Below are 141,117 nucleotides of genomic sequence, written 5' to 3' on the forward strand. Positions count from 1 at the left end.
TTTTTTGAGAACTGTTCTGTTTTTGATGTTTTTGTTGTTGGGGATGTTTGGAGAGATTTCCTTTTTGTTCTGTTCTTACATTCTTCTATCCCTCTCTCCTTTTTTCTCTCCTTTTTTCTTTGGCTCTTTTTTTTCCTTCCTTCTTTCCTTACTTCCTTCATTTTTCTCCCTTAGTTGTATTCTCAACAATTTGCACAATACCTAGAACATAGTAGGTATTAAATAAATGCTTCTTGATTTGATTCAAATTATAATAGATGATCCTTGGTGTCCCTTCCTATTCAATCATTTTGTGATTTAGAAGTTTTCCAGAAACTGTGTAAATTGGAGATACATTATCTAAGCTTGAATGAGAGAAGAGAAAAGCACCTGCTATAATATTTGATACTTACCATGTCTAAAAGTCATAATTAAAGTTCTTCATAAATGATAGGACTATTTTCATGAAAATGAAGCCAGAGAGATGCTAAGCATCTTAATCAGTCATATTGAATATTGATATTTTGTCTATATTAGAACCATAGTAGCCAAATTGTAGCCCATTGATTATCATATTGTACCTTTCATTCAGTTCAAGTCCCACTAGACAAGTATTTATTAAGAATCCACTATGTGATATCATCATTAAAAAGTAATCAAGAAATGGAACAAACATAATCTCTGCTCTTAAGGACTTTATAGTCAAATCAGACAAAATGTACACATTTCCCAGAAATATTTCAATACATTCTTAATATAGAGCCCTCTGGTCTTACTCAGAACATTTGTAGCAAAATGTGGTAGACTTCCTTTTATTGTCAAGATCACTATTTTATTTGTGAAGGGAGAGTTCTTAGCAAAAAAGGGAAGTCATATTCTTTGAGGCCAAAGCACTCCCCCGTGGAACATTAAAGAAACTAATGATGTCCCAGTAGATTTGTGGCATTAATTTTACAGCTTCCTTCTCCAGAATCAAATGAAACAATTGCAAAACAAGTTGAATATAGCATTATTACTAAAATGAGTGAAAAAAGAAAATAATAAGGGGGGGATCCTCAAATTAAGAATATGCTTTTTTACTTAGTCTAGAGAAAAGATGAATCAAGTTGCCAGTCCCTAAAATACAAACAAACAAAATCACCATAGTTTAGAGGGGGGAATCATTTTAAAATCACCTTACCATCTCATGTGGTAAGAACATGAAGCTGTTTTCAATGAGAAAAAACTTTCTCTCCATCCATTTTCTGTGGCAAGGCCAGATAATATGACCCTAGTATCAATCAAGGGCAAGGTCCTACTGAAGCTTCATGATGTTCCAGTGTAGGAGTGTTCCTGCCAACTCCTTCCAACCTTGGCCACATTTCTGACCTATGCATTTTGGTTTGCCTGAATGTCTAGTTGGGACAGGACTTTCTAGTTAATTTCATATTCATGAATTAGATCACCCTTACAACTACACCATGGTCTCTTCCATTTAACAAATCTTTCTTAAGTGCCTATTATGTAGAAGGCACTGTGATTACCACTTAGAAGTAGATAACTGCAGTCAACCACTTGGAGTATAAATTATAATGCATTTTGTACCATACTATCATGATAAAGGCTAAAAATGGGCTTGAAGTGATTTGTTAAAAATTGAAGGAAGATAGAAAAGCATATAGACAATTTCTTGTATTTGAGTATGAATATTTGTAACAGTGGTTTTGCTTTGGTTTTGTTTTTATGGAAAAAGGTAAAAGAAAAATGTTAATTGAAAAATTTATAAATAAAAGAAAATATACAAATTAATGAATAATGAAAATGTAATGATCTGATGGATGTGGCTCTTTTCAACAATGAGATGATTCAGGCCAGTACCAATGATCTTGTGATGAAGAGAGCCAGCTACACCCAGAGACAAGACTGTGGAGACTGAGTGTGGATCACAACATAACATTTTCATTCTTTTTGTTGTTATTTGTTTGCAATTTATTTTCTTTCTCATTTTTGCAAGGTTTTGCGAGGGTTAATATTGAAAACTTATCATGACTATGTTTTGAAAATAAAAAGCTTTAATTAAAAAAAGAAAAATTTAATGAGAAGTGAATATATACATATTTGCAAGCAAAAGGAAAGTTAAAATTATTGATATGGCAAATACAAAAAGAATCATGGGATTTAATAAATAACAATAATATCTGATACTTATATAGCTCTTAAAAATTTTCAAAATGCCTTACATACATTTCCATTACATTCTTATAGTAAATCTATGAGGGAAGTACTAAAAGAAATTATTATGATGAATTGAGGAGCAGAGAATCAGAGGTTCAGAGAAATTAAATGGCATGTATATGAGCACCCAGCTAGAAGGTGTTAGAAGAGGGATTTAAATCTAGGTCTCCAAATTCTAGCATTGTATGCTCTATGCCATATTGTCTACTCATTTCAAATGGTCTTTCTCTTCAAATTAGCCAATGAAGAATTCCCGGAAAGTGGCAACTTGGAAGCTTGATAAATGTCAGGAGGAAAAGGTCATTCCAAATATTTCAAAAGGAGAAATTATATAAGAAGTTAAAATAATAAATAAAAAAGACATTTCTGGCATGAAAGAGAGAAAGGGATCCCAAATAGTATGAGATTTTAATTGGCCAAAAATATAGTAACCAGTACCTACTTGAAGCCTATGGCTTAATCCAGGGGATAGGGATTATCTCAGAGATATTCTGTAGGAAAAACCAAAAAACTCACAAAACTCAGCAAGCTTTGGCAATAGGTGAGATGTGTGAACACTTGTTTAAAACTTTAGAGGATTATAGCTCATAAGAGGTCTTTGATGTATTCAGATCTCTTTTCTTGTCAGCACAAGAGAAACACTTTTCATTTACATTACACTCTGAAGTAAACATACTTATTTTGAGTTGATAATGCTGTCAAAGCCTCTTCTGAAAATAAGTAGAACAAGTTAGGATTTGGAGGCCTAAAAGAGAAAAATAACTTTTGGTGTTTTAAAGAAATTTTTTAAGCTAACAGCTTTTCTGATATTTCATTTTCTTAGACATTCATTTTCTTTATCTTCAAAAAAGAAAAAAAAAAGGGCAAAAACAATACCTGCTCTCAAGGAGCTCATGTCTAATGCAGAGCCTGTGAAAAGAGATAAAAGAAAATAAGTGACTTCAGATAAAGAAAATTCAGCTTTCTTGAAATACAGAAGGATGTTGCAAAAGGATGTTTGATCATTTATTATCTATGCACTAACAACTTTCATATTTAAATAGAGTTTTTTTAATGCTTTCAATTATAACTCAAACATATACTAGACCCAGATTATTATCCATTTGCAGTATTTTTCCAAAATGTATATACCAATTTGGTGAACTCTATGAGTTGTCCATCCAATTGAATGTCTGGACAAATGGCATTCTTGCTATTGTTATAATTAGTTAGATTTGCTTTGTTAAAGTTGCTGTGCTCTGTTGCTTAACAGTTTAGGATTACTTGCTTTATACTTTACTTATATTGGTTCTTTTGATATGTCACTGAAATACTCTATCTAGTGATGCTTTTGAAAGATATGCCATCTCTTTAAGATCCTTTTCATAAGGATCAGATAATGATGAAAAGAATAGTCTTACTGCATAAAGGAGAAATTTAAGTTTGTGAATGATACTCGTATAGACGAACATTTTGATATGCAATTTGAGTAGAAAAAGAACTTTGTTTTAATATATATATATATATATGTATATATATATATATATATATATATATATATATACTCCTAAAAAGAACTATTTTGAACTGATTTGGACAATTTTGGGGAGAAAATGATCTGATATGGGGTATAAATTTGAGGACTTGGATATCTTTGTTAATAATGAAAAATTTGTGAAATTTTAAATTTACAAAAACTAGAAAATATATTTTTTGTATTTAAAAAATTGGGAAATGTGAGTGTAAAGAAACATAGCTTCAAGGGCACTAGAGATTGACCATGATGTTCACGTATTCAAACTACAAAGTAGGTTGTGTACCTATGCTAATTTGCATGTATATATTGCAACCAAATAAGACTAAAAGAAATTATATAAAATCTTTGGAGACTGATGTATAATTTTATAAGATGATCCATTTGTTTGGGGAGATTTGAGGAGCTCTGATATTTTAAACAAAAGGCCCTTCACAGAGATTCTGTAGGCTCTTTGAGCAGCCACAGCCTCTTTAGCAAGGGAGCAGAAGTGGCTGACAAAAGGGTTCCATCTGCTCTCACAGGTAGGAAGCTGATAGGAGACTTCAGGTAAGTGATTCCTAATTGGTCAGAGAGATAATTAATTGACTGAGAGCCCCAGGAAAAGCTATTGCCTTTCCTTGACATCTCTCTTAGATTGATTTATTTATTCAATAAAATAAGTAAGGTAATTGTAAATGATCAGACAGCTTTATTGATTCAAATAACCAAAGATATAAACATGGTAAGAATTGAATGAAAGCCAGTGTCATATAGGAATTGTCTTACAGCTGGCTGCAAAGAACCAATCATATCCTCTGAGATTTGGCTAAAACAAGGGGAACCCTGATTTGGAATACAGCAATACATTAGCAGGACAGACTCTCATAGGGCAGAGTTTGCTAACCTTTTGAGAGAGAATCACTTGGCCTTTTTTTACCTATTTTGCATGTGCTTTGTATATATTTATATATGATTAATTTATTGAATCAATAGGACCTATTCACAACTACTTTAAACATTTGACTCTGTTAACTCAGAATAAGAATGGTTCTAACCTAAAAACATATCTGTTTGCAACAAATCATTTTAGTTGCATTATTTGGAAGTGAGGGATTTGGGATACTTCTCTTACATTTTTGCATGGCCCAGGCAGGTATGAACAATTGATATCTTTTTTGTAATTTTTGTAAAGGATGTTTTGTAAGTTGAATTAATGCTATATCATTCAGGGTGTGCTTCAATAAGTAGATTTCTACGTATCTTATCTGAAGGGAATATCTTATTCTCTCTTCTTTTGGGTTTTGTTGAGAATATGCAGAAAAGCTGAAGATTTCTTGGAGTTATTCTACTTTGATACTTTGAAGAAATTATTAATAGTTTCAATTAATTGTAGTTGAATCATTAGAATTATCTTAGAAACTCATCATATCGTCAAAAAGCAATCATTTTTTTTAATAATAAGCTCTTGATTTTATCCAGACACTATCATAATGAGAAAAGAATCATTTACTTCAATATGTCTAAATGTTTTAATGTAAACGGATATTGTATTTTATTTAAAAATTTTCAGCATCATGTGAAATAATTATGTGGGTTGAAACAGTGGATTCAACAACACTGACACTCAAAAACACTGAAATTATGTTTTGGTATAAAGAGTCAGACATGACAAAGAGCTGAATAATAAAATCTTTAAGTATAACATTAATATTAAATATAATGCTTATTTATCTTAAATACATCTACTTTTACTGTTATCTTTTCTAAGATCATGATTACATCCATTTTTTAATTCACATAAGAAAAATATATTTTGTTTCAATCCATCATTTTAATTGTGTAAAATTGTATACCTCAGATGTGTGAATAACATTGTTGGATTTTGCTTTCTAATCCATTCTGTTACTTTTCTTCATCATATGAGTAAGTTCACTACATTCACATTCATTCATCTTTATACCATGCTGCCCAGGGCTGCTTCTCTTGCCACTGAACCCTTACAACTAGAACTCTAGTTCCTACTTCATGGCCATACTAATTGCTTCACTACTTGTAATTGGCTCTACATACCTGACTATGTCATTCTTGCCATGCTACTAATGTACCTCCTTACTGTCTCTACTTTCTACCTCCTACTCTGGAAGCATAATAAATAATGCATTGTTTCAGAAAAAGCCATGCCATTATATTATCCTATGACTTCACTTTCTAATCTCCATTATTTGCCTATTCTTACTATAACAACTGACATTCATAAAGCTTTTTAAGTTTTCAAAAATCCTTTACATACATTATCCCTTTTGATTCTCATATTAATCCTATGAAGTTGTTTATTTGGTGTTATTATTATTCCTATCTTAAAAAATAAGGACATAGAGATTTCTGTGACTTGTTTATGATTCGTATTTAGTATTAGTAGTTAGTATCAGAAGCAGAAATTAAAATTCCATCTCTAGATCCAGCACTTAGTCTTATCAAAACTTATAAAGTCCTCTGCATGGGTGCAATCTCTGGGAATAAGGGAAGTGACTTTTGGGATTTAGCTAATATGCATATTTCTCCATTCAAGCGTTCACATTCTCCTGGTATCTGGTCTCAATTGATTCTGTGTTGTCAGTCCACGTATGGTACTTGCACTTGGTTCCTTTATAGATCCAGAAGGAATTCTTTATTCTTGTAGTTCTAAACCACAAATTCATGGGTCAATCAAATCATATGTAGAAAGTTAAAATCAATCATATCCTCCAAGGGGTATGAATGGTTCCAGGAATACCCAGCCTTTGAGATGTCTTCACTCCTCTTAGTGAAGTAAAACCATCAAGTTCATATAATTTAGAGAGATGAAGTCAAAGACCCTAAGATATGCTTCCTTGAAAGTAACACCATCATGGAAATTTATCTTTAAAAAGTATTCATTTTGATTGATATCAGTTCCAATGATCTTGTGATGAAAAGAGTCTAGATACCTAGAGAGAAGATGCTGGGAACTGAGTATGGATCACAACATAGCATTTTTAGTCTTTTTGTTGTTTCTTGTATTTTGTTTTCTTTCTCATTTTTTCCTTTTTGATCTGATTTTTCTTGTGCAGCAAGATAATTGTATAAATATATATATCTACTGGATTTAACATATTTTAACATGTTTAACATATATTGGATTACTTGCCATCTAGGGGATGGAGTGGGAGGAAGGGGAGAAAATTTGGAACACAAGATTTTGGAAGGGTCAATGTTGAAAAATAATCTATGAGTATGTTTTGAAAACAAAAAAAAAGCTTTAACTAAAAAATAATAATTTAATTACCCCCTCTCTTATACAGACAATGAGGGTCTCAAATTAGCTGGTAAAGCTATGAGCATGAGAAAAAAAGACAATTTCAAAAGATTCTGTGGAGATAGACTCAACAAAATTTGACAAACAAATTCAGAATGAGAAAAATAAAAAAAGATATAAGGATAATATGAACTTTGTTAACTGGAAAAGAATGGTATATGCAATTAGAAATAGGTTTGGATGGAGAGGAAGTTTGAGAAAGTAAAATAATCAGTTTCCTTTTTGGACATGATATATTTGGGGAGCTGATATCCAGATGGATATGTCTATCATGCAATAGTCCATATGTGGGATAGAATTTAAGAGAGAGATTGAAGAAGAATATATGATTTGAGAATCTTCTGCTTGGGGATAATTGAATCCAAATGTTCAATGATAAGTAAGTATAGAGTGAAAAGGGAAGTAGGTCCAGGATGATGCCTGTAGAACACTATCTTAGGTAAAAAATTATTAATAACACATGAAAGGAGATAGAAGAGAAACAATCAAACATAAAGAGGAAGAAATAGAATTTGATGAATGTCACAGAAGTTAAGAGAAGATAAGAATATCAAAATATATTGAGAGGTCAAATAGAATGAAGCTTGAAGGAAGTCATTGGATTTAGCAGTGAGATCCCATGGTAACACTGAAAAAGATGTTTCAGGAGAGTGATGGAATCAAAAGCCAAATTACAAGAGACAGAATGGAAAGTGGGGGAAATAAAGGCAATATGTCTGTCTAGGAAATCTTCCAAAGTATCTAATTTAGCTGTTAAAAGGCTAACCAATTGAAGGGATTCCAGGGATAAACCCAATTTTTTCCAGGACAGCTAGGTTATTATCTCCTAGGTTTGGTGTAAGGTTTTTGGGATGCCCCTAGCACTTGTTCTAAGTCCTATATCCATTAAAACAAATATTAATAATCCTCCAATGAGGCTCTTTTTCAAAATCTTTTGGTAAATACAGATTGCCTCCTCTGCTCCTTAACTCCATCCGTACCTTATCTAAAGTTTATTTACTGTCTAAAAGAACTCTAATAAATTAATCAGGTTTGGTCTTACCTTAGGGAAACTAAATTCCCTTCCCCAGTAGATAATGTTTGCTTAAGTGTTAACAATTATTACATATTCACAGAATTGTCCTTCATTCTTATGAACAGACCCCCTCTAGTGGTTAAAATGGGAAGGAAAGCAGTTGTTTCATTTATTTAACATTTATTCAAAAGTTTGGGAATTAAATCAGAAGTCAATTTCTAAACACAAAGCCTCTGCTGCTCTTTATGCCTGGATTCCCTGTTCTTTCTGAGGCACTATCAATTACTATCAATTAACCATCTCTTTTGCTAATCAATTTGTGGATCATTTTACTTTATTAACAGCATCTTGATCAGAAGGATTGGTTAATGGAGGTCTAACATGTTTTTGTTTGTTTTGTTGAAGTCTTTTGCTTTTACATTAGTCACTTCTAATATCTCTCTTCTCCCTCACCTACCCTGTGCATAATCCCAAAATGCAGAGGGGAAAGGGTTAAACAAAAATAACCAACACATTAACATTGTCTGAAAGTATATGCAACATTCCAGGCCCGAACTGTTCCTAGCTTTTCCTTGAAAGGAGACAGTTGCATTTGCTTATCTTTTCTCAAGGGCATTATTGTCAACTGGAATGTTTAAAAAAGGAGAAATCCCCATTTCCCTCTAGAATGGATGAAAATAAACTGGGCTTAAAATGATCCAAAGTCTATTTATGTTATCATAGCCTTTGAATTCATAAAGAAGTAAATCTTATTGAGTCAAATTTTTAAAATAAGTTATTCCCCAAATGATAAATAGTTAAAGGATATGAATAAGGTATTTTTCAAAGTAATCAAAGCTATCTATAGTCACATAAAAATGCTCTTAATCACTATTGATTAGAGAAGTGCAGATTAAAACAACTTTGAGGTACCACCCCACACCTGTAAGACTAGCTATTTATTAAACAGAAAAAGAAAACGACAAATGTTAGAGGGTATGTGAGGCGGTTGAGACACTAATATTTGCATTGTTAATGGAGTTGAAAACTGATTTAATCTTTCTGAAGAGAAATTTTGAAGTGTGCCCAAAGGGCTATAAAACAATGCACATCCTTTGATCCAACAATACTAGGCTAGTAGGGCTATACCCCAAAGAGAAAAAAAAAAAGGAAAGGAAAAGAAAAGTCTGTTTGTACAAGAAATAGTTACAGCAGCTCTTTTAGTGGTGGCAAAGAATTGGAAACGAGGGGATATGCATTAATTGGGGAATGATTAAACAAATTGTGTTATATGAAATTGATAAAATACTATTGTGCCATAAGAAATGAAGAGCAGGATGATTTCAGAAAAACCTGGAAAGACTTACATGAACTGATGCAAAGTGAAATGAGAAGAACCAAGAGAATAGTGTATAGAGCAACAGGAATACTCCTTCAAATGACTTACTTATTCCCAGAAATACAATGATCCAAGGCAATTTCAAAAGACTAATGATAAAATAAATAAATAAATAAATAAATAAATGTTATCCATCTTCAGAGAAAGAACTGATGGAATCTGAATGCATCAAAATAGAAGCATACCTTTTTTTAACTTTCTTTTAATTATTGTTATTGTTTGATCTGTATTTGCTTTAGCAGTTTGACTAATATGGACATATGTTTTGCAGGAGTTCACATGTATAACCTATACCAAATTGCTTTTCTTCTAAATGAGAAAGGAGGAGGAGAGAATTTAGGCCTCAATGTTTTAAGAAACAACTACTAAAGGGGCAGCTAGGTGGTGCAGTGGATAGAGCACCAGCTTTGAATTCAGGAGGACCCGAGTTCGAATCTGGCCTCAGACACTTAATACTTCCTAGCTGTGTGACCCTGGGCAAGTCACTTAACCCCAGCCTAAAATTTAAAAAAAAAAAAAAAAAAAAAAAAAAAACAACTACTAAAAATTGTTTTTATATGTAATAGGAGGAAAATAAGATTTTTAGAGGAAAAAATATTTTATATGAAATGCTTATTATTTCCCCAAAACTCTTTCCTAACTTTTGTATTCATTCAGAGCAAAATACACACACACACACACACACACACACACACACACACACAGAGACACACTTAGAGAACAAAGAGAGAAGTTATTTAAAAAAAAAAAAAAAGTTAAATCTCTTCTGAAATTGGTAAGCCTCACTTTTATACTTTTATGACCAGAGTGGGCCTTTTCTGCCTTCAGATTTATTGCTCAGGCTCACCTTCTGCAGTATTTAAGAAGCTGAAAAGGATTGATTGCTACTCCATGGAACTCAGTTACCACAGCCTCGTTTTCTTAATCTGTTCTACTGAAATTATTACTTTATGTATTACTATCATCTCTCGTTATCTGAAGGTAACCAAAGGAGGCTAAGAGCCCAGTATCTTTTCAACAAATCTATTAACCTTTCTCTGTTGATGTGTTTGAATGTCATTACCAGTACCTGTGCATTAACAAGCTAATAAGTTGTCAATCATAGACCAGTAAATATTGAAACAGTCATCCTGTAGCTTGGAGTACTTCTGACTGTAAATACATTTGTCTATTTAGGTTGCAGATTTGTACAGATAATTGCAAAGGTAATGAGGCAGTATTAAAACATGTTCCTCTCTCAATCACCTTTCAGTGCTTGGGTTGGGCAAACAGGAAAACTAAATGTCTTTACCCACAGTTGCTGGGGTAAATCTCCTGGCCCTATGGATGTGTTTGGAATTTTTCTTTTGGAGGAAGAACTATCAATCTCTATTCTTTCAGGTTATCCCCACATAAAGTGCAAGAATCTTTGAGGTTTGACTAATACAAATCAAAACCTGTATAATAACTGTAAGTTCTCCTCTCCATGGCTACAATTTCTCTGTCGGATCATGCCACAGAAAGTATACCGATTGGCTTCCTATTCTTTTTTTTTTTTTTTTAATTTTTTATTTTATTTTATAATTATAACATTTTTTGACAGTACATATGCATGGGTAATTTTTTACAACATTATCCCTTGCACTTACTTCTATTCAGATTTTTTCCCTTCCTCCCCCAACCCCCTCCCCCAGATGGCAAGCAGTCTTATATATGTTAAATATATTACAGTATAATTTAGATACAATATATGTGTGTAGAACCGAATTTTTTGTTGCACAGGAAGAATTGGATTCAGAAGGTAAAAATAACAGTTTACATTCATTTCCCAGTGTTCCTTTTCTGGATGTAGCTGATTCTGTCCATCATTAATCAATTGGAATTGGATTAGTTCTTCTCTATGTTGAAGAAATCCACTTCCATCAGCATACATCCTCGTACAGTATCATTGTTGAAGTGTATAATGATCTTCTGGTTCTGCTCGTTTCACTCAGCATCAGTTGATGTAAGTCTCTCCAAGCCTCTCTGTATTTCTCCTGTTGGTCATTTCTTATAGAACAATAATATTCCATAACATTCATATACCATAGTTTACCCAACCATTCTCCAATTGATAAACATCCATTCATCTTCCAGCTTCTAGCCACTATGAAAAGGGCTGCCACAAACATTTTGGCACATACAGGACCCTTTCCCTTCTCTAGTAGTTCCTTGGGATATAAGCCCAGTAGTAGTATGGCTGGGTCAAAGGGTATGCACATTTTGATAACTTTTTGGGCATAATTCCAGATTGCTCTCCAGAATGGTTGGATTCTTTCACAACTCCACCAACAATGCATCAGTGTCCCAGTTTTCCCACAGCCCCTCCAACATTCATCATTATTTGTTCCTGTCATCTTAGCCAATCTGACAGGTGTGTAATGATACCTCAGAATTGTCTTAATTTGCATTTCTCTGATCAATAGTGATTTGGAACACTCTTTCATATGAGTGGAAATAGTTTTAATTTCATCATCTGAAAATTGTCTGTTCATATCCTCTGACCATTTACCAATTGGAGAATGGCTTGATTTCTTATAAATTAAAGTCAATTCTCTGTATATTTTGGAGATGAGGCCTTTATCAGAACCTTTAACTGTAAAAATTTTTTCCCAATTTGTTACTTCCCTTCTAATCTTGTTTGCATTAGTTTTGTTTGTGCAGAAACTTTTAATTTGGTGTAATCAAAATGTTCTATTTTGTGATCAATAATGGTCTCTAGTTCTCCCTTGGACACAAACTCCTTCCTCCTCCACAAGTCTGAGAGGTAAACCATCCCATGTTCCTCCAATTTATTTATGATTTCGTTCTTTATGCCTAAATCTTGGACCCATTTTGATCTAATCTTAGTATGTGGTGTTAAATGTGGGTCCATGCCTAGTTTCTGCCATACTAATTTCCAGTTTTCCCAGCAGTTTTTGTCAAATAATGAATTCTTATCCCAAAATTTGGGATCTTTGCGTTTGTCAAAGATTAGATTGCTATTTTTATTCACTATCTTGTCCTGTGAACCTAACCTATGCCACTGATCAACTAGTCTATTTCTTAGCCAATACCAAATAGTTTTGGTGACTGTTGCTTTATAATATAGCTTTAAATCAGGTACACTTAGACCACCTTCCTCTGACTTTTTTTTCATTAGTTCCCTTGCAATTCTCGACCTTTTATTCTTCCATATGAATTTTGTTGTTATTTTTTCTAGGTCATTAAAATAGTTTCTTGGGAGTCTGATTGGTATAGCACTAAATAAATAGATTAGTTTGGGGAGTATTGTCATCTTTATTATATTTGCTCGGCCTATCCAAGAACATTGAATGTCTTTCCAATTATTTAAATCTGACTTTATTTTTGTGGCAAGTGTTTTGTAATTTTGCTCATATAATTCCTGACTCTCCTTTGGTAGATATATTCCCAAATATTTGATACTATCGACTGTTATTTTGAATGGAATTTCTCTTTGTATCTCTTGCTGTTGGATTGTGTTGGTAATGTATAAAAATCCTGAGGATTTATGTGGATTTATTTTGTATCCTGCGACTTTGCTAAAATTCTGAATTATTTCTAATAGCTTTTTAGCAGAGTCTTTGGGGTTCTCTAAGTATACCATCATGTCATCTGTGAAAAGTGACAATTTGATTTCTTCATTTCCTACTCTAATTCCTTGGATCTCTTTCTCGGCTCTTATTGCCAAGGCTAGAGTTTCTAGTACTATATTGAATAGTAATGGTGATAGTGGGCAACCTTGTTTCACTCCTGATCTTACAGGGAAAGGTTCTAGTTTATCACCATTACATATGATGTTTACTGAAGGTTTTAAATATATGCTCCTTATTATTTTAAGGAATAGTCCATTTATTCCTATACTCTCAAGCGTTTTTAGTAGGAATGGATGTTGGATTTTATCAAATGCCTTTTCTGCATCTATTGAGATGATCATATGGTTTTTATTAATTTGATTATTAATATGGTCAATTATACTAATAGTTTTCCTAATATTAAACCAGCCCTGCATTCCTGGTATAAATCCCACTTGGTCATAGTGTATTATCCTGGGGATGATTTTCTGAAGTCTATTTGCTAATATCTTATTTAAGATTTTAGCATCAATATTCATTAAGGAAATTGGTCTATAGTTTTCTTTCTCAGTTTTCGATCTACCTGGTTTAGGTATCAGTACCATGTCTGTGTCATAGAAGGAATTTGGTAGGACTCCTTTAATCCCTATTTTTTCAAATAGTTTACATAGCATTGGAGTTAGTTGTTCTTTAAATGTTTGGTAGAATTCACCTGTAAATCCATCTGGTCCTGGGGACTTTTTCTTAGGAAGTTGGTTAATAGCTTGGTCTATTTCTTTTTCTGAGATGGGACTATTTAGACTACTTACTTCTTCCTCTGTTAATCTGGGCAAGCTATATTTTTGAAGGTATTCTTCCATTTCATTTAAGTTATCGAATTTATCGGCATAAAGTTGAGCAAAGTAGCTCCTAACTATTGTTCTAATTTCCTCTTCATTAGTGGTGAGTTCACCCTTTTCATTTTCAAGACTATCAATTTGCTTTTTCTCTTTCCTTTTTTTAATCAGGTTTACTAAGGGTTTGTCTATTTTGTTGGTTTTTTCATAAAACCAACTCTTAGTTTTATTAATTAATTCAATAGTTTTTTTACTTTCAATTTTATTAATCTCACCTTTTATTTTTTGAATTTCAAGTTTTGTGTTTGTCTGGGGGTTTTTAATTTGTTCCTTTTCTAGCAATTTTAGTTGTAAACCCAATTCGTTGGCCCTCTCTTTCTCTATTTTATGCAGGTAGGCCTGTAGAGATATAAAACTTCCCCTAATTACTGCTTTGGCTGTATCCCACACATTTTGGTATGATGTCTCATTATTGTCATTTTCTTGGGTGAAGTTATTAATTATGTCTATGATTTGCTGTTTTACCCAATCATTCTTTAGTATAAGATTATTTAGTTTCCAATTATTTTTTGGTCTATTTTCCCCTGGCTTTTTATTAAATGTTATTTTGATTGCATTATGGTCTGAAAAGGATGCATTTACTATTTCTGCCTTACTGCATTTGATTTTGAGGTTTTTATGCCCTAGTATATGATCAATTTTTGTATAGGTTCCATGAACTGCTGAGAAGAAAGTATATTCCTTTCTGTCTCCATTTAGCTTTCACCAAAGATCTATCATATCAAACTTTTCTAGTATTCTATTTACCTCTTTGACTTCTTTCTTATTTATTTTGTGGTTTGATTTATCTAATTCTGATAGTGCAAGGTTGAGATCTCCCGCTATTATAGTTTTGCTATCTATTTCCTCTTGCAGCTCTCTTAATTTCTCTTTTAAGAATTTAGATGCTGCACCACTTGGTGCATACATGTTTAATATTGATACTGCTTCACTATTGATGCTTCCCTTTAGCAGGATATAATGCCCTTCCTTATCTCTTTTAATTAGATCAATTTTTGTTTTTGCTTGATCTGAGATGAGGATGGCTACTCCTGCTTTTTTGGTTTTACCTGAAGCATAATAGATTCTGCTCCACCCTTTTACTTTTAGTTTGAATGTCTCATCCTGTTTCAGGTGTGTTTCCTGTAAACAACATATAGTAGGATTCTGACTTTTAATCCAGTCTGCTAACTGCTTCCTCTTTATGAGGCAGTTTGCCCCATTCACATTTATGGTTAGAAGGACTAATTCTATATTGCTTGCCATCCTATTAACCCCTGCTTATGCTTTTCCCCTTTCCTTCCCTTTTACCCTCCTATCCAGTATTAAACTGGTAAACACCACTTGCTTTTCACAGCCCTCCCTTTTTAGGATCCCTCCCCCACCTTAAAGATCCTCCCCTTATTTTACCCCTTTTCCTTGAAATTACTGTATTCCCTTCCCCTTAGCTTACTCCTTCCCTTTCACTTTTCAATGAAGTGGAAGAAGTTTCACCATAAATCGAATATGTCTATTGATACACGCTATGTTCATCTCCCTCCTTTCTTTCTCTCAGATATAATAGGTTACCTTTGCCTCTTCATGAGATGTAGTACCACCACTTTATACTTTTTTATGATATAATCTCCTTTCCACCTCTAGTTTCTAAGACAAATTGTACATATGTTCTTTACATATTTTTTTGACAGAAGTATAGTTCTCAAGATTTCTTTTTACCTTTTTTAGAAGTCTCTTGAGTTCTGTATTTGAAGATCAAACCTCTTATGTAGGTCTGGTTTTTTCATCAAAAATAGATGGAATTCATTTATTTCGTTAAATGTCCATCTTCTTCCCTGGAAAACGATGCTCATTCTTGCTGGGTAAGTTATTCTTGGCTGCATACCAAGTTCCTTAGCCTTTCGGAATATCATGTTCCAGGCCCTGCGTTCTTTTAATGTGGATGCTGCTAGATCCTGTGTTATCCTTATTGTGGATCCTCCATATCTGAATTGTTTTTTTCTAGCAGCTTCCAATATCTTTTCCTTTGTCTGATGGTTCTTGAACTTGGCCACTATATTTCTTGGCGTTTTGATTTTAGGGTCCCTTTCAGTAGGTGATCGATGAATTTTCTCAATGTCTATTTTACCCTCTGTTTCCAAAACGTCTGGGCAGTTCTCTTTGATAATTTCCTCGAAAATGGCGTCCAAGCTCTTTTTTTCCTCCCATTTTTCAGGGAGTTCGATTATTCTCAAATTGTCTCTCCTGGATCTGTTTTCCAGGTCTGTTGTCTTTCTGGTAAGGTACTTGACAGTCTTTTCAATTGTTTCATTTCTCTGGTTTTGCTTGACTCCCTCTTGGTTTCTCCTTGAGTCATTCATTTCTACTTGTTCCAGTCTAATTTTCAATGATGTATTTTCTTCACTCACTTTTTTTATATCTCTTTGTAATTGTCCAATTGAGTTTTTATCTTCTATGGAATTTTTTTCCATTTTATCCATTTTCTTTTTTAGAGAGCTGATTTCTTTTTCCAGCTCTCTAATCCTGTTTTCCTTGGAGTTGTTTACCTTTTCCAGCTCACTAATCCTGTTTTCCTTGGAGTTGTTTACCTTTTCCAGCTCACTAATCTTGTTTCTCAATGATTTGATTTCTTTATTCATTCTGTCTTTGAATGCATGGGATGACTTCTCCAGGCTCTCTTGCCAAGCTTCCCTTTCCTTTTCCCATTTCTCTTCCAGCTCTCTTGTGAGAGCCTTTTTGATTTCCTCTATGAGGTTCTTTTGTATTGAGGAGCAGCTTATATCCCTCCCAGGGGATTCATCTGGGGACATTCTGTTCCTAGTCTTCTCAGCATTTGAAGTCTGCTCCCTCTCCACACAGAAGCTGTCAATGGTTAGAGCCCTTTTGAATTTTTTGTTCATTTTGTCAGAGTAGGAATCAAAGAAAACAAACTGACAAGAGAAACAATTGGTCTGTTTTGCGGGGGATAGGGCTGGATGTTATTAATGGGCTTCCTCTACAGACTGGGGGTAGGGCAGCAGAGAGCCACTAACAGAACAGCAATGACTGTACTGAGTCTGAGCTCTGAGGCTCTGAGAATGCACTGAGTCAGTCCAGGTGGGGGTTGGGGGTGGCCGGGCTCTGAGAGACGCTGGCTTTCTGGGGTTTTAATCTTCACCTCCGGTGTTTACACCCTCTCTGCTGCTCCTGGCTTGCTGCCAAGACGGAGCATCCACACTGGGGCAAAAGCCCTTTCGCAGAAACGGCAGAGATCACACCCCTCCCCCTCCGGTCTGAGCTGTGTGAGCTGCCTGTCTTGCTCTGGCTGTCTGCCCTCAGTCTGCGCCCAGTCTGATTGACCCTCCCCCAAACAAACACAGACCTTTTCTGGCGACTTTCAAGGATGTCTTCTCTTGGTGATAATTTGTGGATTTCTTTCTGGGTCAAGCATTGAGTCAGAGGCTTGTCATGAAGTAAGTTCTCTGGCTTCCTATTCTTTTCTTGACCTTTACTACATTCCACACAGATTTTTTTCTCACAAATTACATTAAAAAATGTCAATGTCCCATCTTGAAAGTTCAAAACCAATTGTACCATTTCTATTTTAATTTTTCACAAAAAAAAAAAAAAAAAAAAAAAAAAAAAAACCCTTGAAAAACCTGACCTCCAAGTTGGACATATCAGTTAGATTATGGTCTAGAGACTTCTCAAAGAGGTGTTAAAGTTGTCTTTACTGATAGTCCATGAGGGAATGAATAAGTTTATCTGTAATTAAAGAAATAATTATTTGAAAATTAATTTGGATTACTGGATAGATGAAATATGGTTCCTGTCATTATTTTTATTCTTATTAATGGTGTACCAACAATTAGTATATATATGCTAAGGCTAAAATGAAGAAATCAAACCATTTGCAAGTAGACTAACAAATCAAGTAACCACTGCAGAAAAATTGCTACAGGAGCCAAAGTTGTCTGCTATTGGATCTGTCAACACAGACAGTATGAGATGGTTAAATTGGAAAATCATCAATAGCATTTGTGTATCCCCAATCTGAATTAACAGCCTATTTATTGATTAAGGACCTGAGAGTCCTGATTTTTTTTTTAAGTACAGTGTATAAAGTTTAATAAACTGTCTAATTCAATCACCTGTACCAGGTTTCACTTTGTACAAGTTTTATCAAAGGAATATTATCATCATGGTGTCCAGGATGCACACAGCCATCTCCCCCCCAAAGACCCCATCCTGAAAGAGCTTCTACTTGTGAGGGATGTAGAAGACCCTTACCCAAAATGACTACTCAGAGATCATTCAGTAAAAAGCAGAAAAGTTGTTTATTGAAAACCTCTGGAGGATGCGCTGTCCCATCACAAGATAAGAAAGCTTGTAGGAGGGCTAAAGAAGTAGAAAAGATACATAGCTTTTATACAAAAGATTACATCATAAGTAAAAGAACATTGAGAAGGGGAGGGGGAGGCATCTAATTAGTTGTTGCTATTCAGATAGATTGAAATGGAAGGTTTCTTCTTCCTCGAAATCTCTTGATTTCTAGGAAACAAAAAAATCAGGCTTTCAGGCTTAATCAAGCAGATAGTGGTCAAGCTAATAGACTAAATATCAATAAATGTCAAATAATGATAAATGTCATCAGCTCAGGTTAAGTAAATATGAGCCTCACATATTATACTGGTCATAGGGGAAACAGAAATAATGAAAATAAAATATAGAAAAAGAATTTATACATTCCTGTAAGTTCTTCACCTTATCTCTCTCTATTCCACACAACTGTAAGCATATCCCAACCAGGGAAGCTTAAGATTTATTTTGAGGTGCCACTTGGAATGACTTGGCAGATAATCCAAAAAGGTGCTGGAATATCTGATCCAAGTGGTTTAAGTTCTGTTTCTCCTTCCTTATGTTCTACCCTATATCAAGCCCCACATCACAGTTATTTGTACACATACTATATCCCATGTTGGATTGTAAACTCCATGAAGGGAATGTGTCTTTTAAACAAGGTGTTTCCTCTTATACTAGTACAAAGCTCTCCAAATAGTAGGTGCTTTTATAAATATTTATTGAATTGAAGCCATTAAAGGAGATGAGAAATATTTTGACCCAAATAACCTAGTGTAGCTTAGAACCTTTTAGCTTACTTTCTACATGAATCCTGTTTTACTACTCCCAGCTATTTTACTTTCTCTCTGGCTTTCTTTTAAAATACTTGTGGCCCATACTACACAATTTAACTCTTGATTTTATATTACCCAATATTATTCTCTATCCGAAAGAGAAGATGGAAAACTAGGTTTAGAGATACTAAGTCATACTTGGTAAGACACAAGCTTTAGATAATCAGTTTATTTTTTTCATAAAATAAGAATAAAACATGTGACCTGGAAATAATATCATTAAGTATAAAAAATACTAATCACAATTACTTTTCAGTTTTATTGTAAGAAAACATTGGAAATGTTAAAAATACAATACAAAGTGAGTAATTATTGTCTATTTGAAACACATGGTACAGACACATAAGAGAAACTATTGCCTAAGCAACCTCTCAGTTGTAGAGAAGTCAATTCTCCTTAATATGTTCATTTTATCATTTAGACTAAAGGACTCTTGTAAGTTCTTTATTAAGAAACTAATAAAGAAATATTGAGTGGGGAAAATCCTAGGTAAAAACATAGCAACCAACTGTTTTGCATATCTAACTATGGAGGAATCCTATTTTAAGGTTGGTATTAAAGGAACAATTTTCTACTTTCTAGTTATTTGAGGATATCTGATTTGGTCCATAGAATCCAAGTCATAATTCAGTTGGACACTATATTTTTCAATGAATTAATGAACAATAAGCATTTTGTAAATATATTGTTAAATGTCAATCTAATATTAAAAAGATCTAGGAAAAAATGTCTCCAGAATAGAACTCATTCTGTTACTGTGTGTGGTCTGCCACCTAGTGTTTAAAAACAGAAATAAAAAATAATTTGGAGCAGCAATTCTCAACCCACCTATGGCAAAGCAGAAAACACTTTGAAGTATGAAATATCTTTTTTTTTTTTAAAAGATGAGGCTTCATTGTAAATCTAAAAGAAAAAAATCTTAAGAATTAAGTAATATGTGAAATTAGGATAAAAATTAAAATGCAACATGTAAGAGACATTTTACAAAGGAGATTTGTACATTTTTAGCAGATTTGTATCCCTCTTCAAAATAACCAGATGGCGCAGTTTCCCACTGCCCAGCTGGGTGCTAGGGTTCTTATCCACCAAGTATACTTCCTCTGTATTGCCAAAGGAGTGGATAGAGTGCTTGACTTGGAGTGAGAAGATTTCAGTTCAGATCTCACCTTGGACGTTTAAAATTGGGAGACATGGACTCCACTTTTCTTATTCTCAGTGTGCTCATTAGCAAGTTGGGGACAATAATAACTGTGACTCAGTTGTAGCTCAGAGAGTTGTAGTAAAACGCAGATAAGACCGATATTGCTAATTACTATGGGGGAACAGGTAAGATAATAATTTTGTTATTCAGGAGTATGTCATGTCTGACTCTCTGACCCCATTTGGGATTTTCTGCATAAATATACTGGTATGGTTTGTCATTTCCTTCTCCAGCTCACTTTACAAATGAGGAAACTGGGGCACATAGGGTAAAGTGATTTGCCCAGGATCACTCCACTAGTGTGTGAGGCCAGATTTGAACTCACAAAGATGAGTCCTCTTGACTGTAGGTTCAGCACACTCTACCCTGTGCCATCTAGCTGCCCAATGATGATGATGGCAGTAAACACTATATAAATGTTAGCTATGTGCCAGGTACTATGCTAAGCACTTTACTTTTACTATTCCCACTTTACAGCTGAGGAAACAGGCAAACAATGTGGCTTGTTCAGAGTCACACAGTTATTAAGTGTTTGAGGCTGATTTGAACTTAGATCTTCTGTTTCCAGATGGTACAGAATCACCTGTGACTGGATCTGGAATCAGGAAGGCTCATCTTCCAGAATTCAAATGTGGCCTCAGACATTCAGTCTAGCTGTGTGACCCAGGGCAAGTCACTTAACCCTGTTTGCCTCAGTCTCCTCATCTTACAGATGGGCTAGAGAAGGAAATGTCTCACCACCCAAGTGTCTTTTCCAAGAAAACCCCAATGGGGTCATGAAGAGTCAAACACAACTGAAAAATGCCTGAAAACTTCCTGATTCTAGGTATTCATTTATAGACAATAGTTATAAATGGCACTAAACTTGGCCCAGGAATTGTGGGTGTGAAGTAAAGTCAAAGAAAACCAAAAGTGTTAGTAAAGATAGCACTGGTAGGTTAAACATCATTTTGTATTGCCTATGTTGACATTTCCATTAGCATGAAAAATTCAACTTGATTTACCTACTTACAATCAATGAGCTTAAATCTTGTAGTTTCTTACTCTCTAGCTTCTGATGCTGTTCCCCTTCTAAATTCTATCTCTCCAAATACAAGACCTTATAATAAAAATCAAAATTCTCTGAAGTCAGGGGTGAATTTGAAAAACTTTATTAAAATTTTGTAATAAAATGACAGAAGAGAAGAAATATTGGTAAACATACACACAATCCTCCAAACAGATCTAGAAAATTCATCAAACAAAATCCTAATGGGATAAATTCACACTGAGTCATTTTTCCAGCCCAGGTCAACATAAGGCAGCAGAGATATATCTATGAACACTGAGGATTTGGGATCTGGTCAAAAGAGCACTCCATTCAGGGTGTGGAAAAGGTAACTATCCAATTCCTTTTTGGGAAATAGATCCAAGGGGCCTACTGAAAAGAACACCTGCACTCAGGAATGGCATTTTGAAGTAGGAAGTGGTTAGAAGTTCTAGATATTATACTGAAAAGCAAATTCAGTAGCAAGCAGCTATAGTGTTTGGAACCCCAGAAGCAGATAAAGTTCTCAATTCTAGCTTTTAGTCTGAAACCTGAAGAGGAATAAACAGTAGGGAAACCTCAGATTAAAGAGAAGTCTATAGTTATGTCACTCTGACTCAGAACTTTTTAGATGGCTAATAGTGGCTAAGTCTAGCAGCAAGTTACTATTGCTCAGATCCAAAGCCAAGTCAGGAGCTTGCAGAGCTAAGACTAGGGGGACAGAATCAAATTTTATCCTGAAGAAGGTCATTTTGGGAAAGATTGCCAGTCCCCCAGTGCGAGCTTGTCCATGAAATCATAGAATAACACAGTACTCAGGTCCTGACTTTTTTTTTTCCAAAAGTACTCTGAATCTGACACTAGCATCAAGTATAAATTCAGAAAGTCATAAAAGAATGACCAAACAAAAAAATCCTACCACAAAAAAAAGCTATTAATTGTGATAAGGATGCTCAAAATACAAATCCAGAAGAAAATTACTCCAAAATATTTACAAGCAAAAATCTCAAAGAAAAACCTACTTCAGACATATTTAATTAGAATTCCTAGAAGATCTGAAGCAATTTTTTAAAAAAAGTTTTAAACTGCTTTTATAAATGAAATAAGAGTACTAGAGGGGTAAAGCAGAAAAGAAACATGAAGTATAAGGAAAATATTTGGAGAGGGAGTTAACATTTTGGCAGAAGAAGAAAAAATCTTGCTTAAGCACAAAATCCCTGAAAATTAGAATGAATGAATCAAAAACAAAACAAAAATAATGTTACCATGAAGCAACAAGAAATAGTAAAACAAAACAAACAAACAAACAAAAAAAAAACCCAAATAGAAGAAAATAAAAAGTATCTCAGAAAATACAACTTACCTAGAAAAGAGGTTAAGGAGAAAAAAAAATTAAATCATGGGACCAAAAGAAGAATTTCAATATATTTTAAGAAATATTAAGAGAAAATTGTCCAGATTTCTTAGAACCAAAGGGCAAAGTTGTAGTGTTCTGGTTGGTTTTCTGGAGGTCTTTGGACCAGCCTTTGTTTCAGCAGAGTAATCACAAGAAAATAGCCAAGGATAAAGTCCAAATTTTTTATTATCTTCACAGTCTACTTCTTTGCCTGGGGCCTGGGCCAGCTTTCTGGAGGTCCTCCAGAATGATCTTGGTTTCTGTGGGGGAGACAGGAGGACCACCACGGTGGTCTCTGTCTTAAAGTCTCCCTGAGTCCGGCAGCTTGTGCTCCAGGCCCTGTCTTCCCTGAATCTGTTCCAGTCTCCCTCTAGATCTGACTCTGGCCTCTTAAATACTCTATTACAATTAAATTCATTTATCATACTGAGTATATGCCAATCATTATATCACTAGGGAATCATTATTTGTTGTAAGATTAATTCAATCATACTGAACTAGAGAACTATTAATCACCAGGCTAAACTAGATAGCCATTGTCTTATCAATTCCACTTAGTTAACACCTTGTAAGAATCCTGGTTTAAGAGTTCTGGACCATTACACAAAATAAAAATAGAAAAAATCCAATGGTCATCTCCTGAAAGAGCTTTGAGGTCAAAGAAAAATTACTATAAATAATAAGAATTCAAGTGCCAAAAAACCAGAGTCAGGATTATAATTACATAATGTAGCCATCTTCACTTTAAAGGTGCAGAGCTTGGAATAAAATTCCAAAAGCACAGGACACAGACTTACAAACAAGAATAACTTGTCCTTCAAATTGAATAGATTCCTACAGGGAAAAATATGAATTTTTACTGACATTTTAGAGGATTTCTAAGCATATCTAATCTAAAGACCAGAGCTGCATAATAATTTTGAAGTTCAAACATAGAAGTTAAAAGAAATATAAAAAAGCAAACAAGAATGAGGAATCATAAAGGACTAAATGAGAATAAACTGCTTACATAAATATGGAGACAATACATATTTTTCTCGGAATCCTAATATTTTAGGGGTCACAAAGAGAACCACTTAAACAGAAGGCCTGAATTGCTGATCTTAAAGGAAAGCAAAGAGAGAAGAGGAATATACTAGGTAGGGAAAGGAAAGGAAGATGAAAGAAAACTATCTCATCTAATTCAATCCAATCCAAATTTATTTAGCACCTACTACACTGTGCTAAGAGCTAAGGATACTATTAATTTTAAAAAATAGTCAATTCACTGATGCTGAGTGAAATGAGCCGGACCAAGAGATCATTATATACTTCAACAACAATACTCTATGATGATCAATTCTGATGGACGTGGCCATTTTCAATGAGATGAACCGAATTAGTTCAAACAGAGCAATAATTAACTGAACCAGCTACACCCAGCAAAAGAACTATAGGAAATGATTATGAATCACTACATAGAATTTCCAATCCCTCTAATTTTGTCCACCTGCATTTTGGATTTCCTTCACAGGCTAAATGTACACTATTTCAAAGTCCGATTCTTTTTGTACCACAAAACTGTTTGGTCACGTATACATATAGTGTACTCTAACATATTTAACATGTATTGGTCAACCTGCCATCTGGGGTGGGAGTGGAGGGGGAGGAAATGAGGGGAAAAATTGGAACAAAGGGTTTGGTAATTGTCAATGTTGTAAAATTACCCATGCAAATATCTGGTAAATAAGAACTATTTAAAAAAATTTTTTAAATAGTCCAATTCAATTATCATTTTAAGTGCAATTATGTGTTAGACACTATGCTAAACACAGGGAAAAGACAGTCCCTTCCCTCAAGATGCTTCCAACCTAAGGGGGAGAGATAACACACAAAAGGATGTAGAAAGGGGTGGAGAAGAGAAGATGGGGTATTCACTATGGGACAGCTGAAACCAGACAGAAGTGCAAAGTTGAAAAGTCCAGTTTCTTTTCTCTATAAAACAAGGAGTTTGGTAGTCCATCCTCTAGCCCTCCAAACAGAGGCAAGAAGAGGTTGAGGGAGGTGTTAATTAAGGCTTGAGTTAGCAGGGTGATGAGGTTAACGAGGGAGGAATATCTTGTTAATGTGAGGAAGTGCATAAATAGAAGTCTGTACAAGGAAGTGAGGAAACAGCTAACACCTGAATTGCACTCTCTTAAGCTTGTCAGAGAGGGAAAAATATACATATGCACAGAGCTGGGTAGAAAAATACATTTCACTCAGCAAGGAAATAGGAGCAACAAGAAAGAAGAGAGAAGAGGAATGACAGGTCTGGAGATAAGTAAACCTGAGTTCAGGCCCTAGGCAAGTCTCTGGTCTATTTGCCTCAGTTTCCTCATCTGTAAAATGAGTTGGAAAAGGAAATGGCAAATCACCCCAGTATCTGCCCAAAAAAAAACCTTTATGGGGTCACTAAGATTCAGACACGACTAAAATGACCGAACAATAAGATTCTGTCCAAGGATTAGTCCTAAGAAAAGCAAATTCTAAGCATAAGCATGCAAAAATATTTATATAGCTGTTTTGGAGATGGTAAAGAACAGGAATCTGAGGGAGTTCCCATCAAGTGCCCATGGATAAACAAGTTATGGTATTTAAATGTAATGGAATACATTTGTGCTAAGAAATAACAAACTGATTGATAGCTGCAGAAATGTGTATGAACTAATGTAGAGTCAATGAAACCAGGAACACAATTTATACTTTAGCAACAATATTGTAAAGACAAATAACTATGAAAGATGTAAAAACTCTGATTACTATGATGTTGTTCAGTCATTTTAGTTGTCTAACTCTTTGTGAGTTCTTCCTAGGTTTTCTTAGTAAAGATACTAAAGTAATTGGCCATTTCCTTCCTAGTTCATTTTACAGATGAGGAACAGAGGCAAATATGATTAAGTGACTTGCTCAGGGTCACAGATTTAATGTCTGAGGCCAGATTTGAACTCTGGAAGATGAGTCTTTCTGACTCCAGGCTTAGCACACTAGCCTCTGTTGGCCCCTACCTGCCTTGATCTTTGTAAAGATGAGCCACAATTCCAGAGGACTCATGAAGAAACATGCTCCCCCACCTCCTGATGTGAAACACACAAAGTGTAGAATTAAATTTATGTGTATATTTATGCATGTGCCTATTTCCTTTTGGACAAATGAGAAAATATATTATATCTTCTTGGATATAAAAACTAATTCTTCCAAATAAAAATATTTTCCTAGGGTGGCTGTATAAGGTTGCAGATTTTGAAAAAACCCAAAGTCCAATTTTTCATTATGAGTGAGGATTATGGATTTATACACAGCTACACATAAATATCATTGATAAATATTTTTGTTAAGTCTTAGTCATCACTGATTTTCCTAAAGTTTCAATAGCCAAACAATGACTTAAAAACTGTTATTCCAAAAAACACATAAGTCATTATTTGATGGCTAAATTGTTGAGTCTTTTTAACTTTTAAAATGTAAATTCACCAAAGGAGAAACTATTTCATTAGCATAAAAATGTTGAAATGGAAGAAAATGTTGGGCTAGTTGATGGTAGACCAAACATATGTATGCTAATAGCATAATGGAAAAAATAGGACTATAAAAAAGAGCAGTATTATAGAAAAAAGATTATAGTTTCAATCTCATTACCTGCAAGGTTCAAAATATTTACATTAAATCATTAAAAAAAAACTATTGAAATATGAATATATCTTTTAATAATTTCTCTAAGGACAAAGATTGGCTTTTGTCTTTGTGCTCCAAGAATCTAACAATTCCTTGTGCAAATAAATGTCATAGAACTCACTGTTGAATTTAAATATCAATATTTTTATTTATTCCACATATGTAATATTTTTAGCTAAAACAAACTGAATAAAAAAATTCATCTTGGAGTAATACAGTACATGACATTTTAGGTACTTATACTAGTCAACTATACAAGTCAACTGTACAATAATTATAATACTTATACTTTTAATATCACCTATTCAACATACAAGACAATAAATATAATTCCCTACCTTGAACATTTTAATACTTTTAAACATTTTTAATTTCACCAAATATGAAACACATTAACAACACAAAGCTTCTACATTTACATTTCAGGTTATGCCTTGATGCCTTGTCCAAGGGATTTTTCATTGCTTATTTTGACATCTTTTAAATACAGTCTTAAACAAAAAAAAAAAAAACAGTCTTATCCTGGCAATCCGCAATAGGATAGTCAACAGATAGTTTAAAATAAATTCTCCCTATGACTGGCACAATTATTAAGTAATCACAAAAACTATATTAATTTCAAGTGTCATTAAACAGAATATGATTATAGAATGATAAATATCTAGCCACTGAGCAAATTTCCCTTAATAAAAAATTAGACTTTGGTACCAAATAAAGTCTATTCAACTGAATCCTTACAGAAATTATTCTGACTCTTGAATTGCTGTTTTCAAAAAAAGATTTAAGACCCAAGTTGCATAAAATATTATTATCTAAGGAAGAAGTTAGTTATCCAATCTTATAATTCAATAAAATATGGCTTTTGAAGCCCTAAGGTTTTCTTCCTAGAGAAGTTTATTTATTTTTAATTTAAGGGCACATCAGTATGAAAATATCAAGTTATTAGGATATTCTGAAAACCATATATTCCAAAGCTCCTCCACAATATCAGGCCTGAAATAGCTCCAGGCCTATTTCAACTTACAACTAATTGGACAGTGATTATTTTATGAACCATATTTATTTTGGCATTCTTCCTCTTCTCCTCCATGTATTCCTCCCTTTTTAAAACCATTAAAAGAAGTTAAAAGAATACTTTTCTGTACTTTGCCAAGTAAGCAAATTCTAATTTTTATAATCTTGAAATCAAAGACAGTTTAAAAATCAACCTTATACTTTGAAAGAGGCACTACTCATTCAAGTTCAATTTGCAGTTGGATTTGAATGATTTGCCTTCCCCAGCATGTGACATGGGGAAAAACCGTTTGTGATTAAATTATGCACTCAAACTATTTCAATTATTCTTCATCATCTCTCTGAAGAGGTATTAGCTGGATTTCTTTGGCAATTCTTTCTGCCAAGGCTCTGCTGCTTGCAGCAATTACTCTTCGTGACATTAAGTCAAAAGGACCTCCTAAAATCAAAATCAAGCACACAATGAATCACATGCAGTATAGGAGGGCTCAAAATAAAATCAGGATACATAAAGTACAATCAGTTACACAGTATTTTATGCCTAAAGTCTTAAATAAAAAAAAAAAAAACAAAAAACCTATACCTTCCTAAGGTGCTTAAGTGTTAGCATTAGATAAATAGGATTCCAAGGCTTGCTTATTTTATCTGGTATAAACAAATGCCCTGTAAATATTTCATTCCAAAGTCTGGAAAAGAAATTTATACAATGTTCTCATCCCCTAGGTGTCCAAGGAAATATATCTGATAGTTAAATCTCCACATCTTTCTATCTACAACCCTTTTATTCTCTTGCTGACTCTTTTCCCTGACCTCTTAGCAAACTTGAACCATATCACCATGTAATTTAAAAAAAAAAATTCACAGCTTTTTAGGTCAAAACAATTATTTTGGCTTTTATTGTTCTTTCTTTATGCAAAACAAATCTTAAACTTGCAAGGAAAGAGAAGCAAGGTAGGTGAAAAAGTTCTGCTCACCATATTCAGATAAAACTATCTGAATAAGCACCTATTCTCTCCAAAGTGCTTTGGGAAATAACAAATATGACCCTCAATGGAATTAACCTGGGCTACTGACATTCACTCTGAGAAACATAAACATTTATCCGTTAATCAATTCAAAGACATTATTTGCCTCCCAAACACTTTTTGTTATTTTCATTTTTTGTGAACAATTATAGATTTCACTAAGGTAAAAGCAGAGTCAGGCAACAAGCAATTATTAAGCACTTACTTAATTAAAATTAGTAAATTTCAGAAGGAGGCTTAGAAAACAGGCTAAAGGTTCTCCATCACCATATGATTTACCTGTTACATCCAAAAGCACTCCACCAGCTTCAGTAATAATTATACCAGCTCCTGCCACATCCCAGCAGTGAACGCCCATTTCATAATATGCATCTGCTCCTCCACTTGCAACAAGGCACATATTTATTGCTGCTGTACCAACACCCCTTATCCTAAAAGACAATATTTTAAACAAAATTTACTAAGAGCCCATTTGGGATTTTCTTAGCAAAGATACTAGAGTAGTTTGCCATATCCTTCTCCAACTCACTTTACACGTGAAAAAACAGGCAAATAGGGTTAAGTGACTTGCCCACGGTCACATAGTATCTGAGGCTGAATCAGGCATCCCTGATTCCAGGCTTTGTACTTTATTCACTGCAACATTTAACTGTCCCATAATTTCTACTATAGTAGGCTAAAACATCTTTAGATACATCTATAAGGCATATCAATCATTGTCAAGTTTTACCCTCCCAATAACAAATTCTTATTTTTACATTTTTTTAAAATTTTACTAAGATAGCAATTCCCTTTAATAAACTTTTACTACTATGAGCCAGGTATTCTGATAAATATTAAGGATATGTGTAAGAAAAAGAGAGACAGTCCTTACCCTCAAGGAACTTACAGTTTACTATGGGCAAACAAAAGAAAGCTGAAAAGAGGGAGGAAACCAGAGGTACCCAGTGCTGGATTCTGTGGTGTTGAAACCAAGTAAAACCAATGACAGAAAATGGAAAGCTACTTGGAACTTCTTGCTGTCTTCAATTCACTTTATGGAGTGCCACTTGAAATATCTATTATCCATTAATCTATAGGATAATTAAGGCTAATATAGCAAAAAAGATTAATAGTGTTATTTCTTGATCCTATACATATAGTCTACAAAAATAATGAAAAATATTGACTCTAACAAGATTAAATTATTTAATCTAGTTTATCACTAAAGAATAGTTTATTAATAGTATAAGTAATATTAATATTAACCAGTAAGACAATATTGCTAAGATGAGAAAAATGATTTAATTGCTTTTTAAAATCCCAATAGTAATATAACAATAAGATTCAGTTGTCACACACTTTTAGTTTTGTCAAACATGAAATGATTAACCCATTTATGATACATGAGAAACAATATCTATAAATATATAATATACAGTTATATAATAAAACATAAATATGATCTTGGATTATAAAAAATATCAATACTTTAGACACTTAAAATCTTGGTTTGTAATTTTAAAAAATATATAAACTTTAAAAAGCAACACAGTATCACAGGACCAGTCATCCTTGACTGGTAGCATTTACTCTAAAAATAAAAAAAATTAAAGATAAAATAGCAAAAGGAGTAACAAAATGCAGCTTTGTTTCATTTTAAGAAAATGTAGGATAGAAGAAAGGCAAATTCACCATTTAAAAAAACCAGGGCAGGAATGGATGGGATACAAGTAGAATCTACATAATGTAAATCTCTCTTGAATTCCTGGCAAATTTTTAGAATTTATCAAAAGTATCAAATGCCCAAATGTCTATATACTATTGCCCAAAATTGGGGAAACATAGAAGAAGTAGAAGCCTTTTTAAAAAAAAAAAAAAGGCAAATTTGAACTCTTATGTTAATGGGATGAAATTTATGTCTGGATTTTGACACAAGATTAATATATGTAATTCAAGTAGTTTCCAATTCTAGTAGCAAGTTTTTGCTCTCCTGATCCATTTACACTCCTAAAAATTACTGAAGATCCAAAGAGTTTTTGTTTATATGAGTTATGCTTATAGATATTTACTATGTTATAAATTAAATTGATAAATTTAAAAATATTTATTAATTCACTTATAAATAAATCCAATTTATATGTCAACATGAAAATATATTTTATTAAAAATAACTATTTAAAAAGAACAGTGGCCTTGTTTTGATTATTTTTGTAAATCTCTTTAATGCCTGGTTTAATAGAACACAATTGGATTCTCATTTGCTTCTGATTCAATCTGTTGTAATACATTGTTTTGGCTGAAGTCTATATAGAAAATCCAGCCTCAGAAATATGTATATCATGTGTATTTCTTCCAAACATTTATACACATGTTTGAAAGCTGGAAAAGAGATGAATATTTTACTAGGTATAAATAACACATAGCTATAATTATTAAAATATTTTGACCTCATGCACCTCACTCTCACCAAAAAATTTTGGGAATAGGGTCCACAAATCACAATTTAAAAATTACCTTTTCCAAAAGCAACTCCAGAGATCATCATGTCTCCAGAAAAAGGTAATCACTGAAAATCTTGTAACTGTACAGAATGATTCAGTTTTTAATACTCAACACTGTCTTAGGTCCCTCTCACTACAAGTTAGAGGATGAAGTAAGAAACCCAAAGTTCCACAATTTTCCTTAGGACTCAAAATTTTCCAAGTAACTTTCTGTTTTTCATCACCGACTTTATTTGGTTTCAACTCCACAGAACCTGGCACTGGTACCCTCTAGTTTCCTCCCTCTCTTTTCAACTTTTGTTGCCCTCAGTAAACTATAAATTCCTTGAAGTAGAGGACTGTCTCTTTTTCTTACATATAACCTTAATATTTATCAGAGTGCTTGGCACATAGTAGTAAAAGTTTATTAAATGAAAGTGCTGCCTTAGCCAAAAGAAACAGAACAGATAAAAAGAAAGGCAAAAACAATATATTAAGAAGATAAACACATTTGGCAAAACATGACTCAAAGTGGGAAAACATGGCAAAAAATATTTGGTTGAGGGAAACACAAAACTGACTTTATTTCCCACCAAAAAGGGGAAATAGATGAGGGCTCTGGGAAATCGATCATAAGTCTAAGCACGAAGAATGATGAGATGACCCTGTTCAATTAATAAGAAATCTCTGCAAAAAGCAGAGCAATGAAAAATGTCTTTACTTAATGATAATTTTATCCTTGAAAAAGGTAGAACAACAAGGAAATTTTTATTCTGAATATGATTCTCAATAACAGAAAGGAGCTAGTGCTAGGGTGGAAATGAAGAGAACCATAGAGGGAAGTGACCAATCTCCCTAGAGGTTATAGTACAGAAGGAGAGAAAATCAGCATAGTTTAATGTAACAAATTGGAAAAGAAGATTTCAAAGGATTCCCCAAAAAAAGATGTATGGAATCCCATCAACTAAAATTCTGTAGGGGAAATTATCTCAGAAGAGATGAGATGCTGAAGAATAAATAGAATTTTGAAGCTTACAAGGGAAGCATATAAGGAAGAAAAATAGGATTTATCTGAAGAGACTAAAGTGATTCAAAATTGGATAGATTGCTAGACTTAAAAATGCTAATAGTTCAAAGTCAATGTCATCATGTCAGAATCTCTAGTGGGAATTATATCTGTGCTTGGCCCTCTACTGTTTAACATTTATTAATAACTTAAATAAAGACACAAATCACATAAGCTTAAATTTGCTAATAACAAATGTGGAAGAAGATAGATAATGAACTGGACAGTGAAAAAGAGACAGGTTCTTAAAAAAACAAACAAACAAACAAACAGCAAACAACAACAACAACAAAAACCCTGATAGGTCCTAGGACTAGCTTGACTTTAATAAGATAAAATTTAATAGGGAAAAATGTAGTCTTATGTTTGGATACAAAAAAATTAAATCCATAAATATAAGATAGAGAAGACATGGTTAGACAACAGTTCTGGAAAAGATTTGGGAGGTTTAGTAAAGGCTCAATATAAATCAGCAACGTGAAAGGGTAGCCAAAAATAACTCCCAAAACTAATGCTATCTTGGGCAATATTAAGAGCATAGCTTCCAGCTATAATACCATTACAGTAGGTTCTTATCAGACTTCATTTGGAATATTATTTTCATTTCTGAACCAATTTAAGAAAAACATTCCAGAAATAATCCAGAGAAGGGCAACTAAAAGCTGAAGGCCTTTGAGCCCATGTCATTGGAGGATCAGATTAAAAAACTAGGGATGTTCAACATGGAAAACAGAATACTTAGAAAAGAAATGGTAGCTCTAATTAAGGAATGTTCTAGAGTAGGATTAGACTCATCCTATTTGGCCTTAAAGGGCAGAACTAGAGGCAAAAGATAAAACTACCAAGAAAATAAATTTAGGTTTGATAAGCAGGAAAGGTTTTCTCAAAATTAGAATTGTTCAGGAATTAAGATGGATTACCTCAAGAAATAGAAAGTTGACTCACTTTTAAGAAGTGAGATATCTTATCAGGTATGCTATAGGAGGGATATATATATCCCTCCTATAGCATACCTGATAAGATATCTCTATCTATATAATATTATATATAATATATATATATATATATTTATGATATAGCTACTAAATGGCCAATGAAACCATCTTCCAAATTCTCAAATGTTATGTATTTATGGGTGTTTAGTGTCCATCTAGAAAGTGATTCATCAACAAGTCACCCCAGAATGACTTCATTTAGATTTTAACTAGATTTTAGCCAAGCATTTAGCCATCTCTTAAGTTACCCTTTTGAATAAGAATAAGTCATATGGGCTACAACAGTACAAACAGATTTAATTGGAACTGAATAAATAGCTCAGTGGAAAAGAGTAGTTATTACTTCCTCTTATGAGGTCTCTAAAAGAGTTCCATAGAGATCTGTAGTTTTTAATATTTTAAACAATGACTTGGATAAAATCATAAATGTCTACTTGACATATTTTTAGATGACCCCAGCCTAAAAGGGATCATTAATATATTTAGAGTTAAGTTCCCAAAAGATCTTAAGAGACTACATTGGAACACTGGATGAAAATTAGAAAGATAAAATTGAATAGTGATTTTTTTTTTGAATAGTTGAACTTTTAAAAAAAGCAATATATGATATTATCAATATTATATTATACATATATAATTTATATAAGCAGTAACATAGGGGAGTTTTAACTAGATAGCCATAAAAAGATAAGGAGTTTTAGTCTGTAAACTCAAAACAAAGAAACAGTCTTATAAATCAACTCCAATAGGTATACTCTAAGTCAGATTTGAGAGAGACAATGTGGCCAGCTTTTAATTGTTGAGATTCTCTGATTTTAAATGTGCTTCAAAAAGATCACTACACCAAAGGATGCAGAAGAGTGAGAATGCCACCTTGTCTTATTATGTGGGGAAGCTATAGCTATGTTTTTTATACATGTATATATTTTTTAAACAAATCCAAGCACTAAAGCTGAACAATCATCCTACCTTTCCATGGTCCCAAAATTCATATTTGTGTGTAAAAAGTTAGGAACAGAAATATTTTGCTGTTTTATAACACTGTGCAATCAAAGCAAAATGGCTATAGAAGTCATTACTTTGAATTTCCCAATTTCTAAAAGAAGTTTAGTATAATAAATACAGTAATAATGCACAATTACATCGTTCTGTCTACTTTACAAAATTCTTTCCTCACAAGAATCTAGTGAGGTAGATCATTTTTATTGTTACTACTATTTTAAAAATAAGAAAACTGATGTCCAGGGAGGTGATCTTTCCTAGTAACTAATTCTCTGAGCTTTAGTTGCCTTCTTTATAATACTCATGATCTGAAATAGTTCAATGATCTAAAAAACAAAACTTAAAGTTTCCATTGAACTTGCAATCCTTCAAAGTAAATTATCTCCAAATGAATATGTAATCAGATGATCTAATCTTTGTAAGTATAAACAACCACTTGAATAGTAATTGTGAAAACAAACAAGTTTCTATATTTAAAATAAACATGAAGATTAAATTTAGTCCTGGACCAGATGATCTCAAAGCTTCCTACCAATATAAAGATTGATAAAATTGTAAAGTTAGAAACAATTAACAATCATGTAAACCTGTAATTATTCAATAATTTTATTTTTATATCAACTCTGAAGAAGTTGTTAGGAATCATAATGAATGAAATACTTGGTTTTTTTAAAAGCCACTTATTATATTAAATTTCAAGAGCCCCAAATCCCAAATAAAACCAAAATTTACTTGAAATAATATTTTTTAACAGCTTTTGTCTTTGAAATAGTCAAGGAAAAATTCTGTCACTCTTCAAATATTAGTTTTAAACTTTTTCTCCATATGAACATTCTAAGATGACTAAATAAGAATTAAACCACATTTTAATCTTTAATATGTTGAGATCTACAGTTTCTGGGGAAAAAAAAAATTTTATTATAAAACATCAGAATCCTCTGAAGTTTTCAATAGAAGATTAGAACAATTTACCCATGAATAGGAATACAAAGTAGTCTTTCCATATTTGAAAGAATAATTTTTACAATCTCTGGTTCTCGGCAAGATCCCAATTCTGTCACCAAAAGTGATTTAGTAATATCTAAAAAGAAGAAAAACAGATTGGCGTTAAACACTTGAAATTTCAGTATTTTTAACTTGGAACAAAACACAATTTTCCACTTAAAATTCAGACTAAATCATGACCCTCTACACTGTTTTTCCATCAAACATCCTTGAATTTCAGTCTACAAATTTTTGTTTTTAACAACAGAGAACTAACTAACAATGTAGTGTAGAGGACATCCATCACCTTATGGAATATCATGTGCTACAAAGGTTAGAATAATGACATTTTACATGTAAGATTGGATTTGTGTTCAATATTTCTAGGTTTATATATTTATATAAAACAATATCAATGTATCAAACTAGAGTGTTTTAAATAACAAGCATGTGGAAATTAATTCTTCAAAAAGAAATATACTTTCCTACTATTGCTAAAGTTAGCTAAAGAAAATGTCATGCAAGGCCATGCACTTAAGTAACAAAATATCCAACCATTCTACAGGCAGTGTTTAGATTAATCTAGGATTTTCTTGGACCCCACAGGCACTGAGCAAGCATCATCTATCTATATAACAATTATAAGCATCCTAAACCTTTGGTTTGCCTCAACTCCAGTTATCTCTGTAATTGGCACAGGCTTTTTGTTCTCGGGATAACTCGATTGAAATTAATACAAAACCATAAGTGCTTGACTGTTTCTATTTCATCAAGTACTAGTTATCTCAGCTTGGAAACTGCATATTAAAATTTAAAATTGCCCTAACACTTTTGGAATACCCTGTATATGTTTACGAGACTAGGTAGCAAACTCATAATTAATGAAAAACTTTCAAAAATAGAACTGCATTCATAATTTGTCCTAATTCCTTCATTTTAGAAATGAGAAAACTGATGCCCAGAGAAATAAAATAATTTGTCCAAGATCACACAAACTACAGAGTTAGGATTTGGACATCATTTGGAGAATTCAAAATATTATAATAAAAGTAATTCAAATCTTCCTGAATAATTCATAATCATCTATTTTCTATCAGCAAAAATTACTTAATAAACTTACCTTCTTGTCCTGATACCTGAAGTTTTTGATCATTGCAAAAAGCCCCTTTTCCTCTCCTGCCAGTATACATTTTATCTTCTACACAACTGTATACAACTCCAAATTCCATCTACAGAAGAGAAATAGTTACAAAAGTATAATACTGGGCTCAGTGTAATTATTTTTAATAAATAAACAAGAGAATATATCTATGTAATTATTTTGGTAACTGGACCAATGATTACATTGGTATAGAAAACTGCAGATTTTTAAACTTTATTTTTCTCAAGTTATTTTTTGGCTGCATTTTCTTTTGCAATATGGCTAAAATAATCAATATGAAATTGCTTCCCTTTTCAAAAAGGGGAGAAAGACAAGAGGAATAAAGAAAACTTGGAATTAAAACTTTTTAGAAATAAACATGGAAATTTTTTTACATGGCAATTAGGAAACATTTAGGAAAATTATATATAATTATATGCATATACAAAAGAACATTTCTATCAATTCTGAATAAGAGGTACTGTTTGAAAAACCAAGAGGTTACATGATTTGGCCAGGATTACACAGGCAGAATGTTAAAGGAAGGACTTTAACTATGGTCTTTTTCACTCTAACTATAGCATTTCATTCAGTACTCCATGCTGCCATGTGCTTACTTAAATAAAATAATTTGGTTAAATGACTTCTGCGTTGAATATTTAAAATGTAGATTTTTTTAAAAGTCTCAGTTTGAGAAGATTTTTAGGTCATTTAGTCCCAAATAGGAAAATAAAATTTAAACCCTCCAAACTATTCCAAAACTCCTTGCCACTTTCCTGGAAAGTTGTCCTCTCCTGGATCCTACCTCCTTCTCTTTCTTTCTGTCCCTTCACTTCCTATAAACTGAAAAGTTTACCAGGGAAGGTCTTCTCTTATCTGTGATTCTAAACTGAAAGTTTGGGCCCCACACATCTTACTTCTTATATTATACCCTTCCTGGCTCAAACTAGTTATTGTCTGAAGCTTTCTTCAGGCTTCCTCCCTAAAACCAAACATTTATATGTAAGAGTTACTGGCCATGATTTAAGAAAACTCTAAAGACCTTTCATTACTAATAATTAGTCAGTGCATTCTCATTGAGAGCCTACTATTTCTTTGTGGTCTCTGTCACTGGAATAGAAACTTCTTGTTCTTTGTGTGTGTCTCTCTCTCCCTCCTTTCCTTTATGTATTAGCACAATGTCTAATATATAGTAAGAACGTAATAAAAGTTCACTTAACTGGCATAAGTACTATCTGTGCTAGATTATGAAGAGAATAAAAAGAAATTCTAAGGCAGTATCCACTGTTAGGAGTTTATAATCTAAATGAAATAAATGAAAGGGGAGCTGAGAGGAATTATTTGTAATGATCTGCAAATAGATTGATCGGGGACCACCTCACCAATTTATGCTGCTTACTACTACCATAATAAATATTAATTTGCTCATGTCACTTCCTTGTTCATAACTACAACAGTTTCTCATTATCAGAATATAAACCCCAAAGTCCTTAATTTGGCATTCAAGATCCTTTCTAATATGGACCCAAGTTAAAAGAAGCAGTGTAGTATATATTGTAAAACACAGTAAAATTGAAGTCAAAGGTCCTAGATTCAAATCTCAGCTCTGTCAAGGAGTAAACCATTAAACAACTCTGAAATTTTAGTTTCTTTGTCTATAAACTGAAGGACTAGATGACCTTTTAATGCCCATTCTATTCTTCCTATCTTCTCTTCCTTTTCTCTTTCATTACAATAACCTTTTAGTTTTATTTTTAAATGACAATAAAATAAATAAAATTCTTCATCCAACCAAACCATTCTAGTAGTCCCAACATTTGTGAACATACATTTTATTTTTCCAGCTTTGTGCCCTTGTTCCTAATTTCTTTTCTGTTTCTCCAAAATTATCCCCACTTCTAACTATGCATAAATCCTATACAGTTCAAATAGCATCTTCTCAATGACCTCTTCCTTAATTATCCTAGACAAATTCTCCTTTATCTGAATTCTTATATCTACCATCTCTTGTCTTTTTTTATAACATGGTGTTTTGTATTTGAACATAAACATATATGTATATACATATACATATATATGTATATACTTATACACACAAATACACACACACATACATATATATATATATATATATATATATATATATATATATATATATATATATATATATATATATATATATATATATTTTATCTCTTCACTTAATGTAAATTCCTGGTAAGCAGGGGCTAGAATCGTAGAATCATCCATTTCTTTTATATGCTCATTATACTGTGCAAGTAACAGGTGTCCAATGAATATCTGTAGATTAATCTGGTGAAAAAGACCTAATGTAAAAGTTAATTCTGATGTTTCATAATACTCTCTTGTCAGGAAAACCTTTATATCTATTCAAAATCTATCAATTCATATCTGAAGTCAATCCCTCTTTATCTTTGTTTAAAGATATTTACAAAATCAAATAAACACATTTAGACTAAGCAAAAAATCCACAGATTTTTCTTGGAATTTATTAAAATATTTGAAAGCTAATTCTAATTTTCTTCATTACAAAGATATGTAATAATGATTAATAATTATTTTCATATACAATACTAGATATATATCATTATATTGTTCATATATATACATTAACCAACCAGAAATCTTTTTCCAAGAAAATAATATTCCATAATTCAAGACAGATATCAATGCCTATAAATTTAAAATACCTACATACCTTTTTTTCCACAACAAAGCCAATGGAAACAGCTACAAATGGAAATCTTAAAAAAAATAAAAACAAGAAAGATAAATATCCAAATAAATAAGATTTTTTTGGTCAGACTCATTTGCAAAACTATGCACAATTCTATGCTGACAACTTCAAATAATATGGAAAAAGGCAAAATATTATGTGCTTTTTTCTACAGAAGAAAAACTAATATGATACAATAATCTTTTAGTTTTATTTTTAAATGACAATAAACATTTCTCATAAATAGAGTTTTGAATTATTCTGACTTTATTTCAAATTAAAAGCTACTTTCTCTTTATCAGGACAACTGATTTTTTAAAAAATTAATTCTTTCCAAGCATCTTCAAGATGATGTATATTAAGTATAAATAGAGAAGTGATGAACTAGAGATCAAGAATGAAATATACATTTTTAGAGATGTCTAAAGTACAGATTCCATTTACCTGATTGTACTTAACACAAAGAAGAGCTTCTAGATTTTGAGGAGGAAAAAAAGGGGGCAGTGATAATGATTTCAAAAGAAAGAAAAAAATATCAATATAATATATTTCAAATTTACAAAAGAGAAAGAAAGAAATTCCAGAAGGAGATGAAGCGGCTTGAGGTCTACCTTTTAAATATGTTAATGGTTGATCACAATGGAGATTCACATTTCCATAACCAATCCCTTTTTTTTGTTTCTTTATATATGAAAGTGATCATTGGTAAGTTCAAACAAAAAAAAATTTTTTTTAAAAAGAATTACTGATAAGTTTCAAGGCAATTCCAACAGACTTAGGATGGAACATATTGTCTGCTTCCAGAGAGAAAACTATGGAGACTAAATATGAATCGAAACATAGCATTTTCATCTATTTTGTTTGTTTTGTTTTTTCCTTTCTCATGATTTTTCCCTTTTGATCCAATTTTTCTTGCATAACATGAAAAATATGGAATTATGTTTAAAAGAATTGCACATATTTAATATTCATCAAATTACTTGTTCTCTTGGGGAAGGGGGAGATAAGGGATGGAAGGAGAAAAATTTGGAACACAAAGTAATACAAAAATTAAGAATGAAACTATCTGTACATGTATTTAGTAAAATAAAATAGTACTGAAAAAAATTTTAAAGTGACCAATGGAAAATATTACCGAACTTAAAAGATAGAAAGCACTGTGAGTGGTTAAGTCTGATTACATTAAATTAAAAGGGGTTTTTAAGGTTTTGTACAAATAAAACCAATGTAGCCAAGATTAAAAGAAAAGCAAAAATTGGAGGGAGGAGAGGAATTTTGTAGACAATTTTTCAGATAAAGTTCTACCATATAGGGAACTTTGTCAAATTTATAAGAATGAGTTATTGTCATTCCCTAGTTGATAAGTGGTCAAAGGATATGAACACACAACTTTTGGAAAAAGAAGTCAAAGCTATATCTAATCATTATTGGTTAAAGAAATGCAAACTAAAACTTTAAAATATCTGACACCTAATAGATAGGTTAAAATGATAGAAAAGGAAAATGGCAAACAGTGGAAGAGATATGTAAAAAGTAGTACACTAATACACTACTGGTAGAACTGCAAATTTATCCGATCATGTTGAAGAGCAATGTGTAATTACATATAAAGAATTTTAAAATTATGCATATCTTTTGATGCAACAATACTACTCAGGCCTATCTCCCCAGATGATCAGAGCAAAATATTTATACCAATTCTCTTTGTGGTGGGATGTCCATAGTTTGGGAAATGGCTCACCAAATTATGCTATATGACTGATAGATTGCTAAGAAATTAAAATAACAAAGCTGATTTTAAAATGCATGAAAAGATTTGAATAAAATAATGAAAAATGAAATAAGCATATAGAACCAAGATAACATTGTATATAGGAGCAACAATGTTGTTTTAAGAATTAACTGGGGTGGGGGGGTAGGGCATTAGGTGGTACAGTGGATAAAACACCAGCCCCGAAGTCAGGAGGACCTGAGTTCAAATCTGACCTCAGACACTTAACACTTCCTAGCTGTGTGACCCTGGGCAAGTCACTTGACTCCAACTGCCTCAGCAAAAAAAAAAAAAAAAAAAAAAATTAACTGTGAACAACTAAGCTATTTATTATAAATGTTCAAATACACTACAAAAAACCTATGAAAGAAGATGCTATTTTCCTCTAGAGAAATAATTGATCAGTAGAAGTATGCATATGATCTTCTCTAGGGCAAGCTGAGGAAGAAGGGAGGGAGGAAGTTGAAACTTAAAATGTAACCCAAAACAAAACTTTTTTTTAAAGTAACAGAAAATATCACTAAAAGAAAATCACTCTCAGCTGAAAACTTGTCTCATATTTTATAGGAAAAATTAAGGTCATTCACCATCAACTCCCTCTTCTTCATCTCCTATCACTCAGAAACCTTCTGCCACTAGCTTCCTTTATGCTTATCTCACATGAAGAAGTGGATTTATTTCTTACCAATATTAACACCTCTATACTTACTCAAATGATCCCATTGCCTCTTCTGTCATTCCCAACCTTTCACTTATTTTCAGTTTCTTCCCGTCTGGATGATTTTCTACAGCCTATAAACATGCTCATAACTTCCCTATTCTGAAAAACCAACCAAACAAACAAAAAAACCAACTCTCATTTGATCCTTCTACCCCTTTTAATTATCATCCTTTGTCTCTTCTGCCCATTATAAATGAACTCCTCAAAAAAGCCACCTACAATAAATCCCTCCACTTTTCTCATTCTCTTTTTAACATATCTGGCTTTAACATATTTAACATAATCTGGCTTCCAATGTTATCATTCCACTTAAACTGCTCTCCAAGATAATTCTCATAGTTTTGAGATACAATAGTCTTTTTTTTCAATCTTCATATTCCCTGATTTCTCTGTAGTTTTTGACTCTTGTAGTTTTGACCATTAATCACTTTCTCTTCCTTGGTAATCTCTTCTCTCTAAATTTTGGGTTTTTCTCCCATCTATCAGACTACTCTTTTTCTTTGCTGGATCCTCATCTAGAGCATGCCCTCTAAATATAAATTTCCCATGTCATTCTGCCCTGGGCCCTTCTCTGTTTTTCCTCTCTAACCCTTCACTTGGTGATCTTATCAAGATCCATGGATTATTATATTCATGCAGATGATTCTCAAATCTAACTTTCCTGCCCCAATCTCTCTAATGACCTCCAATCTCACATCTCTAACTTCTTTTCAGACTTCTCAAACTGGATGTCCAGTAGATATCTTAAACTCTTTATATCTAAAATGGAACTCATTATCTTTCATCCTAAACCTCCCCCCAAAATATTAATTTCTCTTTAGAAGGCACTACTTTTCTCGCAGATCCTCAGGCTCATAACCTAGATGTTAACAGCTCTCATCCCTCCATATCCAAGCAGTTGCCAATGTCTGTCAATTTAGCTCTTTACTATTTCTGAATATGTCCCTTTCATTTCATATACATTGCCAAGACCCTAGTGCCAGCCGTCATCACCTTAGCATAATAACCTGCTGGTGGATCTGCCTCCCTCCACTCCATTTTATCCTCCATTCTGTCACTAAAGTGATTTTTCTGAAATTCAGATCTGTTCATGTTATCTTCTCTCCCATTCAATAAACTCTAGTGTGTCTCTATTGCCTACAGTAGGAGCAAATGCAAAATGTTCTGGGCATTCAAACCCCTTCATAATGTAATCCCATCTTACTTTTCCAATCTTCTTATACTTTCCTACCCAACAAGTATTCTTCCATCTAGTGAACCTGATCTTCTGGATATTTGACAAAGACATTACATCTCCTGGCTCTAAGAACTTTCGTCTGGCTGTCCTAGAATGATCTCCCTCCTTTCCTCTAGCTACTTATATCTCTCCCTTCCTTCCTTATTACCAAGTAAAGTCCTATCTTCTACAGAAAGCCTTCCCTAGTACTTCTTAATTCCAGTGTCTTCTCTCTTTTAATTATTTTTATCCTATCTATAGCTTTCTTTGTACATATTTGTAATTTTGTTATCTCTCTTGTTACACTGAAAACTTCTTGAAGGAAGGAACTATCTTTTGCGTCTTTTTGTATCTAGTGCTCAGGAATGCCTGACATTTAGTAAGTGGTTAATAAATGTTTATTGCTTAGCTGAAGAAAAAAAAAATGATAGTTTAGGAGAACAGGTAATGAAAAATACCACCATCCTCACAATTACCAAGAGAGAATATTATATAGAGTCAGGTGGGAATTCTATCAAGCCTCAGCACTTCATCCTGAATCCTCACCTACAGCCCTGGAATCTACACATCAGAAATACCTCCACCCCCAGTGTCTCTACCTCTGATTGGGAATACCTTTGCCTTCCAGATCTTCCTCTCCTTTCAGATTATTTTCCTGTTTATTCCCCTACTAGAATGTAAACTCCTTGAGTAGGAATTGTATTTTTTTTTCTACAAGTATCTGTATCTTCAATATTTAGCATCATGCTTGCCACATGGTAAAGACTTAATAAATGATTGTTTGATTGACTATTGACTAACTACTAATATTTCTTATTTAACCATTTTTCTTTGTAATAACAATTCAGATTGTTATAGGTGAAGAAGGAAACTCCTCCCCAAAAAAGACAGTAATAAAAAGATAAATTATTATCAATAAAACACTTTTAAAAATAATAATAAATGATCTTTTGGTTCTGCAACTAAAGCCTGCTTTCTTCTCTCATAGAAGAATAATATTAACCTTTTATTAGCCAATTATGAATTTGGTGGATAATAACATTTACATCATTAAAAGAAGAGATTAAAAGCTTTTCTTTGTAAAAGGAAGTATAGTAGGGAAGTATGCCCTTTATGAAGGCAAGAAGCAGGAGCTGGGTTACATCAGATAAAGATAGATAGTCCCCCAGAGTATGTGGTGTATATAAGAGAGATATGAAATCTGTTCTTTCTGTGTGTGTGTGTGTGTGTGTATACATACATACATACATACATACATACATAAAATTTCACTTGATGAGCTCAGCAGTACCAATAGACTTAATTATTGTCCCTGTGCAGATGATTTTCACATCTACATGTACAATTCTATCCTTCTACTGACCATCCAGGTTCACATCTCCAACTGCTTATTAGACATGTTGAATTGATGTCTATTCATAAGTATACTGAACTCTCTACATATCCAAAACTGAAGTAATCTTCACTCCAAATTCTTCCCTCTTTCCAATTTCCCTATTACTGTCAAGAGTACCATCATCCTCCAGGTATCCAAGCTGGTATGACAACCTAGGTGTCATCCTTAACTTCTCACTCTCTCACTCCATATGCCATCAGGTGTCAAATCTTGTCCTATTAAATCTTAAAGGTTTAATAAATGCCTTTAACATTTCTAACATCTAACATCTCTTCTCTCTTCTGATATTGCAATCACTTTACAATACCACTTCACACTTGAACTGTTTTGCAACAGCCTGATAATTGGTCTCCCTACTTTAAATCTTTCTAAATCAATTCTTCTTCCACTCAACTATCAAACTGATTATTCCAAAGTACATGTCTGACCATGACATTTTTCTACTCAATAAATTCCTGTGATTCCCTCTTTCCTCCAGGATCAAATGTAAAATAATCTGTTTGATTTTTAAAGAGCTTTAGAATATGGCACCCAAATTTCCAGTCTTCTTACATCTTACTCCCTTCCCTACCCTACACCTCTATGCTATGCAATCTAGTGACCCTCATCTCCTGATTCTGGGAATTTTCATTGGCTAACCCCCATGCTTAGAATGTTCTTTCTCTTCATCTCTGCTTCTTGGCTTTCCTGGATTCCTTCAGGACTCAATTAAAGTTCTGTCTTCTGTAAGAAGCCTTTTCCAATCCTTCTTAACCTTAGTACCTTCTCCCAATTTATTCTGTATGTATCATTTGTACATAGGTATTTGCATGTTGTTTCCCTCATTAGTCGAGAGCACCTTGAAGGGAACTACTTTTTGCCTTTCTTTGTATCCCCAGGTTTTAACATCGTATCTGATGCACAGCAGAACACTTAAAAAATGTTTGCTGACTTGACTTGAACAAGTTGATAAGTAGACTGCTACTACAGCTCAATTATTTTCAAAATCCCTTTAAACTATTAGGAAGGGAAAATACTAGCTTCTTTTGTAATTTTAAATCTCAAAACAAAAGACTTCTTTACATTCTAGCAAAGCCACAATTCTATTACTCAATACCAATAAAGGCATTTATTATTTAATATAACTGAGATTTAGGATTAATATTGAATTTTGTTGTACAAGTTGTTTGTTGAACCAAAGTGCCACTTCTGAGAGGAGCAGTAACAAAAATCAGAATTAGCTATTTAGGATTCCATAGTCATCTCTATGACAGGCAGTAGAGTCAGGAAAGACTGGGTTTGAATTCTACCTCTGGCAAATCATTTAATCTCTCAGTATTCCCAGGAAATTCTCTAAGACTAAATTTCAAAAAATTGTTGACCTATATTACTGGAGAGAGCCCAACACTGATGAAATCAGAGAACAGGCCAAAAAGAAAATCACAACTATGGAAGCACAGTAATAGTAACATACAGACATCAACTACTACATTAGGAAAGAGACAAGATCCAGAAAGCAAGAGCACTAATTAAAAGTTAGAATTGGATCACACGTGAAAAGTACTGAGTTTGTCCCTGAAAGGAGTTCAACAGAGAAGATGGGAGGATACGGACAGAGGTGTGCTGGTAAATCTTAATAACTAGCCCTCTTTGGATGTAACATTTGCCAATTTTTGAGGTGTAAATGATCACAATGAAAACAATAACAATAAGCTGTAAAGAATCAAAGAAACTGGCTCTAGCACATGTGTGGCCACAGGTATTAACAAGCATTACATAAAAAGGATCAGGAAATACTTTCTCCTTTGCGGCTATTTATTGTTTATATATTTAGGGTCAGAAGGAACAATAAAAGCTTGCTTTTTATAAATGAGGAAACTGAGACTCTGTGAGATGAATGACTTGCCAAAGGTCATATAGGCAATAAGTGAAAGGGCCAGGCCAGACTCAAGGCAATCCCTATCTTGTATGTTCATGAATAGGTAAAGAGAGATAAGAGATCATAGATCTAAAACTGCTGTGGACCTTGTGTATCTCAAAAGGCCATCAAGTCCAACTTCACATTTTACAGATATGAAACTAAGGCCCATGGAAGCTAAGCTACTTGCCCAAGTCACATAGATAATAACTGTCAGAGAATTTAATCCAAGTTCCTTGATGCCTGAACAAGTGCTCTTTTTAGTATAAGTGCCATCAGGCACAAAAAAACAAAACAAAAAACAAAACAACAACAAAAAAAAACACCATTCATTTAATATTAATCTTATTATTATCTAATGGTAATTGGTTATATTTCCCTGAAATCCTTTTCATTACTATTCTTTCTAATCTATACTAGCTCCCTATTCTTTTCAGATTCTGTGTCTCTTCTGACTATCCTCTTTCTTATATGCATTATAATTCTTTAATGTTGTTCAATATTTAAATTTTCATTTGGTTCTACAAAAGAATATAAGATTGCCAGGAGACAATTTGGTGACAAATGCAACAAGTTTATAATCCTAATAACTTCATTCCTGATTGAGAAAGTCAAATAGTATTTATTAAAAACAACAATGTTAATATTGTTTTATAAAAGTTAGTTATTTTTTTAAGAAGCTTAAGTAGAACAACAATTTTTCTAAATGGTGAAATGTTAAAAGTTTTAGAATCCCCAAACAAAAACCCCAATAGTATACAACACAAAAAAATAGTTAATAACAATGACCAAAAAAAACTAACATTATATAGAACTTATGCTTACAAAGCCCTTTATACTCATTAATTCATTTGATTCTTACAAAACATGATAAAAAATTTTCATTGCATTCATAGTAGTATTATTGGACTGGTACATACCTATGAACAAAATTAGTAGTTCCGTCAATAGGATCAATTATCCATGTGGGATTATCAGTCAAGACACTGTATTCCCCAGCAGCCACTGATTCTTCACCAATGAAACTAAAGGATAAAAATAACAAATGCTACCAAGTTCATTTTAATTTTCTTAAAGACATTTCACAAACTTAGCAATCTACTCTCACAAAATCTCACAAACTCAATTACAGATTTAGAACTGCAACTAGTTCAACATGTTAATTTTACAAATGAATAAATGAAAGTCTCAAAGTTGACTTGCCTACTGCCAAACAAGTTATAGTGGCAAAGCTGGAATTTTTTAAAATAAATTTTTATTTTTCCAAATACATGCAAAATTAGTTTTAAGCATTCACCTTTGCAAAACTGTGTGCTCTAAATTTTTCTCTCTCCTCCCCCCACCACGGACAGCAAGCAATCTCCTAAACATATTTCCATATTCGGCATGCTGCACCAGAAAAATCAGATCAAAAGGTAAAAGAAATAAAAACCCACAAGAAAAAAAAAAAAAAAAGCAAGCACACAAACAACAACAACAACAAAAAGTGAAACTACTGTGCTTTGATCCCACATTCAGTTTCCATTCTTCCCTCTCTCGATGTGGATGGCTCTTTCTATTACAAGTCTATTGGAATTGCCTTGAATCACCTCATTGTTGAAAAGAGTCAAGTCCAACAGAGTTGATCATTATATAACCTTGTTGTTGCTATGTACCATGTTCTCTTGGTTCTACTCACTTCACTTAGTATCAGTACAACAATATTTCATTACATTCATTATCCAGCCATTTCCCAACTGATAAGCAATCATAAATTTCCAGTTCCTTGACAGTAAAAAAAGGATTACTACAAACATTTTTGCACATGTGGGTCCTTTTCCCTTAAAATCTCTTTGGAATACAAACTTAGTAGATATATTGCTGGATCAAAGGGTATGCACAATTTGATAGTCCTTTGGGCATAGTCACAAATTGCTCTCCAGAATGGTTGGATCAATTAAAAATTCCATCAACAATGCATTACTGTTTTTGTTCTCCCACATCCCCTCCAACATTTATCAATATCTTTTTTTAATTATCTTAGCCAATCTGAGAGGTGTGAAATGTTACCTCAGAACTGTCTTAATTTTAATTTCTCCTAGGCATGGACCCACATTTAACACCACATACTAAGATTAGATCAAAATGGGTCCAAGATTTAGGCATAAAGAACGAAATCATAAATAAATTGGAGGAACATGGAATAGTTTACCTCTCAGACTTGTGGAGGAGGAAGGAGTTTGTGTCCAAGGGAGAACTAGAGACCATTATTGATCACAAAATAGAACATTTTGATTACACCAAATTAAAAAGTTTCTGCACAAACAAAACTAATGCAAACAAGATTAGAAGGGAAGTAACAAATTGGGAAAAAATTTTTACAGTTAAAGGTTCTGATAAAGGCCTCATCTCCAAAATATACAGAGAATTGACTTTAATTTATAAGAAATCAAGCCATTCTCCAATTGATAAATGGTCAAAGGATATGAACAGACAATTTTCAGATGATGAAATTAAAACTATTTCCACTCATATGAAAGAGTGTTCCAAATCACTATTGATTAGAGAAATGCAAATTAAGACAACTCTGAGGTATCATTACACACCTGTCAGATTGGCTAAGATGACAGGAACAAATAACGATGAATGTTGGAGGGGCTGTGGGAAAACTGGGACACTGATGCATTGTTGGTGGAGTTGTGAAAGAATTCAACCATTCTGGAGAGCAATCTGGAATTATGCCCAAAAAGTTATCAAAATGTGCATACCCTTTGACCCAGCCATACTACTACTGGGCTTATACCCCAAGGAACTACTAGAGAAGGGAAAGGGTCCTGTATGTGCCAAAATGTTTGTGGCAGCCCTTTTCATAGTGGCTAGAAGCTGGAAGATGAATGGATGTCCATCAATTGGAGAATGGTTGGGTAAACTATGGTATATGAATGTTATGGAATATTATTGTTCTATAAGAAATGACCAACAGGAGAAATACAGAGAGGCTTGGAGAGACTTACATCAACTGATGCTGAGTGAAACGAGCAGAACCAGAAGATCATTATACACTTCAACAATGATACTGTACGAGGATGTATGCTGATGGAAGTGGATTTCTTCAACATAGAGAAGAGCTAATCCAATTCCAATTGATTAATGATGGACAGAACCAGCTACATCCAGAAAAGGAACACTGGGAAATGAATGTAAACTGTTATTTTTACCTTCTGAATCCAATTCTTCCTGTGCAACAAAAAAAAAATTCGGTTCTACACACACATATTGTATCTAAATTATACTGTAATATATTTAACATATATAAGACTGCTTGCCATCTGGGGGAGGGGGTTGGGGGAGGAAGGGAAAAAATCTGAATAGAAGTAAGTGCAAGGGATAATGTTGTAAAAAATTACCCATGCATATGTACTGTCAAAAAATGTTATAATTATAAAATAAAATAAAAAATTAAAAAAAAAAATTTTAATTTCTCTAATCAATAGTCATTTAGAGCAGTTTTTCATATAATGATAGATGGCTTTAATTTCTTCATTTAAAAACTGTTCAAATCCTCTTTTGACCATTTATCAATTGGGGAATGGTTGTATTGACTTGAGTCAATTCTCTACATATTTTAGAAATGAGGCCTTTATCAGAAACACTGGATGTAAAAATTTTTCCTTGGAATTTTGAACCCAGTTCCTCTAACCCCATATTCATCACTCTTTCTACTTATACTCTTCTCTGCTGTTGTTCCCCTTTACTTCTGGAAGATCTATAAGAACACAGATCCAATTCCATGTAGATCCAAGTTCTTAAATAGTTAGTAGGACTTAATATAAATGCAAAGTTAATAGGAGTCACAGTTTAAGAAACTGAAAAGTGCATTGGATACAAAGATGAAAACAAAGAACATCAAAAGCACAAGGACAAGAATCAGTATGATATCAATCAACCATTCAAGGTACTATGCACATGTACCTGGCCTGGATCTGTCTAAATTAAGGAGGCATCTTATGTGAATAAGCACGTATTCTCAATCAGAGGGGTCTTTGCCCTTTTATAAACCTTTCTTTTCTTTTCTATTTCAGTTCAATTCAGTAGTATTCTCTCTGCCTGGAGCAGATCTGGTGCAGGGTTACCTTGTGGTGACATGAGGATAGGATATAATGATTGAGACCAACATTTAATAAAAGGGGGAAAACTTAGATAAATACAAAGGAAAGATCCAGGCAAAGTGCCACAAGGAATCTGGGAACTGAATCATGTAGCTAATTAATATAAATTATCCTGGGCACATCACTTCACCTCTGGCCTCAAGTTCCCTCATTTTTAAAGTGAGGGAGTTGGACCAGAAGCCTCTCAGATCTCTTCCAGGTCTAATTCTATGATCCTTTCTTAAAGCTCTTCTTTGAGGCTACTGTTAGATTCATTTCCCATTTTGTACTAAGCATGCCTAGAACAAAATAGGCACTTACTAAATATCTGCTAATTGATAGCTAAAGATATAGTTGTTGTTCAGGCAAAAAGGCTGTGATTACAGCTAAGAATAGACACTGGTAAAGGAAACCAAGGCTTGAATTACTTGTACAGGTATAACTGGGTGTTTTTTCCTCTCTTCCCCTCATAAAGTCAATCCCTTTTACCTACAGCATGAAAATCTTCCTGCCTTGGTTTGAAACTCATCTCCTTCCTCACTAGTAGTTTCAACTTCTCCCTCTCCTGGGTGCTTTTCAGCCAGTATTTGAGTTGTTATTTTCTTCCCTCTTCCCCTACACAAGGCCTCCATTTATCTATATCACCCTTCCAGTTTCTTTCATGGGCTAAAAATAGACAGCCTGATCTTATATTAATCAAGTTCCATTGCAAATATGATACTAAAGTTTCAAGAGAGAGGCCATCCAGCCTAATTATGGATAGAAAGCTGGCCTACAAGTCAAGGTGACCTGGATTCAAATCCCACCTCTCCCGATTCTAGTTGTGTGTCTCTGGGTAGATCATTTAACAACTTAGTACCCCAAGCAACACTCTAGGAGTATAAGTGGCAAAGTAGCTTCCAATCTGCCTTGGCACAAGGAATTTCCTTACCAGAGGTCTCTACAACTAAAAAAACTTCCCATGAATTTAATTATGACCCCACTTGTTTCTATTTCTACAGTATTTATACTCCGTATCTCAATACATGAAACTGAAAAAAATACCTGTGAGATGGAAACTTCTCTCTTATGGCAGAAAGCATCATTTTTTCAACTTTTTGGTCAGTGGCTGTAACTAGATCTGCTGGAGAACTCTTCATCATGACAGCCATCTCCGTTTTTAAAGCTTCCCGAATCATCTAAAGAGATTTGTTTTGAGTAACCACATTGAAAAAAAAAAAAAAACAATTCCCAGAAAAAACAACAAATGGTATGAAACACAAAACTACTACTCAACAATACCCACTATAATCTACCTTAAATTACATAAAAATATCCTTCAGAGATAATGAAAAGAGGGTTACAGCTGGAAGGATTATTTTAAAGATAAGCTGACCACTTCCCTTATTTTATAAGTAACAAAACTAAGGTCTAAAAAAAAAGATACCAAGGCACATAGCTAATTAGCAAAAGAGGTGAAACTAAAAAATCATATCATCTGGTTACTAATCAAAGCTTTTTCCAAGACTCTTTCCAACATCATAAATTCATGAGTATCCAAAACTGAACTTTAGACTCAATTCTGTCATCTTTTCATTATAATAGTAGTAGTATTTTAATCCAGGAGATAGATGATTGTTTCTTTGAATAAAAAAGTGATATTTAGCCAACATAGCATCATATATTGTGTATCCATCCATGTACATATGACCCAACTTACCTCTCCAGCTTTTCTTGCGAGAGTTATTGCATAATCCATGCATTCTTGCCAAGGATCGGCCATTTTGTCCTATATGTATTTAAAGATATTATGTAAGATAGTTACAAATTCCCAAAAGTCCTAATCCTAGCTGAAGAATATGTTGTTGAAAACCTCAGACTCACCACCTTTCTCACTTAGGAATTCATAAAATTTTAAGATACCTTCTGTATTCATGTAATTTCAAAGATTGCATATTCCAACCCCCAAGTTTTAAAGTTTAAGTAACACAGAGGTAGAGTGACTTACTTGGATGGGGCAAAGTGAAAATACTTATTAACCCCATGATGCTTGATCACTTTCAAGAGCTTATTGAGATTTCACCTAAATTTATTGTTTATTTTTAAATTTCTTTTTTAAATTGTTTCAAATTTTCTCCTTTCATACAGTCCCTCCCTCAACCATTGAAAAGATGGACAATATACAAATTGTACATGTGAAATCATGCAAAATATCTCTATACTAACCATATTATCCCCTCAAAGCAAAAAATATTTTAAAAGTAAAAAAAAAAAATCCAAGTTTTCTCTTTAGATGTAGATAGCATTTTTCAAAATGAATCCTTTGTGATTGTCTTGGATCATAATATTGATCGGAGCAGATAAATCTTTCAGTTGTTCATCAATACAATATTGCTTTTACTATGTACAATAATCTCCTGGTTCTGCTCACTTCATTTTCCATCAGTTCATACAGGTCTTTCTGCTTTTCTCCCTGAAATCATCATTCCTTATAGTAAAATAGTATTCCATCAAAATCATATGGCACAATTTATCTTGTCATTCCCCAACTGATAGGCATTCCTTCAATTTCCAATTCTTTGCCATCACAAAAAGAGCTGATGTAAATATTCTTGTACGTAGTTCTTTTCCTTTTCCTTTCAATCTCTTTGGGATACAGATCTGGATACTACTGGATCAAAAGGTATGCACAATTCTATAGACCTCTGGGCTATACTGTTCCCTTAAAATGGTTGGACCAGTTCACAATTCAAATAGTGCATTAGTATCCCTGGTTTTCCACATCCTTTCCAGCATCTGTCATTTTCTTTTTGTGTCTTATTAATCAATGTGAAAAATGTGAAGTAGCAAAGCAGGTTTGCATTTTTCTAATCAATAATGATTTGGAGCACCTTTTCATATGACTATAATTAACTTTGATTTCTTCTAAATACTGCCTAGTCATTTGACCATTTATCAATTGTCCTTTACTAGAGAAACTTCCTGTAAAAATTATTTACCAGTTTCCTGCTTTTCTCTTCATTTTGGATGCAATGATTTTTTTTTTTTTTTTGTGCAAAACCTTTTTATTTTCACATAATCAAAATTATCCATTATACTTTGAATTATCACATCTTTTTTGGTCATTAACACTTATCTATAGATCTGCCAGGCAAAATTTTCCATGCTCAGCAAGGAGCAGCAGTGAAGGTGTAAGGACTGGAGGTAAAGAATAAAACCCCGAAAAGCTAGCGTCTCTCCGGACCCAGCCACCACCGCCCCCACCTCCACCTGGAATGACTCAGTGTGTTCTTAGAGCTTCAGAGAGCAGAGGCAGCGAGTAGCCATCATTGTCCTGTTAGTGCCTCACTACTGACTCCTGCAGTCTGTAGAGGAAGCCCAGTAACACCATCCAGCCCCAGCCCCTCACCCAAAGACAGACCAATTGTTTCTCTTTTCAATTTGTTTTCTTCGATTCCCACTCTGATAAAATGAACAAAAAATTTAAAAAGGCTCTAACCATTGACAGTTTCTGTATGGATAGAGAGCAGACTTCAAACCCTGTGGAGACTAAAAGCAGACTGTATCCAGATGAATCCCCTAAGAGAGATATGATCTGCTCCTCAATGCACAAAACTCTCATACAGGAAATCAAAAAGACTCTCACAAGAGAGCTAAAAGAGAGATGGGAAAAGGAAAGGGAAGCTTGGTAAGAGAGTCTGGAGAAGTTATCCCACGAATTTAAAAACAGAGTGGATAAAGAAAACAAATCATTGAGAAATAAAATTAACACTTCCTAGTTGTGTGACCCTGGGCAAGTCACTTAACTCCAATTGCCTCAAGGGAAAAAAAAAGAGAAATAAAATTAGTGAGTTGGAAAAAGAAAACAGCTCCCTAAAAAATAAAATTGATGAAATGGAAAAAAATTCCATAGAATATAAAAATTCAATTGGACAATTACAAAAAGATATAAAAAAAAGTGAGTGAAGAAAATACATCATTGAAAATTAGACTCGAACAAGTAGAAATGAATGACTCAAGGAGAAACCAAGAAATAGTCAAGCAAAACCAGAAAAACGAAACAATTGAAAAGAATGTCAAGTATTTTATTGGAAAGACAACAGACCTGGAAAACAGATCCAGGAGAGACAATTTGAGAATAATCGGATTCCCTGAAAAAAATGTGAGGAAAAAAAGAGCCTGGACACTATTTTCCAGGAAATTATCAAAGAGAACTGCCCAGACGTTTTAGAAACAGAGGGTAAAACAGACATTGAAAAAATTCATCAATCACCTACTGAAAGGGACCCTAAAATCAAAACGCCAAGAAATATACTGGCCAAGTTCAAGAACCATCAGATGAAGGAAAAAATATTGGAGGCTGCTAGAAAAAAGCAATTCATATATAGTGACCCGACCCGCGGGTCTCGAACTAGGGACGCCTGAAGGTAGGCCTCAACCTGTAAGCAAGAGCTAGTAAGGCTACAACCTGGGAATGGGTGAAGAAAACAAAGGAGGGAGACCGCTCAGTGGGGTATAAAGCAGCTCGAGTTTATTGCAGAAGACAACTCAGCTTATATAGAGTAGCTCAGGAATGCCACGTATGTAAGAAGGCAGTTACACAATACACAATGTATAGAGGAAGGGAAGGGGCTGGGGTCTTGTGACGAGGTTCATAAGTTCAGGTGTCAGTAATGGTGATTGATGTCAGCACATCCTGTGGTTAAGCACGTCCTGTGGTTGATTTGTAATGCATGAAGTTCCGGAGCCAGGAAATGGAAACAGATAAGGAAGAATGGTGTTGACACAGCTGCAGTTTGTTAGCTCAGACCTTAGGGTGTGGGCTCCTGGCATGTCCCCCTTCTTTCTTTTAGCAAGGTGGGTAGCCTGTCTTAGGCTATGTGACCTGTCTCCGGTTGTGGGGAATGAGCGTTGACATATAACCAATGGCACAGTGCCTTAGCACCTTCAACATTGGCGAAGAGGAAGCATGCCACCAATTGCTGTCTTAGGTCATTGGGGTCAGCCACACCAACTCGGGGGTACGCCATGCCGGACCCTGTCTTAAGTGGGTGGAAAACAGACCTCTCGAGGTTGCCTGTCATGGCAGTTGTGTGGTCTTACTGCCATGGCTCCGAAAATAATAAGTCAAACCTCAAAGCATCCACCATCTGGGGTCACTCTGATCCAGTCATTGGCTCAGCCACTGCTTATAAGAGGAGAGAGGGGGCCGAAATCCAGATCCAGTCCAATGCCTCAGGGTACATGGAAGAGGAGGAAGAAAAGCAGCGGAGGAGGAGGGGGAATAATCAAAGAAGTGTTATAGATCATAGTAAATAGTGAGGGAAGCACATTATCTAGACAATTTAAGCGATGACTATGATAGTTATCACAAATGCCAATGCATCGGAATCATTACAATGTGGAGACAAAACAAGTTGTCATGAACAATTCATGAGCAATAATTAAAGCAGGGTTACCATAATGCCAATGCATCAGGATCATTACAAATGTGGGTGGGGTGGGTTTCAACGAGCAATTCACATGCCTTGGTTTAAAAGAGAGTATTATAGTGCCAGTGCACTAAGAATAACTGTAATGCTAGTGCACAAGAGGTTGTCAGAATTTTAGAAAAGGAATCAAACAGTTTTACAGTGAAAAGTTAACATAGCGAGTAGTAACACATTTGAGTAGTCAAAATAACTCCTTCAAGGTTAGGTTCTGATATTATCTAACAATTTCTTTGCTATGGAGAAGATTAAGATTTTTGTAAAAAGGAGGGGCACAGTCTATCCCCCACCCGCTGGTACCAAGGTCTCTTTAATAGTTGTTCATGAAATCGCATCGGTTCTCCTGAAAATCTTGTTTCCTTATCTTCGGTATGGTCACGGTCAGAAAGGCGATGATAGAAGATTTGACTTTTCTTGGAGATTGCTGCATCTACTTGTGACTTAATAAAAACTGTTAGTTTATTAAAGGCCCAAGGGCCGAAAGAGATTAGTAGAAGAAGGCCTATGAGTGGCCCAAGGAGGCTAGGGAGGAGAGTTGATAGCCATGGAGAGGTGGAGAACCAATTCTGGTACCATGCTTCCTGTTGTTCTCTCTCTTTTTTTCTCTTTTCTAGACTGTCTCTAACCTTTTGTAGACTATTTTCTACTAAGCCGAGTTTGTCAGTGTAGAAGCAACACTCTTCTTTTAGAGCAGCACATAAGCCTCCTTGTTGTAAAAAGAGGAGGTCTAGGCCTCTCCTATTTTGTAAAACTACTTCTGCTAGAGAGGCGACTGAATCTTTGAGATGTTGGAGGCCAGCTTGCAATTCTAGAAGATCCTTATCTATGGCGGCACTGAGTTGGGAATAATGTTTATCAGATTGGACGAGGGAGGCTATGCCTGTGCCTGTGCCTATTGTTCTTAGGCCGAGAAGGACAGTTAATGTTAAGGCTGTTAGAGGTTCCCTTTTTACTCTAATAGGGTTAGTTGGTCCTCCTTCCCAGATGTCTAAGAAGTCTTCCACTGGATGGACAGTGACATGAGGGAAGAGGGCGACAAGAACGCAGTAATCTTTACTCTGGAGGAATTGATTTGTTACTATGAAGGTGGTAAGACCGGAAGAGCAAGCAAAATAGGAATCGTTAGGGGCAGATGCGTAAGTGGAGTCCGAGGAGATCACAATGGTAAGATTGCAAACCTCTTCAAGCTGCCAGGGGGGAAGCATATCCGAGCCTAAAATACAGGTTCCTATGCCTGTTATTTTGGTAAGTGTCAATCCCTGTTGTTCTTCAGTTCCCCATCTAAGGGAGGAGGTGTCGTTTGTATATATAGGGTTGCCAAAATGTGCCTGACCTTCATAAAAAGGGGGATTTGAAGAATAACAGACCCAACATTCCTGCAGAAAGGAAATGTTAAGTTGATGCAGAGTCTGTATGGAAGCATTTACTATTGTCAAGATGGTTGATGCAGATGAGAAAGGACCAGGAGGGATTGTGGGGTGAAACAAGGAAGGAGTTGGTATAAACGGGGTATAGGGTAGAGAAGGCCTGGGAGCCAGAGGTTCTTGTTGTTGTGGGTTTGGCTTGTAGTTGGGTAGTAGTTCTGAATTGGGTCCAATGGCAGCATGATTCTTAGATGTAGGGATAGTTTTTAGAAGTTTTATGGTGAATAGTAAGCCATTATCATAGTGGTCTTTATATAGGCGTAGACCCCATGTGAGGCCTCTCTCCCATTGTATAGATTGTCTCCCTGGACTAGTAAATTTTATCCGTAGTGGGTGACACCACGTATCGCAATCGGGGTTTGTTTTAGGAGTTCCATCCTCGAACCTATCTATGTTTTTATGATCGTAGTCAGCCTTGACTGTTATGTAATCCCATGAGGAAGTTGGTTTCCAGTATGTATCTCCTGTGGTTTCACAGCCCCAGGAAGCACAAAAGAACTCCTCAGAGCCTCCACATTTGTAGGTTAATGATCTGTCCCTGTGTTTACTACCTGGGCAGACATAGAAGGGCATCTGTCGGGTGACAGAGCGATGCCAAGGGGACATACATCCCCAGTTCCCATTGAAGCGTTGATTGGGGGTGTGTGGCCATGATAATCTTGAGAGTCCCAGCCAGATGCTCCCCTGGCCAAAAGGCATAAATCTGGGGTTAGATCGGGCCAGGGTACCGTGCTTTGTAGATTAGAAGTACTCCAGGCTACATCGCCCCAAGAATTTTGAACTACCCAGGTATAATTGAATATTTGGTATGGGGAGGCTATAGTCTGATCGAGTATGGAAATAAAGAGGATAAGGGAAAGCATGTTGTAGAGTAGTACTGGACGTGGGAGGGGGGGATTCCTAAATAGGAAAGATTGGCGGGGAGGGGGGGGGAAATTATGTTACCAGGGCGGTGATGTCGGGGACACTTTATTGCCAGATGTAGAATGAATCGCGTCCCAGCTTACTTAATCTTCTGTGGGAATCTGAAAGAAAACAGAGATGAAGTTTCTCAGGGTTTTTCCCTGGGTGAGTTATGGGGTTTGATCAGGCGTGCTGGTAGCCACCTGGCGTTCTGAGCTTGAGTGTCATAGACACATGCGTGTCCTTTTCCCCAAATCAGGACAGGATCCGGACCAAACCATTGGTTGGTAAGGGGGTCCCTCCATTTCACTTGAGCATAATTATTTGTTGTGGAGGGGTGCCAGAGGCGGTCTGCCGCAGATTTTCCATTGTCATCTAGGATTAGATAATTGAGCACAAAGAGTGCATGACTTAGCAATGTTTTGTGATTACCAGCTCGTGAGTAGAGGATCTCAGGACCAGATTGTAATTTTGAAATAATTCTTTTCAGTGTCTGATGAGCTCTTTCAACAATACCTTGACCTTGAGGGTTGTATGGGATGCCAGTGATGTGTTTGATACCCATGTGTGCGCAGAATTGTTTAAAGGAAGAGCTAGTGTATCCGGGGCCATTATCTGTTTTAAGAATTTTAGGCTTAGGTGCGGTGACCAGAGAGGCCATGATATGGCTGATAACATGTTTGGTAACTTCTCCTGTTTGTAAGGTAGCAAAGAGGAAGCCACTAAAGGTATCAATGGAAACATGAATGTATTTAAGCTTGCCAAATGGTGTAAAGTGGGTAACATCCATCTGCCAGAGTTCCCCAGGGATAAGACCGCGGGGATTGACTCCTAAGTGTGGCTCGGGTAGAAGTACTAGACATCCCGGGCATTGTTTAACTATTTGTCTGGCTTGTTCTCTAGTAATCCTGTATTGTTGGCGCAAGGTATGAGCATTAAGATAGTGTAATTCATGTGCTTTAGTGGCGGCATCCACAGGGGAGGCGTTTAGAACTGTGGCTAGGAAGGCTTGTCTGGAGGCAAGATCTACTACATTATTACCTTCCGTTAAGGGGCCGGGGAGATCAGAGTGTGCTCTGATATGACAGATAAAGAAGGGATAATCTCTCTCTAGGATAAGTTTTTGTATTTGGGAAAACATGGGAGAGGCGTTGGTAGAGGGTCTAATGTAGGGGACTGTCTCAAGCCGTGGAATGGAGTTGGCAATATAGGCACTGTCAGTGTAAACGTTCATCGGGCCGGGGACATTTTTGAATACCCAAAGAATGGCCGCTAATTCTACAAGTTGGGCTGACACATAAGGTGTATGGAATGAGGTGAGGGCCGTATCAACTGTAACCACAGCCTTGCCTGAAGAGGATCTGTCAGTAAATATTAGGTGAGCCTGTTTTATAGGGGTTGTTTTAGTAACACGTGGGAAGGTAACTGGGGTTTCCATAAGAAATTTTATAAGTTTATCTGTGGGATATTGATTATCGATAGTCCCTTGGTAGGAAATGGTAGCGATAGACCAAGCATCATTCTTTTGTTGAAGCTGAGATAACTCTGTACTAGTATATGGACAATGTGGTCAGGGTCTTTTCCAAAAAGTTTGACAGACAGGGTCCTTCCTTCTTGTAAGAGATCTGCTATAAGGAGGGGGTAGGTGGAGAGTACTTTATTAGGTGTTGCTGGGCTGTGAATCCAATATAGGGGCATTTCTTGCCATAACAGTCCAGTGGGAGAAAAGGTTGTAGAAAAGATAAGGAGCCATAATTTTTTCTTTGGGTCATAATATCCAATTTTTTGAGTGGAAATTGCCTGGTTAACTTTTTGTAGAGCAGTTTCGCCCTCTACGGTTATAGTGCGTGGTGAGGTCGGGTCTGAATCTCCTTTTAGGATATCAAAGAGGGGTTTAAGATCTCCCGTAGTTAATTTTAAGTAGGGGCGTAACCAATTTATGTCTCCCAATAATTTTTGGAAATCATTTAAGGTGTGAAGGTGAGTGGTACGTATCTGGGTTTTCTGGGTTATTACGTGATTAAAATGTAGTTCAAACCCAAGAAAAAAATGAGGGGAGGTGAATTGAACCTTTTCTGGGGAGATAAGCAACCCTCTGTCTTTTAAGGCTATTATCAATTGACGTGTGATTTTAGACAGTTCATGTTCAGAGGGTCCAGCAATGAGTATATCATCCATATAGTGGATCACATAAAGGTGGGGATAGCGCAGTCTGAAGGGGTCTATTGTTTGGGCAACATATTTCTGACAAAGTGTGGGACTGTTGGTCATGCCCTGAGGGAGGACCTTCCATTGGAAGCGGGGGGAGGGGCCTATGCAATTAGTGATAGGGATAGTGAAAGCAAACCTTTTGGAGTCTTAAGGGTGTAAAGGAATAGAAAAAAAAGCAGTCTTTGAGATCTATAACAATCTTATGAAAACCTGCAGGAATTGCTATAGGGGTGGGTAAGCCTGGTTGTAGGGCTCCCATAGGGACCATGGTTTTATTTACTGCTCTCAGATCATGGAGTAATCTCCATGAGCCTGATTTCTTTTTGATGACAAAAATTGGGGTGTTCCATGGTGAGTTAGAGGGTTCTATGTGACCTGCAGTTAATTGTTGTTGAATTAAAGTTATGGCAGCCTCTAGTTTTTCTTTCGGAAGGGGCCACTGGTCGATCCAGACGGGAGTATCAGATTTCCATGTGATTTTATCCGCCTGTAGGCTGGGAGGACCAGTGGCCCTTATGAAAAATGGTTTTTAAAACCAAGGCCAGTGCGGTTGGGATGTGGTTGTATCTGTAAAGGCTGAGTGATACCTTGATTATTTTTCCCTAGCCCCTGACGAGGGAGGAATCCCTGGCTTAACATTTGTTCTGTGATAATGGAATTGGGGCTGCACATAATGATTCCCATTTGCGAGAGAATATCTCTTCCTCACAGGTTAACAGGGAGATTTGGAACTACAAAAGGACGGACTGTTCCTTTGTTTCCCTCTGCATCTTCCCAGTTTAACAACTGGGAGGATTCCATGGTATTACAGGTTTGTCCTATGCCTTGTAGGTGTGTGAGTGAAGGCTGTAAGGGCCAGGTAGTGGGCCAATAGGTGGCGGAAATGACTGTGGCATCAGCTCCTGAGTCAATTAGGCCTGAAAAGGGTTTGCCTTGTAATTTAAGTGTTAAGGTGGGTCTTTCCTGGGATAGAGTCTGGACCCAATAGAGGTCCGAAGACCCGGGTGCGGATTTCCCCCTTTGTGTTTTGACTGCCAGGTAAGTGGTGTCTAGGGGGAGTGGTAGGGCTTGGGCCAAGCGTTGGTAAGGCTGGATTTCTATAGGATTTTGTGTGGCTGAAGCTAGGATTTTAATCTCCCCTTCATAATCATTGTCGACCAGTGTAGGGTGTATCATCAGTCCTTGAAGGGTGGAGGAGGCACGGCCAATGATAAGAAAAAAGGATCTGTAAGGAGGAGGGCCGTAGATGCCCGTGGAAAGGACTTGAGGGCCATCTTCAGGTTTTAATATTGTGGGGGCGGTGGCACACAAGTCCACTCCTGCGCTGCCTGTTGTGGCTCTAAGGAGTTGTGGGTAGGTTGGGTCCCCGTGGCTGTCTGAACAGATCCTTGAGGGGTCCGGGGCGGACCCCGTCGGCTGTTTCCCTGTAGGGGACGTATGGCTCTTCCTTCTACATCATAGATGGAGCGGCACGTATTACTCCAGTGGTAGCCCTTCCTACATCTGGGGCACAGGGAGGCTGGTGGCGGGCTTTGGGTGGGTATGCTAGGTGCATTATTATTAAGGGAACACTGTCTAGCGAAGTATCCTTCCTTGCCACATTTAAAGCATGTTTTTGAGCTTTTAGTTTGCTGGAAGGCAGCGCCTATAGCCAAATGGACTGATTGTGACATTTTGTCAGCTGCCTCTCTGGTTGCTTCAGCTGCTTCTCTAGCAGCTTTAGTCATTTTGTCAGTTGTGGGGTCAATGTCTCTGCACAATTTAATCATTTCATTAAGAGATTTTTCCCTCCATTGACCGCGTAAAGCATCACGGCAGGGCCCATTAGCATTTTCATAAGCCAATCTTCTAACAAGGTGGTTTTCTGCAGCCTCTGCTCCCAGGGTTCTTTCTGCTGTTTCTAATAATCTGCTAACAAACTCTGAATAGTCTTCATGATTTCCCTGAATGACTTTGCTTAAAGGGGCTAAAGGAGAGCCTGTTGTGGGGAGGGCTCTCCATGCGCCGATGGCAGCTTCTGATGTTTGAGACAAAAGTCCCCAAGGAAGAGTTCTTTGTTTGGCTTCTGAAACATATGTGCCCTGGCAAGTTAATTTGTCAAACGTCCAATTCTTTGTGCCTTTATTAGATCTAATATTTTTCTTTTCAGTGGTGGCACATCTATCAAAGAAGTCAGTTTTCCATGTGAGAAATTGAGCTCTGGAGAGTGCTGCTTGGACCACTCTTATCCATTCCCCTGGTAGTAAATATCCTCCTTGGCCGATGGCTTCAAGAGCCGAAATGGTGAATGGGGCATTAGGGCCATAATTTTTGACAGCAGAGTGAAGATCCTTAATATTTTTAAACTTAGCCATCTTATAAGTAGTCTTAAATGAAAGATCACTACTTCTGAATCCTGATCTACGTCCTCTTTTTCTGAATCTCCTGCGTCAGAGTCATGATCTTCCTCTATTGTTATAGATATGTCATGTGTGCTGGGGTCTATTCTATTTACCCTCTGGGGAGAGGCCTGGGGTCTAGGTTTAGTTTGGCTTCTCATAGGGAAGTTAGGGAAAGTTAGGGGCGTTTCACGTAGGATCTTTCTTTTCGAATTTTGCCTATTGGGAGCTATAGAGAGAGTGGGAGGGGAGGTAATAGACAAGGAATCTTTTAAGGATTCCTGTATTTCTTTAAATTCTTTTGTCATTCGGGCATATTGGTTCTGTATAGTCATGACCTCTTTTAAATTGTGCATTATCCTAATCAGATCCTCTCTTGCAGTAGTTAGGTCTAAGTCTGACGAGTTTGGAGGGCTGGCGGTGAAAGTCATGGCGGGGTCTTTATTAGCAAGAAATATGTCCTGAGAATTATAAGCAGCGGCTTCGGCTTCTAAGTCAGCCGCGTCAGCATCATCTAGGGGAGTGCAATTCGGAGTTTCGGTTTTAAAAGAATTATTTTTGGTTGTTGGAAAAACAGGGAAAGAAAAATTTTTTTGTTCCTCAAAGGGGGGCGGATACCTAGGTAGAGGGGGATAGAAAGATTTAGTTTGGGGATGGGGGATATCTATAACTACCGAGGGAGCATGGGAGGGGGTATCAGATTTTTCCTTTGGAATAGCACTCTTAACAATAGACTGTTCAGAGGCGGCGCGAGATAATGGCCATAAACATGATTTTGCGCTTATGATCAATTGCCTTATCCCGCCATCAGAAGCGGCACTCTCCAAGACCTCATTAATTAAGGTCCAATAGGGGAAAATATTTATGGGGACAGAATCAGGTCCTTCTCTTCTGAGAACTTCATTCAAATCACGACCCACTTTTTGCCATTTAGCAGGGTGGATTTCAGGGCCATTTATTATGAACCAAGGGCATACTTTATCTATATAAATGAAAAATTTTATAAGGTCTTTTTTCTTAACTTTTACTCCTCGCTTTCGAAAGCTTTCTTTAAGATCTTTTATAAAAGCTTGTTCTTTCGATATCTGGGAACCCATGAATGCGACAGATGGCTTATTCACCGTTTGTAGCCGATGATCAGAGATGTATGGGGGTCCGGCCGGACGGAAGCGTTCACCACTCACGCCGATCTGTCGGGTTGTCGCAGACCTTCAGGTCCCTGTTCGGGCGCCAGTTGACCTGACCCGCGGGTCTCCAACTAGGGCCGCCTGAAGGTAGGCCTCAACCTGTAAGCAAGAGCTAGTAAGGCTACAACCTGGGAATGGGTGAAGAAAACAAAGGAGGGACACCGCTCAGTGGGGTATAAAGCAGCTCGAGTTTATTGCGGAAGACAACTCAGCTTATATAGAGTAGCTCAGGAATGCCACGTATGTAAGAAGGCAGTTACACAATACACAATGTATAGAGGAAAGGAAGGGGGCTGGGGTCTTGTGACGAGGTTCATAAGTTCAGGTGTCAGTAATGGTGATTGATGTCAGCACATCCTGTGGTTAAGCACGTCCTGTGGTTGATTTGTAATACATGAAGTTCCGGAGCCAGGAAATGGAAACAGATAAGGAAGAATGGTGTTGACACAGCTGCAGTTTGTTAGCTCAGACCTTAGGGTGTGGGCTCCTGGCAATATGGAGAAGCCACAATAAGGATAACCCAGGATCTAGCAGCATCCACATTAAAGGAACGAAGGGCCTGGAATATGATATTTCGAAAGGCTAAGGAACTTGGTATGCAGCCAAGAATAACTTACGCAGCAAAAATGAGCATCTTTTTCCAGGGAAGAAGATGGACATTTAATGAAATAAATGAATTCCATCTATTCTTGATGAAAAAACCATATCTACACAAAATGTTTGATCTTCAAATACAGAACTCAAGAGATTTCTAAAAACGTAAAAAGAAATCTTGAGAACTATATTTCTGCCATAAAGATATGTAAAGAACACATGTATAATTTGTCCAAGAAACTAGAGGTGGAAAGGAAATTATAACATAAAAAATGGTAAAGTGGTGGTATTACATTTCATGAAGAGGCAAAGGTAACCTATTATATCTGAGAGAAAGAAAGAAGGGTGATGAACATAGTGTGTATCAATAGACATATTCGATTTATGGTGAAACTTCTTCCACTTCATTGAAAAGTGGGAGGGAAGGAGTAAGCTAAGGGGAAGGGAATACAGAAATTGTGAGGAAAAGGGGTAAAATAGGGGGAGGAACTTTAAGATGGGAGAGGGATACTAAAAAGGGAGGGCTGTGAAAAGCAAGTGGTGCTCACAAATTTAATACTGGGGAGGGGGATAAGAGGGAAGGAAAGGAAAAAAGCATAAGCAGGGGTCAACAGGATGGCAAGCAATATAGAATTAGTCATTCTAACCATAAATGTGAATGGGGTAAACTACCCCATAAAGAGGAAGCAGTTAGCAGACTGGATTAAAAGTCAGAATCCTACTATATGTTGTTTACAGGAAACACACCTGAAACAGGGTGATACATTCAAACTAAAAGTAAAGGATGCAGCAGAATCTACTATGCTTCAGGTGAAGCCAAAAAAGCAGGGGTAGCCATCCTCATCTCAGATCAAGCAAAAACAAAAATTGATCTAATTAAAAGAGATAAGGAAGGGCATTATATCCTGCCAAAGGGTAGCATCAATAATGAAGCAGTATCAATATTAAACATATATGCACCAAGTGGTACAGCATCTAAATTCTTAAAAGAGAAATTAAGAGACCTGCAAAAAGAAATAGACAGCAAAACTAATAATAGTGGGAGATCTCAACCTTGTACTCTCAGAATTAGATAAATCAAACCACAAAATAAATAAGAAAGAAGTCAAAGAGGTAAACAGAATACTAGAAAAGTTTGATATGATAAATCTTTGGCGAAAGCTAAATGGAAACAGAAAGGAGAACCTATACAAAAATTGATCATATACTAGGACATAAAAACCTCAAAATCAAATGCAGTAAGACAGAAATAGTAAATGCATCCTTTTCAGACCACAATGCAATGAAAATTACATTCAATAAAAAGCCAGGGGAAAATAGACCAAAAATAATAGGAAACTAAATAATCTTATACTAAAGAATGATTGGGTAAAACAGCAAATCATAGACATAATTAATAACTCCACCCAAGAAAATGACTATTAGGTTGTTTGGACAGTGACAAGGTAAGAACTCAGGTTGTCTAGACAGTAGCAAGATGAGAACTCAGGTTGTCTGGACAATTACAAGGTGAGAACTCAGGTTGACTTGACAGTTCTCTGGCTCAGACCTTTGGTTCCGGCCTTTAAAGGGAGTTTACACCTTAGGAATTCTAAGAGGAGTAAGTTCATTGGTGGAAGTATTTCCCCACACCCCATTGAGTTCTCACATGCCTATTCTCTGGGAGGATAAAAGAAGGGCAACATTGGGTCTGAGAGAATCTACTCTGGGATAGAGTATGACGCCAGGCAAGCTGAAAGGAGACCAGTCTGATTTGGGGAAGGACAAGAGCTGGAGGAGATTCAGAGCTCCCAAGAAACCTGCGCACAGAGGAAAAGATTTTACAGATCTCCTCCCAGAGAAGGATTATAATTGAGCAGACGACCAGACCTCACAATTCAAGAACTTTACAAATGACAAAAATGAGACATCATACCAAAATGTGTGAGATACAGCCAAAGTAGTAATAAGGGGAAGTTTTATATCTCTAGAGGCCTACTTGCATAAAATAGAGAAAGAGAAAGTCAACGAATTGGGCTTACAACTAAAAATGCTAGAAAAGGAACAAATTAAAAACCCCCAGACAAACATGAAACTTGAAATTCTAAAAATAAAAGATGAGATTAATAAAATTGAAAGTAAAAAAACTATTTAATTAATTAATAAAACTAAGAGTTGGTTCTATGAAAAAACCAACAAAATAGAAAAACCCTTAGTAAATCTGATTAAAAAAAGGAAAGAGGAAAGCAAATTGTTAGTCTTGAAAATGAAAAGGGTGAACTCACCACTAATGAAGAGGAAATTAGAACAATGGTCAGGAGCTACTTTGCTCAACTTTATACCAATAAATTCGATAACTTAAAGGAAATGGAAGAATACCTTCAAAAATATAGCTTGCCCAGATAAACAGAGGAAGAAGTAAATAGTCTAAATAGTCCCATTTCAGAAAAAGAAATAAAACAAGCTATTAACCAATTCTCTAAGAAAAAATCCCCAGGACCAGATGGATTTACATGTGAATTCTATCAAACATTTAAAGAAAAACTAACTCCAAGGCTATATAAACTATTTGAAAAACATAGGGATTGAAGGAGTCCTACCAAATTCCTTTTATGACACAGACATGGTACTGATACCTAAACCAGATAGGCTGAAAATTATAGACCGATCTCCCTAATGAATATTGATGCTAAAATCTTAAATAAAATATTAGCAAAAAGACTACAGAAAATCATCCCCAGGATAATACACTATGACCAAGTGGGATTTATACCAGGAATTCAGGGCTGGTTCAATATTAGGAAAACTATTAGCATAATCGACAATATCAATAACCAAATTAACAAAAACCATATGATCATTTCAATAGATGCAGAAAAAGCATTTGATAAAATCCAACATCCATTCCTACTAAAAACGTTTGAGAGTATAGGAATAAATGGACTATTCCTTAAAATAATAACGAGCATATATTTAAAACCGTCAGTAAATATCATATGTAATGGCAATAAACTGGAACCTTTCCCAGTAAGATCAGGAATGAAACAAGGTTGCCCACTATCACCATTACTATTCAATATTGTACTAGAAATGTTAGCCTCGGCAATAAGAGCCGAGAAAGAGATTCAAGGAATTAGAGTAGGTAACTATCACTCTTTGCAGATGATATGATGATATACTTAGAGAACCCCAAAGACTCTGCTAAAAAGTTATTAGAAATAATTCTGAACTTTAGCAAAGTTGCAGGATACAAAATAAATCCACATAAATTCTCAGCATTTTTATACATTATCAACACAATGCAAGAGCAAGAGATACAAAGAGAAATTCCATTCAAAATAACTGTTGATAGTATAAAATATTTGGGAATATATCTACCAAAAGAAAGTCAGGAATTGTATGAGCAAAATTATGAAATGCCACAAAAATAAAGTCAGATTTAAATAACTGGAAAGACATTCAGTGCTCTTGGATAGGCCTAGCGAATATAATCCAGATGACAATACTCCCCAAACTAATCTATTTATTTAGTGCTATACCAATCAGACTCTCAAGAAAACTATTTTAATGACCTAGAAAAAATAACAACAAAATTCATATGGAAGAACAAAAATTCGAGAATTTCAAGTGAAGTAATGAAAAGAAAATCAAATTAAGGTGGCCTAGCTGTACCTGATCTAGAACTATATTACACAGCAGCAGTCACCAAAACCATTTGGTATTGGCTAAGAAATAGTTGATCAGTGGAATGGATTAGGTTCACAGGGCAAGATAGTGAATAAAAATAGCAATCTAGTGTTTGACAAACTCAAAGATCCCACCTTTTGGGATAAGAATTCATTATTTGACAAAAACTGTTGGGAAAACTGGAAATTAATATGGCAGAAACTAGGCATGGACCCACACTTAACACCACATAATAAGATAAGATCAAAATGGATCCATGATTTAGGCATAAAGAACGAGATCATAAATAAATTAGAGGAACATAGGATAGTTTACCTCTCAGACTTGTGGAGGAGGAAGGAATTTGTGACCAAAGAAGAACTAGAAGGTCAATAACAAATTGGGAAAACATTTTTACAGTTAAAGGTTCTGATAAAGGCCTCGTCTCCAAGATATATAGAGAATTGACTCTAATTTATAAGAAATCAAGCCATTCTCCAATTGATAAATGGTCAAAGAATATGAACAGACAATTTTCAGATGATGAAAGTGAAACTATTTCCACTCATATGAAAGAGTGTTCCAAATCACTATTGATCAGAGAAATACAAATTAAGACAACTCTGAGATACCACTATACACCTGTCAGATTGGCTAGAATAACAGGAACAAATAACGATGAATGTTGGAGGGGGTGTGGGAAAACTGGGACACTAATACATTGTTGGTGGAGTTGTGAAAGAATCCAACCATTCTGGAGAGCAATCTGGAATTATGCCCCAAAAGTTATCAAACTGTGCAAATCCTTTGATCCAGCAGTACTACTACTGGGCTTATATCCCAAGGAAATACTAAAGAAGGGAAAGGGACCTGTATGTGCCAAAATGTTTGTGGTAGCCCTTTTTGTAGTGGCTAGAAACTGGAAAATGAATGGATGTCCATCAATTGGAGAATGGTTGGGTAAATTATAGTATAAGAATTTTATGGAATATTATTATTCTGTAAGAAATGGCCAACAGGATGAATACAGAGAGGCTTGGAGAGACTTACATCAACTGATGCTGAGTGAAATGAGCAGAACTAGATAATTATACACTTCAACAATGATACTGTATGAGGATGTATTCTGATGGAAGTGGATATCTTCAACATAGAGAAGAGATAATCCAATTCCAATTGATCATTGATGGACAGAATCAGCTACACCCAGAAAAGGAACACTGGGGAATGAGTGTAAACTATTAGCATTTTTTTTTCTCCCCAGGTTATTTTTACCTTCTGAATCCAATTATTCCTTTGCAACAACAACAACAACAACAAAAAATTTGGTTCTGCACATATATATTGTACCTAGGATATACTATAACATATTCAATATGTATGGGAATGCTGCTTGCCATCTAGGGGAGGGGGTGGAAGGAAGGAGGGGAAAAATTCGGAACAGAAGGGAGTACAAGGGATGTTGTAAAAAATTACCTATGTATATGTGCTGTCGAAAAATGTTATAATTATAAAATTAATAAAAAAAAATTCCATGTTTCCCTAATTTGCTCATGTCTAAATCATGTACCCATTTTGACCTTATTTTGCTACGTGAGGTAAGATGTTAGTCCTATGTCTCCTTCTGCCAAACTGTTTTTCAGCTTACCCAATAATGTTTTTCAAAAAGTGAATTCTTTCCCCAAAAGCTTGAATCTTTGGATTTATAAAACACTAGATTACTAACTACAGGGAAAAGGATTCACATATGCAAAAATGTTTGCAGCAGCCTTTTATGTAGTGGCAAGGAACTGGAAACTGAGTGGATGCCCATCAGTTGGGGAATGGCTGGCTAAGTCGTGGTATATGAATGTTATGGAATATTATTGTTCTATAAGAAATGATCAACAGGCTGATTTCGGAAAGGCCTGGAGAGACTTACATGAACTGATGATAAGTGAAGTGAGTAGAACCAAGAGAACATTGTCACAGCAACAAGATTATGCAATGATCAATTCTGAGGAATGTGGTTCTTTTTAACAATGACGTGATACAGCCATCCACATCCATAAAGAGGATTGTGGGAACTGAAATGTGAATCATAACATAAAACTTTCATCTTTCGTGTTGTTTTCTTTCTCATTTTCTTTCCTTTTTGATCTGGAAATAGGTATAGAATTGCACATGTTTAATATATATTGGGTTGCTTGCTATCTGGGGGAGAAGGTGGAGGGAAGGGAGAAAAAAATTGGAACACAGGGTTTTGCAAGAGTGAATGTTGAAAACTAGTTATGCATATATTTTGAAAATAAAAAGCTAAGAAAAATATTTAAGAAAAAAATTTTTTAAAGATTTCTCTGCATTTATTAAGATATGATAGTTTTTATTTTGTTATTTATATGATCAATACACGAATACTGAACTAATCTTGAATTCTTGGTATATAAATACTATCTGTTCAAGAGTGCATGAACTTTGCAATATTTCTGTCATTTCCTTGATATTATTTTATTTAAATTTTTTACATCGAAGTTTGCTAAGAAAGTTGGCCTATAGTTTTATTCCTGTTTCTGTTCTCCTTGACTTAGGCATAAAAACAGTACTTCTATCAAACAAGGAATCTGATAGAATTCTTATTTTTTCAAATAGTTTATATAATATAGGAATTACTTGTTCTTTAAATGTTTAGGAGAATTCACATATAAATCTATCTGGTCCTAAGGATTTTTTCCTTTGGGGAGCTCATTTATGACTTGTTCAACTTCCTGTCCTAAGACAGAGTAATTTAAGTATTCTATTTCCTCTCATATTAATCTGGGAAAATTATATTATTGTAAATATTCACCCATTTGACTTACTCAGTTTTATTGACATATAATTAGACATTTCATCTTCTTTGGTGGTTCATTCCACTTTTCATTTTTGATACTGGTAAACTTGGATTTTTTAATTCAAATTAGTCAATAGTATTTATTTTATTATTTTTTCTTTAGTGTTAAATTTAGTATCCAATTAAATGTTTTGAATAAAACATTTTTTCCAAATTATATGTAAAAACAATGTTTAACATTTATTGTTTAAAATTTTGAGTTCCAAATTTTCTTCCACTCTATCTTTACCCCCTGCCCTGAGACAGTAAACAATTTGGAATTGGTTATATGTGTACAACCATAATATTCATGCTGTGTAAGAAAAAAACACACAAAAATAATAAATGCCTTCTTCTCAGATCACAATGCAATAAAAGCTACATTCAGTAAAAAGTTAGGGGTAAATAGACCAAAAAGTAATTGGAAACTGAATAATCTCATCTTAAAGAATGACTGGGTGAAAGAGCAAATTATAGAAACAATTAACAATTTCACCCAAGATAATGATAATGATGAGACATCATATCAAAATCTTTGGGATGCAGCTAAAGCAGTAATAAGGGGAAATTTTATATCTTTAGAGGCTTATTTGAAGAAAATTGAGAAAGAGAAGATTAACGAATCGGGCTTACAACTTAAAAGGCTAGAAAAAGACCAAATTATAAACCCCCAACCAAAAATTAAACTCGAAATACAAAAATTAAAAGGAGAAATCAATAAAATTGAAAGTAAAAAAACTATTGAATTAATAAATAAAACCAAGAGTTGGTTTTATGAAAAAGCCAATAAAATAGATAAACCTTTGGTAAATTTGATCAAAAAAAAGAAAGAGGAAAATCAAATTGATAGTCTTACAAATGAAAACGGGGATCTTTCCACCAATGAAGAGGAAATTAGAGAAATAATAAGGAGTTACTTTGCCCAACTTTATGCCAATAAATTTGATAACTTAAGTGAAATGGATGACTTTCTCCAAAAATATAGGCTCCCTAGATTAACAGAGGAGGAGATAAATTGCTTAAATAGTCCCATTTCAGAAAAAGAAATAGAACAAGCTATTAATCAACTCCCCAGGAAAAAATCCCCAGGGCCAGATGGATTCACATGTGAATTCTACCAAACATTTAAAGAACAATTAGCCCCAATGTTATATAAATTATTTGAAAAAATAGGGGATGAAGGAGTCCTACCAAACTCCTTTTATGACACAGACATGGTAGTGATACCTAAACCTGGTAGATCGAAAACTGAGAAAGAAAATTATAGACCAATCTCCTTAATGAATATTGATGATAAAATCTTAAATAAGATATTAGCAAAAAGACTTCAGAAAATCATCTCCAAGATAATACACTATGATCAAGTAGGATTTATTCCAGGAATGCAGGGCTGGTTTAATATTAGGAAAACTATTAATATAATTGACCATATTAATAATCAAATTAATAAGAACCATATGATCATCTCAATAGATGCAGAAAAAGCATTTGACAAAATCCAACATCCATTCCTACTAAAAACTCTTGAGAGTATAGGAATAAATGGATTATTCCTTAGAATAATCAGGAGTATATATTTAAGACCGTCAGTAAGCATAATATGCAATAGAAATAAACTGCAACCTTTCCCAGTAAGATCAGGAGTGAAACAAGGTTGCCCACTATCACCATTACTATTCAATATAGTACTAGAAACGCTAGCCTCGGCAATAAGAGCCGAGAAAGAGATTCAAGGAATTAGAGTAGGATATGAGGAAATTAAACTATCACTTTTTGCAGATGACATGATGGTATACTTAGAGAACCCCAAAGACTCTGCTAAAAAGCTACTAGAAATAATTCAAAATTTCAGCAAAGTGGCAGGATACAAAATAAATCCACATAAATCCTCGGCATTTTTATATATCACTAACAAAATGCAACAGCAAGAGATACAAAGAGAAATTCCATTCCAAACAAATGTTGAGAGTATAAAATATTTGGGAATCCATCTACCAAAGAAAAGTCAGGAATTATATGAGAAAAATTACAAAACACTTGCCACAAAAATAAAATCAGATTTAAATAATTGGAAAGACATTCAGTGCTCTTGGATAGGCCGAGCGAATATAATAAAGATGACAATACTCCCCAAACTAATCTATTTATTTAGTGCTATACCAATCAGACTCCCAAGAAACTATTTTAATGACCTAGAAAAAATAACAACAAAATTCATATGGAAGAATAAAAGGTCAAGAATTGCAAGGGAACTAATGAAAAAAAACTCAGAGGAAGGTGGTCTAAGTGTACCTGATCTAAAGCTATATTATATAGCAGCAGTCACCAAAACCATTTGGTATTGGCTACGAAATAGACCGGTAGATCAGTGGAACAGATTAGATACAAAGGACAAAAAAGGGTACATCTATAGCAATCTAATCTTTGACAAACCCAAATATTCCAACATTAGGGATAAAAATTCATTATTCGGAAAAAACTGTTGGGAAAACTGGAAATTAGTATGGCAGAAATTAGATATGGATCCACACTTAACACCATATACCAAGATAAGATCAAAATGGGTCCATGATTTAGGCATAAAGAGGGAGATAATAAATAGATTAGAGGAACAGAGGATAATCTACCTCTCAGACTTGTGGAGGAGGAAGGAATTTATGACCAGAGGAGAACTAGAGATCATTATTGATCACAAAATAGAAGATTTTGATTACATCAAACTAAAAAGTTTCTGTACAAATAATACTAATGCAAACAAGATTAGAAGGGAAGTAACAAATTGGGAAAATATTTTTAAAAACAAAGGTTCTGACAAAGGTCTCATTTCCAAAATATATAGAGAACTGACCATAATTTATAAGAAACCGAACCATTCTCCAATTGATAAATGGTCAAAGGATATGAACAGACAATTCTCAGAGGAAGAAATTGAAACTATATCCACTCACATGAAAGAGTGTTCCAAATCACTACTGATCAGAGAAATGCAAATTAAGACCACTCTGAGATACCACTACACACCTGTCAGATTGGCTAAGATGACAGGAACAAATAATGACAAATGTTGGAGGGGATGTGGGGAAATTGGGACACTAATACATTGCTGGTGGAGTTGTGAAAGAATCCGGCCATTCTGGAGAGCAATCTGGAATTATGCCCAAAAAGTTATCAAACTGTGCATACCCTTTGACCCAGCAGCGCTACTACTGGGATTATATCCCAAAGAAATACTAAAGAGCGGAAAGAGACATATATGTGCCAAAATGTTTGTGGCAGCTCTTTTTGTTGTAGCTAGAAACTGGAAGATGAATGGATGTCCATCAGTTGGAGAATGGTTGGGTAAATTGTGGTATATGAAGGTTATGGAATATTATTGCTCGGTAAGAAATGACCAGCAGGAGGAATATAGAGAGGCCTGGAGAGACTTAAATCAACTGATGCTGAGTGAAATGAGCAGAACCAGAAGATCACTGTACACTTCAACAACAATACTGTATGAGGATGTATTCTGATGGAAGTGGAAATCTTCAACATAAAGAAGATCCAACTCACTTCCAGTTGATCAATGATGGACAGAGGTAGCTACACCCAGAGAAGAAACACTGGGAGGGGAATGAAAATTGTTAGCACTAATATCTGTCTGCCCAGGTTGCATGTACCTTCGGATTCTAATGTTTATTGTGCAACAAGAAAATGATATTCGCACACATGTATTGTACCTAGATTATATTGTAACACATGTAAAATGTATGGTATTGCCTGTCGTCGGGGGGAGGGAATAGAGGGAGGGGGGGTAATTTGGAAAAATGAATACAAGGGATAATATTATAAAATATATATATATATATATATATATATATAATAAAAAAAATAAAAAAAAAGAAAAAAAAAGAAAAAAACACAAAAGTGAAAAAAAAAAAAAAAAAAGAAAAGAAACCTAGAGAAAGTGGAAAAATAGCATGCTTCAATTTGCACTCAGACTGTTATCAGTTCTTTCTCTGAAGGTGGATAGAATTTTTCATTATGAGTCTTTTAGAACTATCTTGGATCGTTATATTGCTGAAATTCTAAACTAAATCATTCACAGTTGATCACCACATACTATTATTGCTGTTATTATGTGCATCATAGTTACATCAGTTTACATCAACTTTACATGAGTTCCATAAAAGTCATTCCAGTTTTTCTCAAATTCTGCTTGTCATTTCTTATAGTAATACTCCATTACAATCATATATTACAACCTATGTAACTATTCTCTAGTTGATGAACATCCCAATTTCTAATTCTTTGCCACCATAAAAAGAGCAGCTAAAAATATTTTTGTACAAAAAGGGTTCTCCTCCACCTTTTTTTAATCTTTGGGATATAGATTTAAATAGTATTGTTGGACCAAAGGATATGTACAGTTTTATAACCCTTTGGACACAGTCCCAAATTGCTCTTCAGAGTGGGTCAGATCAGTTTACAATTCCAACAGCTCATTAATGTTCCATTTTTCCTACATACTCTCCAATACTTATAAGTTTCCTTTTCTGTTATATTAGCTAATCTGATAGATGTAAAGGGGTACCTCAGAGTTGGTGGGGGTGTTTTTTAACTATGCTTCCAAGGTCCTTTACTGAATTTTTCTTGCATTTATGGTCTAAGGAGAGTACATTTAAAATTTCTGCTTTTCTGCATGTGAAGTTTTTATGTCAGTTTTTGTGAAGATGCCACGTATAGCTGAGAAAAAAAAAAAAAAGTATACTCATTTCTATTTTTACTAAAATTTTTCCAAAGGCTTACCATATCTAATTTCTCTAAAATTCTATTCATCTCTTCAATTTCTTTCTTATTTTATGGTTAGATTTATCTATTTCTGGGAATAAGGTCAGCAAATAGTATATAGTTTCACTATTTTTTACTGTACCTCTTTTTAAATTTCCTCTTTAGATACCCTGTTATTTTGGTATATATTGCTGTTATTACTTCATTGTCTGTGTACTTTTTAAACAATATATAGTTTCTCTGATTGATTTTTTAACTAGGCATTTGTTTTGTTTTGTTTTGCTGAGATCATGATTGGTACCCCTGCTTTTTTTTTACTTCAGCTGAAGTCTAATAGATTCAGCATCAGCCTCTTATTTTAACTAAGTGTCCTTTATATAAAATATATTCCAATTATATTTTTAAGCCACTCTGTTATTCTCTTCCATTTTAGAGATGAATTTGTCCCATTCACATTCATTAGGATGATTACTAATGATGTTTTTATCTGGATCCAATTCTACCTATTCTGTTACTACCCTAAACCTCAAGTATGTTTTGTTTCTGACTATTGCTATTCTTAATCCAACTTCTCTTTTATTACTTCTCCTTCTTTCACCCAATTCTCATTTAAGTGAAGTTCAAGTGTTGCCCTGTTGAAGGCCACAGATAGTAGGGAACCCCAGGTGAGGTATAAGACCCTTTAGTGTAGGAAGGAACCCTCTGGATATGTCTAGTTTGGCTCCCCATCCCCCTTAAGGCATCTCAGTTTTCCTGAGAAGTCAAGTGAATGAGAACTTGTGTTGTACTTAGAGCAGAGTATGCAGACATGCATCTTGGCACAACTATACTGACATGGCAAGGAAACATCTGCACACAAAAGCAAATTATGTAGTTGCACATGCGCAGTACCCTATAATTATGTAATTGTGTTACATGAGTATATGATATATTAGACTGAGAGTCTCTTTGAATAAACGAATTCCTGCTTGACTATCCTCCTGAGTCCCGTCTCTTCATTCTTCATCCATGATCAGCGCTCAGGCTGGTACCAAAGTCCTCCCATGAACAGATCCAGACACTGCCCACCATCTCCTCCAATTATTCCCCCTGTCCATTAAAGCTCTTCTTTGTATACCTTTTTATGTGAGATAATTTTCCCCATTCTTCCTCTTCCTTCTCCCATCTCCCAGTAAATCTTTTTCATTCTTATTTTTTTTTTCAATATAATCAACTAACACTTGTGTCCTCTATGTGGACTCCTTAAATTTGAAAGTGACTGAGTGCAAAGATCTTGACTCTGGAGCCTAGGGCCGAGTGCCCAGTTCTGTTTGTGGAACTGGGTAGCTAGAACTAGTGACTATCTCCTCAGCCACAGTCTGCACTTGGCTATGGACAGATTTTTTAAAATGAAGATCCTTTGGGAAATTCGGTGGGTGGTGGGGCAGGAAAGTAAGCTAAAGGAAGCATTCCCTAATGATAAAGTTTTTATATAGGATTATAAAAAGTTTAGCCTATTAAAAATCCTAGTGACCTTTTTCATGTTTATCTTTTTATAATTCTGTTATCTTGTATTTGAATGTCAAATTTTCTATTCAGCTCTAGTCTTTTTATCAGAAATGCTTGAAAGTCCTCTATTTCATTAAATGATTTTTTTATTTCATCAATTTTATTGGCTAGGTTATTCTTGCTTATGATCCCAGCTCTTTTGCTTTCTAGAGTATCATATTTTAACTCATATTCCTTTAACACAAAAAGTGCTAAATACTGAATGATCCTGACTGTGGTTCTATGATTTTTAAATGATTTATTTCTGGCTACTTGAAATATTTTCTCCTTGATATGAGAGCTCTGGAATTTGGCTATAATTTTCCTAGGGGTTTTCATTTTGGAATCTCTTTCAGACACTAATCAGTGGATTCTTTCCATTTCTATCTTACCTTCTCTTTCTAAAATAATGGGGCAGTTCTTCATAATTTCTTGAAAGATAGGCTTTTTCCCTTGATCATAGCTTTTAGGTAGTCCAAAAATACTTAAATTATGTATACTTGAGCTACTTTCCAGGTCAATTATTTTTCCAATGACATATTTCACTTTTTTATCTATTTTTCATTCTTTTAACTTTGTTTTATGATTTCTCATATAATCATTAGCTTTCACCTGCCCAATTCTTTTTAAGTACTTTTATTTAGTGAATTTTTGTCCTTTTATGTTTGAAATAGCCAATTGTGCTTTTTAAGATATTTTCTTAGTGTTTTTTGGTGCTTTTGCCAAACTGTTAATTCTCTTTTCATAATTTCCTTGAATTACTGATTTTGTTGGCAGTTGTTTTCTTGTTTTCTGAATTTGTGTCTTGGTTTTCTTTGTGATTATAGTATTTTTTTTAAATAGGTTCTCTTATGGTTGTTGCTTATTTTTCTAGTTTATTTTTTGACTGAATTTTGTTAAGTTTGGCTTTGCTTACTTACAGGTGGAAAGTCACCAAGCTTCAAACTTTTTCATTATGCTATTTTCAGAGCTAGTTATCAGGGTCTGTAAGTTTTCAGTGTTTTCAAGGTGGTATATTCCAGGGAGATATGTGGTTACCACTCTCCTGGCCTACATTCTGATCTTTACCAAAGAAGAGCCCTCATTCATCTATAGCCACAGGCACTAGCATTCCTCAAAGACCTAGAATTGGGATGAAGGTTCCTGTTCCCCTGTAGCTACAGGCATTATACTCCTTTCCATCCTGGAATTGTAACCCTGAATTATATTTGGGCAATGAAGTTGCCAGATAGCACCAGGTTTTGAGCTCAATGTCAGCAAAAAGGTTTTTTTTGTTTTTTTTTTCTGATTTGTTGTCTGATCAAAAGATGCCAGAGAATGGGGAATGAAAGAAAATAGAGATTCAATAAATAGTATAAAGGTGGTATATATCAATGGAATCAAACTCAAAACCAAATGAATTCCTGGCTGCAAACTGATTTAGAAAACCACAAATTAGCATTATCCATTGTCATACTGTATTTTTATTTATTTTGTTAGCTATTTCTCAATTACATTTTAATAGTTTCCAGCCTCACTTGAGAATTTTCTGGAGCTTCAAGTTTGATATCACCTCTGATGTAAGAAATGAAAGCAGCAAAAAAAAAAAAAGAAAGTCTAAGAGGTACAAGCTGAGAATACTAGAAAATAAAGGAAATAGTTCGTAAGGGAAGAGTATCAAATATAGAGTATGAAAAAAGTAAAAAAGGAGTTTATAAATGTAATGTCCATGTTATAGAAAGAAAAAGTATTTATGATGCTTCCTCTATGAGGTCTTTCTATTGACTTCTCCAAAGAGAAATCCTGAATCATCTAAAAATAACTAACCAAAAACACAAATAAAATTTTAAAACACCATCTAATACACTGAATTTTTATAATATTTCTGATTTATGGTAGAAGTGTCAGGTTGTTCAAAAAGATGTAGGAATCTTCTCTAATGTGTAATTTTCTATGAAAAGGATTATAAGCATAATATTTCTGCCTAAAGAGTGAATAAATCACATATGGTTAAAATTGTTACAATGATCCTCAAATTGCAGAAAGAAAAGAGAGGGGAAAAAAACTTGAGTTAAAACAGAGGGAAGGCTAATAAAATTGTTTTTGTTTATGTTATAATATAAACATCCTTTAGCACTTCATGACTCTTCATAATCTAGTCTAGCCCCAATTTACCTTTTGGGCTTTCCTTGTCTCCTACTATACTCTATAGCCTATATTTTAACCAAACTGAACTACTACTCACTATCTGAAGAAATCTATATTGCCTTGGTTCTGCTTCTTTGCTTAAACCTTTTCTTCAACCTGGAACCTCAGGGGAATGGATGTGTCTGCAATCAATTAGCCAGTGAGCTTGGCTTTGATTCCCAGCAAAATTCAAGGACATGTTATTAAAGGGATAGTTATTAGGTATTTTGAATAACAACAGAATCAGAATTTTAGAAGAAGGAGGAATTTCAGCAGCCATCTTGTCTAACCCATACCATAAAGAAATCACTACTATAATACAACTGACAGATAGTGAGACACACAGAATAGGTATAGGACATTAAAATGTCCTATATCTGTATCAAGCTTCTACTTGAGGGAGGAAGGGAAGGAACTCTATGGAGATGAATCCACAGATCTATGTAATCAGTCTTATACACATCTCCCCTGAATTTCATTCTTGCATCAAAACTATCTCTACATTTCAAATTAGATGTCCCTAAGATACCTCAAATTGTCTAAAGCAGAACATGTTCTTTTCTTCAAAACTTATTCCCTCTTCCAAACTTGTTTCTAAAAAATGTACCACCATTCTGCCAGTTTCATAGATTTGTAACCTGAGTATGTTATCCTTGTCTATTCACTCTACTTCACCTTACATATACAAAGAATTATCAAATTTGTTTCAACTGCCACATCTCTCAAATCTTACTACTCTCTGCTAACCTGAGTTCCTTTTGTTAAATGCTATACATACATTATTTCACTTAATCCTTATAATAACCCTGTGAGATAAGTTATTATTATCCCCATTTTAAGACATAATGAAAGGGAGACCAAAGAAAGGTTAAGCCCAGGGCCACACAATTGTTAAGTGTCTGAAGGAGGATAAATGTGAAGTAGACCCTCTTAATATGATTTATAAGACTTCCTCCAGCAGCTTTTGGTACTACTAAAAAGGAAGCAAATAAGCAGTAATAGACTAATCTAGGGTTGGGGTTTGGAAGTGGACAAATGGTGATAAAGTAAGGTAACAAGCAATTAGACAGTATAAGATAGCATATAGCTGAACTGTAGAATCAAGATTTCAAAGAGGAGAAGAAAGGCCTGAGAATAAGTTAATGGCCTGAGAAAGCAGGGAAAGATGAAATGATTAAAAGTTACTGTGGTCTGGTATAACAGGAGAATTTGTAGAATGGTTTATGGTCAGAGAAAAGGATTTCACAGTTATGGAATGTGGTAGTACACCTGTAGGAGATGAGATCAAGGGTGTGAGTTATGGCTGAGTGTCTGATGTACAGAGAATGTGCAGATAAATTACAGGAGTTGAAAATGCTAATGAACTAGGAAACAAAGGTGTTTCTGAGGAGATAATATGTATGGACAAGGAAAGGATTATTCCAAAGTAGAGGAAGACTGAGCTAGGTATCAAATTCCTTGAGAAAAAAGGAGAAATCTAGGGCTGATAAATGGCAGCAATATTTGATTACGATGATCTATACATGAGGGATTGCTAAGTGGTGGTGGTAGTTAAGGGTAACTAGAAGAGGCAATAAGGAATAAAAAGCATGTTTACTCCTCCTCTTGGTCCAAATGTCAAGAAACATAAGAGAGAGTGCATGTAATAACTCACTGATCAGGGACTATCTTCTGGATGAGGCAAGCTTCGGTGATACAAGGAAGACAAGATAGAGGAAAAGATGTAACAAAAAGTAGTTGGTTAACAACACAATAAGGTTTCCAACAAGGTACAATGAAAGAGAGCAGACTGACAAAAGAATTTATTAGTAGGACTGACATGGATGGGTAAGAAGGTTTAGGTTAGGGAGTGGTACTAGAGGAAGTTTTCACCTAAGTCATAGGAATTCTGCAAGGAAAAAATAACAACATTCTTCACAAAATTAATGTAGTTGTGGCCTAGAACTCAGAATAGATATGATTATTATTCCTAAGCAAAAAGTGCAAAGTGGGGTAAGGATGGGATAAATCAAACTCACTTCCCTATAGTTGGCAGACTATTTTCTTCCTTTTTTTTGAATCATGTCATTTTGTCTTTTTCTCCATCTTTCAAATATCACTGATAAGTTCCATAATCATAGTCTTCATTTTCTTTAGTACCAAAGAACACAGTTCATTTGGACAACAGGACATGAATTCGACAAAGGTACCTAAGAGATCTCTAATTGCTTCTTATTTATCTTGGACACCAATTCCTCATTAATCTATTTGTTCTGTCTTTTCCAATGCAAAGTCCTTTGTACTGGGCAGAGAAAACAGAACCAATATAAGAAATACCTTCTCTTTGTTGGCTATCTACACCTAACAGTAGTCTACTTTCTTCCTTGATCTACTTTTTATCAATAAAGCTAAAATGTACATTTTTTTAAAACCCATTTTTTAAAAATTCCATTAATAGCTTCAGGTCATTCAGAGCTCTAGCATTTCTGCCACTATGCCACTATTCTTACAGCAATATTTTATAATGTTTTAGCAATCCTCTATTACTTGCCCTTGCTTCCCTCTTTTATATATATCTTTTTAAATATGTAAGTTGGTTAATGAATTCCCTGTGCATCGACAAAAGTCTCTCCAAACAACTCCTGTTTTTTCTTCCTCAGAAGAATTGTTTGCATTGTCATTAATTTCACTGTTGAGAGATTCATATCCCTCCTGAGATGACTTCCCCTGTAGAAGTAGCATGGGTTCATCAAGAACAGTTTATGCCAAACTAACCCCAATTCCCCTTTTTAAAAGGATAATTTGATCAATAGTTGAGAGGAATGGCAAAGATATTGATAAACATCTTGCCAAAATTCCTGCATACAAAGCCTGTACTACTTAACACATGGTCAAGAAGAAATATGTGTGAAACTATATTATTTTTAGGTAATTTCAGAAATTGTTCTATGATCAGATCCAAAGGATAAACATTAATAGGCAGGTGACAACTTATTAATACTCCATGCTCCTAGGGATCTTTTCTTGGTCCTGCTCTACATTTCTATAAATAACAGGTAATGAAGGCATAGATGGCATGCTTAAAAAAAAACTGGCAAATAACACAAAACTAGGACTTAAACAGATCTCAAGTGAGGAAGGAAAAGTATTTACTAGATTAAGATTCTACCAAAATGAAATTTAACAGATATGCATAAAATCTTATACTTTGTGCTAAAAAATCATCTGTACAAATCTAAGATTGGGATGGTGTGACAGGGTAACAATTTGTGTGAAACAGAAAACGTGGGGATTTTATGGGCTCAAGTTCAAAGGAGCTTACACAGTTGCCAAAAAATCATAGGCTAAATTAACAAAAGAACTTTGAAGGAGGTTAAATTTGCTTGTAATCTGCTCTAGTCAGATCACATTTGGACTACTGTCTTCTACTCTGTTTCATTTTAGGAAGGTCTTCAGAAAACTGAAAAATGTGAAAAGCTCTATATGGATGATGATGAGCCTTCACATTATGCCATGAGATTTGGTTGAAGGACATGTAATGTTTAGTTTGCAGATAAGAGTTAAGATGAACATATATTTGTAGGTATGACAAGCATTAGCATTAAACTTTTTTTCTTGAATATAGAGCCCAGAATCAGGAACAATGGGAAAAAGTTGCCAACAAGTCAATTTAGGCTCAATACAAGGAAAAATGTCCTCCAAATTAGAGCTAACCAAAAATGAAATGGCTTGCAGAGGTCTTCAAGTAGAATCTAGATGACTACTTAAATGTTAAACATATATTTTGTCACATGGAAATTTTTTGCATTTTATTTTTATTATTTGCATTTTTTATTTTTTATGTTGAATCCAAAAATGCAAATGGAATTTTTCTGAGCCCCATATATTAAGTGACAGGTAAATATTTACATAAATTATATACTATGAGGTGGTAAAGTACAGTTTGCTTGGGGAGAATAATAAGAAATCACTATGTAGTAGGCTTATTCTTGCTTGTCATGTAAAATACCAGTTTATATGCTAGTTGGCAAGAAAGCTAAGATGTTCAGACATGTATTGAAATTTATTATTTAAAAAAATTCTGTCAGTTATATGGCAGATATCATTTGGTAAATCATTTCTTTTTCTCAAGTGCATGGTTGATGTTGATGTGAAATTACTTAAATACTCAGCATGCCTCTTGCATATGTCAAACACTTAAAACAATTTTTGTTATGATCCAACTCATAAATAGCAGAGAAAAAAATTTATTGATCTATTTAAGAAAACATATTAATTCTATTTTGGTTTTAAAATAAGTAATCTCTATAAGCCTTGGGCCCCTCAGTTGTATTATTAGACTAACTATCTGGAGATACATGGATCTCCTCACATGTTCTTTGCAGTTCCTATAATTTGGAGAGAACAGAAAAGAAAAATTCAATTTTTGCTTAACAAGTATATTAGGGATTACTAACAAATCCAAATATACTATTCAACAACATCCAAATCTGCCATCATCTGAGATAGATTTTAATAATTAGAAACTCAGAACTCGGATGAATCTTGATTCACATTGTAACAATAATGAATAAGAGATCAATTAGGAATCAATATCCTCAGAAATATACATAATAGCTGAAGGAGATCTAAATAATCTTGTTCAAGATCATAACTCATCCAAAAATCAAAGTCAACTTTTAGCTTCTAGACTATATGGATAGAATCTCCCATAAAAGAATTCTAAAATGTTTAAAACATAAAACCTCCCCTGAACATTAACATAAATACTATTTTTGGCATTATTAGTGGAGATCTGAAGAAGATTGAATTTGTACTATGCATATGTACAACTTGGATATATCAAACATACCAGCATATGAAATGACTTTATTTGGGAATAGGAAAAACTCCTGCTATATTTGTGGGCAATATCAATTTCAGCGGTCTCAAAAGAAACTATTCATTATAAGAAAAGAAAAATAACAACAACAATTAATTATTATTTTAAAGTTTCCTCCCTCCTATTGAACATTATATTTAATCTAATTTGTCAAGAGACCAAAAATAATTCAGGATTTGTCAAAATAAAAGATCAAAATAATAAAAGTTTTCTTTAATTAAAAAAATAAAATTTTAAGAATAGGAAGACTAAAATCAAAGAAGAGTTATCTGTGGGTTCCCAAATAAGAAAAAAAGAATAAAAGACAAATATTTTGAGGCATAATTGAATCTAACTGTAAGAGCGCCATAGAAATCTCTTTTTTTAAGTGACCAAAATATTTGAAGAAACTGTAAGACAAAATTACCAAGAAATTTTCAATTAATCATTGCCAAGTGATGACTCAAGATGCATTAGTTTTATATTTGGATTTCTTCATGAAAAATCTAGGTGCAATGTGATGAACAATGTAACAGTTCCATTAAAAAAACTTCACAATATTAAACTAATACCATAAATCTAAGCATATTTACTTACACCTACTGGATATAGGCAGAATATCATATTCCACAATATAAAGCAAAACAAAACAAAACAAGACAAAAAACTAACTAACCATTAGTTACATCCTAGATGAATTAAAAAAGCAAAATTTTGTTTTAAAAAGTCATTTTTGAAAAAAAAAAATTAACTAATTTAAAATGGTAGGTAATGGATAAAATCTGAAGTCACATTTGAAAAGACAAAAAAAAAAAAACAATGCTAATTTTATTCTCTCCCATCTCTAACTCAAATAACTTCTTGAAGCCTTTCCTGATTCTCCTTTACCAAAAATTATCTTCTTTTTCTCTCTCAACTTCTACACAGTACTTTATAAACCTCTTCCATTGCAATACCAATAACAATTCAGGAAGTATTTAAGTACCAACCAAAAGAAAAAATTCACTGTGTCATATGCTAAAAATGCAAAAGCAAAATGAAAAATAATCCCTATGTATGGGGAACTACTGGGATAATAGAGCAACAAAACAAGTACACAGACGATACAAAACATGAATAACCAACATAAGCAAGTAAGTCATTTTTGAGGAGGTAGAACATGACCATTCATTCACTCACAGAAAGAGGCAAAAGTGAGGAAAGAATTATCTCCTTTCTAATCAGTACAAGAGATGAAGATAGGAGATGGAATACCAAACTCAGGGAATAGCACATAAGTCAGATTGGTTGGAATGTAGATACCTTAGTGGGAAATAATGTTCATGAAGCCTAGAAATATAGGCTGGACCCTGATTGCAAAAGGTTTTAAATGGTAATCTGAAAAACAATCTCTATATTAGGAATGTAAGAAATTGGGAATGGGGGATAATAATTGGAGGACTGGCAAAGGGAAACCAAAAAAAAAAAAAAAAAAAAAAAGGGAAAGAAAACAAAAATATCACTGAAATGCTTAAATAATAAATGAGCAGAAATTATTTCAGAAGACAAAGAAAAGCAAACCTGCTTTGTTACTATTATGTTAAACCCAATAAACTTTTAAGTCAAACTCTGCAATCTAAATTCAATTTCATATATACAATCCTCTTTTCTATATACTGAAAGGTTCAATATTCTTAAGTTTGTAATGTTTATAAATTTGCATTACTGAATTAGATCAAAGGAAACCAGAGATGCACAAAATTGAGAAACTGCTCCAAATATTCATAGGGACCTGTGTCTGATTTATGGCAGAGCATTCTGAAATCATATTGGCCTGATCAGCCACGGTCAGATACACTGTAACTTGACTCTTAACTTAGTGATGTCAATCTGATCCTCTTTCATAACGATGGACAATCAACCATAAGACAACCAATCATTCTTATTAAATTTGTAATAAAAGAAAGAAAATTTTAAAAAAAATTCAATCCAAATATACAAGAAATATTATGGATATAGAAATAACAAGGCTTAGTAACCGATGAAATATAAATAAAGTGTTTGGGGAAGAAGAGAGCAGTGGATGAAGGGTTACAAACTTGGATGACTAGAAGGCTGGACGGTATTACTCTTCACAAAAGAGGGAAAAACTGTGAATTTTGTTTGGCCTTTTTTAATGATACCTACAATTGCTACATTCTATACCACATTATATTCATGTCTCTTTCTCTTACTACTACATAAGCTCTTTGAGGAGAGGGATTATTTTAAATCAAAGTGTCACTTTACTTAAAGCAGGAAGAGCCCTTACTTAGTCCGAACCATTCTACCCGAGAGTCAGAGACTTTGCCAAGAGTATACAGGTAATAATGGAGGAATCCGGATTCTGCTGCTGGCCCCAGTCTGTCTCTCACAGTACCCTAAGCCATTACCCCAGTCCTATGACCGGCATGATGGGGATGCTTAATAAATATCACTAAATAAATGAAACGGCTGTTTCTCAATTAAGACACAAGATTCAATAACTTAACAAGCATTTATTAAATTCTTTCTGCATGCAGGAAACAGTATACAAAGACAAAAACTGAAGATCAAGTTAAGCGCTGCAGGGAACTGAGGCCCAGAGGGACTGAGAGGTTTGTCTAAAATCACATAGGTTTAAAAAGAAAAAAAGGAAAAAAAAAAAAAAAAGCTGTAGAAGAAGAAATCGACCTAAGATACTGACTTGAGAGCCCCTTCCACAATACCTCCAGAGGGTGGAGAAGAGAGCGAGGATTCCTGGGAAGCCGAGGTAATGGAGTCCGGGTCATCCTCTCCCCCAAGGGGAAAAGGCACAGGGAAGAGTACCCGGGATTAGAAGAATGATGTCAGAAAGGTGAGACAGGATAGCAAAAGTGAGGGAGAGGGGCCTGACTGGATTCAGTGCGATTTATCTCCGGCCTCCCCATCCCCACCTCTGCGGCGTGATTCCGCCCCCCCTCCCCATCCCCATCCCCTCAATCACCGCGGCCAGGACCACTTTTCGGGAGGATTCAGACGTCACGCCCTCCTCCCCGCTTCTCGCACAGCCCGCGCAGGAATCTGCCCAGCCCCAGTGCGCAGGTGCCAGAATAGGGCCGCCACCATAGCCCCGCACCCCCAAGAGTGGGCTAGAGGCGGGGGAGAAAAAAGAGGAAGCGAGGGGGTCTTTATGCCGCGTGAGGCGGAGTTGCGGGGGCGGGATAGAAAGGAGAGGGCACCGAAGAGGTGGGGGTAGGATGGAAAGGGTAGGGCACCGAAGAGATGGGAGTGGGAGTGGGGAGGGGGGGGCGAAGACAGCCCCGAGCTCACCTTCCAGTCGCAAGCTCCTTACCAGGCTCTTTAAAGCCGTTAGAATCTCTTCTTCCGAATCGGAAACCGTTTATCCTTGCGCAGGAAGTCCCGCCTTCCTCCTGGAATGTTCCTGAGGCCCATAGGGGCCCGAGGCATGTGAAGGATGTTTGAGGGCGGGTCGTGCTACCCGGAGAGCCCCTCGAGGGAGCAGCCTCCTGCTGGACCCTCCCTTGGCCTCTTTCCGCTCCCATCCCCCTTTCTTTACTTTCTCCCTTACTCCTTGGGTCGTCCTTCATCTGTCTCCTCCCTCCATCACTTTCTGCCCCTTGAACCTCTTGCTCTTACTTCCTGAAAACTCAGCTCAAACTCACCGGATATTTATACTTACTATTGTGTGACACTGAGCAAGCCCCTTCACCAGTAGCTTCCTCAGTGAACTTATGTGTGAAAGGGAAATGCCATTAGTGGCCATATCTGTATGCTGGAAATGAAATCTATTCCTGGAATCAAGGAGACGTGTCAATAGATCGTACCTTGTATTTACTTTTCTAAACCCGAGCCTAAACTTTAATAGTAGCAAATGAGCCTCGTGTGTGTGTGTTTGATCTTTTTTTTTTTTTTTAATCTCCCAGTGTGATATCAATTGGTTCCTCCCTACAAACTGCTTACGAATTCTGTGAATACAACTTTATTAATAAAGATTACCATTCATGTGGACTTTCTCATTCTATTCGCTTTCCCCTATCTTTCTGTAAATGGCCCACAGAGAATCTAACACACCAAGGTCCTTTTAGTTCTTTTTGTGTTGCTTTTGGACTTTTGATCTATTTGCTGCCTGATTTGTCTTACCTCCTTTTTTATGGGGCCATACATTTGTAGTGGGAAGGGATGATAGAGGTGACGTAGCCCAAAACTAGTATTTTTCTAGAAAAACAAACCGAAGCTAATTTAGCCCCCCAGTGTGGCTGGGGTAGTAAATGGCAAAGCCAGAGTTCCAAATTTAAGTCCTCTGATTCCAAATCCATTGATCTTTCTACTGTACCACATTACCTACTTTAAGTAGGTGTATTTTATGGAATTTTTGGAGACCAAATCACTAACTGATCATCTTCAGCCTACTCAGAAACCCATTATGTTTTTCTGTTTATTTCCCTTAAGGTTACCTACACACTGGATTTTTATGGAATTGTGGTGTTGAATGATTCATAGCAATAAAACATTATTGAGAATATATTAGTATTAAATGTACTTTTGCGGCAAGGAACATCATAGCATTATTGAAAATACTGTATAGTTTCTGAAATGCATTTCAGCTCTTTCCCCTTCTATACAATTCTGGCTATAATTTATTCATCATCTGTAGTGAATATGTCAGAGGGGTTATGGTTACATCAGCATTGAATGTCAGGCAGAATTTGAACCTTACAAACTCTGTTATGATCCCAAGATGAGCACTATTTTTACTATACTACATTTCATCTTTATATAATACTATATATTAAAGGAAATCTAATTTAAACACAAAATGTACATGTGTTTCCCTAGTATTATCCCTGAGATTCCTAAAGTGGTTTAATTATTTTTTACAGATGGGAGATTGAAGGCAATTCTGAAAAGATCAAGACTGATCCTACAATATTTTTTTTAATTGAATCTATTTACAAGTAAAACTATCTCTCTTACTTTGGGGGAATGGGATGTTAGGGGCATGGGTGCCCCTTCAATCTGGAAAATTCACATAAAATTTTTTGGCCCTCGATACCAGGTAAAAAAGTCAGAATTATTCTATTAAAAGATAAAATATGTTCATATTATACAATACCATACATGTATTTTATTCTGAGTTTCTAAACTTTTTGTGTGGTCTGCTGTCTTTTATATATTGTCTGTGGCTTCCACAAAAATTCCCCAAGAGTTCCATTTAATTTCTTATGCTGATAGATGAGATAGCAAAACCACCATGAGAAGAGTCACAATGTGGAAGGAATAACTGTATTTAATTTTGTCCTGTAACTGCTTAAGTCATGGTTCTTTGTCTCTGAATTTAGTTCAGTGTTGAGCTGGCCTGTAAGGGGGTAAATTTAAAAATCCAAATCTCTTGCCTTAAGGAATTTTAACTGACCTTGGAGAATATGTGAGAAAGCAAGGCCTGATATCTTTATTCCACCAAGTTATCTTTCAAAGATGTCTAGTTTAGTATCCCAAATTATGAGCTACTCTTTCATGGGGATTCAAAGTGCTCATGAGAAACAAAAGGGGTTAGGAGTATGTGATTGCTAGCTCCCGTTACCAAACCTCCAACTAATCATATTGTTCCCTATACCCCAGCTCTGTAACCAATCATGCTAGTCTTAATTCCATTATCTGTCCTGTTCTGTTATTTGTTTTATACTTCCCAAAAACATGCATGAGTAACTGTCCACTTATTCAAGATCTGTGGCATAAATGGAGGCATAGACCTATTTGTTGGTAGGTAATATGCCCCTGCTAATAAATGAAGGTCTGCCTCACTTTACTCTTTTTGTTAAAATTTTATAGAAACAAACAGCTGTAATTTGAAGTATCTATGTAGGTGTCCCTTTCACAGATGCAGGTTTGGGAAGGTTCCTTTTGTGTCTAATCAGTAAATGACTTATAGCAATTTCTTTACCTGATATGCTAGATAGAACCTCATGAAATCACATGGCTGCCTTTATTTGTGCCATAAATCTTGACTGTGTAAAATAAATTGCATAAAATTGATTCATTAAGTATATTTTATGCCATTAATCACAAAGAATATCTCATAAAATGTTATGGGTCTGTGATCATACAATCAATAGTGACTTAACCAAGTGTACTCCCATTTAATTCACAAATCTCTGTTATAAGTAACTTACTATGACACATCAATAAAAGAATATAAATTTTTTTGAAAAATTTTGAAGTCTTAAATTCAATCCCTACATAATTCAACTGCTTCTTAATGTAGAAAAATGCTCTAGTGTGCATAATCATAAATAGCCACCTGATTTGTGATCTACTCAGGATGATGGCAGTGCTTCATTCAATACCCATTTAGAATATTATTAATGATTATTTAGTCCATCCTCACTTTATTAGGGAGGAAATGGAACCAGAGATGTAATTTATATATGGTAGAGTCTAAACTGGAATCTAGGTCTTCAGGCTCCAAATCTAGTAGTGGCATTTCTAATATATCAACTTGGGTATGATCAATCAACAAGTACCAAGTTGAGTGCCAAGAACTGTGTTAAGAGGCTAAGGACACACAAAAATGCAAAAACAGTCCCTGTCCTCAAAAGAATTTGTATTCTGGTGAGGGGAGTCATCATGCAAATAGCTAAAGGCACAAAGTAAATGAGAGGTAATTCAGAGAGAACACAATGGAGAGTTAGGCTTAAGGATGACCAAGGAAAAAGTCCTGCAAAAGATAGGAGTTGAGCTGAGATTTGAGGGAAGCCAGGAAGCCATGATGAGGAAGAGAGCATTATTCCAGATATGGAGGACAGTCAATGAAAATAAGAGATATAGTGTGGGTATACATTTTTTACACAACAATAATGTAATACAGAGTTGAAAGGAACAGGAAAGATTATCTAATCTTAATAGTAATTAGATTTTCCTAATTTAAAGAGATTTCATGGTGAATACCATAAAGCAAACTAGTAATCCTTTTCAGAAGATGAATGAATCACCTCCTAATTTACTTATCTTTGAATAAACCTATATTTCTGTGCATTCATTCAACTGAAACTCCTCTCTCCAAAGTCTTTAAGAATCTCTTAATTGCCAAATCTAATGGCTCCTTTTCAATATTCAACCTTTTTGACTCCTCTGCATTGAAGCCTTTGACAATGATGATCATTCTCTTCTCCCCTATACCTTATCTAAGTTGTCATTACACTAGTTACTCCTGATTCTTCTCTTAATATATTTTATCAGTCCTTCTATTTTTCCCTTCCTCCAGATTATCTTCACTAAATACTAATGAATCCTCAGTCTTTATCCTGTGCCTCCTTTTCTTCTCCCTTTATACTACTTCACCCTTAGTGATCTCACTAGCTCCTATTGATGTGGTGGAGCTCTTAGGAAGGATGTAGCAATAACCAATACAACCAACTGACCTTAAGGAGTGATGTAGGTAGAAATGATATATTTCTTCCCTTAGGTTATCCTACCCCAGTTTACTCTATATGCTAAGGCCACCAATATTGCTGGCTGTCAGATAGCAACTTAGCCTGTGATAATGGGGTTTCTGAAACTAATGAGCCACAATAATGAGGTGCTTAAAGTACTTGCAGGCACAAAACAAAATTGGGTGTCTGCCACTTGACTTAGTGACAAAAATGCCTCTGGAAGGTTCTCCCACTCCTATTCCTTCACCTCCACCCCTTACTATCCCACCCTCTACTCCTACCTCCCAAATCTATGAGCTTTGGCCAGAGAATTATGGTATTAAACCTTCACACAATATCAAAACCAGACTATGCTGGAACTCTTATCTTCCCAGAAATCAGCTGGAGTCAGGATCACTAAACGTCTTTATTCTTGATCTTTTACAGTCACCCTCCAACACCAGCTCACGAGTTCAAGAGAGCGTGAGTTCCACGACCCAAGTTTCTCCTCCTCCTCCTCTTCCTCCCACACAAGTCACTTCCCCCTCTTTGTCCCACCAATCAAGTCAGCACAGAACAGCTGGGGAGGGTCAACCTTCAAACAAGTTAATAGGGAACTGTCCAATTGGCAATTAGTCTCACGTGCTTCATTATCCAAGTACATTGCTCAGTTCTAGCCCTTTACAAGACTATTCCTCAATTCTATCTCTAAACCATAAAAATAGCATATTAACAAAAAGCACTATCTTTCTTGCTCCTAGTTCTTTCTAACGTCTTTTGGAACTTGTCCGCTGTTAGCAATGCAAAAAAAAAAAAAACCCCTAGCCTCTTCACTTAGATACAAACTGAGTTTGCAAATTCTTTCACCATATCTAGGGATTTTAACATTGTTAGGGTATCTTCCACTTCAACACTATGGATTCAATTATCATCTCTATGTAGATGACTCCCAGATTTAGGGCTTGTCTAGCCCTATCCTCTCTTTTTACCCTTAATCTAACATCTCTACTTATTTCATATCTTGAATTGGACATCCTATGAACATCTTAAAATTGACATGTCCCAAACTGAATTCATTATTTTTTTCCCCAAAAAAAACTTTCCTCTTCTTGGCTTCTCCGTTGTGGTTGAGAATATCACCATCCTTCCAGTTACTCAGGCTTGGAAATTAATTATCTTTTAACCTTATATCCAATATCCAACATGTTGCCCAAATATGTTGATTGTACTTTATGCCCCTTATGGAATATGGCCCCTTCTCTACTTTGACATTCTTTCACCCTAATACAAATGCTTACCAACTCACAGCTGGACTATTGCTATAGCCTGCTTTTTTGTCTATCTACCACAAGTCTCTCCCCACTTCAATCCATCTGTTATTCAGTTATCAAAGTGATCTTCCTAGAACAAAATTACCCCCCCCCCCCATTATATTGTGTGCTCCTTGAGGGTGAGAACTGTCTTTTGCCTTTTTTGTATCCCCAGTGCTTAGCACAATGCCTGGCACATAGTAAGTGCTGCTTATTGACTGATTGATTAATTATTCGATAAAGTCCAATGGTTTTATATCATGTTAAAGATCAGAAATGAAATCCTTTATCTGACATTCAAAGTCTCTCAGAACCTACCTCATTTCTTTTTCCTATTATGAGGTTTTAGACCAGTGTCACAAGGTGTCTCAAAAGAATTTGCAGGCTCAGGCCCATCTCCAAATCAAGGGGCAAAGTTTATTAGAATTGTGATACCAATTAAAGTGGGCTAAATCCCAAAAGAAGTTAATAATGAACCAGGAGCAAGAAAGTCAATTTATATAGAAATGTTAGAGAAACCAGGTGCTACATGTCTCTGATGTGCTTATTTTAAGATTTAGAGGTAGAATTGAGGAGTGGTTTGGTTGTGTACAGATGCAATATCCATGGCACCCAGAATAGATCTCATGGGGAAGAGAAAGGAGGAGGGGAATCTTCCCAGAGGTATGTTTTTAAGCCTGGAAAGGCACTAAGTTAAGTAGCAGACACCCAATTTTGTCTTATACCTGCATTAACTTTAACTCATTATTGTTGCTCATTAGTTTCAGAAACTGTTATTGATCAACAGGCTATTATGTGACAGCAATATTGGTGGCCTTAGGATCCTGGTCATATAGAATAAACTGGGACAGGAAAGCCTAAGGGAAGAAATGCATCATTTCTACCTACATCACACCCAAGGCCAGGTGGCTTTAGGTTATTGCTACATCCTTCCTAAAGGCTGCACTACATCAATCATATATCATAACTTAGCAAGATTAACTTTGCAGAAATGTGTAGGAGGTGATTGAATTGTAGCAGAGTGAGGTGTAATAAAGACACAAAGTAGAATGGTAATGAACATGGAAATCAAAAAGATAAAAAATGACCATGGGAAATGTCACAGTGCTAAAAATTACAGGATTTGTAGGTAGATTGAATATGGAAATAGAGAGGGAAAGGGAAAAGACAAGAATAATGTCTAAACTGCAAATGTCTAAACCTAGATGACAAAGAATAGTCAGCACAAAGGGAAAAAAGGAGTCAGTTTTGAGGTAAAAAATGATGAATTCTATATGTGATGCATAGAAATTCAGGTGCATATTATTTCATTTAGTTAGCATGTGGCTCAGTATATATAGTGCTGGACCTGTTGTCAGGAAGACCTAATTTTAGATCTGGCCTCAGACACTTGTCTGGATAATCTTGGGCAGATCAACCTCTGCTTGCCTCAATTTTCTCTAAAATTAATAAAATAATATCACCTATCATCTATGTCTATTATGAAGATAAAATAATACTTATAAAGTGCTTTACAAATTTAAAGTGCTATATAAATATTTGCATAGTAGGTACTTAGGGTAATAAAAGAGGATTCAAGATTCATTTATACAAAATTTTTAATTTTGTATAAATTTTTTGATGAAGATGAAAATAAAAAGCATACAGCTCAAACATCATCTTTCTGGTTATCTTTTCAAGACCATCTGAATTGGAAGAAAAGCTACTATCTAAGCTAGTATTAAACTGGGTTATCTAGTTGTATATTACTAAGTTACTTTCAATGACACTTTATGGCTTTTTTTGCTTGTTTGTTTAGGTTAGGTTTTTTTATTTTTTTATTATGTTAAATGTAACTGGAAGAGACTGTTCTGCATCTGAATTCTTATAGAATTTCATCTTCCTCTAGTCACTTAACCTTTACCCACTGTTCTAGGTATTTAATATTTATCATTTAGGTTATGTGTAATTTATCTTTTTCTTTTATTTTTAAACTAAACTGAAAGATTCTCAAAGGCTAGAACTGTTTCTGATATTAAATTTTATTCCCTTCAGAGCCTAATATATAACAGGTGCTCAATAAATACTTATAGAGTTTAAGAATTTATTAGACAAGAGATTTTAGGTTTTCATCCTCTACATTTAGAACTGTAAAATTTTTTAGCTTTATATAACAAAATCATAAACAGCATTTCACAGCCAAAACACATAGCTACTGTAAAAGGGGCAACTGACGCTGAATCTGCCTTGTGTTGTGGAAAAGAGAGCTGAATAATGGCCAGTGCTAAGAAACTATTTAATGCCCCACCTTCAATAGCAACTGTTTTGCAAACTGGAAGAGGCAACATAAACATTTTAGAAAAAGAGTATCCAAACAACAAACCCAAAGCAGGAATTAATAGTCCCAGGAAAAATACCTCCAAGTTAATTGTTTTTGTAAATATAAATCCCATCTTGAAACTCAAATACATCCCCACTGATATTAACACAAAACTAAAAGGTTTAATTATTTTCTCCAAGTAGTTTGCCCATTTAGGTACTTTCCGCTTAATGATTATGCCTCCTGATATTGGTATCACTATGAAAAGGAGGGTTGTCATGATTTTAGAAACAGGGATATGAAGTGAACCATGCAGTCCCAACATTCCACTATAAATATACGAATTTAGAGGCATCATTATCAGTGCTAATAATGTTGAAACACAAGTCATTACAATGGCCAAAGTGATATCACCTTCCAGAAGCAGGGCAAAGAGATAGCCTCCTCCTCCTCCAGGACAGGTACAAGTCATAACAAATCCAAAAGAGAGAGTCTGGGATAGTGCCAAAACCCTAGTGAAAATAAATCCACAAAATGGCATGACAAAAAATTGGATAGCTGCACCAAGAAGTATTGGTAAAGGTTTCTTCCATGCAATCTGGAGTGTTTCCATTTCAATCTTGCACCCAAATGCAAATTTGTTAACCAATATCATTGGCAAAATCAGCAGTAGGGCATAACTGTCAAAATGCAAAGGTGCCTTTAGAAGAGTCTCTGTTTTCTGTTTGAAGATTACCTTGATTCGGATATCCTTTATCTCTTCAATGAGTCTGTTTTGCCCACCTACAAAATCCCACAGTTTAATGGTTAAACTTGTCTCACCTGCTTTCTTTGTCAGTAGGTTTATTTTAAAGTTTGTAACCTCTGAGGATATCTTGGTCACGTTTACCACTTGTGCCACTTCCAGATCTTTTAAATCTACAGAAAGATAGCTTCTGTTTGGCCCATTGCTCTTGTAGTTAGACTTTACAGTCAATGCTGCTTCTGTCTTCGTATAAAATAGGACTTCGGTCTTGTTTAGATTCAGAAAACGAACAAATGGTTTCTGCACTTCACCCAGGTATATACCGAAGATTTGCAAAATGAGAAGTTTCATAATCATTTTAGAAAACATTCTCTGTAGCTATCAGACTAGAAAAATTGGCTCTGATTTAAGAAAGAATTTTATCATTTCAAGTATTCCAGTTCCTGGTTGCTTTAAGTTGGAGTAAATAATGAATTGTTTTTGCTGGATCAAAGTTCAGCAAAAGGGAGGAAAATAATGTCACTTAGGTTCTTCAAGTAAACACAAGGTTATCTAGTTACATAACCTGTTCAACCTGAAATCATTTGTTAAATGAAAGAAGCAGTGCTTTAGGAATTCTAGTTTTTGTTTTTTTTTTTAAATGATGTAACAATCTTAGTGAATATCATTTCCTTAAAAGCCTTACAAAGAAAAGCAAAAATATTGGACATACTTTTATTGACTATAACACATTAAAAATTATATTCAATAAATGACTTTTAAGTGAAGAAATAAAATTTAACTAGAAACTAAATAACAATTGTATGGGTCAAAGAACAAACTGCAGAAACAATAGAAAACTTAATCAAAGAAATAACATACCAAAACTCTCAAAGAGTTTCTCAAAGATGCATAGCAATGGATATCCTTAGGGGGAATATAGATCTCTAAATACATCCACAAGCAAAAGAGAATAAGTCAAAAAATTAGGCATATAACTAAGAAACCAGAAAACCAGCATCACTGGATAATTTTAGCAATTTTTCATTAAAATACCCTTGGTGAGAATCCTAATCAAATCTATAGCAACAGAAAAATTTCAATTATAAGCAGTCATGACTACGCCCACATCCATCTTTGGATTGCCTCTTATGAATTTAGCAAGGTATTTTTATAAATAGCTACTCCTGTTTCAAAGATGACACATGAAAGACCATAGGATGTCCTCTTCCCTCCTCATTACTACTTCCAAAGGGAATTTTCCCCCTGTTCACTCACTATTGCTAATACTTATTGACAACTCATCATTTATCCAATGACTGTTACTTTCTCTTTTGCCATCTCAATACTAAAGAATCACAACTCCCTCTTCCACTTTTCATTCATTCCTTCTGCAAAACTATCCCTCTTCTTACAGCAACTGCAGCCCATGCTATGCTAGAATCCTTGCTCTTGTCATGAGACTCATCAATAACTTCAAAATTCTTATGTTCAAAATTTATACCTTAGAAGTCATTTAGTTCAATCTCTGTAAAAAGAAAAATGAGGAAACTAAGGCCTAAGGAGATTAAACAGTCAAGTCATATCAGAGCCTGACAAGAGAGTAGTAAGTAGTAAAGCCAGAATTTGAACTTAGAATATATTAGTCTAGATCTAGCAAGTACTGTACCTTTTCTAGAAGGCACCCTTTTCCCTTCTATGAAGAAAAGGAGGCCTCTTTTAACAGAGCCTAACATAAAGGCATATTATAAATTTACAATTGACACATTGAATACTCCAGACTACACCACTATACCTTGTCACATTGGGGGCAGGGGAGTTATATCTAAGCAATAGCTAAGATTTGTTTGAAAGATTTCCCCACAGTTTTCCAGGTAAAGGGCAACTAGCCAGAAAGTGAAAAGTCTATCCCCTCCCCTGGATCTGGATTCTTAACTGTCAACTTGGAATGAATCTGGATCGATGAAGACCCCTAGGCCTCAGTCAACTATATTTTCAAAAGCTCAATGTCTATATGAAATAATTGGATAAAAGCATAAATTTGAATGGATATTTAGAACACATTTCAAAGATCTGTGATTTCACCAGTGTGGATATTTAAACTGAGCCACTTAAACATATTTTTTTAAACATAAATAAATGCAGACTCTATTACAAGCAGTTTTGCAAGATTTTTCATAGAGAATGTTTTTGTTGTTCAATCACTTCTTCACAACCTCATTTGGAATTTTCTTTTTTTTTTTCCCTTTATTTTTAATATACATTGATTTGTGAATTATGTTAGAAGAGAAAAATCAGAGTAAAAGGAAAAACCATGGGAAAGATTAAAAAAAAAAAAAGTGAAAGTATGTGTTGATTTACATTGTGTCCTTATTTTTTTTTCTAGTTGCTAATATTTATTTAAAATCTTTGCATCAATATTCATTAGGAAGATTAGTCTGTAGTTTTCTTGCTGTTTTGGTCCTTCCAGGTTTAGGTATCAGTCCCATATTTGTATCATAGAAGGAATTTGACCATACTCCTTTTTTACCTATTTTTCAAATAATTTACATAGTATTGGAATTAATTGTTCTTTAAATATTTGGTAGAATTAATTTATGAATCCATCTAGCCCTAGATATTTTTTCTTAGGGAGTTCATTGAGTGCAATTTTTTTTCCCCTAAAAAGTGACTATTTTAAGTATTTAATTTTCTCTTCTGTGAACCTGAGCAGTTTACATTTTTGTAAATATTCATCCACTTCAGTTAGATTGTCAGATTTGCTGCCACAGAGTTGGACAAAATATCTCCTAATTTCTTTAATTTCGTTTTCACTGATGTTATTATCCCCTTTCATTTTTTTTTCTTTCCTTTTTCTGACTAAATTAACCAAAGATTTATCTATTTTATTAATTTTTTCATAAAACTTAATTTGTTAGTTCAATAATTTTCTTAGTTTCTATTTTATTAATCTCTCCTTTTCAAAATTTCTAATTTGCTATTGTTTTTAATTTGTTCTTTCTCTAACTTTTTTAGTTCCATTGATTTCTTTTTAATTTTATTTATGTGGCTATTTAGAAATATAAAATTTCCCCTGCTTTGGCTGCATCCTATAGGTTTGATATGTTGTTTGATTATTGTCATTTTCTTGGATGAAATTATGGATTGTTTCAATGATTCCTTGTTTGACCCACTCATTCTTTAAAATTAGATTATTTAATTGCCAATTGGTTTTTAGCCTATCTTTTCCTGACTCTTTGAATATAATTTTTATTGCATGATGATCTGAAAAGGAAGCATTTGCTATTTCTGCCCTTCTGAATTTGATTATGAGATTTTTTTTAATGCCCTAATATATGATCAATTTTTGTGTAGCTGCCATGTACTGCTGAGAAAAAGGTATATTCCTTTAGGTTCCTATTCCATTTTCTCCAGAGGTCTATCACATCTAGGTTTTCTAGAATCCTATTAACCTCCCTAATTTCTTTCTTGTTTATTTTGTGGTTAGAATTGTCTGATTCTGAGAAGGAACAGTTTGAGGTCCCCTATTAGAATAGTTTTCTGTCTATTTCTTCCTATAATTAGCTTAAAATCTTCTCTAGGAATCTGCTTGTTCTACCATTTGGTGCCTACACATTTAATATTGTTACCATTTCATTATTTATGGTACCCTTTATCAAGATACATTTTCTCTCCTTATTTCTTTTAATAAGATCTATTTTTACTTTTGCTTTATCTGAGATCACAATTGCTATCCCCGATTTTTTTACTTCAGCTAAAGCATAAATTCTGTTCCAGCCTTTTACCTTTACTCTCTATATGACTGTGTCAAGTGTGTTTCTTGTAAACAACATGTTGTAGGATTCTGGTTTTTTTTAATCCACTTTGCTACTTGCTTCTATTTTATGGGAGAGTTCATCCCCTTCACATTAGTATTTATGATGACCAGCTCTCTATTTCTCAACACCCTATTTTCTCCCCTGTAGACTTTTATTCTTTTTCTACTGTCCTTAGTCGTATATTTTTAAAATCTATTCCACCCACTATTTTATCTTCTATCAACCCTTCCTCTTTTCTCTTACCTTTTTCCCTAGTTTCTGCCACCCCTTTTATCCTGTCCCTCCCTTTTCTTGTTTTCTTTCTCCTCCTACTTCTTTTAGGGTTAGATAAAATTTTAAACCCAACTGAATGATTAAGTTATTCCCTTTTAAAGCCAAAACTAATTAGATCAATATTTATGATATTCCAATATCACCCCCAATATCTGGCATTCCTATTACCTTCAACCTGACCCCAAACTGCTATTGTAAGGTTCAGATGAGGTAATATATCATTAAACACTTTCCAAACTTTATTGTTTATATTTACTGTTCTTATGTCTTCTCTTTTATTACTACTTCTGGTGATGAAGTTTTAGATAAAGAATTACTATTCATTACTGAACATGATCTAGTTGCTATCTATGTGTACATATATATAGTGATGCTTAAAACTTGAATTTGCTGATACACAGTTTTCAGCCCCAAACTTACTTTCATCATAACTACAAAAATATTTTATATAAAATTCATTACATAATATATCATTATCATAGTCAAACTAAGCTTAAAGCATCTTTCTTTTAAGAGTACATAGTTTTAATATTTAATAAATTAATTTAAGAATATTGTTTTCCTAATGATCATGGGTTGTCCTCGAATGGCTACTTTAAGTAAGAATCAATATTTTCCAAAAATTGCTCTTCATTATTAAGATATTCTAAAATTATATTTCCACCATTATATAAAGGACAATCTTCCTTGGTGATATATGTGTCCAAAGATTGATCTGAAGGTAAGGCTTCTCCTGTTGCAATGTTACACAATCTTAATTTCTGTAAAAGAGACAATAAGACAACAATTAGCAATCACACTTTGAAGAAAATAATCTACTAATTTTCACAAGACAATTATTACAAATTAGTTAACACTACCTTAGCTGTTGCTTTGTTGTTCTCATTTTTAAGATTGGCTAATGAAGCTGCGAAATCTACCACCTTGCCAATACTCCATTTACAACAAAAGAACATGGGCTTGCTTTTCTCCTTGCTCCCTTTAGGTAAGAACACCTGAAAATAAATTCTTTCTGTCTGCAAAAATAAAGTTAAAAAACAATTCATAATGCATTTCCTTTGGCCAAGAGAATACTACTTTTTAAATAAGAAGAATAGTGATTTGAAGCCAAGGAAGGAAAAAAAAGAGAGACAATATAAAAGGGAAGGTATTAATTAACCTACCCAAGGACTTTTGTTAGTGATTATCAGGTTTTCAGCAGAGAAATACTGGGAATTAATGTGCCCTTCCTCTAGGCTTTTAATGACTTAGTAAAATCATTCTGAATAAAAGGTGACATCTTTCCTTCCAGAGTAAAAACCACAACAAAAAAGAAAATATGAGCTAACAACTTTCATTTCATGCAAAGGATAATAATTTATGTTAGAACTCATTGTTTATTCTAAAAAAGGTTAATAGAGGAGAAGTAGGGTTCACTTTATAGAAATTCACTTTGTAACTAGAATTACCTATACTTATACCCTGAGGAAGGGCCATAGAATATTCATGCTGAAAAGAACCTCAGAAGTCATAATATAACCCCTATTGCTTTTAGGGGGGTAAATAAAGTCTAGAGGAAGTTTCATGATGTGCCCAAATATAGAGAGTAAAACACAGATTCAAAATCTTGATTTCCAGGACACCTATATACTACTTCTTCCCTCATGTAGTAGATGAAGTCTTATGACTTCTAATCATAAAGAAATGTCTATATGTAAAAGTTAATAACTGCTATAACAAAAATCCATTTAACAAAAAAGTTCAAGACCTAGAAATAGGACCATTTACTTTAAACAACAGACAAATAAAAAGTGGTTAAATATGGACATCTCTCTTCCTTGTCCACATACGTATACTGAGTACACATGCCTAGAGCTCTAAAGTCTAGTAAGATTCTAAGATTTGATATAATGGAGTAACATACATATTTTTAAAACATTTAGGTCCAACCTGTGGCAAAGAGTTATCTCCATCAGCATGCATTTTTAATTTCATAAGTGCAACCTTTGCTGCAGTTTCACTGTTCCTTGCACCTCTGCGCCCTTTACTTACTGCAGCTCCTTTTTTAGAATCTGAAAAATAAGAAAATTTGTACCTGATGAAATTATCATATTTTCTAGTTCCACTACAAGTTCTTCACAATGAATTAAAACACTAAGAATCACCCACAAATTTAGTCTACAATATCTTTTTAGAGACTAAAGATTCTATATTTACTAAAGGCAGGTGATGCAGGTGGTGAGGCCATAACCTACCCTGAGGAAAATTTCTATTGAAACCTTCTTCATTTAGCCCAGGAATAACAGGAGAATTTGCATAAAGCAAAGATTTTGCATTTCTGCATATTCTTCTATAGTGGAAAGTCCAACTCTGACTTGGCTACTTTACTGCCCTTGTGCAAATTACTAATACCTTAGATTCTCATAAAATAAGAGGACTGAATGAATTCTAATGTGCCTTTTTTCATTTCAAAAAAGTATGATCCATTTTTAGAAATATGGGAAAAATAAAGAAAATATATACTTTATCATATCTGTACAGTGTACAGAGTGCTGGATCTGGAGTTAGAAAGGCCTGAGTTAAAATATAGTCTCAGAAACTCATTAGCTACGTGATCCTGACTAAGTCACTTAACTTCACTGTCTCAGTATCTTCATCTATAAAATGGATATAATAGCACTTCTCTCCCCAGATTACTCAGAAGATAAAATGAGATAATATTTGTAAAGTGGTTTGCAAACCTTAAAGCACAACATAAATACTATTATGATGAGGATTATCATTATCCTCCTCCTCCTCCTCCTCCTCCTCCTCCTCCTCCTCCTCCTCTTCCTCCTTCTCCTCCAGTATGACGCATCCATACTTTTCACCTATTCCATTTGTGATTAATGGATTCTGGAAGGCATCTGGTTAGAGTCAGAGTTGTATGGTCTTCAGAATGGCATCCCAAACTGAGATGACAGGATTATATGTTTAGAATTGGGAAGAATCTCAAAGGTTATCCTGTCTAACTCTTTCATTTTAGAGATGAGGAAATAAAAGGTCCTGGAAGCTAAATGATTTATCCAAGATCACAAAGAACCTAAAGAACAGAGTTGGGATTTGAAGCCTGGTTTTCTGATTCTAAATCCAGTCTCTTCTCACAATACTATTTTTAGCCCCATGTAACAGAAATTGAGAGCTAAAAGTAATTTCAGCAGCCATCTAAAACACTGAGGTCCCTCCAATTCTCAAATTCCATGACTCTGGAATTTCAACCAAATTAAGCAGTTCATAACAGATAACATGAAAAGGATAATCCATGCAATTTTGAATTAGAAGTCCCACTTTTAAGAACTATTGGTTCTTTAACCAATAAATCAACAAGCATTAAACATTCTATAAGTGCCAGGATGTTACCAGATGATGGGAATAAAAAGAAGAAAGTTTTTAACAGGAACCTCCCATTAGAGAAAGAGTCAAGTACATATATAAGTATAAATAAAACAGATACAAGGGGAACAGATACAGGGGAAAGGCATTAGCAATTAGGATGACCAGGAAAGGGTTCAAAAAGAAGTTGGCATTTGAGCCAAATCTTTCATATACACTTCTTTCTCTCTTATAACACAGCTATTACCATGGTATAAGCCCTTGTCACTCATATCTGGACTATTGCAATAGCAGGCTGGTTGGTCTCCCTGCCTCTAGTCGCTCTCCACTCTAGTTCATTTAGCTGCCAAAGGTGTCTTAATAAAATATAAGTGTTCAGCCCATATTCAATAAACTCTAGTGGCTCTTTAATACCTATAAGATCAGCTATAAACTCCTCTGACTTTTAAGCTTTTCACAACTTAGTTCCTTCCTACTTTCTAGTCTTCTTACATCTTACTTACCATTCCCTTCCCTTCCTTTCCCACCTCTAGCCTCCTTGCTATTCCTGAACAGACACTTTCATTTCCCAATTCTCCCTCTTCACCTCTGCCTTTTGGCTTCCTTTGTTCATAACTAAGCTTAGTTCTACCTTCTGCAGCAAGCCATTCCCCCTTCTCCTGAAATCACCTTCCATTTACAATGCATATCCTGTTAATACATAAGTTGTATTTGCATACTAACTTGCACACTAAAATATCAGCATCATGACAATATAAATAAGTGTTTTTGCTTTTCTTCCAGTGCTTAACAAAAGCTTTTTGAAAATCTCTGGGGCAGATTTCCAAAGCAAGCAAGAGCTCTGAAGCCAGCAGACTATACAAAGTAAAGAAAATCAACATAATCAAATACTTTAGACCTTACCTATGATATCTTTAACAAGCTGCTGTGTGACAGCCATCCGAGCCTGAGGAACTTCCAGTTTTTCACATTCATGGTCTGACTGGTGCCGGTGTCTACACAAAACAGAAAAGCAGACACTGTTGGATTTCATAAACTTATACAGAATTGAAAAATACCTGCAATCTTTGAATGGTTCAAATATCACCTCAGGCAAAAAATTCTTCTCACAGAAGGGACATAACACCGGTACAAGCTCTTTTCCACTGCAATCCTTGTATGAACATGGGTAAGATGAATGGTCATCAGTCTTCAGTCTCTCACTTTTTATGTTCAACTAGAAATACAGAGAGGGGAAAAAATGTTCTTATAATTCACAAAGAGAGAAAATAAGATTTTATTTAAATACATTTTGAAGAGATACTTATAGCAATAGCTTTATTTTTATAAATGTCATCTTTTTGTCAGCATCATATTTATATGCTTATTTCATATTTTTTATTTTAATTCTTAGAAGACAGATCTTTTTACATCTAATAAGTTAAATCATTTTACATCTAATAAGTTAAACCCAGCAGATGTTTAATATACTTCTACTGAATTGAAGTAACCAGGAGAATGTTTTTGAAGAACCACTCCTTATATGCTTGTGTAATGAATAACTAACTAGCTTGGTACATTAAACTTTTTCAAATTCTCTTAACAAAGATTAAAATGTGTACATAATAACCAGCTATTGTGTGTGTATACACACACACACACACACACACACACACACACACACACACACAATAACCAAACTAAAGGAAATATTAGCTCCATTTTATATTAACTTCTTTTGTTTTGTGAAAAACTTACTCCCAAGGGATTCAAAGACTGTAGTCAAGTTGATATCAGTCACCAAATAAGAGATTAACTATACTGGTTTCATTCTCCTCCACTCAGATTAAACCCAGTGTCCAAATTTTTTTTTAATTACATGATTTAAAAAAACCTTAAATATCTTTGAAACATAAAAATTTAAAGACCATTACAAAACTCTACTATCTCTACTATCTTACATACTGAACTTAATACAATATCTCACATATTACACTCTCCCTTCATAAAAATACAAGGGGTGATAAGACACAAGAAACACCCCCTTACTCTCTATCCTGGCTCAAATCTAGGCATTAGCCAAGTCCAAGAAAAATTTAAGAAAACACTAATTGAAAAAAACTGGGTAAACACAGAGCTATTTTTCATCCCAACTTTTTGACCTTGGACTCTGGACTTAACATTCCTCTTTGATGGTTCTACTAACATATGTTCTGCCTTTATTACTTAAATCCTTAAGTCAGAATGAGGGTAGTTAGACATAGTAAATTGCATGAAGGAAAAGAGATCAATATGGACTGATCTAGAAGCTGCTTAGGAAACATAAGAATTCCCACAGTGAATATTTGATGTATTTAATGAAAGTGTTTTCTTTTTATTTTGTAAATGCTTTAAAATTCTAAATGAATATCATTTTTATGAAAGCTTCATGATGGCTGTAAGTGAGCTAATGCTTATATTCCATATAAAAAGCTATCCCTAAACTTTTAAGGGTCAAATTTTTATCTATATAAGTGAAGAAAGTTGTGACATATTGTTATACTTTCATTGTCTATATAATGCTACACACATTTAAATAAAAGAACATATTCATATTTTGTTGGCTATACCATTTACTTAGCATTTATGAAACTATTTTGTCTTCTTTTTTATGTTCATAGTTTGTACTAAGTCAGTCAACTTGTTCTGGACATCCTATTCTGCTTTTCTTCCTTTCTTAAAATGAACATCAGCAGAAAAATAAAATAAAGGTCAGAGAAAGCCAGTTTTTCGCATATATCTTTATCTGGCCAAATTTTATTTAGTGTTGGGGGGGGGGGGCGGGAAACAAACCTATAATTTCTAATCCCCTAATTATTTTCCAGCCTTTTCATAAAAAAAAAAAAAAAAAAGTTAACAATCATACCTTAAATAGAAATATATAAGAATGTTTTAAAATGGATTATGGGAAAGAAGTTCATACTTATCCATACCTCAGAACAGCCATGAGACTCCCTGCTTCTGTGTTCAAGACTTAAACCAAAACCAAAATAAAAGAAAATCAGAAAACAAAATTTTAACCATTTAATATCATTTTTTTTAGATATTTTGCATTTATTTTGCTCTTACCATATGTAGCAGTAGTGTCAAACTCAAAATGGAAACAGATCTCTACAAGTCCATAATGACTTTGAAAACCACATATTAACATTATTTATGCTGTGCTGAATTTTTATCTATTTTGTCAAATGTTTCTCAATTATATTTTAGTGTAGTTTGGGTCCTATTTGGGATTGTTGCAGGTGAAGGTTGATACCTTTGATGCAGTCTCAGGACTATGATGGCTATATAAACGTGTATTATATAATTTATAATAACTTTATATGTGAAATATATTCTCTATTACATAATTAACTGTCAACTTCAACTCTCCTATACTCTTTTTTTTTTTTTTTTTTTTTTGTAAAAAATTGAAAACAAAACAATGGTATCTTAAAAGTAGAGGCAGGAACTAGTCTTATGATTTCACTAGTAAATGGAATACCCTCTGACCACTGCAGGCCAGTACCTTATTTTTTTCTTTAATTTAAAACTTAATAGGCCCCCACAAAAAAAGCATTGCTTGTGTACAGCAGAACATGAGAGGATTCAAAATATAAAATACATTTCCATCTCAAGAAAGTTTATATAATAAATGCTACACATTGTGCTCAAAGCTGTCCATCTTTTCTTTCCCTTTAAGTTTCCTTTTATTCTCTGATGTGTACTTTTTACTTTATTCGTTTTTTTTTTTTTTTGCCTTCTCTACTCCCTTCCCCCCAAAAGGTTAAAGGTTAAAATTAAGGGGTAGGCACACACACACACACATATATATATACGCAAATATATACATACAATGATATATAATCGTATCATATATACATTCATATGCATCTTTTTAAGACCATATTAGGCTTGTTTATCCTTTGAAGATAGATAACATCCATTAATTCACCATTTCCTACATCATAGCAATATTCCAACCTTACAGTCCAGTTATTTTAAATAGTCTAAAACAATATTGATATGGCTGACATACAGTGAAGTTTCCCTATTTTTTTCTTTTTAAGTTTAACTTTTGCTTTGTCTGAGATCATGGTTACTACCTGGTTTTTTTAACCTAATAAATTCTACTCTTGATCTTTACTTTGTGTTCATCTCTTATTTTCTGTCCCTCCCGACTCTTCTACTTTACTTCTATCTGCTACCTTGTCCTATCACTTAATCTACTCCCCATACCCATTCCACTAAGAATCCCTCCTTTCTCCTTTCTCCTTGCCTTTTTTCCTATCTGAATGTAGAAGAATGTGTGTGTATACATATATATTTATACATACATATATACATATATATTATTCACTCTTTATCCCTTTCCTGTTAAGATATATTTCTCTCTAAATGCATGTTGTTCTCTTTAACCCAGATCTGATGTGAGTAAGGTTCCCTCTAAAAATCCTCTCTTCACTATTCTCTTACTCTTATTTTTTTCTGAATTTAGAAGACTTTTATATCTTTCTAAATATATATGTATTGTTCTCTCTTTAACACATTCTTGAAAAGAGCAAAGTCCAGAACTACCAACCTTCCTATCCCATTTCTCTCACACCTCATTTGTATAAGATACTTTTTACTTTTTTCTACATGATTTTGCTTTTTAGACTCACATCATACTCAACTCTAAATTTTTTAATACTCAATTTCTAATGAAATTTACATTTCCATGTATAAAAAGTAAATATTCTGTACTTAGTCTCAAGTCCTTCAGTTCTCCTCTCTGGCCACCACAGCTAGCAGCACAACTGGGCTTATTGGCCCTTATCAGAAGAAGTTCTCTCAGTCTTCTCCCACTCAGAAACCTGACTCTCAACACTGTCCTGGAGGTGAAAATATCTGTGGTTGAGCTCTAGACTACCTTCTAACCCAGCTGGTCCCAGGGCTGCCTCTTGCTGCTTTGATGCTAGCCTGGAAGTATACACACTTTCATTGGGCAAACCTCCATCCTGGGATTTTTTCTTAGGAGGATTTTCTTGAACCTTTTTGCCTCAACTCTTCTTTATTTTTGCTGTCTCTCCATTTGCCTTGAGGCTCTATTTTGTCTTGTTTGTGGGTGAAATCTGGAAAGCTCAGATTGTCTGATCTATTTTGACATTTTCTCCCTAATCTTTTAATTCTTGAAAACACTAAGAGATTAAATGACTTACCCAGAGACATAAAGCTAGTATATGTCAGAGACAGAATTTAAACCCAGGTCCTCCTAGTTTCAAAGTCAAGATCATGCCTCTCTTCTTAATATTTACAGCAAAAATTGACCATTATGTCACCTCTCATTTGTATGTTTTATGGTATTCTACTTTGGGGGCTTGAACTTTGTAAATATCTTCTTTTATTGGTTCCACTAGCACATACTCTTCTTTTACATTTTAATTCTTTGGTCCAAAAATCTAGACTATAGTCACAGATAGAAAACTGCATGGGGGTAAAAGAACATTCACATCATTCAATAGTGAAGAATAGTTCCCAAATATTACAAAGTTCCTAACTTTTGTCATTTCTCAAAAACCCTTAACAGACAAGTATCAAATTCAATAATTATTAAAACATTCCACAGTATGTTATTTCTATATTGATGGCTATCTAAAATTAAGGTAATTTAATTGGAAAAGAATCTCTCCACCAAATTGTTTCTTGCTTTCTAATAATCCTTTCCTGAAAAACTAAGTTCTTTCAAGGTTTTATTATACAGAATGTGATAACTTAACCAGAAAATATTTTCAAAATACTCCATTAATTCTAAAGTTTTGCTTTGTACACCAAAATATGTTCTTTATATCACTGGAGAGATTAGATAGCCCAGATTTTGTTTTGATCATAATGACAATCATCATAAACTGCCCATTTGGGGCCATCAGTTTTGTACAATGTAAGGGCTATTAATTATCATTGATTGTCTGTGTGTGACTGCAATTCACACATTTAACTGGTATTTGGACCTCAGATAGATTAGCCGTTCATATGTGGAAGACAAGGGATTCTAATGTAGTATAAGTCCATGAGTAAGTTTTATTCCAATGAATGTTATAATGAATATTAAATGATAGCCACAAGGTACAACTACCTTATTTTAAAAATGATCTCCATTTTGTCAGTAAGACATATCCTGGTGGAGATCTTGACACTAATCCTCCATTTTATATAAATTACTGCTAATAAATCTTACCAAAATATTCCTGAACAGCCATCGCACACAAATGGAAGAAAATCTAAAATTAAAAAAAAAAAAAAAAAAAAAAAAAAAAAGATATTTAACTTTGCAGAACATGGTTTTATTTTGTTATCTTATGAAAACTTTTAAAAAAGTAATATTTCTTTGCAGGCAGATCAAACTACATATAACACAATCACATGAAACTTGTGAAAAGAAGATAATGTAATTGGAACTATTAAAAATTAAGTGTCTTTTGTGCTAAGAAGAATGAATGAAAAGTCAGAAGTTCTAAGTTTTATTTCCTGATCTGCTTTTTAATTTTCTGATATGATTTTCCTGATAATTCAATAAACCACTGTGTCTCAATTATAAAAAGAAAATATTAATTATGTGGCTCTTACCTACATCACAAAGATACTTTTATGATAAACTAAGATATAAAGAGCAAAAAAAAAAAAAAAATAATAACACTTGAAAAGAAGATTAAAGCAAAAGTAGATAAGAGAATGAATACTAAAGCATGGCTTAGTACAGTAAGAATGATAATAGGAATGCTCACTATGAGTGGAGGTAAAGAATTGTTAAAGATAATAAAAAGCTTTTCAGTTTTGTTTTGAACTGCTTTAGGGAAAAGAGAACTAGTGAAGAGCCAAGACTACTGTTTGTAGGTTAGGATGATAAGAACATTAGAAACAAGAATGAACTTCTTGATTCTTATTTTGTTTCTTTTCTCTCTTTTTTCTTTGCCAAAGGGAATAGCCTTTGGATTAAAACAATCAACTTTTACAAGATTACAGGATAAAAAAAAAAAATTAAATTAAAAATTAAAAAAAAAAAAAGAAAAAATTTAGAAAATGGATTCTGCAAACTATCGGTCAGGATCCTTAACTTCTATTCCTGGCAAAATTACAGAGTCTCATCAAACATTTTATAAAGTAGCACAAAACTAAGAAACAAGAGGCCAAGAGCCTCATAGTTGGGAGTTTCTTTCTTAATTTCCTGTCCTGGTTTCCTTTAAGTTTCAGCTTCTATAGTCCTATTTCTACAAGAAGCCTTTCCCAATCATCCACTTCCTTAGGGCCTTTCTTCTGAAACAATCTTCAAATTATCCTACGTGTTTGGAGATAGTTGTTTTCATGGTTTCTTTCCCAGGAGACTGAGTGCAGGGACATTTTTTCCCTCCTCTCTGTATCCCTATTACCTAGTACAATGCTTAGAACATAGTAAGTGCTTCATAAATGCTTACTGACTTATTTCATGAATATCTGCAAGAAAAGAACAGGCACTAAATCACATTACAAAAAGGAAAATGATTGTTTTGACAGGGAACTGGTTTCTGAAGTTGGCAGTAATTTCTAAATGAACTATCAGAAAAACACAACTAATTTTCTGAAGTAAAGATGAAAACTAATGACAAATTACAAAAATTAAAATGAAAAATATGAAAAATAATACAGAAAAATACAATAAACCTCAAGTGAAAAGCTGCTAAGTGATGGCAGTAGGCAAAAAGTCTGGAAATGCAAAGAGGAACTGAAAGCATGCCTATTTCTGGCTCCGTGTTGGAAAAAAGGGGGAAAATGATATTCAGCACTGGAAAGAATAAGTCAGGAATGCTGTTTCCTCAAGAGGGAGCTAGTTTTCTGTGCTTGCAAATAGATGTAAAAAATGTGAAAAGAAGAGGTCAGCATGAAGGGAAAAGTGAAAATAATAGATGTTCCAAAGAATACAATGTAATGGGGAGTGAAAAACAGTATAAAGGTAGATCTGGAGATGAAAGTGGAGTAATAGAGAATATGGCTTGCCTTGGCTATAGGTGACTGAATCACAAGGACTAATAAAAGAGGAAAATATAAACCTTTACTTGTCATAGGACAGGGGCAGTGCCAATTGGCTGGGACTCCTATTCTCATGATATCCATGATGTTTAAGGCTGATAAACATCTGTTCTCTCCCTAAAAATTTTTTTAAAAGGACCTATAGAGATTCTGGGACTTGGGATAAGAACAAGAGATGCCTTTGGTTTACCTTGTGAGGGTGGGATCAGCCTGTAAACTAGGCAGTAGGTTATAGGACAAATAAATACAATTCATTAGGTCCAATACTGAAGCCTCACCTCCTCAGCAAGTACAGTAATAGAGAGTCCAGAGAGAAGCAGGTAAAGGACAAGAACCTTAGAGAGAACAAAGCCCCACACCTGCCTGAACTAGAAATGGTAGTGGAAAGCTGTAATAACTGCTGTGGTGGCTGAAGTTAAGTTTCTAGAGCTGCTGAGTGACGCTTTAGATTCCAAGGCAGTAGATGCCTTCTGATCCTTTCCCTCAGGAGGGCAGAGGCTGGGATAATCACTCTTACAAGTAAAACAATGGAAACTTTGATCCCACTTCAGTTTTTAATAAGAGTGGCAGTTCCTAGATAAAGCCATGCTTCTTTGCCTATTGTCAGATAATGATATGTAGTTGGGTGAATTGTTTATAGAGTTAATTCTTGGATATATGTTACACATGTTTCCTTAATGTTGAGAACTACTTCATAAACTGAGATATGAGGTGAATTTTTGTAATTCCATACAAGGTAAATGTCTATTCCAAGATTATGCAATAGACAGTTAATGAAATATTTCTCTGTCTACAATATGTAATTCCTTTAAATACTTTTCCTGTGCCTCATACATAATTAAGAGTATGGACAAATAACTCCAGATATAGTCACAAAAGGAATGTACTTCTGTACTTCATTTGAAAGAGAGGTAGAAGCTACAATTTATTTGAAAGAACCTCATTCTACAATGTGGCTAAGTGAATAGAAAAGAGATTTCTGATTAACACTTGCTCAAAAAAATCAACCAACAGAAATCAATATTCATATATCCCCTAACAAAAGGGGATACTTCAAGGAACTGCCCCATAAAGAGCACAACAAAATAAAACTCATTTAGCTAAAAGAGTTATTTTATATAAAATGAGGATGAAAGCAGAAGTAAAGTGGATTTAAATGCTGTTGTTGTCTGTAGTTGTAGGCTAATAGTTACTGTCAAATAGGGAGAAATGGTATAAAAATCCTATGCTATAATGGAAAAAACAGAAAATTCCAAATATATGAATTTATAGTCCCAGTTCTCCCACTTATATACTTAACTTTTCCAGGCTTCAGATTGCTCACCTGGAAAATGAAGGGGGTGGGCCAGATGATCTCTAAGGTCCCTTCCATTTTTAACATATTATGATTCTCTGAAGGATGTCCTAGGAAAGACAGGAAAAGGGATACTAAAAAACGGTGCTAATTTTAGATTAATAGAGTAAGGGTATAAATAGAAATGCTACTACTTGTGTGAGGGAAACCTCGCTCTCAGTACTGACAAGTGGGATTTCTTTGAAATCCAAAGGACTGTAGCTGGCAAAAATGCATATATCTTTGTAACTTTGATGCTGCCGCCCAAGTCCCATTCCTGGTTCAAATTTTTTCATTAAACTACTTCACTTAGACGTCTTCATAATGCAACGTGAAGAATTCAGCATGAGTTGGCTGCGAATCTTCCCCTGACAAGGAAATTTATACCTTAGCAGTTAGTAAATCTAGGTCACTATTTCTTCTAGACCAAAAGCAGGCTGACTATAATAGTTTGGAAGGGATAAAGCTGTATAACCCCGGGGAAGACATTATCTGCCTCAGTTTCCTCATCCATAAAAAAGGGGATAGTAGCACTTGTCAGCGTTTGTGAGGATAAACCGAAATTTTTTTTATAAGGTGTTTTTTAAAACCATCAAGTGGTAACTATAGAAACACCAGATAGTATTAAACTAAATAGACTATAAAGATGCGAGGACGTTAAGCAGATTACTTATCCTGCGCCACAGTGCCGCGATCCAATAAGATTCGCTCTATTACTTGACTCTACAAATGCCCGACTGCTCTGGAGGCACAAAAAAAGTGACTTAGAAGGCCCTAGAGATCATCTAGCTTGGGGTTCTTAACCTGGGGTATGTAAATTTTAAATTAGCTTGTGATAGAAATATTCCAATACAGTTGGTTTCCTTTGTAGTGTTGTGTATTGTTGTATGCACTCCATCACAAGTCTGAGAAGTCCATGGCTTCCCAGACTGTCAGTGTGTCTCTGACACAAGGAGGGCTCAGGACTCTGGGCCCAGACTGACTTCACAGATGTGAAGCCCAGCGCCCGGCCGGCTGTGTCCCGCTGAGGGCGTACCAGAATGCGCATTTGCAGGCCTCTGCTAGTTTTCCTACACCAGCACCACAGTCGGCTTGACTGGAGAAAAGTGGGCAACAATGTCAAGTGACCCGGTGGTCCCTTACACAGAGAAACGCCTATTGCAAGGCGAAGACCAGTTGGGACACCGTAGCAAGAAGGCTGCAGGTTGCTCCACAGCAGGAACCCCAAACATACTGGCTTAGCAGCCAAGCCACCATGAGCCGGCGGCGCGGCCCCGCCCCTCCAGCCAGGCTCCGCCCCCTCCCGGGCCCTCCCCATCCGCTCGGTTCGGCCTTTTTTGCTACTCTGACCCTTTCTTTCTCTTCCCTTCCTACCACCCCGAGACGCCGAGAGGAGGCTTACGTGGCCTCCTAAAACCCTCCGGGTCACCTTTTTGCCGGCAGTGCTCCACCTGGCAGTGCTTTCCAATGTCCAACTCGGCCATCACCCTCACGGCAGCCTGCAAAGCTGAACGGGCGGAGGGAAGAAAGAGTGGGCCGGAAGTAGTGAGGCGTGCGGTGCTTTCTGGGATTGTGGCATTTTCCGGCAGCTACCGTCTTAGGTAGAATTTAAGTGATTGTGGCTGGGGGGGTAGGGGTAGGAGGAGAAAGAAATGGAACCGGGAAGAACCTGTTTCCAGGGTTGAAAATAGAATGAGGTAGCTTCTGAATACAGGCGGTGCACATGTGCGGGACGATGTGGCGCGGCTGGAGAACGCCCCCTTCGGGCGGACTTTGACTTTGGGGGAGCATCGGTTTGCACCGGCATTTAATCTGACCTCATACCGTGAAATGACACATCCTTCCAGAACTCCTTCCTTACCGCAGACAATTGGGAGGGCGGGCCGTCACTTGCGGCACGGGGGAAAAAAGATCCAGGATCTGGTCTCAAATGCCCTTTCTTCCTTAAAAGGAACGGGCTGGACGGATTTCCGAGATCTTTCCCTGTCGGAAATCTGCCATTTGGGCCACTTCTTCTACTCTCGCTATGTGTACGTAGACTTTTCCTTCAGTAGAATTCCAAAGCTGGGAAACGGTGTGGGGTCATTTGTCAGTCGTTGCTCTCCAGGAGTTTACAAGCTAATGAGGGAAGACTACACGCACAAGGAAGGGGAAACCCTAGGAAAGGGAGAGAAGTTAGGGAAATGCACAAGCAGTGCAGCAAGCCCCAGCGTTCTGTGGGGGTAGTGAGGAGGGACAGTATCAGGGCCAGGGGGTCTTGGAGGAGGAAGAGAAGGCAATGAAGTGCAAAAAACAGCAGCTGGGGCAGTGTTAGGAATATTTGAGGAGAGGGACAGACCCTTCGAAAGCCAACAGAAAACAGGGGAAGTAGGCACCGACCCTATTATTCCTAGTTTTCTCCTGCCTGTCACCCCTTCCACCAGAATTAGTTTTATCACTACATTGCTCATCAAACTCAAATAATAAGAATATGAATAGTATGGAAGAAGGCCAGAGACAAGAGAGGAATTCAGCCTGTTCTGTACATCAAGTGGGAGGAAGTAAAGGGTGGTACAATTTGAAGTCCCCGATGGTGTTTCAAGAATATGAACATGAAGATCTCTTGTGACTCTAATTCATAGGAGCTGTCTTTCAGGCTTTTGGATGCTAAATATCTTCCGTTCTTTAAAATGGCGGTAATTATCTTCCTCTTTACATGGCCTCATCTCTGGCACACAGTGGGAGTAGGAGTCTGGTCTAAGGCTGAGTTTCAGGGGAGGGGCTGACCTGCACTGGTAGAGGAAATGTCCTCATTTGGAAGTTCCTTTGAAATCACTTGTTCAATCCCTATTCTTACTGCTCTGTACACACAAGCATTTCGATATCCTTCCTAAAATGTGGCACCTTCGGGTGAGCCCAGGGTGATGTAGTCTGAGTAGGGCACAGTATAGCAGTACTATCATCTCTGTCCGGATGTTAGGTATTAATGAAGAAGACTAAGATGGCCATTTTGGGACTGCTGCTTTGCGGAATTGATCCACATGAGCTTTCAGTTCACTGAAGTCTTTTGTGGCTACTGCAGGATGTGAAAGAGAACACCAAATGTTGAAGTTGATGCAGGTACCAGTTGCTGAGGTTTGGTCATATGAAGAATTTATAGTGGCCATTCTCCTTGGCAAAAGGTAGGTTTGTTTAGGAGAAGAGGTTACAGATAAAATGAAGAGACAATACACATCAAGAGTGGTTAATAAGAAATAGAGTTGGGAGAGCACATAGCAAGAAAAGCGGTTTTACTGGAAGATGAATGGATGCCCATTAATTGGAAAATGGCTGAATAAATTGTGGTATATGAATGTTATGGAATATTATTGTTCTGTAACAGGATGAATACAGAGAGGCTTGGAGAGACTTACATGAACTGGTGCTGAGTGAAATGAGCAGAACTAGGGGATCATTATGCACTTCAACAAGAATACTGTATGATGATCCTTTCTAATGGACATGGCTCTCTTCAACAATGAGATGATTCAAACCAGTTCCACTTGTGCAGTGATGAAGAGAGCCATCTACACTCAGAGAGGGAACAGTAGTAATGAGTGTGGTCCTCAACATAGCATTTTCACTCTTTCTGTTGTAATTTATTTGCATTTTGTTTTTTTTTCCTTGATCCGATTTTTCTTGTGTAGCAAGATAACTATAACTATATATACCTATATTGGATTTAACATATATTTTAACATATTTAACATGTATTGGATTACCTGCCATTTAGGGGAGAGGGTAGAGAGAAGGAGGAGAAAATTTGGAACAGAAAGTTTTGCAAGGATCAATGTTGAAAAATTACCCATGCATATGTTTTGTAAATAAAAAGCTTTAATTAAAAAAAAAAGAAATGAGAAACAAAAAGGAAAAAAAAAATGCTACTTGTGTCACTATGGATATGCAATCCTGGGTATTAAGAAATGCAACAAATAAAATATTAATGCTTCATATATGCTAAAAGAAAAAAATAAAAAGGGTTTTAATAATGATGTTTCCAAAAGATGAATTTCTTAGTGGAACTCACAATTAAGTTGGAGAAAAGAGATACCCCTCTGTTTGGGGCATGCCCTTGGTTTGTGGGCTAAACCCTAAAAGGGATTAAGTACCCTAAAAGAATTAGCTATGAGAAGGAGAAAGGCCCCATGAGGCATTTGAGGGAGAAGAGGAGAAACACTATGAAGCATGGTGGGATGAACAGAGGTAAGATACCACATGGCACACTATGCTTCCTCACTGGGGGGATGAGAGGAGAAACATGGCATGGGGGAAGGAGGAGAAAGACATCATGAGCCAGAATGTTGTGATGGGCTATAACCCTTAAGAAAGATTCAGCAAAGATGGCATGAACCATGGACAGATTTAGATGGGAAATTTAACTTGGGGATTTGATATAACTTGGATTTCCTGGCTGGACACAGTGAGGTGGGGGTCATAAAGGTAAACTGATCTCCATCAGTGCCCTTCCTGCTTGCCTCAGAGAGTAATTCCATCAATATTTCATTCTTTCTCTGCTAACCACACCCTGTTATTCAGGACCTCATCAACATTACTGTCTAGCTGAATCACAATTTTATAGTTCTATAATTGAATTTTTTGAGTCTAAGTCTAGGTCTTTGCATTTATCCTCTTTTACCATTGTCCCTTAATTCAAGCTTTCTTAGGCATTTTCAGATTCTAGTTTTGTTATTTAAGCTATTCAAATAAATCAGTAAAAATGATTAATTTGATCCATTTTTTGATAAAATGTCTTGGATGAATGGGAGATATGGGCATGTTTCTTGATTTGTGCTTTTCACTGTATTTCAGTTTCTAGTTCAATTAGCCCAAAGGTATAAAGAAACTCTAGATGGAACAGTGGATAGAACACTAAGCTTGGGATCAGAAAGATCAGAATTCAAATATGACCTCAGACACTTAATAGCTATGTGATCCTGAGAAAGTCACTTAAATTTCTTCATAAAACTGGGGAAGGAAATGGCAAACTACTTGAGTATCTTTGCCCAAAAAACCTTATGGACAATCCACAGGGTCACAAAGAGTTGGTAATGACTGTGTCAATTATACAGAAATTTCCTAAAACCTGTGGGTTGTCAGAGCTGAACAAAATAAGTTAGAGACAGTAGTCAGGCATCAAACAAGTTGTAATTTCAAAGTGAGAGAAAGAGCTTTGCAAGCAAAACATTTGTGCTAGAGCATCCCTCCACACTAGGGAGTGGGGAAGGATGAGAGTATAGAGAGACCTCAATACTTATGGATATATATAAACACATAATGTACATATATGCTTATGCCTATGGCTATTCAGTGAACTGGAGCCCTGACAATGAGGAATAAAAGCAACTTCGTGACAGATTTGATTCAGAGTAGAATTTTGTGATCTCTACATTTTTGTTGTTGCTGAAATCATCCAGAAGGTGTGTGCAAAGGATTGTTGTTATGCCAAACTCAAGTCACTCTGGAAAACAAGTGTCTTCCAATATTTTGACAACTGGATGACTGAACAACAATAACATTTAAAAAGAAAAGAAAAGAAAAGAGAACAAGCTAGGGTATCTAAGATTTTTAGTAAATGTAATACTAGCTAGTGCCAAGTTTGTCAAACAAGTGAAATGATCAAAAATCACCATTTGTTGATAACAAAATGTTTGTTGATTGATAGATTGATTTGATATAACTCAAAACAACAAAAATCCCCATTATACTTCATCCAATCAGTGGTTATCTGGCCTTTGAAGAACTCCAGTAAGGAGGAACATCATAAATTCCGTTTTTGGATGGATTTTATTCTTAGGAAGTTTTTCTTTATATCAGTTCTAAATTTGGCTTTTTCAGGTTCTTCTAATTGCTTTTAGGTCTGTTTTCTTGGGTCAAAGAGAACAAATCCAATGTCTTGTGACAGGTTCTCAATTATTTGAGGACAGTATCATTTCTCTCCTTTCTTTCAAATCTCTCTTCTCTAAATTAGCTCTCCTAATTCCTTTACAACCAATTCTCATATGGCATTAAGTTTAGGATCTTTACCATCTTCATTGTCTTCCTCAAGATATTCTACAGCTTAACAATGTTCTTTTTGAAGTGTGGTGCCTGGAACTGAAAAGAATTGGCCAATGTGGTCTGACTAAGACCAAGTACAGCAAGATTATGAATTTCTTATTTTCTTAGTTCCTTAGTAAGTGGTCTTTGTGAGTTTATGTTAATCAATCAATATACATTTATTAAGTGCCTACTTTGTGCTAAACATTGTGCTAAGTGATAGGGATACAAAAATGTCATAAGAGTTTCTATCCTCAAGAAGTTTACATACAGTCTAATGGGGGAGAGAAAATGCAAATAAATGTATGCAAAGCAAACTACACAAAGTATAAATAAGAAATAATTTTAAAAGGAGGGACTAGAATTAAGAAAGGTTGGGGAAAACTTCCAGTAAAAGAAATCCAGAGAAGTCAGTAGTCAGGAGGGAGAGCATTCCAAGCATGGAAGGCTGCCTGGAGCTAAGACGTAAGTGTCTTGTTCATGGAACAACAAAGAGCTTGGTAGGGAATAAAATGTAAACAAACTGGGAAGGTAAAGGAGTTACATTATGAAGAGCCAAACAGCATTTTAAATTTTTTATCTTGGAGGCAATGGGGAGCCATTGGAGTTTGTTGAGTAGAGGAATGATCAGAAGTGTTCTTTAGATAAAAAATAAACAGCAGCAACAACAACAAAACATATGGTGACCTATGTTTTGATGATGAGCCTCTGAACTTAATTAGGCTGATCTAAACATAAAAGATTCCCAGTTTATCACCAAGAAGAATGAGAATAGGATAAGACTTTAGAAGACTGATAACAAACTAACATCATATAATTTTAAAATCCAACAATCTTCCCAGACTTGATGCAAGGTACTGTGTCAGGATCCAGTTTCTATGAGTCTCTGTGGGACTTAGTTGTTCTGAAGTTTCTCTTTCCTTTATCTAATTATTCTTAATTTCCAAAATTTCCTGGATATTAGTGTTCAATAGATGTGACTAAATCAATGAGCATCTTCTAGTCAGTCATTTAATCTCCTGAAAATATTCTGTTTTCTGGTCATGATTACTTACTTATTCATGATATATTTTTTTTAACTGAAATCAAGCATAAAAATATGCTAACCTGTTTTGGTACCTTTGTCAGTAATGCTAAAGCACATCATAATTGTCATATTTAGATTCTGAATTGGTTCAGTAACACCAATTATAGATATTTCAGTGAAATTGAGATAATGGCAGATATTATATGCAGTACATTTACAGACTTTATATCTCTCTGATTTCAAAATTGGTGCTAAATGGTGGGAAATATAGATAAAATAAGAAATACCAATTGTGTATCTAAGTCTATTTACTCTTTTATCTTATGATATCCCAAGTTTTTTTAATGAAAGAGTAAGATAAATTAATAAACATTTGTAGAACATGTTTTTAAAGACAGAGAATGCTCTAATTCATAAACTAACTAGAACAAATCACTTATTTCCTAAGGTGAAAACACTGTTTTCCTGATTAAATTATCCAAAACTTTAAAGTTCATACTGTGACTTGAAGTGCAAGAGAAGAGGCTCTTTTAGTAGTTTCTAATGGCTTCCAAAGTTTTGAAGTTATTCAAAAAGATTTAAAAGAGAGCATTGGGGTATGTCCAGTGTGGAGGAAACAGATTCAGATTACTCTAGGTGATTTTAGCTGAATGTTCCAGTGAAATAATCCACTGCTCTTGGCATTAAAGTTCATATACAATTACTACTGGAAACTTGACAGAATAGTTCAATTCTCAAAATATGCAGCTGGCCTCACTAACTACAAAAGCTGTATCCATATAATTAGGCTTTGCTAAGGGATATAAACTATAAAAGACTCTTGTGCCAAGCTCCTATTATTTCCTCAGCCTAGTTGTAACCTCACCTTACCTAACTAACTCTGTTGGGGTCCAAGAAGCATGTGTCTCTGTTTAAAGGCAGTGGAAGTTTGCATATCAACCAGACTCTGAGAAGCCGACTGAATACCTCTATGCAAAAATGTATCCTTGATTTAATTATGTATCTTTGTTTGAATAGATTATAGCTCTGGAAAGAAAAAGTGGCAAGTCTAATTCGTTATTTTGTATTTTTTAAAAGAGCACAACACAGGTTGATGGATGAAAAGATAGTATTATATAACAGAGATCTATCCCAAGACTTCATGAACTCAGTGATTTAGTTGCAGTCCTTGGGGACACTATATTGATATCTCTATCACTGGAGACATTGTTTTCATTTATAAGCTCAGTGTTCTAGTTAAGAAAGAATAGAGGATCTATCCCTCTTGGTGGGAACTTAATTCCCATACTGATCTGAGTGGAAGTTTTTCATGTCTCTTTACCTAGAGCCTTCACCGAGTAATTCAGGTAATTCAAACCAACATGGCTCATTCTCAGAGTTCCCAGTGTAACTTGGGATATACCTTTTAACTGCTCTGGGCTTCAGTTTCTTCAGTTATAAAATGGAGCTAACCTACATGACCTCTCAAGTCCTTTTCAACTTGAACATTCCATAAATAAGGTCACTTGAGTCCTGAGACTAAAGTCTAGTCCTCTGCAGAAGAGGCAGATAAAAAGAGTTAATTTTTTGGACAAGCTTATCCTTGAGAAAGCTCAGGGAAGCAATTAACTACTTAGAATACTTGGAATCTCTTGATTAAAAACAATCTTTTCCTTCATCTTATCACCTTTCATCCCCAATGTCCCCTTCCCTTCTGAAGTAAAATATTTTGCTGGAATTAGTTCAAATTCTAGCTCTACCACTTTTTAGCCATATAACATTGACAAGTGACACATAGCCTCTAGGAACCTTAGTTGCTTCATTTATAAAAAGAGTTGTAATAGATGATCTATACCATCCTTTCCAGCTTTCACTCTGAAATTCTATCAAAATCCTATTGTAATCTAGACTCTCTGCCTCTATTTCCCTGGATTTCTACTTTTATCACTACTAAACTACCATTTTCCAAGTCAGTAATGTCCTTAATTTCCAAATCTGATGATTTGTAAACTCCCATTCTCCTTAACTTTTTTGCAGCAGCATTTGTCACCATTCCTTAGCATGTGACATTGCTCTAGTTCTACTTTTCCAATTTAGCTGTGATGGTTATTCTTCTAGTTTCCCTATTTCTGATGGTGATTCTGTTTTAAGCATGAGTGACTGGGAAAGTAAATGGTGTCACCATTGTTAGCTGGGAAACTAGAAGAATAGCCTGGAAGTACTACAGGGGAAAAAGCTATGTGTTAGAAGGGAAGGGAAGGAAGGGAATACACATTTATATAAAAGGAAATGGCAAACCACTTGAGTATCTTTGCCAAGAAAACCTCAATTAGAATCACATAGAGTCAGACAGGACTGAACAAGAACAACTGCAGCAGCCACCCAATAACAATAACAAAGTGGCATGGAAAAGTTCACTGACAATAGATTCTTTGATTTCTTTTCAAGTCTACATGAGGCATATAGTATATGTAGAAAAAACACGATGGACACTTCTGCATGTTAAGCATTTCATTTTTATGGGTCAAGGCATTTTTTTTTCCAATTTGCAAAATAGTTTTAATCTGCCATACTTTGTTGCTATAAACTTATTTTCCCCAAATTGTTGCTTCTTCCCTCACTATGGTGATCAGTTATGTGAATTCCGTGGATATTTGGTTTAGACTGAAAAATGCATTCCTGAAGAATGTGCCCATACATGTTTAGCTGCTTGATAAATCACTATTAGATGATAATCCTGTGGCGAGCTTAAAGAATGATTCTTCTTCACTTGGTTAGAGTTCATTTGACATTCTAAAAATGGATGCAGTTTCAAAGGGCAGCATAAATGTATCAATTAGCTTGACTTCTGTTGTCTCTTATTAGATCTATAATTTTCTAATTTCCCTACCATCTTAACTATGCTAAATCAAACCAAGAATGATCATTCTTCTAAACAATAGCTTCCTTATTAGTTGAAATCAATTGAGATTAGAAATTGAAAAATATACTGGCTGCTGAGAACTCTTTATGAAACCACATTTGTGGTTTATACTATTGAATGAAGATTAATGGGACATATTCAGTCTGTAAATCACTTGATTTAAAAAAATGTTTATTTTCTACACCTTCATTACTGGAATAGCAATGAAACGGATTTGGTTTGTTCACTGACTTACAAGTATGGTCTTTTGTTGTTAGTGCTTATGTGTGAGAAGTCTGGAATTGAACTTTTTTCACTCATTTAAATTTCATAGACCTTTTTAATCTTCATTTATGATTGCTCTTCAAGTGGTAAACTTTTAATGCTTTAATTATTATTTACTCTGGTGGTCTTATTCTGTTTCTCATAATGATCTATAAAGAAATACTTCAATTACTAGTATAGTTCTTTTATTCTCCCAGAGAATGGGCGTGGGATAATGCAAGGGCTTCTGGGAAGAACCACCTCAGCCAATGAGCCTGCTCCTTCCATCAAGTCAACCTGAGTTCTCACCTTGTAATTGTCCAACCTGAATTCTCACCTTGTCACTATCCAGACAACCTGAGTTCTCACCTAGTAATGCTAACAATAGACCTTTTTAATCTTCATTTATGATTGCTCTTCAAGTGGTAAACTTTTAATGCTTTAATTATTATTTACTCTGGTGGTCTTTTTCTGTTTCTCATAATGATCTATAAAGAAATACTTCAATTACTAGTATAGTTCTTTTTAAAATCTAACCTATGAATCCATTTTTAATGTCCCTAACAAGGCTGCCTCATAACCACTTCTGAAATATTTAATCCAACAAGTATTTATTAAAACCCTCCTTTGTGCCTCATTAGGTAACTTTTTGGTAATCTGTTAGGTAATCTAGGCTAGAGAGATATCGAAGTAGATGATAGTCCTTGCCCTCAAGGAGCTTACAATATAATTAAGAAGACAAGACATAAAATATCTAATTTTTGAGGAAAGTAATTTAAAGCTGTATACTCAAATTCTAAATTAAACAAATACAAGAAGTGGTCAAGAAGAATTGGATTCAATTCAATATGCTTTTATTTTAATTTCTATTATGTGTCAGTGACTATTAGGCTTTGGGGTTACAAAGACTATTTGTATTTGAGACTATCCACACCCACATTTGTGGTAGAGAGGAAAAGTACTGGATTTTAAGTCAGGTGATTAGATTCAAAGTATAGACCTACTAGTGACTACTTTTGTAATCTTGAAAAAGCATCAAGTTCTCTGGGCCTCGATTTTCTCATCTGTAAAACTAAGGAATTGGATGAGATGGTTGCCATGTTTCCTTAAGATCCTAATCACTTTAATTAATGTTAAAAATACATAAATCCAACAATATATTTAATTATAAAAAACATTTGTGAAGTTCTTAGCCTATATAAAGCACTATGCTAGGAGATTCAATTAGATTATCCCTATCCCACCCCCAATTCTTATCTCATGCACTTACAATCCAATTGGGATAAAGTCATATAGATAAATAACTGTGATATAAGGGAGAGTAATAGAAGTGCAAAAAGAGTGATTGAAACTTTTAAGAAGGGATATTAGTGAAAGAAGAGAAAGCAGAAAAAGGAATGGAGTGAAGACCAATTTGATTGAAATATAGAATTTATAAAAGGCAATATGAAATAAAATTGTAAATGTATGTTGTAGGCAAATTGTAGAAAGCCTTAAATGTCAGGATCTAGAGATTATACTTTGTCCAAGTAATCCGATTGCTTAGTAATGAGAAACCAATGAAATACTATAATCAGAAAAAAAAATGTGTTAATAAAATTGCTTAAATGTCAATGTGGAGGATGGATTGAAAAAAATAGAATGGAAGGAGAGTAGGCTATTTACACTTAGTAGCTATTACAGTAGTCTGTAGGGAGAGATGAGGGCCTAATATAATTGCAGTGGCAATGGAAAGAAGAGCATAAATGCAAGAAATATTGAAGAGGCTAATTAATAGAATTGGGAATTGATTAATTACATGCCTGATATAAGTTCTAAGGCAGTGGTGTCTACTGCATATAATAGAGAGTTAATAAATTTTTGATGGTCTGATTTGAATTGACCCATTTGAAATTCTTTTGATGAGTTAGATCCCCAGAGTTTAGATATATCTCTCACTTAAGAGTTTCTAGGTGTACCATCTGAGAGGAAATGAGGTGACTTTAATGTTACTGACTTGAGCCCCTTCTGATATCTCCCCTTCAATATTATCTTCTAAGAGTCATTTTAATTAGTTTAATTAGCCTTTAGAGAAGGGTATTGCCCAAGTTAAAAGGAAATGAGTGACATATTCTTCCATAAATATTCGTAGAGTGAAGGGAATGTGGGCTCAAACTTAGAACACACAATGAATTAACTCACAGCTCCTAATTGTTCTAACTTCTTTCTTGTTCTTGGGGTGTTCAAAAGTTTCCCTCAAATATGGTGAATCTGTATCCATCTGTCCTTAATTCCTAATATATAGTCACTGCCTCTAAGCTCATCTTGGATTTTACTAGGCTTTCAATGAAAAAAATAGAAAGTCTCAAGATTGTCAGACTTTTCAAGGTTTACAAGGTACATCTTAGGTCACGGTGGGTAGAATGGAGAGGAGACTTGACCAATATGCTCCAATTTCAGGAAGTCTACCCTTTATTGACTAGATTTATAATCTACAAATGATTCCTGAGATATGGTCAAGTTTTCTTAGTCCATCCAATCATGCTTTCTTGGGCAACTTCATTTTACTTTGAAGTTTATACCTGTAGTTTATTAATTGAGACATGTTCTCCCCTATTTAAAGTATCAAAGTTAAAATAAGAAGAGTGGTTTTGACCCCATTCTTACACATATAATAGAGTGAAGATTCTAAAATTGTTCTGAGATTATGAGCCTGGGTTACTGAGAATACAGTTCTCAAAAGAAATGGAGCTGTTAGCTAGAAAACTAGTAGGAGATAAGCATGGAGGAGGCAATGAGTACAGTTTTAGAAATGTTGCATTTAAAGTCCTGGCAGGACATTTATTCTTGATAGTTGTGATTATTTCATATCAACACAGTATACTGGATAAAGTATCAGAAAGAAGATCTGGGTTTGAGGAGGTAGCAGGAGAAAGAGTACAGTGGACAGAACCTTTATTTTACAGTTAGGATTCGGGACCAAATCCCACATCTGTCAATTACTCTATGTTAATTTGTCAAATCACTTAAATTTCAAAGGTCTTAAAAATGAAGAGATTGTAGAGTAGTCTCTCATGCTCTCTCCTGTTGTACTACATCTATGATCCTAACAAATCATGTAACTTTTCTGAGACCACTTCTTTCTCTGCAAGTAATGTCAATTTGCCTTTCATGTTACCAAATATTGCTTGTGATTCTGATAATTGGAATCAGAAAGTGAATAAATATAACAGATGGAAAATAGACTGAACTTCAGCTGGGAAGAGCATTGTAGCCTTTTTTAGAAAGTTTAAGAATCCTTCACAACTTTAACTAAACATTTCTCAAAGTCCTACTGCTAGGAAAACAAACTACAATCTTATTCTAAATCCATGTTGCATCTGCATACATAGGGGGATCATAGATTGGGGTTAGAAATACCTCAGAAGCTATCTAGTCAAACTACCTTATTTTGTAGTTAAGAAAACTGAGACCCAAAAAAAGGTTAGTGTCTTGCCTTTTGTCACCCCACAGCTGTTAGAGATGTTTTTTGAAATCCGGTCCTCAGACTCCTAATTCAGTGATCTTTGCAAAATGCAGTCAAAGAGGAGGTGACAATCATTCAACAGGCATCTGTTTTTTAGTATGTGCTAAGCACTGGGGATATATAGGGATAGGGGACAAAGCGGGGAACCAGTTCTCTTCTCTTAAGGAGCTTGTAAGTCAGCCAAAGTGTAAATAAAAGGTCATCTCAAAAGCAAGGCACAGCCGTACCTACAAGCATGTAAACCTGCGCTGCTCTTTTGGTGCCTTTTACATCATTCTTTCACAGCTCTTGGGATAAGGGAGAGGTTTTTAGGGTCCTCATTGTGCACTTTCATCCCCCATTCCTCTTTTGGGGCCCTTCGCCACCTGTCTTCCTCCGGGAACACAAACGGAAGACCAGCACAGATTTCTAACATTCCTCCAACGCCCTTCCTTCAGCTCAGCTCAGCACTGGGAGCCTGCACTGCAGGACGACGGGGGTGGGGCTCAGGACCCGATGGTCAGGAAGTGCCTGAGAGGTGTGTTTCACTCCTCTCAGACTCTTTGTTGATTTCTAGGCGCTCGGACTGCATGGCCTATCCCAGAGAGGGAGGACCTATCTTATTCACCTGTCTTCCAGGTGTGGCCCCGGGGACTGCCGGGAGTTTCTTCTTTCCTCTTCTCTCCGCCTCTTTCAGTGCTTTGGGGTCCTCAAAGACGTCACTATGAGCAAGTTGGGCAAATTTTTCAAAAGGGGAGACTCCTCCAAAGGCAAGGCCGTTCCTAGCCCCCAGGAGGCCTTGGCCCGACTCCGGGAGACCGAGGAGATGCTGGGCAAGAAACAAGAGTACTTGGAAACCAGGATCCAGAGGGAACTCGCCCTGGCCAAGAAGTACGGGACACAGAATAAGCGAGGTAGGGCTCAAGTCTCATCCCACTGTAGAAGCTACTTGGCCTCATTCCTGACCAGCTCTTTACCTCTGCATTTTAAGCCTCAATGGCCAGGAGCCAGAGCCCCAGACCCAAAGTCTGAGCAAGCTACAACCTCATTTAAAACTCTCTCTCTAAGTACTTCTGACTACTCTAATAGGGGGAATAAATCTGCTAGGGAGTTGAGTCTATGTTTAATGTTTGCAATTGTATACATGCTTGTATGTATAGAGATGGAACTGTATTCATGAGACTTGAATATGCTCCATCCATTCACCTTTCATCTTTGACTCCTTTTTAGCCAACTTTTCTGTAGTTAAAATCTTACGAAGAAGTAATGACTTTCAAAAGTCTATGCCTGTTTTGTTTTTATAATTTGTATGGAATTCTGAATCAATTACATCCTAGTATGCCTATCATATTCTGAGTTCTTTGTGCTTTGCAAGCCCCCATTGAACTGTTTTACTTCTTGCCTGGTATCCCAATTCCCTAGCAAGTGCTTGATATATAATAGGTGCTTAATAAATACTTTGTGATAAGGTAGTTTAAACACCATCCCTAGAACATTGGTATAGGCTGGGGATAAGTAAGGAAACTTACTGAAAAATGCAGATGATTTTTCTTTTTGCCTTTTTTTCTGCAAGTGGTAAGCTAATAATTGCATCTTCACAAAGATGTTTTCTGTCCATCCTGAACATTTTTTATATGTAGAATTTTATGTGACTGTTTTGACTCATAATTATGGTAATTTTACAAAAATATATTTTAATGTAATTTTTGTAACCAATACCCGCAAAACACATAAACTAAACTGTTTGCAAGGAGCAGGAACAGTGGCTTTTATGACTCTGTGTGTAAATACTGATTTTAAAACTTCTTTAATTTTTGATGCTTCTTAACAAACTAGCACAGAAAAAAAATAAATTACTTGAGCCATATACTAACATAACTTTGCATATTGAGACAGCTAGAACTACTAGGTTTCTCTTCTTTGGCACTGACAAGACTAGAAACAGAGCTGATGTTATATCGTTCTGTTCTCACCACCAAACTATTAATGTTTGCATCCCCATACTTATATCCCTTAGTCATACACAAGTGTTGGGGGGGGGGGCGGGAGATAGAGAAGAGGAAGGAGAACATGTTTTTCCCAATAGAGCCAGATGTGAAAAGACTGTACTTTCTCATTGGAATTTGCTAATCACACCAGAAGGTTCTGTGTAACTATTACCCAGTCCTATAAAGCAATAAGAACTGGAATATGCACTAAGGTCAAACTTCATTTTTTTCCATATGATATTGCTATTTTCACTCATGCTGTCACAATATTGTGATGCATGTTTAGCACTTGTAATATTGGGTTCTATTTTTATTTTTGTGCATGGAAATATTTGCTGAAAGGCATTAAAGCAGTAAATTCAAAAGCAAGAGTTCCATCTTAGATTATTGGGGAAACTCCTCCTCTCCTCCTCTCCCTCTCTCCTTCTTACTCCCCCTCCCCCAGTATATCAGTGTTAACTGATGATGGCTATCTGAATGAAAAATTACTCCTTTACTCTACATTCTCTTGGTTGCTTACATATTGTTTGTATATATTATCTTAATAATTAATAACTGTTAATATGTTTTTCAGTTGTGACCTACCCTTATGACCCTATTTGAGGTTTTCTTGGTAAAGTTACTGGGATAGTTTGCCATTTCCTTCTGTAGTTCATTTTATAGATGAGGAAATTAAGGAAAAGTTGTGACTTGCTCAGGGTCACACAACTAGTTAGAAACTAGTTAGAGTTGGAGTTAGAAACACCTTAAAAGCCACCTGGTCAAACTCCCCCATTTTGTAGTTTAGAGAACTGAGACCCAGAAAAGTTGTATCTTGCCCTATGTCACCTCACAGCTGTTAGAGATGTTTTTTTGAAATCCGGTCCTCAGACTCCTAATTTAGTGATCTTTGCAAAATGCAGTCAAAGTGGGGTGACAATCATTCAACAAGCATCTGTTCTTTAGCATGTGCTAAGCACTAGGGATACAAAGAAAGGGCTAGGGGACCAGAGTTGAACTCAGAAAGATAAGTTTTCCTGACTACAGCCAGCTGCCCTGTATTAATTTACATATGTTTTATGTGTTCCTAAAATTCTGTATCCTCCCCTATTTCTTACTTATATATACATTTGTCTGTCTATTATATATCTATGATCATCTAAATTATTGAAAAGCTCTTTGTGTTGAAAAGGCAAGGGATCTCTTGTGAATTTTAAGATCTTCAAAAGCAAAAACTATGGCTTTTAAAAACTACTTCTGGTGCTTATTTTGCATGATAGATGTTTTTCTCTTTTTTCAAATATCCCAAATTCCCTTTTCTTCTGCTTAATAGTATTTTATTTTTTCCAATTATATGTAAAGATAGTTTTCAACATTCACTTTTGTAAGATTTTGATTTCCAATTTTTTTTCTTCTTCCCTTCCTTCCCTTTCCCTTCCCAAGATATCTGATATAGGTTATACATGTACAATCATTTAAAACATATTTTCATATTAGTCATGTTGTGAAAGAAACATCAAAACAAAAAGGAAAACTATGAGAAATAAAAAAGCAAACAAAAAAAGATGAAAATAGTATACTTTGATCCGCATTCAGTTTCCATGGTTTTCTCTCTGGATGCTGATGGTATTTTCCATTCCAAGTCTATTGAATTGTCTTGGATCACTACATTGCTGTGAAGAGCTAAGTCAGTCATAGTTGAACATCATATAATCTTTTTTTTTTAAATTATAGCTTTTTATGTACAAGATATATGCATAGGTAATTTTTCAGCATTGACAGTTGCAAAATCTTTTGTTCCAATTTTTCCCCTCCTTTCCCTCACCCCCTCCCCCAGATGGCAGGCAGAACAATACATGTTAAACATGTTAAAGTATAAAACATCATACAATCTTGCTGTTACCATTTATGGTGTTCTAATTCTGCTCAGTTCATTTAGCATTAGTTCATATAAGTCTTTCCAGGCTTTTCTAAAATCACCTTGCTCATCATTTCTTATAGAACAATAGTATCTCATGACATTAGAATAACATAACTTATTCAGCCATTCCCCAATTGATTTGCAATCACTCAATTTCCAATTCCTTGCTACCACAAAAAGGGCTGCTACAAAAGTTTTTGCACATGTGGGTCCTTTGCCTTTTATGATATCTTTGGAAAACAGATCCAGCAGTAGCAGTCATGAATCAAACACCCCAAATTCTTTTAACTAGTATATAATATAAATTCCAGAGCTGTTACCATCCTGACCGTTATTTCTGGACATTTTATCTCTTAAAGTATCACTCTCAGAACTAGGAAGAATATTCACATATGATATGACAAATGCAAAGTATGTAGATTTTATATATATATATATATATATATATATATATACATACATACATACATATATATACACACACATATTGATATATCCTCAAATTACTATTCTTTATTTGATATTTACCAAAATTTTCTTTTCCTTCTTCAAGTGGTAAGTTGTAGACTTATTCTTTAAAGACCAAAAATTAGGAAAATTAGTTTCCTCCAAGTGTCATAGGATCTAGAGTTGAATGAGACTTCAGAGGTCATCTAGTTCATCCCTTATTTTATGGATGAGAAAATACCTGGGAGATTGTGATTTGAGTAAGAGAATTGGTGTCAGAGGTAGAATTAAAATCCAGGTCTTCTAAACAGAGACAGCACTCTTCATCATACCACACTGCCTCCTATGCCCTAAATCTTTGCTAACAAAGCATTTGCTACCATCTTTATAATAATATCCTCAAATCAGGGTAGCTTTAATTGCATGTGTTACTATGATTAGCAAGGGAGTGACTTTGCAACTAAATGAGATGATAAGGGAAAATATGGAGCATTGGGTATAGGTAAAATGCATTTTTTATTTCAGAAGCTTTAATCTGAAGATGCACTTGAGTTTAGTGTCTGCTGAAATAAAGAAAAGCCTGGTTTGGAATGAGTTTATTACCAAGCCAAAACATAGAAATGATTGTTCATCGTGACTAATTGTTTTTTGGTCAGAAATAAATGTTCACATATACAACAATAGTTGTGATCATCAGCAGCATTAAAAGGGCAATTACATGTAATTTTCATTTAATCAACTAGCTGCCCTATTCTATGCTATCCTCTGTTGCATTCAAAAGATTACCCTATGAAAAAAAGGCTAAATTGGAATAAGATTTATTAATTTTTTCCAAAATTTCAGGTAGTAGAGATTCCCTTATTGTTACTTCCTGAGATGATACTGAAAAATATTTCCTTGCCTTTCATTTAATACAATTATTTTGTGGCAATTGAAATTAAATAATATATTTCATCTGGACATTGTTATTTGAAATGTCAACGATAACAGTATGTGCTGTATTATCTTTTGTACAGTGGCCTATAATTATGCTAATCTCCCAATCTGCTATGCTCTTATCAGAAAATGAAATGAGGGATAGCTAGGTGGTGCAGTGGATAGAGCACCAGCCTTGAATTCAGGAGGACCTGAGTTCAAATGTGACCTCAGACACTTAACACTTCCTAGCTGTGTGACCCTGGGCAAGTCACAACCCCAGCCTTAGGGGAAAAAAAAAAGAAATGAAGTTAGTTCAGTTTAACTTCCTATTGAATTCATACTGTTTCTTAGTGATCATTCATTTATTTTTTTTGTGTTCATAAAACTGAGCATACAGTAACAATTTGGAATTGCCCTTTTCCTCTTTTTAAGTGGTGTTCTCTCTCTCTCTCTCTCTCTCTCTCTCTCTCTCTCTCTCTCTCTCTCTCTCTCTCTCTCTCTCTCTCTTCCTTCCTTCCTTCCCCCCCCTCCCCTCTCCTCTCTCCCCCTCCCCTCTCCTCTCTCCCTCCCTCCCTCCCTCCCTTCCTCCCCCCCCTCTCTTTCTTTCTTTCTTTCCATTTTTTTTAAAGTGTCTCTTCACAGATTTGGGTTACATTTTTAAATAATCAGGATTAGTGTTATGAAGACAGGTGACACATTGGTTGGAGTTCTGGACTTGGAGTCAGGAAGACCTCACTAATTGTTTGACCCTTTGTTTACCTCAGTTTCCTCTTCTGTAAAATGGGAATCGTAATAACACCTACCTCCCAGGGTTATTGTGAGAATCAAATAAGATAATATTTGGAAAGTTCTTAGCCCAATGCCTGGCATATAGTAAGTGGGATGTTAGTTACCATCATTATCATTATTATTATTTAATAATGGATTGTGTTTCCTCAGACTTTTCTATATAATAGTTGTAAAAAATTTATATGATTTTTTTTTTCTATTTTGTATCTCTAGGTAAGTGTAAATTTCATTTCAGGTGAGCTGGACAGCTGACATGCTTTGTATTTCAAATAAAAATCCTTTTCTGCAGACAGGAGAGCAATGTAGAAATATCCCCAGCAATATATATAATTGTATACATATTATTCCACCTTCCTCATTTGAACATAAATTCTTCCAGTGTTGAGGCTATTCTTGATTTGTGTGTGTGTGTGTGTGTGTGTGTGTTTCTCCATTGCTAAGCTCAGGAGCTTAGTTCATTTATAGTATTTAGTAAATGATTAGTAAATGTTAATTGATTGATTGTTGCTAGTGCTTTTCAAAAACATTCAAACTTTGTTTAGTTTTTGTAAAGGGCCAACTTGTACTTTCAGAGATCATTTGTAAGATGTACAGTAACAGAAAAAAAAAAAAGAAAAAATATTGTATTAGCTATAAAAAGACTGGCAAGGGAACAAAGAGAGTTGTGGTTTTTAGTTGTCACAATTCTCTGGCTGGGGAAGAAACTGTATTCTGAATTATGTTTCATTCCTATCTGTACTTCAGTATTTCAGAGATACTTGTTTTCATTAATGTGAGTATGTCCTTTACTGATATCAATCACAACCTCTCTATGCCCATAATCTCCATCAGTTTCTGTGACTGAAAAATTAATCACCCTATAGCCAACCTGCTCATGATCAGTATCTGTATCCGTGCCTATGACATGCATGAGCCTGAACTTGATTAACCACAGCAGTGGGAGGATGAAATTATCATGGGTAATTGAAGTAAACAGACAAGTCTAAAAAGACCCTCAATCATAGACTGTTTCAGACATCTGCCTCAGCAAATCCTTTTAGCAAATAGCAGTGATTTAAATTTTATCTGCTTTCCCCAACAATCTTTTGCTGGAGGTGTTAACAAGCAGTGAAATAACTCTAAAGCAGAGCTGTAACTAGGAATTCTAGCACCTAGGGCAAGATCAATGCCATGGTCTACATCGGGGCTGGGGAACATCTGGCCTATGGGCCATACAAGACCCATGAAATCATTTGCTAAAGCAAATTCAGGCAATGATGAACAGAAAGTTAGGTACAACATCCTTCTGTTTCTTGAGTTCTGTAAGTTAATAATTTTGTATGGCTCACAATAGATATCAATATCCAAATGGCCCTTGACAGAAAAAAGATTCCCTAACCCTGGTTTACATATTTACATACATACTTATGCATGTATAAGGAGAGACTGATTTGTTTTTGTCTTTGTATTCCTAATGTTTATCACAATGCTTGCCCTGGTAGCTGTTTTAAATGCTTATTTATTAATTAATTGATTGAATATAGCTAACCTTGATCTAGTGTTATCATGTTTAACTAAGGAGGTACATATTCCATTCAAAGTCCATCCTTTAAAATCCATGGAAAAATAAATAACTGATTACCAATAGACTCCCTTCCTTACCTTTGAGAAGAAGCTGTGAAGACACTAACATGAAGATGATGTAACAATAACAGTGAAAGGCAAGTCCTGGGAGAGGTTATGGGATCTTGAGATTGGCAGTCTGAGTCTGATGTGAGGAATGTCGAGATAGATAGCCATCTCAATATAGAGTGTGGATAATGGAGCGATGTGAGGTAAAGGATCAATGGGTGGAAGTGGACATATTATTAATATTCTGAGGAAAAAGACTTTACCTGAAAGGAGGGAAAGAAGGAAAGGGGAAAGAGGAGGAAGGGAGGAAAAAAGAGAAGGAAGGAAACTTGGATGGAAGGAAGGAAGAAAAGGAGAGCAGTAGCAGCAGCTCTGCAGAAAAATGGAGACCTCTGCTTTTAAATATAATGGGTTAATATAAATTACAAGATTCTTCCCATTTCAACTGAAGTCAGATTTATGCTTTGTTAGGTATTGAATATACAATTGGAGCTGTGAAATGATACAATTAAACCATTGGCAGGCATTTTGGAAATCGTATAGTCCAACAAAACTTGAATTACTCTGAAGACTCAACTAATCTTTTTTTTTTTTTTTTTTTTTTTTTAAATTTTCAAATGGACCTTTAAAATCATTTTATTTGTCTTCAAATGTGTACTTTGCCCTGTTCAATCTAAGTGGGTGTTTCATTTTTTAGTATGGACTTGGACTTTATCCAAGGGTTGGTATATTTGCACAATTGTTTAACTCTTTCTATAAATATAGTATGTGGGCAGTATATGTCAATATGTCTGTGAGTCCTGACAACAGACATTGGTTTAACACAAAGCTTGTGTTAGCTACAACAAACAGATTTTGCCATACTTATCCATACAAAGTTTCCAATTTTTAATTATATATCATAAATATTTTTTAGCTTGTAGGCCATCCATACTTTTTCATTTTGATTTTTTTAGTTCACATTCTGAATCCCAAATCATTATAATTGCCCCGGCTTTTCCAGTTAAAATTATTTTCTGAGTGGGGCAGCTAGGTGGTGCAGTGGATAGAGCACCAGCCCTGAATTCAGGAGGACCCCAGTTCAAATTTGGTCTCAGACACTTAACACTTCCTAGCTGTGTGACCCTGGGCAAGTCACTTAACCCCAGCCTCAGGGGGGGAAAAATTATTTTCTAAGAATTACAAATCCTTTTAAAATTGGTTGGAGGAGGGGGACTCCATGTTGCCATGTCAGCTGACCATAGTGCTGTGCTTGATTGCTTATAGAGTCATTTAATTTGTTAGAGTTTTTAGGAGAGCTTAGAATTCATTTAGTACAATGGTACTCAAGTAGAACTCAAGGAGAAATGGGGACCATTGAAATACCTATAAAGATCCCTACATATTAGAAAAAACATATTCATATTATCTGTTTTATTGTATTTGTACTTATTTTATTAAAATTTCCCAATTACATTTTAATCTGGTTCAGGTTGCATAAGAAATGTTGTAAGCTAACTAAGTGATAACTGTGTCATATTTGACATCTTTGATTTAGTACATCATTCAATTTACAGGTGAAGAACTTGAAGTGTAGAAAGGTGAGGTGATTTGGTCAGGGTCAGTCAGCATTTTGGGGGGTCAAAATCAGCACCCAAACCCAGGTTTTCAGCTTCTAATCCAACATTCTTCCCACTACAGCACTCAACCTATTAGTTTTATGATGATAATATGTGGAAAAAAACATATTTTAAATGTGAAGATGTTTGAAAATGAAGATAAGATGAATCATTAATTGTTGATTAATATTGTTTGATTAATGTGTTGTTGATTTATTTGCAGGAACACTAGTATGTTTTTTCTTTTTTTTTTTGCTGCTCATAGAAAAGAAGCAGATTTTTTTGGTTGATTTTTTGAAGGCGATGGTAATCAGTCAATCTATAAGTATTTATTAAGTACCTACTATATACCAGTCACAGTGCTAAACACTGGGGATATAAATATAGGAAGAATAATGGTCCCTGCCTTAAAGCAGCTCACATTCTAATGGGAGAGACAAGAAGCAAACACAAATATATTCAAAAATGCTATATACATGATAAATAGGAAATGATTAACAGAGAAGGCAGCATAATTAAAAGAGATTGGGAAAAGCTTCCCGTAGATGATGGGATTATACTTGGGACTTGAAGGAAGCTTTGACAGTCAGGAAGCAATAAAGAAGAGCATTACAGAAATGAGGAACAGCCGGAGAAAATACCTGGAGCTGGAAGATGATGTGTTTTGTTTATGGAACATCTGGGAAACCATTACCACTGGATAAGTAAGTGTGACGGTGAAAAAGGATGTGATACTAAAAGAAGACAAGTTATGAAGGGCTGTGAATACTAACAGAGGACTTTGTATTTAATCCTAGAGGTGATAGATGGCCTAGCTTGATGAATAGTGAAAAATTCAACTGATTGCTTATTTTATCTGATGCCAAATAACTTTTCAATTTTAAAAAAGTGAAACTGGTTAAATTGATCTAGCTACTAATAATTCTTATTAGACCCATCAACACCTTGAGGAATTTACTCGGTTGACTGAGTACAGTTTAAAAGGAAAATTCATTATGTTTACTTAGTAAAACAAGGACTATTAATCACCTTTTAGTAAATTTTTATGATGGAAGAATTAAAGAAGAGAAAAGTGTTTTGAATCATGACTGTAAGATTTTTGACATCAAAGACCTTGAATAATAGCTAATATTTATATAGCAATTTATAAAAATTATCTCCTTTGCCCTCAAAATAACCTTGGGAGCTAAGTGCTATTGTTGTCCTTATAGGATAGTGAGGAAACAGGCAGACAAAAATTTAAGTGGCTTTTTCAGAGAGACATAGTAAGTGTCTGAGGCTGGATTTCATTTCAAGTCTTCTGGACTCCAGGTCCACTGTGCTACTTTGTACTTTTAGTATATGCTAAGCTCTTTCTACAATAGGAGCTCATTGTATATTTGTTGAATGACTTGAACAAATGAAAAAACTTTTTTAAAACTCAGGAATGTCATGGAAACATAGAATTTGCAAGAGGATGACACTTAAGAATTCTACAACATTCAACATCACTGAAAAAATTATATAATCATGAGCAAATTTTTTTAATAATTTGTAAAATAAAACAATGTTTATTTAGAAAGTTAACTGAGTTTACTATATTTAAGTTATAGTTAACTAAAATAAACTATTAATATAAACTGATTAATTTTTTTTGGTTCATACTTGTGAGTTGATCAGTGTGAAGAATTCCCAGTATGAAAATTCTCTCTACTGATAAGATGAAATTGACAAATTCTTTGCAATTATTATTTTAGAGAGTTTGTTGAGGGCATTGAGATATTAAGTAACTTTCCTATAGTCATACAACTGGCATGTGTCATAATTAAGACTTTAATCCAATTTTGACTGGTTTATAGCCCCACCTTTTTATGGCATCCTTTATCAACTATATCATGTTGCCATTGTATTTTTGTAAAGGGAAGGAGATAGAAGTATGAATCTGGGTAAGAAAAAATATACGGCAAACATAATGCTTGGTAAGAACAAAGGATAGGAAATAGGATGACATGGGTCTCTGTTATTTGAAGATTGGTGGAAGGAAATAGAGATTGGAAAAAAGAAGACTTAGGAGGAACATGATAGCCACATTCAGATATTTGAAGGACTGTTACATTGAGAAACAATCAGACATATTCTCTTTGGCCTTGAAAAGATGAGGACGAAGACAATAAGTTGAAGTTACAAGAGGTAAATTTAGACTTGATAATTGAGAGAAACTTAATAATTAGAGCTATCTTAAAGTTGAATAAAATAACTTGAGAAGAAGTAGGTTTCTCTCATTAAAAGCCTTAACACCAAAACTGGATGAATACTTGGCCAAGTTATAGTAGGAATTTCTTTTTGGATATAGGTTGGACTAAATGGACATTATGGGCCTTTCCAATTCTGAAACTCTTTAAAAGTTTGTATTAAAGATCTTCCAATGAAACATCATAGACATCATAAGATCTTTTTGAAAAATAAGAAGATATAGATGATGATCTTAATCATTGTGCTATTATTTGAACTCTACATGGTACCCTCATTTTTGGCATTTCATCTTGTCACAGATTTTAGATAATAGTAATAATAATAATCATTTATAGAGCACTTTGGAGTCTACAAAGTGATTTAGAACTGTTTCTCATTTGATTCTTACAATAACTGATCTTCATTTTACAGAGAGATAAATTGAGTCTAAGTGATGTCAAATGATTTTTCTTAGATCATACAGCCTCTTAAATTGTCTTAAAGTATCTCTTTAAGGATTTGAATTTAGAGCTTTCCGATTCCAATCCCAGTTATTCATTGTGCCACTTAGCTGCCTCAGAGAGAGCATTTTACAGTTGATGACCCTAAAGCTCATAGAGGTTTCAAGGTCAAATAGCTAGTTTGTGGTAGATCTGCATCTTCCTTTATAGCTGATTCAATTATCATAGTTATGGATAAATAATGATATGTTACATTTCACAATTCAAAAACAGTTCTATCTGTATTTTTGCCATATGATGGTTCTCAGTATTCTGCCTATAAGAAAACTAATGATTTAATATTTATAACATTCATAATATCACAAATGCAAAATAAACTGACTAGAAGCTGTTAGGTTTTTACTAAGTGCTAATGAGAATGAGATATTAGGTTCTTACTAAGTGCTAACTTGGTACTTAACAATTCTCTAGTTCTGGCCTTTAGGGGAGTTTTACTCCTATGAACTCCTGGGGAGGAGCTTACATGCTTAGGAGGAGCAAGTTCATTGGTGGAAATAATTTTTCTCAGAAGCCCTTGCATTATCCCACGCCCATTCTCTGGGAGGATAAAAGAGGGCGGCACTCCAGAGATGGAGAGTCTTGTCTGGGCCAGAGTTGAGGCTTCTCTCTAGAGGAAGAAGTCTCTCCTCTAGACCAGAGAGCGATCTGCAGTTTCTGGAGACAACAGCACATTACAAGAAGCCCTTTTTTTTTGTTCCTGGAGAAGCATGTCTTGTTAAATGAGCAAAGGAATCTGAATCAAGTAGGGCTTCTTAAATAATCTCTTTGTTACAGTCCTTGGTTGTGTTTATTATAGCCCTACTTTATGGTAGAGCAACATTGAACTAAGAGCATTTTAAGCCTCACCGCATTAACAGCCCTTAGTGCATATACAACATATTTATATAGCACTCTTTTAATTGTTACTAAAATGTTGTTTTGTAGCTTAAGTTACAGCAATGGTCTACAATGAATCACAATAAAGAGTCCTTTGTTTCTTATGGTACCAGTACATAAAGAACATTGTTCTTCCTACTATTGTTGGAGGTTAAAAAAAGCACACACACACCTCTGCTGTTACATGGGTAGACAAGGAGTCAAGACTTCCCTGCATTCTTGCAAAGACAGTAGTCCCTTTGTTTAAACAAGTAGTTTCATGTCTCTGACCAGTAACATTCTAGAAAATATCCTGGATGGGAGACTGGAAGATTGCAATACACCAAGCAGACAGCTTGAATTACATCCCCTTTTGAAATTTCCTTCTTTGTCTCATCAAGAGAAGTGCATAATTAGATGGTTGGTTGTCTATGATGAATACAGCTCCAGGAAGGCTTTTAAAGTTTGATTTCTCATCACTGCTGGAAAAACAATTCAAAGTATGTGTCACACTGCTGATGGATCAGTAATATCAGCTTCATATATGAAAGACAGCACACCATCCTCATATACTCAGTCATTCATTTTTATTTATTCACAAGTAATTATTAACTGAAATGTGGTTTTTCCCTGAAATATCATATTCACTTTAACAATTCAATTAAATGAACATTCCTTGAACACTTGAAATGTTGGCTATGCTTTAACTCATGTTCCCACCTCAACTTACGGGGGTAAGGAAACAGTATTTTTCTTGCTTCCCTTCCAGATTCTTGCTTTGTCACCATGATTTAGTGGCTTTTTTACTCTTTTCAAGTTCATCTCATGCAATTATATAATTTTGTCTACATCCTTATCTCTGACATCTACTGATCTTTCCATTTTGTTAATGATTTCAGCATCTGGCTCACAGTCTTGCTTTCCTCCTATCCTTTGATGCTTTCAGTCCTTTTATCAATAACTCTTTTGATATCCTGAATTCCTAGTTCTTGAATTTCTTCAACTCCACTGTCATCAACACTCTTCCTTAACCATCCATAGACATAACCACTGTCTAAAACTTCCAATGCACTGAATTTTAGAATAACTCTGAAATTTACTTTTCTGTTCAGAATCTTTTGTTCTAGTTGTCTTTCTGTCTCATTCCTCCCGAACTTTTACATGCCCCTCATTGCAAACATCTATCCCCTTATTCTACACTTATCACATGCCATCACTCATTTTCTAACTTTATTTCCCTCTCTTCACAGTCTTGACTCTATAGATAGCTGCTGCCATAAAAAAGTTAACCAATCAACTAACATTTCATAAATCTTTATTATGTACCAGGTGAGAGGCAGCATGGCTTGAGAGAGAGAGAGAGAGAACTGACTTTGGGATTCAAGTCCTGTCTTTACCATATACTTACTAATTCTGAACAAGTCCCCAATCCATTCATTCATTAAGTTAGTAGTGTCAAATTCAAACAAAAATAGGGACCACAAAATTATACATAAGGATCCCTGTGGGCTGCATATTGTCTTAGAGAACCATATATTAACATTGCTGCTGTTGTTGTTTAGTTGCTTTTCAATTGTGTGTAACTCATTGTGACTCCATTTAGGGTTTTATTTGTCAAAGATATTTGGAGTGGTTTGTTATTTCCTTTTACAAATGAGGAAAATTTGTCTAGGGTTACCTAGCTAAGTCTGATTTGTCTTGAGACCAGATTTGAACTCAGGTCTTACTGATTCTAAATCCAGCGTTTTATCCACTGGGCCACTTAGGTGTCCCCAGTATCAACATTCTATTTTATTCTATTTTATTTATTTTGTAAATATTTCCTAATTGCATTTTAATCTGACTCTAGTAGTACCTAGGAATGTTGTGGGATATGTCTTTTATATCTCTACACCAGGCAACTTTTTTAGATTATAAATTACAGAGAAGATGCCAGTATGCATTGGGAGAAAAGCTTTCTCTTTCAGTGGCAAACTGCTTCATTTGTGCCTTGATACCATCTTCACTCATTTTCTCCAAAAACTTGCTCCACTAAACATTCTCTTTCTATATATCATCTTTATTCTCTCAAATGGTTCCTTTCCTACAGCCAGGGTCATATCTCCCAAATCCTAAAAAACCAAACC

The 141,117-nt window shown here is 35.0% G+C and overlaps 4 protein-coding genes across 6 annotated transcripts in view; 1 reads left to right on the plus strand and 3 right to left on the minus strand.

Moving 5' to 3' along the window:
* Positions 1 to 26,494: 26,494 nt before the first annotated feature.
* On the minus strand, positions 26,495 to 87,314 carry IMPA1 (inositol monophosphatase 1). 3 transcript variants are annotated; one of them, XM_074278965.1, is made up of 11 exons: positions 87,196 to 87,314; positions 63,431 to 63,595; positions 57,763 to 57,842; positions 51,625 to 51,693; positions 50,970 to 51,103; positions 46,719 to 46,823; positions 38,780 to 38,825; positions 36,040 to 36,148; positions 34,908 to 35,016; positions 28,690 to 28,841; positions 26,495 to 27,824 (listed from the first exon to the last, which is right to left on the minus strand). In XM_074278965.1, exons 4-11 carry the CDS (start codon positions 51,685 to 51,687, stop codon positions 27,709 to 27,711), a joined length of 834 nt encoding a protein of 277 aa, XP_074135066.1. In that variant the 5' UTR covers positions 51,688 to 51,693; positions 57,763 to 57,842; positions 63,431 to 63,595; positions 87,196 to 87,314; the 3' UTR covers positions 26,495 to 27,708. The 3 variants fall into 3 exon arrangements, with proteins under 3 accessions (XP_074135066.1, XP_074135067.1, XP_074135065.1); XM_074278966.1 differs by lacking the exons at positions 57,763 to 57,842; positions 63,431 to 63,595 and having other exon boundaries at positions 87,196 to 87,309; XM_074278964.1 differs by lacking the exons at positions 57,763 to 57,842; positions 63,431 to 63,595; positions 87,196 to 87,314 and adding an exon at positions 53,404 to 53,555.
* A 7,354-nt stretch (positions 87,315 to 94,668) lies between these two features.
* On the minus strand, positions 94,669 to 96,142 carry SLC10A5 (solute carrier family 10 member 5). The gene has a single exon (XM_074278967.1). It carries the CDS (start codon positions 96,016 to 96,018, stop codon positions 94,714 to 94,716), a length of 1,305 nt encoding a protein of 434 aa, XP_074135068.1. The 5' UTR covers positions 96,019 to 96,142; the 3' UTR covers positions 94,669 to 94,713.
* Positions 96,143 to 100,222: 4,080 nt separating this feature from the next.
* On the minus strand, positions 100,223 to 114,004 carry ZFAND1 (zinc finger AN1-type containing 1). Its single transcript, XM_074278968.1, is given in 9 exon segments — positions 100,223 to 100,480; positions 100,580 to 100,735; positions 101,649 to 101,770; positions 103,974 to 104,065; positions 104,158 to 104,168; positions 104,170 to 104,286; positions 106,022 to 106,061; positions 109,285 to 109,327; positions 113,873 to 114,004. Coding segments are annotated over 9 exon segments (807 nt in total). The 5' UTR covers positions 113,928 to 114,004; the 3' UTR covers positions 100,223 to 100,309.
* A 12,701-nt stretch (positions 114,005 to 126,705) lies between these two features.
* The window catches only part of CHMP4C (charged multivesicular body protein 4C), a 30,052-nt gene continuing 15,640 nt past the window's right edge, over positions 126,706 to 141,117 (plus strand). The window contains exon 1 of the mRNA XM_074278969.1: positions 126,706 to 127,067. Coding sequence (XP_074135070.1) covers positions 126,878 to 127,067 — 190 coding nt within the window. The 5' untranslated portion in view covers positions 126,706 to 126,877. The remainder of the gene's footprint in view (positions 127,068 to 141,117) is intronic.

The sequence above is a fragment of the Sminthopsis crassicaudata genome, chromosome 1 (assembly GCF_048593235.1).
Source record: "Sminthopsis crassicaudata isolate SCR6 chromosome 1, ASM4859323v1, whole genome shotgun sequence".
In the NCBI taxonomy this organism is placed as follows: Eukaryota; Metazoa; Chordata; class Mammalia; order Dasyuromorphia; family Dasyuridae; genus Sminthopsis; species Sminthopsis crassicaudata.

Bases quoted from the DNA above. Each gene is read 5' to 3' on its own strand.
- IMPA1 (XM_074278964.1), bottom strand. From the start codon at position 53,526: ATGAGAGTTTTGTGCATTGAGGAGCAGATCATATCTCTCTTAGGGGAT. The intron at 46,824-50,969 runs GTATTTTTTTCA...TTTATCCTTTAG, and splicing joins GAGAAGTTTCCATCTCACAG to TTTCATTGGTGAAGAATCAG. The intron at 35,017-36,039 runs GTAAGTTTATTA...TCTTCTTTTTAG, and splicing joins TCAGGTATCAGGACAAGAAG to ATATTACTAAATCACTTTTG.
- SLC10A5 (XM_074278967.1), bottom strand. From the start codon at position 96,018: ATGTTTTCTAAAATGATTATGAAACTTCTCATTTTGCAAATCTTCGGT.